The sequence below is a fragment of the Antedon bifida genome, chromosome 4 (assembly GCF_963402885.1).
Source record: "Antedon bifida chromosome 4, ecAntBifi1.1, whole genome shotgun sequence".
Classification (NCBI taxonomy): Eukaryota; Metazoa; Echinodermata; class Crinoidea; order Comatulida; family Antedonidae; genus Antedon; species Antedon bifida.
Genome location: NC_136229.1, coordinates 3,881,466 through 4,013,398, shown reverse-complemented (window position 1 = coordinate 4,013,398; position 131,933 = coordinate 3,881,466). Strand labels below are relative to the sequence as shown.

At 35.1% G+C, this 131,933-nt stretch overlaps 10 protein-coding genes and 17 non-coding genes across 27 annotated transcripts; 6 read left to right on the top strand and 21 right to left on the bottom strand.

Annotated features, from left to right (window-relative positions):
- Positions 1 to 15,903: 15,903 nt before the first annotated feature.
- LOC144839962 (uncharacterized) lies at positions 15,904 to 18,592 on the bottom strand. The gene is made up of 4 exons (XM_078695561.1): positions 18,301 to 18,592; positions 17,598 to 17,878; positions 17,338 to 17,461; positions 15,904 to 16,627 (listed from the first exon to the last, which is right to left on the bottom strand). Exons 1-4 carry the CDS (start codon positions 18,530 to 18,532, stop codon positions 16,203 to 16,205), a joined length of 1,062 nt encoding a protein of 353 aa, XP_078551687.1. The 5' UTR covers positions 18,533 to 18,592; the 3' UTR covers positions 15,904 to 16,202.
- Positions 18,593 to 26,149: 7,557 nt separating this feature from the next.
- On the bottom strand, positions 26,150 to 28,594 carry LOC144841428 (trypsin-3-like). Its single transcript, XM_078697756.1, has 5 exons — positions 28,582 to 28,594; positions 28,291 to 28,468; positions 27,609 to 27,868; positions 27,187 to 27,329; positions 26,150 to 26,334 (listed from the first exon to the last, which is right to left on the bottom strand). The coding sequence occupies exons 1-5, from the start codon at positions 28,592 to 28,594 to the stop codon at positions 26,170 to 26,172; spliced, it is 759 nt and encodes a 252-aa protein (XP_078553882.1). The 3' UTR covers positions 26,150 to 26,169.
- Positions 28,595 to 28,731: 137 nt separating this feature from the next.
- On the bottom strand, positions 28,732 to 31,342 carry LOC144841427 (uncharacterized). Its single transcript, XM_078697754.1, has 6 exons — positions 31,171 to 31,342; positions 30,780 to 30,827; positions 30,450 to 30,562; positions 29,885 to 29,952; positions 29,535 to 29,710; positions 28,732 to 29,181 (listed from the first exon to the last, which is right to left on the bottom strand). The coding sequence occupies exons 1-6, from the start codon at positions 31,340 to 31,342 to the stop codon at positions 28,736 to 28,738; spliced, it is 1,023 nt and encodes a 340-aa protein (XP_078553880.1). The 3' UTR covers positions 28,732 to 28,735.
- Positions 31,343 to 32,944: 1,602 nt separating this feature from the next.
- Positions 32,945 to 40,122, bottom strand: LOC144840117 (ovochymase-like). Its single transcript, XM_078695787.1, has 14 exons — positions 39,929 to 40,122; positions 39,199 to 39,597; positions 38,956 to 39,015; positions 38,484 to 38,611; positions 38,185 to 38,249; positions 37,705 to 37,877; positions 37,327 to 37,410; positions 36,361 to 36,708; positions 35,325 to 35,690; positions 34,971 to 35,127; positions 34,370 to 34,608; positions 34,067 to 34,158; positions 33,800 to 33,983; positions 32,945 to 33,414 (listed from the first exon to the last, which is right to left on the bottom strand). The coding sequence occupies exons 1-14, from the start codon at positions 39,930 to 39,932 to the stop codon at positions 33,047 to 33,049; spliced, it is 2,667 nt and encodes an 888-aa protein (XP_078551913.1). The 5' UTR covers positions 39,933 to 40,122; the 3' UTR covers positions 32,945 to 33,046.
- Positions 40,123 to 41,980: 1,858 nt separating this feature from the next.
- LOC144841423 (uncharacterized) lies at positions 41,981 to 52,908 on the top strand. Its single transcript, XM_078697751.1, has 12 exons — positions 41,981 to 42,068; positions 42,848 to 42,969; positions 46,546 to 46,617; positions 47,019 to 47,126; positions 47,487 to 47,561; positions 47,842 to 48,016; positions 48,191 to 48,396; positions 48,503 to 48,562; positions 49,088 to 49,291; positions 49,465 to 49,605; positions 49,824 to 51,509; positions 52,873 to 52,908. The coding sequence occupies exons 1-12, from the start codon at positions 42,011 to 42,013 to the stop codon at positions 52,906 to 52,908; spliced, it is 2,943 nt and encodes a 980-aa protein (XP_078553877.1). The 5' UTR covers positions 41,981 to 42,010.
- A 1,393-nt stretch (positions 52,909 to 54,301) lies between these two features.
- Positions 54,302 to 55,368, top strand: LOC144841422 (uncharacterized). Its single transcript, XM_078697750.1, has 3 exons — positions 54,302 to 54,533; positions 55,048 to 55,234; positions 55,321 to 55,368. The coding sequence occupies exons 1-3, from the start codon at positions 54,334 to 54,336 to the stop codon at positions 55,366 to 55,368; spliced, it is 435 nt and encodes a 144-aa protein (XP_078553876.1). The 5' UTR covers positions 54,302 to 54,333.
- A 158-nt stretch (positions 55,369 to 55,526) lies between these two features.
- Positions 55,527 to 80,058, top strand: LOC144839923 (pregnancy zone protein-like). Its single transcript, XM_078695503.1, has 30 exons — positions 55,527 to 55,659; positions 56,457 to 56,512; positions 57,005 to 57,191; positions 57,631 to 57,715; positions 58,369 to 58,474; positions 58,935 to 59,061; positions 59,467 to 59,576; positions 59,925 to 60,104; positions 60,424 to 60,657; positions 61,217 to 61,364; positions 61,841 to 62,013; positions 62,732 to 62,881; positions 62,988 to 63,179; positions 63,755 to 63,818; positions 64,158 to 64,410; positions 64,938 to 65,172; positions 65,708 to 65,849; positions 72,344 to 72,468; positions 73,057 to 73,195; positions 73,974 to 74,150; positions 74,720 to 74,801; positions 75,056 to 75,215; positions 75,541 to 75,615; positions 75,854 to 76,028; positions 76,464 to 76,672; positions 76,852 to 77,073; positions 77,362 to 77,489; positions 77,647 to 77,812; positions 78,460 to 78,562; positions 79,425 to 80,058. The coding sequence occupies exons 1-30, from the start codon at positions 55,536 to 55,538 to the stop codon at positions 79,460 to 79,462; spliced, it is 4,365 nt and encodes a 1,454-aa protein (XP_078551629.1). The 5' UTR covers positions 55,527 to 55,535; the 3' UTR covers positions 79,463 to 80,058.
- On the bottom strand, positions 66,679 to 66,750 carry Trnam-cau (transfer RNA methionine (anticodon CAU)). Its single transcript has one exon. It is a non-coding gene; the product is annotated as a tRNA-Met (tRNA).
- Trnam-cau (transfer RNA methionine (anticodon CAU)) lies at positions 66,829 to 66,900 on the bottom strand. The gene has a single exon. It is a non-coding gene; the product is annotated as a tRNA-Met (tRNA).
- On the bottom strand, positions 66,982 to 67,053 carry Trnam-cau (transfer RNA methionine (anticodon CAU)). Its single transcript has one exon. It is a non-coding gene; the product is annotated as a tRNA-Met (tRNA).
- On the bottom strand, positions 67,135 to 67,206 carry Trnam-cau (transfer RNA methionine (anticodon CAU)). The gene has a single exon. It is a non-coding gene; the product is annotated as a tRNA-Met (tRNA).
- On the bottom strand, positions 67,590 to 67,661 carry Trnam-cau (transfer RNA methionine (anticodon CAU)). The gene has a single exon. It is a non-coding gene; the product is annotated as a tRNA-Met (tRNA).
- On the bottom strand, positions 67,743 to 67,814 carry Trnam-cau (transfer RNA methionine (anticodon CAU)). The gene has a single exon. It is a non-coding gene; the product is annotated as a tRNA-Met (tRNA).
- On the bottom strand, positions 68,046 to 68,117 carry Trnam-cau (transfer RNA methionine (anticodon CAU)). Its single transcript has one exon. It is a non-coding gene; the product is annotated as a tRNA-Met (tRNA).
- Trnam-cau (transfer RNA methionine (anticodon CAU)) lies at positions 68,199 to 68,270 on the bottom strand. Its single transcript has one exon. It is a non-coding gene; the product is annotated as a tRNA-Met (tRNA).
- On the bottom strand, positions 69,408 to 69,479 carry Trnam-cau (transfer RNA methionine (anticodon CAU)). The gene has a single exon. It is a non-coding gene; the product is annotated as a tRNA-Met (tRNA).
- Positions 70,016 to 70,087, bottom strand: Trnam-cau (transfer RNA methionine (anticodon CAU)). The gene has a single exon. It is a non-coding gene; the product is annotated as a tRNA-Met (tRNA).
- Trnam-cau (transfer RNA methionine (anticodon CAU)) lies at positions 70,166 to 70,237 on the bottom strand. The gene has a single exon. It is a non-coding gene; the product is annotated as a tRNA-Met (tRNA).
- A 5,106-nt stretch (positions 80,059 to 85,164) lies between the features above and the next one.
- On the top strand, positions 85,165 to 96,149 carry LOC144840914 (uncharacterized). The gene is made up of 12 exons (XM_078697002.1): positions 85,165 to 85,252; positions 86,032 to 86,153; positions 89,691 to 89,762; positions 90,164 to 90,271; positions 90,632 to 90,706; positions 90,987 to 91,161; positions 91,336 to 91,541; positions 91,648 to 91,707; positions 92,233 to 92,436; positions 92,610 to 92,750; positions 92,969 to 94,654; positions 96,017 to 96,149. The coding sequence occupies exons 1-12, from the start codon at positions 85,195 to 85,197 to the stop codon at positions 96,125 to 96,127; spliced, it is 3,018 nt and encodes a 1,005-aa protein (XP_078553128.1). The 5' UTR covers positions 85,165 to 85,194; the 3' UTR covers positions 96,128 to 96,149.
- Positions 96,150 to 97,461: 1,312 nt separating this feature from the next.
- LOC144840913 (alpha-1-macroglobulin-like) lies at positions 97,462 to 119,378 on the top strand. Its single transcript, XM_078697001.1, has 22 exons — positions 97,462 to 97,693; positions 98,214 to 98,400; positions 98,716 to 98,878; positions 99,675 to 99,730; positions 100,223 to 100,409; positions 100,849 to 100,933; positions 101,587 to 101,692; positions 102,162 to 102,288; positions 102,674 to 102,783; positions 103,120 to 103,299; positions 103,801 to 104,034; positions 104,602 to 104,749; positions 105,212 to 105,384; positions 105,740 to 105,889; positions 105,996 to 106,187; positions 106,936 to 106,999; positions 107,343 to 107,595; positions 108,123 to 108,357; positions 108,908 to 109,049; positions 117,722 to 117,846; positions 118,475 to 118,613; positions 119,155 to 119,378. The coding sequence occupies exons 1-22, from the start codon at positions 97,494 to 97,496 to the stop codon at positions 119,376 to 119,378; spliced, it is 3,480 nt and encodes a 1,159-aa protein (XP_078553127.1). The 5' UTR covers positions 97,462 to 97,493.
- On the bottom strand, positions 109,657 to 109,728 carry Trnam-cau (transfer RNA methionine (anticodon CAU)). The gene has a single exon. It is a non-coding gene; the product is annotated as a tRNA-Met (tRNA).
- On the bottom strand, positions 110,124 to 110,195 carry Trnam-cau (transfer RNA methionine (anticodon CAU)). Its single transcript has one exon. It is a non-coding gene; the product is annotated as a tRNA-Met (tRNA).
- Trnam-cau (transfer RNA methionine (anticodon CAU)) lies at positions 110,276 to 110,347 on the bottom strand. The gene has a single exon. It is a non-coding gene; the product is annotated as a tRNA-Met (tRNA).
- On the bottom strand, positions 110,584 to 110,655 carry Trnam-cau (transfer RNA methionine (anticodon CAU)). Its single transcript has one exon. It is a non-coding gene; the product is annotated as a tRNA-Met (tRNA).
- Trnam-cau (transfer RNA methionine (anticodon CAU)) lies at positions 111,944 to 112,015 on the bottom strand. The gene has a single exon. It is a non-coding gene; the product is annotated as a tRNA-Met (tRNA).
- Positions 113,584 to 113,655, bottom strand: Trnam-cau (transfer RNA methionine (anticodon CAU)). The gene has a single exon. It is a non-coding gene; the product is annotated as a tRNA-Met (tRNA).
- Positions 119,379 to 120,166: 788 nt separating the features above from the next.
- LOC144839950 (alpha-1-inhibitor 3-like) lies at positions 120,167 to 126,095 on the top strand. The gene is made up of 11 exons (XM_078695542.1): positions 120,167 to 120,265; positions 120,637 to 120,718; positions 121,117 to 121,276; positions 121,485 to 121,559; positions 121,796 to 121,970; positions 122,411 to 122,619; positions 122,799 to 123,020; positions 123,337 to 123,464; positions 123,626 to 123,800; positions 124,446 to 124,548; positions 125,419 to 126,095. Exons 1-11 carry the CDS (start codon positions 120,172 to 120,174, stop codon positions 125,454 to 125,456), a joined length of 1,461 nt encoding a protein of 486 aa, XP_078551668.1. The 5' UTR covers positions 120,167 to 120,171; the 3' UTR covers positions 125,457 to 126,095.
- The last annotated feature ends 5,838 nt before the right edge of the window (positions 126,096 to 131,933 follow it).

The following is a 131,933-nucleotide window of genomic DNA, read 5'->3' as shown; positions in this document are numbered from 1 at the left end:
GGCCGGTGTAAACGACGTAAAAAGTTACCCGGGTCGCTGAATCACCCTGGTAAGTGATGCGGAATGTATTCAGCGTCAAGTCAACCCGGGACGCACCCGGGATGAACCCGTGTTTGCGGTGTAAAACGCTCAGCGTATCTTTACCCGTTTGTTTACTATCCTCGCTCACTATAGTATTTAATTTACATAAAATTAGGATAACATTGATTTTGTTTATTCGCTCATTCAATAAATTAAACTTATGGTTATTTGTTATTCATTTTTATTTCAAGATATTATTCTTCACGAGTAGATTCAATTTTTGTGTGTATTGCCATAAAACAACATTGTAGGAGGTATAATGAGCAGACCGTTACTAGGGTCTCTCTTCGTGCGTGAGAGGGCGATATTTCGAATGATCTAGAACATTTACACGGGTTGGTATTTTGCAGTGTAAATACACGAAACCCGTGTCATTCCCGGGTTAATGAATCAGGTGTGAAATGGAAATTTATCCGGACACGACCCGGGTTTGTTATAAGCTCGGCGGTGTAAAAGGGGTATAATATAAGACTTGCTACGTCACGAATATATTGAGGGCGTATAACATGTAAGGTGTTAGCAGTTTCTCTCTCGTCAATACTCGTACATACTTTAAGGATCCATTAATATTTAAACTATTTTGGTGTACTAAAAACGTCTCTACAAGTGTTTTAAAAGTGGAGGTTGAAGTGTTGGTCAGTAATTTTTAAATTATGAGTGGAAAAAAAGGAGCAAAATCTGTAAGCCAACCATCGCCGGCGCCACAACCGGAAGCTGCCACGCCCAAATCTGATGAGGAATTCAGGGCAGAAGTTATGGGTAAGCTAGATAAGATCATTAATTATATAGAAGGATTAAACAAACGAGTTGATGCTCTGGAGTTAAAACTTTTAGAAGTTGAAGAAGACATCGTTCAAAACAACTCTAGTTGCAGAACTTTAATTGAAAAATTAAAAGGATCGTTTCAAACAGAGGTAGGATTAATAAAAAGTAACCATGTAGTGATGTTTGATGAGCTAAATAAAACAATCAAGGCTCAGAAAAGTGAAATATTCACTTTACAGAAGCATTTATTGCAGCTTGAACGCCATTCTCGATCGTATAAATTTCCATTTAGAATTTTTTTTGGAACAATCCCCTAAATCATATAAAAGAATCGCTACATTCCCGACATTCATATACAAATTATCTTCCCATTTTTACGACCGAAATCCGACTCTCAATTTTAATCCTCCAATCCTATATTTTTTATCCATAATTGTTTTGCCATTTTGTATTTGCTTATAAATTTTATTCTCATTTTATATTTACCATGTCTTTTGTGCATGATGCATTTTATACCATTTTATATACTGTAGTATTATAGTATTTTTATATTTGAATTTCTTAGTTTGGACTGTCTCAGGCCCGGGGGCTAATAAAGTTTACTTTTGGCGCCATAGCCAACGACGAAATTCTTGTATTCTTCTGTATATTATTTTTATGTATTTTTATGGCTTAATAAAATGAATGAATGAATTTGTTTAAGGGATTAAATGTAATTGTATTTGCATTGACATTTTTTATTAAGTTCCTATAGAGATCCGAGAATTTAGAAATTGTAAATTGTTTCGTTTTGGTGTGACCTTCTAAATTACTATTGTTATTATAATGCTCTATTTAAAGATATATTGTCTCCCAAAAACATGAAAAATAAAGATTCATAAATCGAATTCTAAATAGATTATTTTTAGTTTTAATAAAGTTTTTTTTTTCTCTTTTGTGGGGGCAACCAACTTTTATTGCAATGATAAACAATATGGTGAAGGTTACAGTATATATGTCTATCTATCTATTTATCAATGAATATTTAAATGATATTATACAGACAGAGGTTAAAAGATTATATAAAATATTTTGATATTGTGTTGAAATCTAGATAAAACAAACATGTATACAGAGAAAATTTATATTACAGAGCTAAAACGATATAAAGATTGATATTCAGTATTAAAAAGAGATTCGATATAATATTATACAGATATTTACTGCTTAGAGGTTAAATATAAGATTTGACATCCCCGAGGGAATGATATTATGTTCGAGGAAATATATATTCCCCAAGAACATATCATTCCCGAGGGGATGTCAAATCTTATATTTAACCGATATAAAAGGCGATATCTGTTATATTATATAGCCAAGAATAAGTCTGCTGGGTTGGGTGAAGCTAGGGCCTAGGCCTCCTATAGTATTTGTATTGTATGTAAACAAGCCTGCCTAGACACCTTACCTTGCGAAGAATAATATACAGATAATTACTAATTAATGATTGCTTGGCAATAAAATATTCACTTAGGCCTAGGTCGTTTAAATTAACAGAAGAATTTCCATCAATAAGCCTATTAATAATAGTATTATAATCAGGTAGGCCGAATAAACAATTCGTCTTCCTCTCAGCTCTTCGAGGAGCCGAATCACCAGATGTTCAGTGCGTACTAGTTACTAAGTGACTACCGTGAGTATTGACCAATCACAAACGGTGTTTCATCACATTTAGGGAGGACTTATAACAAATGAGGGCGCTATGTATGCATAGTTTAAATAGTTTAGATGATTAATTTCTTCGGTAGAAGCGTTGTCTTGCGATGGCTGGGGCGGATCCAGAGGGGGGGTCCACGGGGTCCGGACCCCCCCTAAATTTTAAGGGTGCCCTCTTTTTAGAGGTTCAATATTTTATTTGTGTGACATATTTGTGTGTATATTAGTATGCACAGAGTAGGCTACACTAACCCCAAAAATAAAAACAGAAATTTATCACAATGAGCGCGATGTTAAGTTACGGCGGCCGATCAAAGAGCATCGTGAGAGGTGGTGACGCGTGATGATCTCTACTTAAACTTCTAAAAATAGATCGTTTCACATACTACAGAGGGCGCATGTAAACTTTTTACGATTCAACTCCGCGTACGTTACCATGCGCGCTATGTCATTGACTCGATTATTTGTCCATTGGTAAACACATTTTTATGTATTATTATTCTGAAAATAATTGAACTGTAAACATAATTCTTTGGGTATTTGTTTATTTACATATCATTCCATCAGATCAACTATTTTTTATTTCCATTACATCCAACCAAACATGTAAAAAATGTAGTTAAAATATCGTACTATCTAGCGCGTACGACCATACGCGGTAGATTGTTTACTCAAAAATCATCGAAATTACACTATTCAACCTTGTTTTTGTAGTTGAGCCTCTCATGACCTGGGATTTGTTTGTCTTCCTATGCCAAGATAATATAGTTCTACAAGTTGAAGCCATGTGCTTTTTTCTCTGAGAAATATTTATTATAAGTGCCAAAAAAATTGTTTTTTTCTCGATATGAAGCCTTTATTATTCAAATATTTTAAAGAAAAATCACACATACCATAAAGAAGGTTCATTTATTTCATTTTTGAAACAATATTTGTGAAAATTACGTGAGGCTCAACTACAAAACCACCATTTTGTGATATGATGTCATCGTAAGCCAATCAAAGCTGAGCTTTCCCGCGATCGGCAGAGCTCACGGTTGAATGATTTTGGATTCTGGCTATTTGATTGGTGGACGCGAATCACCCACAGCGGAACGTTTTCTCTCGCGTGTACCAAGAAGTCACGTGATCTCTCTGTACTGAACGGTACTACACAAATTTAGAGCAATGAATTTGTACGAATTCCGTTAAATAAACAACTCTATATATTTTATAAACATTTAATAACATATTTTATTGATATTTCCAATGTTGATATATAAAAGAAATTACTATAAAACGTAATTATATGTAATTATTTTAGCGAAAAATGGCGCAATTTGTTTACAACGTTCGTGGCTAAAAACGATCATTTTCGGCAATGTTTTAGACCCTATATTTCGAAAACTACAAGTCAGATTTTCGTAATTCTTTCTTTATTGGAATATTGAAACAAAATACCAACAGATAATGTTTAAATTGGTTGAAAAATAACAACTTTTAATTTTGCATCGTTATACCTGGCCCTGCTAATAAGTGTCATTTCCGGCGAACTAGAAAGGTGCCATTTATCATGGATCTTGCGTGCGATCGAGAGTGCCATTTCCGGCCATCTAAGTGTGTCCTGTAACAAAATTCGCTTCGCCACAACCCCCACCATGGGGGGGGCTGTGGCTCAAATACTCAATATCTGATGTGCCCTTTTTATCGGCGGACCCCCCCTCTCAAAAATGTCTGGATCCGCCCCAGCATGGAGTGACAATTCCACCCAGGTTCAAGATCCAGTAGATGACTTTTGTTTATTTATCGGCAAACGCGAGTGTTGCCACACGAAAATTACACAGTCAATATCATCGAACTCGAGAATGTATATGTTTAATGACAGGGGACACGATAATTACGCGAAAATTAATCGGTCAATATCATCGTTCTCGAGGATATATACGATTTACGATCCTCGCAGCGGTAGTCATGTGACGCAGTTTCAACCAATCACGTTCACGTATTTACATAGGCTATGTAATATAAATATATATGATAAAATGGTATATTGCATTATAAGATTATTTTTTGTTTGAATACTTTGATAAAATTGTATAGTTTTACATTTTGAACATAATATTGCTTTTATTATTTATATGATAAAATAACAAACTAATAAATATTGCAAAGCTAAACCCAAACCGAAGTATGGGGATACGCTCTCGTCGCTAGCCAGGTTTATTTTAATAGTTCTAGTTTAAATCCTAGCATCAGTTGCGTCTCGGTCATCCCGGACTCGGGCGCCTCCTAGAAAACAATAATATAATAATGATGGTAAACTAACAATTGATCTAAATCAAGAAAATATACTGTATACCGTATGTTTATGTTTATTCTTGTGTATTTCTTAATTAAATTAAATTTTATTGATTATTTTTCTTTTTAGATAATTGATTCAAGGAGTTTTTCTTTAACGTCGTTCCATTTTCTTTCTGCCTTGTTTAGATTACATAAGTATTCATTTGAAATTAAATTTTTTAGTTCTATCTTAAATAAATTCCAAGTGATAATCCGTTTGCTTGTTTTATAAATAATGCAAGATTTGTAAATACTAAATGTAAACAAAGAGATGAGTTCATCTTTTTCATCAGTTTTAATAAAGTTAATCACTTTCGTAGAAAAAAAAAATCAATTTTCACTTATAAAATGTCAAAATAAATGACTGAATTCAACCAAAAACCCATTGGCTGGCAGCCAATTTGACTATTGTTTTGCTTTAAAATAGTTTTTTAGGTAAGTATACATTTTTTTTCGATCACATTTTTGGTCAAAGTGGATAACTATTAGGTGACATTAAAATGGAATATTCAACAAAAACATTTAAGAATTATTTTTTCAGGGGGATAATACATCTGTAAAGTAAGAAATCATGTCAATGAAAATGACATCATCTGGCACATCAATATGCACACAAAACTCTTTTATGTCAACTTTGCTTTTCTTTATTAATGATGTCGTTATCGCACCCGATTCTCGGTACTGAATCTCTCTAGTATCATGAATATTTGGTAAAAGCAACATCGCATGTGTTTCACATTTCAAAGTTCCAATATATTCCTATATATATCGTAGTTATGTAATAAAATATATATTAGTTTCCTATTAATGAGATTTGAAATCAGAAAACACGTGACATGCAGTGGAGTGTACCCTTTTCGGGACTTTCGTCATATCTTTTATAGCTGCAATTTGAGTACCTGATGACCTGGTCGATAGTACATGATCATTTACTTATCAAACAAACACTCATGAAAAAATATTACAGTGACAAAGGTAAATAATAAATTGAATAAATCTATAAAACCTTCATTGCAGGTGGTAACGCCACCATTACATATAATTCTAAAGTTGTGAACAGACTTTAGTTAATCCGTTTGTTTAGTTGTTGCTGTCGAGTAAAAGCTATTTCATCATGAGGTTAGTGAGTCTTTTTTTAGGTGATCACATAAAATGATCACATATTGTTATTGTATGAAATCTTTATTCTTTATTTGTATGTGTACACATTTGTGTAACAATTATCTAAAAAAGTTAATGTTAATGATCACAAAATGGTTACAATATAATATCTTAATTAATACGCTTTTCAGTTCAGTTTTACTTGGGAGAATGTTCATTTACTAATTAAACTATTTAAGCCAGCAATTATGCTGTAGGCCTATGCGTCTTTATTTATTATTCTATGAGTTTGTTAATTGCCGCGGTCTCCGAGTAGCAAAAATATAATTTGTTGTACTGTACAAATCACATTCAAATCACCATCCTTAGAGTAAATTCACCAAATTTAAGTCCGATGCACGATGACCCCCAATTTACTTATTCTGGAAGCCATTGAGTTGTAGATATGAATTCATGTACACATTTGACGTAAAAAATGTTGTGACATCATCAAATGGCCACTTGAAGTTAAACATTTTTTTGTAGTTAATAACATTGAACAACTTCGGTTATTTGAGCCAGATTTTTCTCAAATCTCAGTATCTGCTTGCTCAATTAATTATCTTTCTCATGAGTTGCCACCATTTTCATTTGATGACGTCATCATGCGAAAAAACTTGAATAATGTAAGTTCACCTACCGTAAATTTGAATATCTTACAGCTCTTTAGACTTGAAAGTTACTGTGATGATTATAATTTATTATGAAAGATAATGAAATAAAGAATTCATATACAAATTAAGCCTATCGGATGTCGTGACGTTATCATATGGTCAGTTGAAGTCATCTCTTTCTATTCGTCAAAGTTATACACATTTCAAAAAGCGCGCACCGCGCTTCTACGTGCCAAATTTTCTTTCGAATTTTATATTTATTTGCTCAATTCATTATCTTTCAAAATTGTCATCTTAACGTTTTTTTTAAATAATGTCATCATACCAACAAATTAGAACATGGATCCCATAATTTCACCTATATGCTACACTGTAGATATACAGTATAATGTATATTTTGACACATAATAGGCACAGCTCAAGAATATGAGCATACTATAATAGGCATCAGGTCATAGGATGAACATGTTTGCGATCGTATTTAACGTATGTGGATGTTTAAAAAAAAAATTAATGTCGAAGTGACGAATTAAATTCTATTTTTTTTTTTTTACATTTGTGGGCGTATCAAATTTTGTGTGCTATGATTGTTTTCACATTTGTGGACCCATGATCGTTTTACATTTGTGGGTGCTCTTTTTTACATTTTGTTGGTGATTTGTTTTCACATTTTTGTTTTACATCTTTTGGGTGATGCGTTTTCATATTTGTGGTTGTTTTCACATTTGTGGGTTCAACAGGGGAGGGGCGTTTATTTAAATAAATACGGTATTTAATTATTTCCAGTACGGTCCTGGAATGCGCCTAAAGCCTTTTTTCCACTAGGCGAATTTGTTTGCGCGAATCCAGTGTTTCGAAGAGAAAAAATCGCGCTACCCTCTTTCACTACAAATTAAGAGCGAATAGATTTTCAATTCTATCGAGCGTGTCTTCTGAGCGTTTTGATTCACGGGTACCGTGCTCATGAACGACGTCTCATTTCTTGAGCTCTGATTGGCCGCGCAATTTTTCACTTCGCAAAAAGTATAAATTCGAACTACCAATTTCGCTGACGGAAACGAACAACTCAATAAACTACTAGAATTTGTCGCAGAAAGGGATTTGGGAGATGGAAACATGATTACGCATGCGTATAAGCTGAGATTCGCGCCAGTGGAAATAGCCTTTAAAGGACAACTTTACGAGAACCATTTTGACAACGTATTAGGGATGTGTACATATGATTTCAGAACAATCTCGAGATTTACGATGCGCCGCGCGCTAATACTACCCCTTTTACACCAAAAGCAAAACTCCGGAGACACCCCGGAGTTGACGCCCCGCTGTTTTGGTGTGAAAGGTAAAGCAACTCCGGAGTTTAAAACTGCGTGGTTGAACAGCTGAACATTCTCCGGAGAGCGAACTGCGGGGACACCCCGGTGTTTTGGTGTGAAAGGTACCAACATCAAAACTCCGGAGTTTTAAGTCAAAAGGTCATCCTCACACGATCACTCATGGCTTTTAGTTTTATTTCAAAACACTTTAAATATTTGTACAAAATATATATCGGGTTTAAAAATAATAAGTAGTAGGCCTATCAGTAAAACATTATATTACTTCTGAGACTTTTAAAAGTAATTATTAAATTAAAAATATTTTAAAATGATTCTAATGATCGTCGCTATGTAAACAAACAAAATAGAGGGCGACATTTACAATTTTATTTTATTAACCCCGGTGTTGCTAGGTTGATGTGAAAGGGGTATCTCCGGAGTTTCTCGACGTTTTGAATGGTCATAAACCCCGGTTATCCAGTTATGTGTAATTATCCTTTCACTTATTCTAGTTTTTTAATTTAGCCTTATTCGGTACCCTGAAACTAAAAGTCCCCATTACTGTTTTTGTCCTGTTTCCGGTTCTTGTGTTGTCCTGTTTTCTTTTTCAGTTTTTATGGGCTGCCTTATACAAGCTTCGCTTTTTTTTAATGTTTCCCCTCTTATTTTAATCATATTTACTGTTAATTTTTATTTACTATGAAATTATACCCATACCGTCTTGACTCGCTATATTACCAGATAAAAATAGTTATAGGGAAATGATAACCGATTTTCTTAAGTGGAGTGAGGATAACAACCTGAAATTAAATGCAACTAAAACTAAAGAAGTTGTAATTGATTATAGGAAAGAATGTGAACCTTTGATTCCAGTAGTTGTAAATGTAGAAGAAATTAATATGGTAGAAGAATACACATATTTAGGATGTATCATTGATCATAAACCTAACTGGAAGACAAACACAGATAAATTAGTTGGTAAAGCATGTCAAAGAATGTATTATTGCGAAAAATGAAAACTCTCAATATTGATATCACTATTATGAAGTTGTTTTATACGTCGATGATCCAAAGTGTATTATCTTACTGTTTGATTTGAAATTGTGGTAATTTATTTAAGAAAGATAAAAAAGGCTAAATCAAATTGCGAAAAGGGCTGATAAACTTATAGGCGATATGCCAATCTGCCTGAATGAATTATATAATGATAGATCAATACCGGCTGCTTTGCGTATAATGGGTGATGTCAGTCATCCCCTAAATGATCAGTTTATTCGATCCCGAAGTGGTAGGCTCTGTGTCCCTTACGCCTTTATAGCCAACGTCGTACATTTTGATAAACTCACGGCAAAAAAAGATAGGAAACTGTAGTGTTAACGTATCATTGTGCAATTCTTACTTTTTAATATTGTATTTTTAATGTTTTTATAAGTTTATGATAAAGCTTTTAATCTGTATGTATTATAGGCTACTTAACTTAGCTTTTAATGTATATTTGCGTATTTAGTTAAATTTGTATAGTATATCTTTTTTTTAAATTATTTTTCATGCCTGTTTCAAATGTATTTCCATTTAGATTACTATGGACAATAAAATAATATCAGTATTAGTATCAGTATTATAAGAAAAATAAATGTTACTTTGATTGATTGATTTTGATTGAAAATATGGTTGTCGGTAAAGTTGTCGTTTAAACCTCTTATTTGTTAAGTTTTATTCTAATATATATATATATATATATTTATATTTTTTGTAGCATGAGTAAGCATCTTTTTGGATCTGGGTATGACGAAACGAAAATGAAGTTGACAGAAATATACCTAACAGAAACATATACAAAAAACTTCAAAAAGTGGTCAAAATTCCGTTTAGAGGTTATTGAAGAGTTGACCAAGATGATTAAAAAAGTCAACAATGTAAATACTATAAAAGAGGGAGTGAAAGCTATCAGTAAACTTGCCAGTGTAGTTGGAGGCGTTCTGGCATGTTGTCTACCTGGAATGGTGGGAGGAATTGTACTATTCTTAATATCCAGTGCGGGTTGTCTAGCAGTAGATCATTTATACGATTACTTCACCGACTCCAAGAAAGCACGGATAGTAGAATTGCTAGAAAATGATCGTATGTTATTGGAGCAACTGGGAAATGATGTTGAATATTTTACGACCAGTAAATCCTTTTTGGATGAAGTAGATGAGTTTAAAAAAGGTCATCAAAGCTCATCTCAAAGTAAATGGGTTTCAGAAGTATTTGAACCACTTGAAATAGCAATTCAAACATTTAAGAAATGTTTTGAATTCATAGACGTTATACGTAACCTAAAAGATGCATCTAAATCTGAGCTGGAAAATCATATTACGGAATTGAAAGAAGTGCTGGTAAATGAACATGACGCTTTGCAAAAACATTATAATAAACTTTATACTGTAGGTACGGCAGCGTAGACCTATTAGCTTGGCTCCCATAACAAACTAAACTGTAAACCAAAATGAAATCATTCAGAGTGAATAGTATAGCAGTCAAGCTTGTTCGTGGGCATTGAAAATATATTCAGAGTAGCTGTGAAAATCATGCCTATCTCGAATTAGAAAAAAAATGAACAGACATCATGTCATTGGATATATAATAAATAAATAGATAAATAAATACAAATTATAACCATCTTTAAAATTAACTTACTCACTTACAAAATATAATAATTCAAGATTTAGAGAATGTTTCTACATATTATTTATACAGTATAGGCCTACATTTTATATTACTGTATCATAATTGATAGAATTAATAAGCTTTAAGATATATATATATATATAACATTAATAATGATAGAAATACAAATCATTATATCATTACAGTATATTATTAATACATTAGTAATGTTTTCTGTTTCATGTATGTACATTAACGTATTGCGTCATTTTCAATATACGGTTATTCTCATTACGATATTAATATAAATATAATAAATGAAAAGGGAAAGACCAACAATTGTTTAAAAAGTGTTGATTTTGTAGGTAATAATAATTCATAAATATACGGTAGTTAAATTTGCGTAATGGGGAAATTGAATATTGAACAATAATTAAATGATCGCCCTTTTCACAAGATTCTACCATAATGAGTAAAATAGGTAATTATAAATTCTGAACAAACTTCAATCCCTTTAAACATTATTCAGCACATATCTTTTAAGTTTCAAACCTTTATCACTATTTAATCAACAACCGATAAACAAAATAAACACTTATGTGGAATTTACTTTTATGTTGAACTAAAGAAACGATAAGGAAAGATTACCTCCGTGTTCGTCGCCAATCTGTCAACTGCTTCAGACTAACGCCTGGGTGTTCGAATGGTTTTGTGAAAGTGACACTGAATAGCGCCACCAGCCGTCTGGTTGGTATTGACGGTAGAGCGTCTCCGCTTGCTTCAACTTTTTCCAGCAAGTAAATTCCACATAAATATTATTTGGAACCAGATGAATTTATTCAAAATAAATACTGTTTCCATAAGGTATAAAATATTGCATAATAAAAGCAGGCAAATAAAGTTGCCTCTATACTATAGTGAATTACCTGTGGTTGTTTTATTTTACAATGATTTGAGAACTGAATTGAATAAATGTGCACTTTTATTGAATTTATAAATCTAAACGAGAATTAGCTCAGGCTCAACAAAGGAATCTAACAACAGGTTACTGAGGGTTTATGTGCAATATATTCGTATAGTATGTTGGTATTTGTCGAAGCCAGACATAAGATCAGAGGATGTTACGAGTTCCTATTTGTCAAGGTGAGCTCAGCGTCCTGTTATTAGATTGGTCTCAAGATTGCCATAAAATTATAAACAACGCTGGCTTATTTATGGAGCTTACTGCTCGTCTGTATAAATTTGCTTTTAGGCAGATGAAAAGGTAGTTCATCGAATTCAATGTATATCACACCACTAACACAAATCAGGAAAAAGTGAGACTTCTTCCCTGTACAAACCATCTAATGGATACTGAAGAACCCCTCAGCAATAAGTGATTAACCAAACGTTAATACAAGTAGGCCTATATATTGTACATTATTCGTACTTACATATTACGGCATTAGCATGAGCTACAGTGCTGAACATGAAATATTGCAAAAACTATACGATATTTTCTATTGAAAGCATGATCTAGATACCGCGCGCACAGAGCTGCGCGGGAACGATTTTTTAAGTAGGGGGTCAGGGTGTATATATGAGCCACATGACCCCCACCACCACCCCCAATAGTACGACCTGTGGCAAAGCGACCAGTAAATGGTCGGCCGCGGCGGAAATGTTACTCTCGGACATAAAATGATTATAAAATGGCACCTCTCACTAGTCTAGTTGGCCCGGAAATGACAAGCTAAAAAAATCAGCAGTGTGCTTCTTGCATTGATTCTTGGAACTTCCCTGGTCCGTATTGGATCATTTTAAAATTTCTAAGACCGTTCATTTATTAGTTACAGTGCGATCCAAGGTCAAGGGTCAATAGTGCAATAGTGGAAAATAGCATTTCGTGTTATAGGTCTATTTCGTCAAAATGTTTACAATCAATATAAATATATATGTTCCGAGTATTTTGTCTATAGACAAAAGGGTTATGACAAAAGGGTTATGGAGATATGACCGGAGATAATTCCAGGGAAATTTAAGTTGTTACTGAATTGATAAATATAAACCTATAAAGTTTATTTTTAGATATATTATTGTTATATTGATGTTTACACACTGTTAAGATTCTTTATTTTGTAAGTATACTATTTTGTTTGAATAAATCGTGATAATATTAGTCCTTATAAAACAAAAATAGCCGAGGAATCTCTATGAATGCTCTGGTTACAAATACCAAGAAGAAATCCCAACAGATCATTAAACCTGTCTATACATACAGCTAAATACACAAGTGGAAAGTTAATGAGTAACCGGATGTACTTTGTTTGATCAATTCGTAATGGTAAATTCTCATTGCATTTGATAATCGTGCATTATAGTAAAATGATATTAACACTTTGACTGCCAAACACGAAGATCTTCGTTTTTGGAAACACAACGCTTGACTGCCAAACACGAAGATCTTCGTGTTTCGCGTTTTTTTACGAAATCCGGTAGATAGGTTAATTATTGGTATATACTATAAATATTGACACTATATTCGGTCTGGACCGTTAATATTTTACTTTTTGAAAGTAACTAATCTGGTTACGAACGATTGTCAAAATGGTAGGCTACCTGTCGAAATAACATACACCGCGCATCACAGTAGCGCGTACAGCGATGGTTTGGCGCATTGTGTATCGGTTGCGCGCTAGCTATGCCGCCGAAGCATTACAAAGGCTTTTGCGGATTGGCATGTTTGTTTATTATCTCTGAATAAAAAATAATGGATTCATTTTCAATATTTTATTATTGTATGTATACCCTAATTGTATTGGTGTTTCACTGTAAGTGGCCGAGTTTTCAACATTTTTTAACATTTCAGCAATTTCGGTCGTAGAGTGGTTATAAAACACAAATATACTGTACATTGGAATAGAATGAAATATAAATACGATGTTATAGTTACGGAGTATTTATATATACAATAAATCAAATTCTTTGAATATTATGTATGACCATGTAGACTCACCAAAGTAGAATTATTAGGATTTTTTCAAAGTACTCTACATAAACGCTATATAAATTCACAATACAGTATTTGCAGAATGATTAAGCAGCAATACTTTGTCTCCTGTATATGGCATGTCTGTGAGAAAAAAAATACAATTATTTTAATACCAAGATTTATTTAACATAGAGCAGACCTCAATTTCGTATCTCATCAACAATTACTGTATACTGATTTATGCACCATTATTTATACATAAATGTATGATCATTATTTGTTAGAAAATGACGCGGAAGAAAAGTTTGTAAGTAAGTTTGTGCTTTGACTAAGTAAATTAATTTAAGTTCACAGGATAATGTTATGCATTTAGTTGTCTCTTCTAAACATATTTTCACAGATTGGTTTCAATTGGCAAGACCAATATGTTTCGCTTTTGAATGTCCAGGGGTTGGAATGCCTGTTAAGAACATTAATAAATTAAAGGAACATTCAAAACACACGTTGTGTATGAATAGTTATGAGCAGCAGCCTTCCGACAAACACCACATGTGCTGGATCGTTTGAGGGCGGTAATATACCCATTTTAAAATTCAGCCCTCTCTCGCATAAACACTTTTTTTCATGCAATATACATTCTTTTTACTTACCTAATCCTCCTACGCAGGAACATTAGCTACACAGAAAGGAACTTCTCTGCGTAAACTATTATTTATTTGTGTACATATTTCTGCTGAAACTCTATAGTTAAAAACCACGCTACCAGTCGTGTGATTAGCGGCGTTTCCGTTGCTCCATCTTCAACCTTTTTTAGCAAACTATCATGTGTGCATTTCAATATAAAGCATTGTCTACACTATCAAACTTTATGTGACAAAAACTGTGATGTGCCCATATGGAAATAATGACGTCATATCATACTTGGGAATCACTACCATATTTGGGTACATCACACTTTTTTATTCACACTAGTTTGATAGTGTAGACAGAGCTTAAACGAGACTCTGCTTTTCTAAAGCCCCTAATACATCTTTCCTTATAGTGAGTTCAAATAAGTACTGTAATTGTATTTTTATAATAAAAATGTATAGGTCCATGATTAAACCATTAGCGCAGTCAGAGACTATAAATCTCCTATGTCTTTCTAGAGCTCGGACGAGGAAATTTCTGTAAAACCATTTTTACATGAAAAACAATAGGCTCTATATTGCTTGCTTGAATAACTTTGATGATTTTTTTAAATTTAATTTTACTTTAGTAGAAGCATGACGACATATCCAACGATTTTTGTTTCACTCTAGTCTCATTTATTGAAATTAATAATATTCTTGACATTTATTGAAGGTATAGCCCTTCCTCTTGACTTTCAATAAAATACACACTAATATTAAGAAAGTGGTAGAAGAGAATTATTAAAATACATTAAATCATCATATCATTTACTGTGTTTCTGTCCATTTTCAAATGAAGTGTGTTCTTGTCTGCTTTCAAACTGAATCCAGTCAAAGGGTCTTTTAACTCTCTTCACTGTCTACACTATCAAACTATAGTTTGACAAAAAAAATGTGATGTGCCCAAATATAGTAGTAATATCATCATGTCCATATACAGGCACATCACACTTTGTCACAAAAGACAAAGTTTGATAGAGTGTATAGACAAGGCTTTACTACTTTATATATATTTCTATAGCTCATTTCCTACTCCGGTACAGTACTCGTAACTGTAGCAAATGCTTATATTTTTAGATTAATTTGTTCCTTCCCATAACTATCTGACTAAAGCTCTGTTTACACTATCAAAATTTATGTGACCAAAAAAATGTGAAGTGCCTATATATGGACATGATGATGTCATATCAGTACCATATTTAAGCGCATCACTACCATATTTGGACACTTCACACTCTTTTTGTCAGACTAGTTTGATAGTGTAGACAGAGCTTTAGTTATGAAAGGTTATCAAAGGTAATTATTTCTAATTGTTCTTGCAGTTAAAAACTGAATTACAACCATCGTTATAATGAAATTAATTATAAAAAAAGCAATAATAATATAATAAACATTAACAATCATTTCAAATATTAAAATCACTACCAATTATTACATACAAAATACAATTATAATTTATGTATTATATACAATTATAAAATACAATAATTATAAGATAAAAAAAAGTTTTAAACTGTTTAGCAGACTATGAAAACGATTATCCTAGTTACTATTATCAATCAAATCGTTTTCATAGTCTGCTAACTGTTTAGCAGACTATGAAAACGATTTAATTGATAATAGTAACTAGGATAATAATTATTATATAATATGCTGTTTATAGGCAAATTATTGTTTCGGCTATATAAGTTATAGGGCCTACAGTTATTTTGAACATATAATAAGATAAGGCATGTTGTGCTGGTAATCATCGGGAGAGCTGCGTTTGAAATAAAATAAAATCATGCGTATAACAATTGAGGGATTAGTGCTGTTATGACCCGAGAGTGTTAAAGAGTCGCTATCCAATCGAGTTTGAACAATACCATTACAGCCCTAGTGGTCTAATGATTTATTACCACCTAAAATAAATTAAAATCTTTCTTTCCTAAAACCCAAGTTTCTCAGCACAGTGGATCACAGGACACACAAAGTATAGAAACGTTTAATGACAAAACTTAAATATTCCTCCGCTTCCATGCCCAGTTGTGAATCCAATGTAGTTTACTTGCAGTGGATGTAAATCTTGCCATTTCATGAATGGATCCTCCGCCACCCGGCCAACACTGATAATTCCGTTTTCAAACGATATCCAGAACTTGGTAAACTCGTACGCAGATACGAGTCCCGATGCATTGTGTGTTGCTACATCAGTACAGTGCTGACATCGACGGATGACGGATTTAGTATTCGACCAACCACCTATGGCAATCGTATACATGTCATCCATGACTTGGGGACTTGAAGTTAGCACGACATGAGCATCGTTGTATGCAATGACGCTGAATTCTATTCTCGTCATTCCTTCAAGGAGTTGGTAATCAAACTGGTAATTGTAGTTTGTGGCTGATGTAATATATTCATTGCAAACTGAATAAAATAATACAATAGTATTTGTATTTATTTTTTTTTTATTTTAACAACATTTTTATACACAATCAGGTAAAAGAAAATCTGTTTTGCATTGTGGCCCTGTCTTGAAACGAAAACAATCAGGAGAAAAAATGTTTAGTTTTGTGAAAAAAAGAAAGAGATCGACATCTAGCTTTGAATGAAGCAATAATTAAATAAGATTTTAAAAAATCACTAATTATATTATTCGATAATGTACCATATCGTTCGTGAAATTACGACGTGGCACGCGCATGTACAGTACAACACAACGTGTGCTGTTAACGCTCTCGTCTGTTTATGACGTACCTACATTTTCTTCCCTGGAATCTAAAAATATAACCCACTCACTCAAGAGATTGATGAGTGTGTCTTTATACTAGCAATGACACGGTTACTGTACATGAGAACTCAGATCGTACCCACTCATCTTCGTTTTACCAAGTCAATCTAACAGGATGTTGAGCTGATCAAAGGGTTTATCTGTGGCTGCGACACGATCAGTTAAACGCCTCTTAACAGACACCACGCGCCGCGGAGAATATGTACATAGTACAGTACTGTTGGTATTTGTCGCATCCAGACATAAGATCAAAGGACTGTTTTGGCAAGGTGAGCTCAGTGTCATGTCCTGCTGTTTGACTGCCTTGGTTTTACAGACGATGATATATATACTGTAGGCTACTTACTCAGATTTTCGCATTCACGAACCTCGTTAACATTTTCGACAATATTGCAACAGACGTCTCCTTGTTGGCACGAGTACCCAACCTCCTGATTTTCATTACAACCAAGATATTCATGGATAGTGACCTAAATAAAAAGAGTAACAATATTACATAACAACAATAACAACTATACATATATTTTCAATTCAGTAATATGTTTTAATATAGTAAGGTTGTGTGTGTACAGTGATGGTGAATAGACCAATCAAACAGTAGGCTACCTGACGATAACTTTTGCTAATTTCGTAGTACTTCTTGCTGGGGTCTTCATTACCGGTATCTCTACCGTCGCCTATGATGCTGTACATCTCACACGCACTCTTTCCGTCAAAACGAATAGACGCACAGGCTGGATCTAGAATGCAGAAGGCGGTGCATTGAATAGCAGACCGAGAATTAACAACACGAGCAATTCGTAAATGAGTGTCAACTTTCTCGTTATAGACCATCATATCCGACAGAAGACAGTTCTGCTCGTGACGTGTATCAATCCAAGTTGATTCTAAATTGTAAAGAAAATGAATTTATTGAACAGAGAAAATGATTATTTGCACGATAACAACATAAATTCAATTGTCAGTATTATTACCAATTATAACATTTTAAGTAATGGCATTCAAATACGACTAGAGTATAACAATTCTGTCACCATGCATGGTTGTAGAAAGTAATATTCTGAAAAAGTTATAGAACTCTACTATAAATTACAATAATGTATTTAATTGAATACAAGGCCTACTTCTTTACATAGAGAGTGAGACTCTATAATAATACTCGCCAGTTTGAATACTTGATCGTAGGGGGCGGGATTGGAGGGGGGGTCTTTATGTACCTGTGGGGTTTGTACCTCTAAAGCGCTGTCTACACTAGGTAAAGATGTGATGCCTATTTAAACGAATGTTCAAAAATATTTTATCTGCGTACCCGTTGTGGACGGCTTGGCAGTTGATAAATTAGCAGTCGACGGATTGGCAGTCGACGGATTGGCAGTCGACGGATTGGCAGTCGACGGATTGGCAGTCGACGGATTGGCAGTCGACGACGGATTGGCAGCCTTGTTGCAATAGTCCGTACTACAACAATAACGGCATAAATCTTCACCGCCATCTGAAGAACAACCGGCAAAGTTCTGGTTTGCTTCGTTCTCGCATGCCATATCTTGTTTACATGATTTCTCTATTCTGTATTGATTGTTGTCATTACGGACTACGTTGCTACAAATCTACACAGGAGGAGAAAGCAAAATTACGCACAGAAGGACATTATTAAACAAAAACTCAATCATTGAAGGACATTAGCACATTTAACGGTTTATTATGAACCAAAACTCGTAATTACGTCTTGTTACCTCATATCTAATCTTGTTACCTCACACAAACAATTATAGCGTTTTACTGAACCGGCAAAAAATTCATGCTTTGCTCCAGACAACATTTAGGTTGTTACAATTTAGTTTACATACTACTATGGTAACCAAGGTCTTGTTAATTGTTCTTAATGACAATAATGTATACCGTACAGAATTGAATTATAATTACAGTTCTTTGAGCACATTTATTTTCGTACCAAATTAATTCAAGTTTCAAGACATTCATGGGTTTCAACCTCCTGGCTTTTTGCCACCCGGCATTTTTTGACACCTCATCCCTTCCGCCAACCACTGCGACTTTATCCACCCTCTTAATTGCCACCACCTGTCCTTTTTCCACCACCTGTATTTTGTCACTTGTAAACTTATTTTTATATCAGTTTAATAATTTAGGTCTTTATTAATATTCTTCTCTAAAAGCATATGTTATGCTTCTCACGAATGGAGCAGTTAAATGACTTATTTGTTATTAGTTTATATTGATTGTGTGTAAAGTCTAATTAAGTTAGCACTTTTATTGTTATTAGAATACCTGTTGCTTTCTCCATTTTTTTTCGTAATTCTAAAAAAGCACATCTATTTTGAATCTATAATAGCTCCTCAGAATGAAAGATGATCCCATTTTAAAACTTATTATGAATAGATATGAATTTATGTACAATGTTGGCCTATTGGATTCTCTTTCGTCATACAGTAGTTCATAGTATATCATAATTAATCAAAGTATGTTCTTGCTCAGACAATTATCTTTCATATGTCATAATAATAATGTTTAGCATCATTGTGCATTATACTATTAAAGCTATGTCTACACTATCGAACTTTGTGTGACAACAAAATGTGATGTGCCCATAATGGTCATGATGATGTCATATCACTATCATATCTGGGTATATCAGTACCATATTTGGGCCTATCACACTTTTGTCAAACTAGTTTGATAGTGTGGACAGAGCCTAAGGATTATATTTATTTTACTGAAATACAATTTCAATATATAAACTTGCCTCATTAATTGAGCATTGAGTGGTGCCTTCCGAGTTACATTTTTCATTGGTACCTGAACTATTACACGTATAACAGGTCGGACCTATACAGCGAGTTTAGCAAGAAAGTTTAATATTAACGGCAAATCATTATTGACTCGGGTTTTCAGATGTACCAAAGTATGTCTCACACAAAAATCATATTAAGACCAATGGTAAAATATGTGCACTATATTGATCCATCTCTCAGACTATAATTATTTCTTGCTACAAACATTAACTAAACTCATCATGGATTTCGGTACAATATTGGTAAGTTGATTGGTGTTCCTAATTCAGAGTGTTAAGTTCTTCATTTGCCAATATAAATCAAATAATGCATAAAGGTAATTGTTTACAATGTAATTGTAGTACCGCAAGTTTAATAACGGATCCTTACTGATTGGAACCCAATCGCAGCGTTTTACCAATCAGAAGTGATAGATTATTCAAACTGTTGCTTCTCATTGGTCTATAAGTGGGAGCCACGCTTAAGATAAGTACATTCAACATCAAAATAATAATGATAAATATAAGACAGGAATAATGTCTGTAAAATGTTAGTCTTTATTTATAATGTATTGGGTATTTGTTAACGTCACCTAAAATGGAAAATTAATCAGCCCTACTGTTTACCGAACTGATCAGCAACATATTGAATTGAATCTTAGTGAATATTGATTGAATTAAAGACACAATACTTGCCAGTATTAGTACCAGTAGCTCCGTGGACTAGGATTACAACCAATAAATAGATGAAATGCGGTATGTTCTTCCATAAATCCATTACTTCTGTTAAATAAAAAACAGTTAAACATAATCAAGACATTCGTTTCTCAATTAATTAAAACACAATACAACTGCTGTTTTTCCGTTCCTCTTAACCGATTCTATTAGCCCTATCAAAATAAAAATGTCAAACTCGGTATACTATCATATACTACCTATTCCAATCATGGTATACAGTTGTAACATGTGGCGATTTCGATACTGTTTCATGGAAATGCACTAATTACCCTTAATCCTGCCCAATACTGCAATGTATCACTTCCGGTTAATTTCAGTAAAAAAATGTAATATTACTGTTCCTGTTTTTCGAGTAATTTATGTACTTTATTGGTAACTTTGGTGAACATTTTTTAAAAGAAAAGTATTTTATAAATAATACATAGGCTTACATTACCGCCCATTAGTGATTACTGATATATCACCAACGAAAAGAATATAGGCCTAGGCCTAAACCTAAATTTAGGTTTTAAAAACAGGGTAAACATACCTTAAACAAACAAAATCCTGAAGAAAAACAACGTAGTCTACAGACATGTATAGCCTATACTGATGTAAATGCTCTTTTCAAATCCTTAAGAATGAACATCAAAATTGAATTGCACTTATATTAAGTTGATAGATTCGTTTCTTTCATTAGCAGGCTACAGCGCCGATTTGTATAATCCCGATAGCGTCAATAACCGTCAAGTTCATCCAGTTATAAAACAACAATACTTATGATTTCAAAATCGTAATAATATAATCGTTACTACTTGAGATTGAGACAATTCACGATAATGTCTCAAATTGTCTTCTGTAATATTGTAATTACTGATGCAGGAAATTACGTAAAACAAATCAATTGTAAAGTAAATAATATTAGTAGTTACAGTATCTGTTTCTTGTATGGTCAGTATAGAGAAGTATGAAGCGCACAAATTGTGACATCTTTTACCACATGCACCAATAATGTAGAAAAACTTGAGTAGTTGTGTACGCATGCGCACTGTGTGATCTCTTTCGATTGGGCTGCGCGCGTCGTACACTCGAATAGTTCATAATAATTAAAGACAAACCGTATATTTAGGCCTAATCACCCACATGAATTATTATAAGTATTCATCACACAATGAAAATGTATGCAATGTTATGTTCTAAAACGTTTTAATGACACTAGACAGAAAAAATACATGAAACATAATTTTTCAAAATTATTATTATTGTATTTAAATGTTTTTACCATTTTTTAAAATGTATTTGTTACATTTAAGTGCATGAAAAAAGATTTTCTGATTGTAAAAATAAAGATAAATTGAATTAAAATATACACCATTAATAACTTTGTTCGTGTTGTAAGCATATTATGTGCACACGATTATACAGCCCAAGAAATTAATTACGTCAAATTAAAAAAAAATCTAGGTCGTCACTGAAACAGTAGGTTTTGATAACTATGAAGTCTAGGCCATCTGCGTTGCTTAACTTTCAGTGATGATAACCTGTTCACCGGTTCTTGTCGTTACATTTTAACGACGATCGTTTGAAAACGATCAAGTTGAAATGATAACGATAGCGAGTACCTTTTCCTGTAAATCGTTAACATTTCAATGTTTACGTTGAAGATCGCCGATTATTGTTAACGATAGCGTTAACTGGCTTTAGTAACGTTGGACCGTTTGCATTCTGGATGGGAGACCGTCTGGGAATAGCGCGTCGGGTTCTGTACTGTATATCGGAGAATGATGGTATAATGATAATATCGGTTGCGCATTCTGGATGGGACACCGACGGTCTGGGAATATCGCGTCGGGTTCTGTACTGTATATCGGAGAATGATGGTATAATGATAATATCGGTTGCGCATTCTGGATGGGAGACCGACGGTCTGGGAATATCGCGTCGGGTTCTGTACTGTACATACTGGAGAATGATGGTATAATGGTAATATCGGGCTAGCATTTGATGGGTTCGAGTATACCTGAGACAATACTGATTGCATCCTTAGGTTGATTCATTTTCATTGCCTCGTCCTTCAGGTGGGACGTAAGGCCGTTGGTCTTGTGTAAATACAGTGCACGTTAAGATCCTCACATCTCCCGGTGTGAGCTGCACTGCTGCCATGGGTCCATGAAGAGCCTAATCCGAATTTCCTCGGTTTTCAGTTAAGCTTGAAGACGGTAATAAATACCTTCTACGTTTAGGAGTCAATATTTAATTACAAACTAGAATGTATGGCCTTACTAAAGAAAAATGAATTGCCTTAAACAAAAACATATCGATTATGCAGTAATTATAGTTCATACTTGCTCACAACGTGAACATGATTGAAATAAATATATACAGCTATTACTAAGTACAATAAAGGTCGATGTGACTGTACTGTACTGTATCTAATTCATGTTATATCATAGAAATATACATTAATACAACATCACATGTGTTTCACATGTTCTAGAAGTAACTTAACTCTTAACCTAACCTTACATGATACAGGCACCACATGTGATATAAATGAGATGCTGTATTACCAAATATTCCTATGACACTTCGGAAATAGATAGTATGTGGAGATACAGCAAGTTTGTCCGATAATCACAGTCTCGTTTACACATAGAAACTCATTTTTCTGATATAAATTCTGAGTGTATAGGAATCGTTGCCAAACAAATTGACTGCCCATTTAGAATCAGAATAATTTTATTGATCTCCAAATGCGAAATGCATTTTCTCAGAGTTAACCAATTAAAATATTAAAATATGTATGTATATATAAAAATATTAATATCAAAAACTTTACATAGTAATGATTATTATAAAAAGTACGGTAAAATATGCTACATATAGAAATTAGCTGTAATGAATGATGAATAAAAGCATGATTTTTATTTTTGGATCTTTATAAAATTTATCGATAATAATGTAGATATTTCCTTGCTGCATATGCTCTTCGTGATATTTCATAATTATACAAATTAGCTTGTCCTCACGAGATAAAGTAGGTGCTCCTCAATTTATAAACCCACAATACAGTTGTGATTTATTAAATCGAAATAGCAATAAAATATCGTTAAGGTTTGCTACCGACCTTTTTCATTAATGCTATAACTATTGGAAACACTTAATATAAATTTCTCTTGTCGAATGAAAAGCGATCATTGTTCTTTAATACTGTATTATAATTATTCCTTACCAATCGCATTTACGATAGCTTTCATCATGCCAAATCAAAACTGAAGCAAGCATGCGCAGATTATCGCTAGATATGACATGTCGACACCTGCCTTCAGATTGTCAATGCTTAAAGTCATTTTTTTACTTATTTTGATCTCCTTTCACACATTGTCTTCTTTTTTTTCTAAAGTATAAATATCTGTTCTTTTTTGTTCAATGTGTTGAAAATAAATAAATGAAACACACTGGCAGTAGTGCCAGTATGATGTTTATTGAACATGGTGTCCTATCTTTTAAGTATATGCGAAAATCTATCTATGATTTCATGCAACGTATGTTGAATAGTTATATATATATATTCTTGTTGCTTGTGTTTGCAAACATATGCTCTATAACTAAAAAATCTATTGTAGATATAGAAGTATCCTATATATTTAAGCTTAGATTTTGCGAAATCTTTTTTTTCTTTTTCTGTTTGTACGTTTGTTCATATGGATGAATTGTTTCCGAAATAAAAGAAATTGAATTGAATATAATAAACGGTATTTTAAACAATATTTTTAGCATAACTGAATTCGATTATTTCAATGTCCCCAGAAAAATAAATGTAATGTCTTCCAACAAAAATGTATTGACTACAAGTGTTCGTGTATTCTATTATATTTTTCTTTATATCTGAAGGTCAATTAAAATAGTTATAGATTAGTGTTGTATACAACAATTGCCGTGAAAGCAAGAATGCGCAGATTATCGTTACGCTCCATTGATTCTTTCAATTGCGTGCAATCAATAATAAAAGTATAAGTATAATGACGTAGAAAGTTACATAAACGGTCTTTTGAAGAAATCTATTTTTAGCATTAATTTAACTAGATTATTTCAATGTCATCGGAAAAATATAATTTCGTCCAACATAATTTAAAAATATTGATTCGTGTTTTCTATTAGCGTTTACTTTATTATACCGAACGTCAATTGAAATAGCATAAAACAGTGCTGTAAACGCCTAAATAAGCTATTATTTTTATTTAATGTTTGTATTTTATTATTTTGAAATTAACTGTATATTTTTAATAATAAATAATATACACATAGTTGTACTGAAAATACAATTTATTCACAATACTTCTACTTGCTAAAATATCTGTCTATTGTTAGAAAATGTTGTTTTGGAAATAAGGCGGTCGGATATGATTTTGTTTTCGTACATAAGTTGGGGACTCCTTTATGTGAAAGATAGCCGACCTACTTCCAAAATATAACTTAACCTAACCCTCTAATTAATCTCTATATTACTATAAAGGAAAAGAAGTTGGGAATCGGACCACTTACATCGACACTGCAAAATTCATAGTCTATAAAACCACATACTACACAGACGGCGATCGGTGGAAAGCGTTTGTTTTTGTGACGTTTCATGAGGGGTCTCCAACACATGTACGAAAAAAAATATCGCCGGCGTGAGCTTACCATTGTTATCGTTACCATATGAGTAAAGTTTAGTGTTCTCTTCAGTGTCAGAAATCAATTTCGCATATGGTACCGGCTAAGTAATATGCTATACTATACTGTAATATATATCTAACCTAAATACAAATTGAAGTCAAATTGTACTTTATCAATCCAAATGACACAATAGGCTCTGGTTGTTCCTGAATGTTATATATGTTATACTCCATTTTTAAATTGTTTAAGGTACCCTGGAAGCAATCAGGTAATATTGGTGGTAAAATCGGTTTCAGCCGTGTGGCGATTTTTTACTCTCGTATACACAGTGTTAACACTGCAGAGTTTTTTAACATTAAAACGATATAAAGCTATTATTACCCACAACCATTGATAATAATGAATTTTAATTAAGGTCATTGTATATGGGCTTCAATGAGCATGATGTATTAGCTTTATATTAATGCGGACTTTGAGTGCATAATGATTATATTTTGTTGAGTGTATTTTCAAATAATACAATATTATTAAAATAATAAGTGTGCTTTAGTTTTAACATGGAGGAAATTATTTCCTCCATGGTTTAAAGATGCACGGGTTTACTTAAAGCTTGGTTCCCACTAGCGATGCGACGTAACGCAAACTACGCAACGTAAGAAAATGCCCTTCCAATAATTGCTTTTACCCCTGCCTGCGTGAAATCAAACCTGCGATATTTGCAGCACTGTAATCGTCGTCTGTTCCCACTTGTGATTACGCAATACAGCACTTTGCGTCAAAACATTGCTGCGTTGCGTTACGTTGCGTCGCTAGTGGGAACCACGCTTAAATTAACATGATTAAAAGATAACATATAAGAAAACTATATCAACCTAAACTTCTTTTTTCCAAAACATTTACACTATATTCATTCGAGCAGGGAAGATAAATTACTCTTCCTTGATTTGAGAAACTAATCCCTCAGAAGTTCTGAAAAGATGTTTTCACACTCACAATACGAACGAATACGTGACGTCAGAGATTGTTTATTGTGTCATAAACAAATGACGACATAGTGGATATATTTGCATACACACCGGGGTATCCAGGTAATGCGCAGCCTATACCCCAACTTGTAACGCCAACAACCTGCCAAACTCCGTAAATAGAAGGACACATCAGCGGTCCACCACTGTCACCCTAAAAATAGAAAACATTAACTTGTTTTGAATAGTTCATTGATAATAATATCCTGGATTTATGTAGCGCCTAATGTTGTGAAACATCTTAACGCTGAACATTATTACCCCAGTCATTTCTTTTATCAAACACGTATGGAAACACACTCCCATAATGCAGCTAGTAATCAGCGCAAAGTTGTGTCTTGATCTAACCGGGTTCTAATGCGGCGAGATTTGGATTCGAACCTCGTCCAACACACTGCGCCACACGCACTTATGAGGTATATGGTAGTACTACTCTATTATAGATTATGCTCTAGATTGGCCTAATCTAGCTTGAACAAGATTTAGAAAGTGCACAAGTTATTCAGGAGAAAGGTATTCTTCAGGTTCAGGGGATGAAGAAAGTACACAAAACTCTAACTGGATTGATTGATTGGTACCAAAGAACTTATAACACAAGAATCTCCTGTTCTTCAATTTGCATTCAAAACACAGTATCGGAAGTACAGGGTTAAAAGGTCAAACTGGGCGACGCCATTTCACAGCACGGAGGCTAAGCGCCCCCTCCAAACTAGGAAGTCAATTAATCTACCCCCATAGAGTATTAGCAGATCCCCTCTATGGTTTTGACTTTCTAATTTGATGCGGGCGCCCTACTCCTCAGTCAATTACTCGACCCCCCCCCCCCTATAGTATTAGCAGATCCCCTCTATGATTTCGACTTTCTAATTTGATGCGGGCGCCCTACTCCATGGCTCACAATGGCGCCACCCATAGCTCTATTCTATCCCACAATGCCTTTCGAAATTGTTACGCGCTTCGGACGAACAGGAGATTCTTGTGTTATAAGTTCTTTGTTGGTACCTACATTGCAACTGTCAATGCCTCCCTCTGCATATCCGGCACACAACATTCTGTCTGTGTAGTAGTTACTTGTAGCATAATATGAGGCACACACATGAGATGGGATCACTGGTACACGAGCCTCAAGCAACTGGGGACTTATTTCACCTTTGTAATTCAATAACAGAAACATGATCTCAAAAAGTAAATTTGGAAAATCTATTAAAAGAACGCAGCAATAAAAAATGAAACGGTATATCTTGATGCATGGACGCCTAATATAATACATATGATACTAACACTACGGAGAAGAAGTAAGGCCCACAAAAACGTTGTCCGGGTTAGTCTGTAGGATTCTGATTCTGTGGTAATGGCATTATTACGCCTATGCTAGAAAAACTACTACTAGGCCAAATTCTAAATAACATTAGAAGCGCAATGACTTACCACTTGGCTCAACATAACCCCAACCAGCTATAACGCAGTCTTCAAGATATAAGTCGGCAAGTTGGATAGTCTCCAGACAAATAGGAGCAACGGTTTCAGAATAAACCAAGTTAGTACGCAGTCTTATCAAGGCAAGATCATAATCAGTTATATCATCATTATAATCAGGATGCAAGTAGACGTCAGCAATTTGGATGGTGTAGCCATCTGGATGGTTTAACTCTGTAGAATTGACATACACTCTGATTTGTCTGTAGTCGCTGTAAGAAGCAGAGACAAGTACAGGTTATGACCAAGGCCCTTATATTGTCGAACTCTTTACCGGAATCAGTTGTTTCATCAAAAGCAATTAAATTTCAAACAAGGCTTAAATATGCACTGGGCAGCCACCCACTAAAGTTCGAACCCTACACAAGAAGTGGAGTTTTTACTCAGGAGAGACTTACAAGCTTTGCCTCTATCCCGGAATTCTGCTTTGCCTTTTTTTACTCTACAGCTCACTATATCGGTCGGTTGGTCGGTCGGTCGTTTGGTTGGTCGGTAAACACTAACTCAAATTTGAGCACGCGACTTCAGCCATCTATATGGCCTTGTTCGGTTAAAAGTAAGTAAGTTAATATAATAGTAGGCCTACAGAAAAAAGTGAAAATAAATTTTGGATTACATATTTATTAGTACTTACGCTTCATATAAGCAGTGAGCAGCTGTTAATATCCAATAGTTATCTATGATTGCCGCTCCACAAAATTGTGCACCGTTTATCTGTAATGAAACCAGCCATGGCCAATCGCTCCTCTCTGCCTCAACTCCTCCGACGATTCGCTGAATTTTCTGAGTTGATACACTTGTCTGTCCACAGCCTATTTTTTGTAGTTAATTTATTTTATTTGTATAATATTATATTTGTAAGGCGTAGGAGTGTAAGATGGTCCTTTAACTGTGTATTGGGAATGTATAATTAGGCCTAAAATACTGAGGAAATTCATTATAAGAAAGTCAAAGTGTACATTGTGCCTGAACGTGGACGCTTTCGCATGGTGTTGCAAGTGTGCACAAATGAGCACCCGAACGCAGTTTGTAATGATATAGGCTGCCTTTCAAAGTCAAACAATAGTTTCAATTGGATGTTAGATACCTGCAATTGGTCTATCGGTAGTTCTAGTTGGTCTATCGGTAGATGTAGTTGGCATTACTGTAGTTGTTTCGGCAGTTGTCTTTGGTCTTTTGGTAGTTGTGGTTTGTGTTGTAGCTGGTCTTTTGGTAGTTGTTTCGACAGTTGTAGCTGGTCTTTTGGCAGTTGTTTCGACAGTTGTAGTTGGTCTTTTGGTAGTTGATTCGACAGTTGTAGCTGGTCTTTTTGTAGTTGTTGTTTCGACAGTTGTAGCTGGTCTTTTGGTAGTTGTTTCGGTAGTTGTAGCTGGTCTTTTGGTAGTTGTTTCAGTAGTTGTAGTTGGTCTTTTGGTAGTTGTTTCAGTAGTAGTTGGTCTTTCGGTAGTTGTTGTTGCGGTAGTTGTAGTTTGTCGTTCAGTAAATGTAATAGCATCAGTTGTTACAGTTTGTGGCGTTGTTTCTCCTAAATTAATAATAGAAAGAAAACAGAACAATTGTTATATACAAAATCGATTTAATTCAAACTTACTTAAAATTTCAATCAATGATATACATCTGATGGTATATAGCGCGTGCGTATCTTCAGACTGGTGGAAAAACTTCACTGTTTATTATATCAAATAGTAAACATAAAACTGGCATCATTTTAGTTCATAACACACTTAGGTATTTTGTCGAGACTATCTGCATTGCGAATACTTGGGAAGATAGAGTGTGAAATCGAGCAGCAAACTAACCAAGCCGTCACCGTACACCAAGTAATTCTGTACACAAAATATTTTATTATGTTTTTTTTATGTTATTTTCTCGAATCACCTTCTACGATTACTATACTCTCTGGATCTACGTCAGACAAAAATGAAGTTTCTCCTTCTTCGGCCTCGTTTTGAAGAATCTCTCTGACGTCACCTTCGGAAAAGGTTGTCCCGTCTTCGGCAACAGAAAGTTGGGCACGGAAGTGTAAGATGTAATCGACTATGATACTTCCTTGACTAAAAAAAATATGGAACTAAATAGTTAATATACAAGAAAGGTAATAAAATAAGAAAGCTTTAAGGATATTTTCTTTGTTTTTATTTCCCGGTAACTGAGATGGGTATTACAGCTTTCAATCTGGTGTATATTTTAGCGGATGATTTTTAAGTAATAACGTCGTTAGAACTCACCTAAATGCAATCACTTCTGACCCTATGTAGTCGCTAGATAACGAACTATCCGAGTATAAATTATCAAGCTGCAAAGATAGTTGTAGTTTTAAAGGAACCAATTTAAAAACATAAGATGGATCGGATTATTCAATTGACATTTGACCTCAGAAGAAACTTTCGTGGGTGTGAGAACGAACTTTTGGAAGTTTACAAATGTTTTCATTTGTTCGATAGGACATCTACCTACGGTCAGAGAGCCTTTACAGTGGCAGCGCCAACTTTGTGGAACTCCTTACCTATCACAATCAGACAGTGCACTTCCCTTAACTCATTTAAGACTCAACTCAAGACATTCCTTTTCAACAAGCTTTTCATTAATTTAACATTTCCTACTTTTATTTTTTGATGTAAAGCGCATTGAGAGCTTGCTTATATGCGCTATATAAGAACAGACTATTATTATTATTATTATAGGTAGGCCTACTCTCAAATTTTGCAGTTTTCAGATTATTTAGAAGAAAAAAAGGTGAAATAAGAATGTTTATATGTGACAAAATCTAAATTTGATTATATAAAATCTTACAGATTGAGTGACGTCATTTGATAGCTGTTGGTATTCACTTGAGGATCTATCATTGAGGGCGGTATCGAATTCTAATTGGGGAAGTGTAAAAGATCCAGAAAAGACTTGACGATCTAAAAAAAATAACCGTTAGAATGTTGAAAATAAAAGGATAGAAAGCATTGTCAATAACGATTCCATGAAGGACATAATATTGTTATGGCTCTCCGTTGTGTATTGATGTTACTGTACTTATAAAGTGTATGTAATAATAGGTATAGGCCAATATCGATTTATTTTTACATCCATTCGGTAGGCCTAATTATTACCATAATAATTAACGGTACTTACCGGGAGAATCTGCTGTTTCCTGCTCCTGATCATTATTTATCTCTGTCACTGTACCGTAAATAAAATAAATATAAATAAAATAAACATATATTGTATTTGGAAGATACATGCCATGTCGTTTTGTTTCTTGTATTGTTTCACATAGACCTACTTACAACTTTCTAAATCTATAGATACAGAAGATGAGAAATATTAATCGAAAAAAGTCTATGTACTACTTCTTTAGTTACATACTACTCACATACAAAGTAAATGATAGCAAAAATAATTGATGCCACTGAGATCCAAAATAAAATCAATAGTAAGATTTTAAAAAGTGTGCAAGAATTTGATGATTGTTCTTTGTCTTTTCCTTTCCCATTCAAAGTTGTTCTTCTGGAGTTCTTAGTACCATCCACAACATACACACTAGACGAGTTGGATGACACAGCTGCTAACTCAGCGTGACTTGGAGAAGCAGGAACTTGACTTGAATTTCGTGTTTTCCCGCGTGGGGGTGATTCTCGGTACGGAAAAGGTCGTGGTGGATAGCCATGAGTGTCCTGTCGTGTTCCTACCGACATGCTACCTTTCTAAAGCTATAAATAGAGTTAAAAACGAAATGAATCTTTTCTGTATTCCGTAATTCTGTCAAAGTGTGTAATTATCTCGATTTTGTGACATACTTTTAAGTATTTGTTACAGAGAGATTTTACATTCTAATTATTATAATATTAGAGCCGTCGGGCTTGAAACTTACAGTAACTGTATTATTTCTAACAATACAAATTTGTTTCTCATAATTTGTTGTTTTTCTGTTTTTTGTTTGTAAATGTTAAAATTTCAATCTCATTTTGTTACTTGTGTACATAATAATGTTATGCAATTTATGGAAATATTCTTATAAAATGTGTTCTTATCAGACGTAAGCCTAAAGTACCCAAATCTAAGTAACGCTAGATGAAAGACACTTATATAAGGATTGCTAAGGAAAATAGAACGTGTCTTCTTACTTTGGTACTGTAATAATATTCGTTATACTTACACAAACTCGCTGTCCAAGCATCCCGGAGTAAGGCGTTTGCATATAACTGAAACGAATGATTTTGAATCCTCTTCTAAGCACGTTCATTTTTAGTATAATCCTTATTACCGACACCTCTCTGACCAATGGTCCAACAGAAATCCTTAGTAGGCCTAATCTGCATTGTATAAGGGTTCAACTGTCCATATGGTCCAAAAATAATTATAACGATCGAGATACCCAATCAAATATATTGAAATCAATTAATAGTATTATAAATAGTGTTCTGTTATTTTGAAATATTCCTGTTAGTCACTACTGGATCGATTACTTTCAAAAGAAAAAGTCGATTTGCATTGGATTTTCTTGTTTCTGTAAAAGATTAATCGGTATAAAATACAATACGTTATTTCCAAAAAAATATCGTATCATGATGACTGAGGCATAAAATATATTTGATTTTTTACTTTGCTTATAAATGGACCCACTGTGCTGTTAGTAAATTGTTCCATTGTATTACACGCGAGGACCAGGACATAAGCCATATAGACCTCTCAATATACCGAATATTTTATATAGCTCTTTGATGTCCTCAATATCCTTTATCTATTTCATCGCGTGTAACAAAAGAGGATCAGGTATTACAAAAAGAAGCAGTGTACCATCCCGATAATGCATGCTTTGTAGCTCTATATTTAACACTATCTTCCATTGCATACAACACGCGAGGACTATCTGTGTTATAACAAGAGGCAGTGTAGACCTACACCTGTAGCTTCCATCGCGTGTAACAAGCAAGGACCTGCAAGTATTATACAAATAAACAGTGTAAACCAACTCTATATACTGTATGTAACTCTTATTTAATACTATCTTCCATCGCGTGTAACATGCGAGGACCAGGTATTATATGAGAAGCAGCGTAGACCTATTTGATGTAACACGTGAAGATTAAGTATTAAGTAAGTAAGCAGTGTACGGTACTGCACCAACTGGATATACTGCACATTATTATAATTATATAGAATTTTACTTGTTTGTTGACAATTCTATGTAATAAATTTACTAAAAATCTATACGACAAACACGTCTGCTTTTTTATTTTACTTTTATTGCAAAGTTTAGCAATGAATGCAAAAGTACATTTAAAACAAAATCCTCGTGTACGCTGTTTAGGAAGCATGCACTGTAGTCACTTTCCATTATTCGTACACATATAGGCCTACGACCTCATCTGATCAAACATACAAATAATGTTATTTTGTTAGAAACCATCATAGTCTGTTTCATCGTTATCAGTTATTGCCACCATACTCATTGAAAACCCTCTTTCGGTCACGTGCTTATTAGTGTTAAACGTAATCGTCACCTGATTTCCGCTAGAAACTAAAGTTTTACTATCAATATTACCAGATAATACAATATTAGAAGAATCACTATCAAACAACGTCACGTGATCACAGCAAAATTGCGTCATCAAATCAGTTATGCGTAGTAGCACGCGGTAATTTTCTGGTGCTAATACTGTCCAATCACAAGAGAAGTACGGAGGATAATTGGAGGGATAATTTGGAGATGATAATATCTGTTCAGTCATGTCAAGTTCGTAGACAGGTTTTCCACACTTCACTTCTAAAGTAAATTATCAAAAAAAATGTATTTTGGTAACCTTTAATTTCATACAGTATAATATAAACATGATACTCTTTCAAATTGTGTCATAACAGATTTTTGTATTTTTTTCGTAAATGTTTTATAAAAGAAGCAAAACTTAGCGTTTCTTGCTTGTATTAGAGTACCTAGATACTTGTTATACAACTTTGAACGACCTCTGACCGTTACTCGATTGTTGATGTTAGAGAGAGTATGGGTCAGTTAGAGCATACAAATATTTTTGTGAATAATAGCTCTATGATAGATTACTATATAGATTATAGCTTAGCAAAGTGGTTATCGGGTGCAATTGTTATTATCAGATAGAACATGCTAAAAAACACCAAAGAAAATGTATACGTACTTATAGTGTCATATTGGTCCCAGTTTCTTGTAGCACTATGGACCCATTCCATATACAAAGACACGTTTGTGAATTTTAAGATCTGATCACTTATTTTTGAACATCTAGATCCGTTGCCTGCAATACCGACAATACCCCAATATCCATCTTCATCGCTACAAATCAACTGTGTTCCGTTGAGTTCCTGTAAAAACAAATTGTTTTATAAGTATTGCCGATGATTTTTTTTATGTGACAGAGCTTTTATAGTCATTATAATATCTATACCTGACAAGTTGTATCAAGGCTTTCAGGAATTACAATACACAAGTCAGTCGAATTGACATCTGAACATTCTTCGACGGAATCTGGGTCAATTTCTACCAATAAAAACGAAAAAGAAAAATTCACAACCATGTGTCTTTCTATATTAAATACAAATATTGTAGCTCAAGCCTTAGCCACAGCGATGACGTCTTTTGGATCTATAGAATATTGGCCAATGGCCATATCAGACTGACTACTTAGAACCAAACAATTCTAAAACTGTAGACCTAGACACAGTAATAACAATTTAAACAAACAACGTACCTACTGAGTTTAAGTCATTCAAACCAACAATTAGACAACGTGCATATACTGTGTTAGGCGTCGGGTAGCAGACGTGTCTAACTTGTTCAGAAAATGATACGTTTTGCTCTAAACGAATTATGGCTAGATCATCATTAAAGGTAGAGTTGGAGTCGGGATAAAAGGCAAAGTCATCAACTACAACTTCGATCCCATTCATACTGCCATTTATTGTCGCTGTCAGAAATTTCTCAGACAATCTATTCCAGATAAAGGAATCAATATTATATTATTTAATGTTGTACTGTATCATCAATTATGGAGGAATCTAGTCATATAAGTTCGGGTATGTCCCGGACTAAGTAAGTAAGTATCACCAAATTCCTTTCTTAATACAGTAGTAAAAGCAACACTGTCGCTACTGTATGATCTGTATTTTTTTTTCAATACACACTCAACCGCGGGAAGCCCGCCACTTTCAGAATGAATAGTTAAGCCAGCACATTCGATTATCAATTTTATCATCACCTTGTCGTCATACAGGCCTAATTTTCAGTAAATTCTCGTCTTCATTTTCACTACCTAGTGTGAAAGTATACATTCGAAAAACCATTGTACCTACATATGTTCAAGACATTCGGAAGTTGTGAGTAGCCAGCGTTTATCGGTGAGCACGGCCATACACGTGTAGCTCGGTAAAACCTCTTCATCAGCCCCCAATGCAACTACCCATGGCCAGTGAAAGTCTGAACTATCTGTCATGGACGTCGCTCCACATTCTAACAAAATAACATTTAATACACTTACAATCTACTACTACTAATATTTAACTGTAAGGTTTAGGTTGATCTTCTTAATCATAGGCCTACAGTACATCTGTATCTAAAGTTTCTCTTTAAGGAGTTAATAACTAGATAGTGGAAAGTAATTGAGTACAAATAGATTGCTTTTCTAGTAAGAAAAAGTTTTACTATACCATGTAATGGCCCATATTCAACAGTGATGTTAAATCCCCTCTGACCAGTACCTTCAGGTGACATATATGATACCCACAATGCATTGGAATCAGACACATATTTTCTCACTTCAACTCCTTGGCCACTGTGCTCAAATATGACGGTGTCTGAATTTGATCGATTGAGTCCGTTACCGATTTGAATCCAGTCCGTTGGAAAGATGACATCAAAATCGTGAATTGCTACTGTTATTTTGGTTTCATGCGGTGAAATTACTGACCATGCGCAAATAAATGGTACAGCTAGACCATCCGGGTATCCGAGTGATGTAATAATTACTGGCTCATAAATTGTACTTAATATGACGTTACTTCCGCAACCTATGTCTAATTAGAAATATAGAATTGAAGAAAAAAAACACTCTTATTAATTATTAATTATTTTTATTAATTTGTATTTTTTTATTGTATTATATGTTTTATATGTCTTCTGGAAAATAAATGAATTGAATTGAATTGAATTATTATTGTTTGCTATAGCAAATGTTTATTACTATTAGCAATCTTAGCATGGAGATTTCTCAATGCATTAAGTATAGCCTAAGTATAGCAATTCTATAAAGCGTTGATGTTTACCAATTCACACAAAATATTATCAGCTGTAAAAGACGAATCAAAGTTTATTTATTTATTTATTTATTTATTTAACAACATATTTATACAGGATTATACACAATCACGTAGATATATACTTGTCGACAAAAACGGATACAAATTTAAATACTTATACAATTAATAATAATAATAACAATCAAAAATATAAACTGGAAGTTAAATGTTATGAAAAGAAATGAGATCTGTATCTAGCTTTAAAGGACATAATCGTGGGTGAATGTTTTATATCTGCTGGCAAGTCATTCCATATTTTTTCGCCTGCAACTTTAAAAAACGAATCCATTTTGCTACGGGTATAATGAGGTATCACAATATTTAAGTTATCTACTCCGTTGAATGGGTGTGTACATTCCCAATTTCTTGAATTTTGATAAGTACTTACTGTAATGAATATCCATACTGAATCCTCTGGAACCAACATTTCCCTTAAATTCAATCCACATTGCATTTTCTGACGATTTAAATATTCCTGCAGGAATTTGGTCACCACTATATTCAAAGATTACACTTTCCAGAATAGAACTATTGCTACTGTCACCTATACGTATGAACTCTGTTTCGTTCAGTGTACCGAAGTCTTTGAATTCAATATGAATGTTAGTATACTGTGGAGATGATATCAACCAAGTACAATTGACGTTGTTGTTAAGATCTGGGTAATTGTATGATCGAAGTTGAAAACTTGGATTATCTGAATCCAATTGGATACTTAGTTGTCCACAGTAAGGATCTATTTTAGGAGAAATAGATACTTTGATTAATACTCTATTTAAAGATGTATTGTCCCCCAAAAACATGAAAATGAAGATTAATAAAATCATACTTTGAATAGGTTATTTTGTAGTTTTAATAAAGCTAATCCCTTCCGTAAGAAACAAAGCTAAAACAAAATATTGTTTTCTCATATAAAATTACAAAATAAATAGTCAAATTCAACCAAACCCCATTGCCTGGCAGCCAATTTGACTATTTTTTGCTTTAAATTACAGTTTTTCAGGTAAATACATTTTTCTATTCAATTTTTGTTCAAAATGAATAACTATTATGTGACATTAAAAACATTGAAACAAATTTTTTTTCAGTGGGACAATACATCTTTAAAAGCAAAATGGTTAATCAGCAGATTTGGTTTGAGATAAGAAAACTTTATTTAATTATTAATGTTTTCCACAGAATTAAGGATATTATAGTCTGGAATAGAAGTATGAAGTATACATACATCTTCTAGGATGGTTTTCTCTACAAAAAGAACAATAAGACGTGCCATGTGTTTTTTCTGTAAACTATGGTTAACACACTGGGATGCACACAATAATATTAAAATTCATGTTGATAAAACCGATCTTACCATATTCCTCTGCAGCTGTTGTTGGTTCCTGTATCATCATTGCTGTTGTGTCTTGCATCGGCGGCGGTGTATTTGTTTCTATTACTAAATAAGATGTGTTACTTAATATCTTTGTAGGAAATTACGTAATTTTATATGTAAATTAAAACAATATAAAGTCTAGAAATCCAGGCATATGACTAATTGGTGTTTATGAGCTGTCATGATATAGGCATCTACTCTAAACTATTGCTCTAAACAATTACTCTAGAAAGTAAGTACCCACAGACATCCAGAAACATGAACATTTCTTTAATCAGTTACAGAATAGTGGGGAAAAGTGTATTTTCACACAGTCTGTCAATTTAACCAAACCCCACAGATATGCCATAGACCTACCTTCAGAAATGACAACCGTATCCCCATCTCCACCACGTAGAAAGTCGTTATAAGTTGGATGAGTTCCTTCTATCGCATCAATCAGACTTTTCTTCAGTTCATTTTCAAAATCTATCATATAGTTCTTGGGCGTATTGAACGTCAAAATGAAGTTTGCTACGATGCTTCCACCACTAGAAATAGGATTAATGAATTCACGCCCATGATTAAGACTTGAAGCAGTAAACACACATTTCATTGCAGCATGTGCATAAATGTAAACACAATAATACTGTACTGCAAAAAGGATCACTGTACACGCCCATATTAAATATAATATACAATAAAATACAGATTGTTTAACTTTGTCATTTTGTATATTTAGGCCCAACAAACATTTTGCTTGCTTGGAATCTGGATTTTTTGATAATTAAAAAATGTTCTTCTTTTTCTAAAAGTTGTTTACTTATATTTTTACTATTTCCAAAACTAGTAACATACCGAAATTCGGTGACAGACGATCCAACATATGTCACATTTTCAAGTGACATGTAAACTTCATCAAGCTATGGGGAAAATCGTGAATAGATTACATAACCTTATTTAATATAATGGAAGAGTTTAACTTGAAAGATATAACAATAAATATGATTATGATGATTATAACACAATTTTTATGGAAATATTTACTGCGGTAGTATCAGTATAGAGTAACTAGTTTTTTGATTGATTGATTTTTTTTAGGTTTTTTCTTTTTTTTTTAATATTTCAAAAGAGTAACTAAAATCAGATTTACTCACTGAGGCTTCAATGTCGTTTGCTAACTCCTGGAATTCCTCTGAATTTGGATCATTAAAGACTGGTTGAAAATTTGCTATAGATCCATTTATTGTCAGAAGTGAAAATGAACCGTCAAAGTTTCTAGAAACTAATTAAAAATAACATTTGAATAATATTGATATAGCTGTAAGAGGCCTACTTTCTTACTATTTCTTTTTATACGATACTGTTACTGTTGTACTTGATTGCGACATACCACTACGTAGGTTCTAAGGGGTTTCGTGAAAATTATGTGATCTAGTATTCGTGGTGTGTTACTATATGAGATGAGTTTTATAATTAATATATAGTTAGTAGACATAAGTTAGTTAACATATTAGCAGAAGTTAATTTGTCAGTGTTACCTCTGATTTCGTGCTGTAACCTGTAAATAAATGGGCTTAGGCCTATAGTAAATTCTTGATTTACAATCTTGATAGTTATAAAACATACCTAACTGTTCAGCTTCGGTAGGTGTTTGGTCACCGGTGGTTGAGTCATCAAAATCAAAAACTGTAATGAAAATGGTTTGCATGTAGTAGTGTTGATTAGTAAATATTACACATTATTCCAGCTAAAAGATGATTGTTATAAGTGTAGCAGGAATGGCCTATTCGTTCCACATAGTAGAAATGTGAAAGTCGTTCAACATACGAGCTGGCCCGTCCCGTTTTATATTAGATAAAATCGTCTTACCGTATAGATACATGTATAAACCGAATGCAATTAGACCAGCTAATGTTATCCAAAATATCGCCATCAGTAGAGAGTGTGCAATTAGGATGGTCCTCCTGCTAAGCCTTGGCGTAGCTGCGTGTCTCCGCTGTAGGACATGCTTCGTTTTCTGTCTATTTAGTTTGCTTTTATTAGATTGTATAGAGCGATTGTTTTTATTATTATGTTTGTTTGGTCTTATTACTTTGTTATCGTCTCTCTGTTGCGAAGGATATACAGGTTCCTGGTATTGCGGTGTTGTGTTGTCGTTACTGGAGAGGGTTGAACTTGGTATCGGACGAGGTGCGTCTCGATATGGAAAGGGGGCAGGTGGATATCCTCGCCTGTCGTGCCATGTAGGCCTCGCATTAAAGTTATAGGCTGTAAATTAGAATGCAATGCTTGCGAAATGTATATAAAAACAAGAAGGTATAAAACAACCATTATCTCAATTTCCAAGTTGTCATTTTCATACATCTACTAAACAGACATTCGTGTATATTTGTTTTACGTCACCATCGTACGTCATTATTGTAGTTATCGCCAATTACTGTATAATTTAGTAAAAAAAAGTAGGCTACATACACCCCATCTGTATTGGCCTACCATACACACTAATTTAAATTTACGGACCGTAATGTAGTTCCTACTTTATGACAAAGCCTCTTACATTTTAATAAAAGAAAATATGAATAAACATTTCGTAACTTACACATAATAAGACAAACTTACAGATCATAAAAATGCATTTAATATATCAACGTTATGATGATACTGTAATTTAATCATCTGCGGCCATGATTCCGATGGGAGGACCCGATAACAGTTTCGATTATACCACAATAGATCAATCAATTCATAACACGACATTTTGTAACGCCTATTTTTTAGCATTCAATATGCGCCAAAAATATATCGATTTTAACAATAGTGAAATAATACTAATAGGACAGCTGGATGATTTGTGCGCCGGCACATCCAGCAGCAGAAGTGAGCAACTGTTAAATTGTATAACGCCACCAAAGATCGATATTTAGCGCCACCAATAGCTTTTAACGTTTTTAACTTTTTTTCTGGCATGGTGCATGGTGTGTGTGCATGCTGTACGACGACGTGGTGGTTGGTGGTGTTTGCTCGATCTCTCTTTTTATCTAAATTATAACTTAATTTATATTTCTTTCTGTAACACGTTAGTACATTCTGGTTAAGTGAATGCGAATAATGAGCTAGGCCTAATATAATAAATACACAGACCAGTCAAATGTTTTCAGTGTAGGCCTAGCCTCTACGTACTACTACTAGCCTAGGCCCTACTACTACTAGGCCTGACTAATATTTAATAATAAGGGTAGGCCTAGAGGTAGGCCTAGGCCTCAATAGGCTCTCTCTCTCCCCCTCTCTCTCTCTCTGGCCCTAGGCCTATATTAATTAGGCCTAGCTAGGCTGGGCCTAGCCTAGTGTAGTAAGTAACCTAGCTGTCAGTGTTTGGTAAGGCTAGGCCTAGTAAGGCATATTAAATATTAAAACAATATGCCTTGAGGCCTAGGCCTAATTAATAATATGGCCTAGGTTCTAGAGTGTGTTTATGCTAGCCTATGAATGAATGTGCTGCTTTCGACAGCATTTATTTGTCCAATATATTATAAAATATCAGTTTTCTGTACACATGATTATGATATCATATTCAATAACATATTTATTAAGCTAGGCCTAGACTTTATTAGTAGTAGTACTGTTTGTACTGGCTAGCTCCTAAAACTAGAGACTATAGGCCTGGCCTACTAGTTACGTAGTAGTAGGCTTATCAATAATTTTAATAGATTATGTAGTCTTCTACTACTACTAGCTAGAGAGGGCCTTCAAGCCTAGTTAGAGTATCCGGCCTTATTAATATATTAGTTTACCACATTTACTAGCTGGCTAGTAGAGTAGTAGGTAGAGAGATTAAACTAATTTTATAGTAGTAGAGTGTTAGATTTATTGTAGGTAGGCCTGGTACTCTAGTACTAGATATAGTAGGCCTAGTAGCTTTGAGAGTAAGCCTAGCTAGCAGATATGACTCAACTCCTTACTACATAGCACTAGGCCAAGACATCTACAAAAATATAATTCAACTCTTACCAAATATAATATTAAGTATTCAAGAGTAATCCCACTCGCAAATTTGCACCCAACAAACAATCCCATGGAAGTGCAGTATTTTCGTTTAAATTATAAGGCTTTAAAAATGCAAGCCGCGATAAATATTTCCTGTTATATGTGAATTAAACTTTGCGACCTCACAAGAAAAAATTAGTAACTAGTACTTTTGAGTACAATATAATATGTGTTTGTTTTCCCTATTCAAGGTTGGATTATAATGATCTAAATTTGATTTTCCCACATAATCATGTATGTTAGATGCATTAGTTTCAGTTCAAACAATGTGTGTGATATTGAATTTTTGTTTTCAAATCAAATTAAGCCCTGTGACTAATTCATGTTTAAAACAAATAAAATATCCTTGAATTTGCAATCAGCAAATTGAAACAATAAACCTATTATTAGGCAGATACTTCCTACAATAGATGTAATAGATAGACCTTCACACACCGATAAAAACATGTCAAAATACCAACAATTTAAAAAAAATAAAATAAAACCAGTTTATTATTTTATATAACTTTCAGTCACTATGACACTCCAAAACCATCTTTATTTTGGTATCAAATCTCTCCTTTTTTTCTTTATTCATTGATTTTATACAATTCTAATTGTGTTTAAGATTTTATTTTATCATATTTTTTAGTCTAACATGTCATCAATCAAAGTAGATGAGCAGAAGTCACTTTCTCAAACCAAGTGTATTGCAGGTAGGCAGTTTTAAAGTTGTACTTTTACATTTTTTTGAGAAACAAAACTTTTATATAAATGGAATTTTCCACTCTGTGTACTGTACTTAATTCAAATTTGGTTGGTCTGTTGGTCAATAAAATGCATGATCTCATATGAGGACACCAAGTTATTGTTGAATTGGTAGTTTTAAAAAAACCCATTTTTGCAGGTGTAATGGGAACTTCCAATACTCCTGACATGTCTGCTGTTTGCATGAATAAGGAAACGCATAACCGAAAATAGCATAATACCTTCCTGATTAGTCCAGGGTTCATGGTAATTGCAAGTTATTACACCTCAATAGAAAGCAATACCCTGGATATGTCTGCAATCAAAGGCTATCATTACAGATGTGAATTAAGACTAATGGCATAATTATATATGTGAATTAACGTGACATTTTACACTATATATATTATTAATATTATTAATAATATTTTTTAAAAGCAATATTTAAAAATATGAATTAATAAATAAAAATATTGAGTGAATTATTATTTCAATTTGATGTCTATCATTATAGATGCAAATTAAGTCTAATGTCTTGATTATATTTATGTGAATTAATGTGTGACATTTTACACTATAAATTATATATCATGATTAATATTATTTTTAAAAAGTAATATTTTAACTCGAAAGTTTGATGGTACTGGTATCATACATAATATTTTAAAATATGAATATGTTAATAAATAAACATATTCATTGAATAATTATTTAAATTTGATGTCTTAAAAAATGTGCTTTTTCGTAGAGGATGTCATGGAAACTGAACATTCACTTCCAACAGAAAAGCCTCATGTTTATAGTCAAGCTGAAAACTTTTGTTTGAAAACAAAGATCTTTGAGGCTATCGAAGAATTGAAGATGAGACGGGTAAATACTATCACATGAAACATCAATTCTTCATGATAATTTATTTGTATTATGCCCTATTACATTTCTGTATTTGAATATGTAGCAATAATTAATCTTTAAATTTAATGTAATTCTTACATTTATTTTGGTTGGAGATACTTAATATTAATAATATTTATTATTTATTTAAATAATATTAGTGATAACAAGATGCTGTTTGTCCATTTTACAGTTTTGCCAAAAAAATAGGACCTTATTAATGTTCAGGTACTTAGCTTTGAATGTAGCTTTTAAAATAAAGTCTCCAATATCTTTTAATAGGGTGTGTATTACTATTGATCTCATTTCTGTATTTGATCACTTTAGCATCTGCATAAATGTATTAATATACCTACCACACAGAAAATTATATTCTACTTTGTGAAAAAAAAACTTGCTACCTGATTTTTAAATGTACTTTGAAATTAGATCCAAACAAATTAGGCTATTGATTGGTGTTTCCTTTTTAAATTTTAAACTAGCTATATAAAGAAATGACTGAACAGTAATGTTATTTTCCTTAAAATTACAATTTTTATTTAAAAAAAAAAAACAATTATATTTATTAAAAACAGGCTTATTAAGATAAGATAGAATAGCTTTATTTATCCACAAGTGGAAATTATGATATTGATAGATAATAGATAAACTCATCTCTTCAGAGAAGCATAATCACACGCTACTACTTGCACATATCTTGGAAAACACAGCGCTTTGAAACCTTTGTCTCTTTATAAATGTTATTTATTATTATTATTATAATTATAGTATATATGTTAACTATACAATATCCCATAATTATAAAAAATATATACATCTAAGTGGTCTTAGTTCCATCATGGAGAAATAATCCTAACTTATTTCTCCATGGTTCCATATAACTGATTACCGGATTTTGTGATTCCATGCATGACTTTCCACACGTATATAATTTTTTAACTAACTTAACCGTACATCCGTTCTGATCCTGTTCTTCCTCTGTCTTTTCCATGATCTTATTTCCAAATTGATTTAAATAGATTACCAAAATTGTAAATTATAATTCATATATTTGTATATTTTATATAAGTACTGTACCTCCTATATAAAGTGGTATGAACTTGATTTTTAGCCAATTATATCTAAGTGTTGCATGTTAGAGTTCAGAAGGATAATAAACAGAAATAGAAATAGATTCCTTTGATTAAAATAGATTATCATTCAATTATAATAATGATACTTCTTGTAATTGTAATTCATACTAGACATGAAACTCGTCACTTTGACGAGTTAGTTATCCGCACAACGACAAACGCCACGTGCACGTCATACGTTGGAATATTGCACACAGATAAAGATTATGGCATTATGACAAGAACTGAAGAATATGATATGCTGTTAGTGCTGAATTCTGTCAATTTGTGTCATATAGTATATACATGCAAAGAGTATAATCTGTATACATATTACATACAGTGTAGAATAGGTGAAATTACGGGACCCGCCATTTATTCCAATTTTTAACATGGCGACGGTATCAAAATGAAACACTTAAATAGCAATTTCTGGAGGAAATTATCTCAGGAACAACATATTAACGTGTAGAAGAAATTTGAATACGTAAAATATAGATGCGCACCCTTTTAAATGTGATGAACTATTACGCAAAATATGAAAATACGACTTTTTTTATTCAACTGGCCATATGATGACGTCACAACATCCGATTGGCAAAATGTTTACATGAATTCGTATCTACAATCCAATAGCTTCCAGAAAACGTTTTAATCGTGATTATCACATTTTATTCTTACGAGCTATTACAGATTAAAATTTACTGTAAAGATGAAATTAATGACCCACGTAATTAAAATTTTTAGGCATGATGACGTCATAAAAATTAAAATATTTTTATCTCATGCTAAAGAAAGTTGATTGACCTACACAATATATAAATTTAGGAGAAAAAGGAATACAGATAAGCATGATGCGCTCCATTGAATGTGATGAGCAATAACGAAAGAGACAAAAATCCTATATTTTACATTCGTGTGGCCATACGATGACGTCACAATGTTTTTTTAGCCTTATCGATGCATGATCCGATATCTACAACTCATCAACTTCTAGATTTTGTAATAAAAATAAACGGTTCACGGTTTACTTTAGAAACTATGACTGTTTAAAAAAAGACATAATTTTGACGATTTTTTAAGCTTTTTCATAAAAAACGCGCACGAATTGTCTAATTCAACGTGTTCATATGGCGTTATTTAAACTGGAAAAGGTCTAAATTGTTTTCAAAATTACTAGGAAAGACTTGAAAAATATAATTCAAGAGAAAAAAATATGTTTTTAACGCTACGTGCGCACCGCGTGCGTAAAAAATTGTGCGCCCGTGGGAATTTTTGACATGCTCAAAATGACAAGAAACGCATAAAAAGTTGATTAGAAATTAATTTTGCGCATTTTGAAATTTTAAATGCGCGTGCGCGCGTAACTTCTTGTGAAACATGCCATTTTTAATCCGTAGAAAGTTTGCCCCTGATATGACTTAAATTTTGTCAAAGTGTCAATACTAAATGACTTTTGGTTTTTAATCTATAATCAATCATTGAAATTCATAAAATTGCGCGTAAGTCACGTTGCGCAACTATGACGTCATTCAAAAATAGGAGGTGCACAACTTCACGTAAATGCCCATATGTTGTCAAAGTTATGAAATGTTATGTTTACACATTTTAGAGAAACGCGACTCACAAAAAGGAAGGAAGGATCCAAGAATAATACAGAAAAAAACTATTGATCCCATACAATAACAAGGAGTTATCCGCTTGGTATACCAAGCGGATAACTAATTATGTCATGTTATTATAAAAGTACACTATGCGGGTTCTCATAACAGAGTCTCTAAGCATGTCACATTTTATGTTTCCATATGCAGAGTTTTTACAATGAATTGAGTACTTTTGGCAGACTTGGCTTGCCATAGAGTTACAGTACACAGTACTGTAACTGAAACAAGGTGTTAAATATGTTTGATCCTAAAAATAATCTCCCCATGCCATTTTTGCGGTTTATGAATTGCTACTTAGAATAATTGAATATTTTTAAGAATAATAGTATACTGTACAAACAAAATAGTTCAATTTAGGCCTGAATTTGAGACACTAAATTGAATTTGATGGTTTTTAGTGTTTTTTTGTTTGTCTTACATGGGTTCGTCCCACTTTTATTTCCATATACAGTACATTTTTTTCTTTTTAAGTTGTATATGATCGCTTTACATATTTTAACTTCTATTAATATTTTTAAATATGTTTACATATATATTTTAACTTTTATTTTTATAATAGTCCATGAACATATATATTTTCTTATCATTAAAATGCTTTTTTAAATTTAAATATAAATAATTAGATTGTTAGGGCACTTAAGCTCTGTGTACACTATCTAACTAGTTATAACAAAATATGGTAGTGATGTGACTTCATCATGTCCATATATGGGCACATCACATTTTTCACATAAAGTTTGATTGTGTAGGCAGAACTTCATATCTATTTTTTTTTTTAGGAAATGCACGCTGAAGCTGAAGAAAAAGTTCAACAACTTCTTCAAGCAAATCTAAACCTTCAAAAGATGGTGGTAATGATTGGTTTTGTATTGTTCATTGCTATTAATATGATAAGAAGTCTGATACATGTATCATACACTGTGCAGTATACAGTACAGCATAGTAAAAAGTATAGTAATAGTATACTGTGCAGTACAGGAATACACAGTACAGTATGATTTGACCTTGAAATTGATTTAGTAAACACCTAATAAATAATAGTATCTAAACTAGGGCTTAGGGTGACATTGACATGTTGCCCACCAATCCCAGTGCCCTTGGTTCAAGCAGGTATATCTCAAAAGCTTAACTTCCTGAGTTCCTTGAGATTTTTGCAGAGCTAGCATATATTGCCTATTCTATGTTAATGAAGTTCTACTAATACTAACATTTAAGTTTATTTTTATAAATCTGTTAATTGTTTTTAAAAAAGGATGCAGAGAAGAAGTTAAACTTGATTCAGGTTGATACTCATAACCTACAGCTGACTGACCTAAAAAAGGCTTTCAATGATGAACTCTTGTCTATAAAGGAAGACAAGGTATTAACAAGTTATCTCAATGAATTTAGTAAGATTTAAGTGATGCCAGATATTAAGATACAGGTGTTAAAACAGGAAAGAAACTAGATTAATTGAGGAGCAGAACTTATTCAGTGGTAGATCCAGAATTTTGAAGTAGGGGTGAGGGAGCTAAAAAAAGCAAAATGAAGTGCTAAACTGAACCTAATGTCATAAGTCCCCTTTTATCTGACTATGTAATTAAGGTCTAGGGATTTTTTGTATTTATCTTTTTTTGATAATTTAAGATACATTATTTATATACAGTATAGTATTCATTCTATTATTTAATGTGAATATTCAATAATCGACACAAATATTTGATTTCATAATAAAATAAAGGAAAAACATGTGCAGTTGGCTGGAACAGCTGAAAAGGAAGTTCTGAAACTAAGAGATGAGATCCGTGGAATGCTGGTGAGTTCTAATGTTCCAGAACAGTTTTAAGATGTTAAAAACTATGAATGGTTTGTAAATTATTTAGAAACTAAAACTGTATTGTATTGAATTGTTTGGATGTCTGTACTGTTCAAGCAATCTACTTGCTCAAAACAAAAATGTCTGGGTTGTCAGAATTGTATATGAATAAGATAAAGAAATGGAAATTATTTTAGTTATCCAGTTTGGAATTAGATGACTCAATTTCTCATAGGACATTTACCGGTTTGCATCATGTTTCTTTATAATAATTGTGTAGTTAAACAAGTATTCGCTGGAAAAACATGTACAAGAACTGGAGAGGGCCATCGACTATCAAGACACTGCCCGTACTGATCACAACAGTCAGTTAGTAGATCTCGAACACAAGTGTAAACAGATTAATGTGCAAAGATCAACCTTAGAAGAGATGTTTGAGCAATTCCAAAAGAATGGTAGGATACCAATATATATAAAGAAAGTATTATTTGTCTATATTTACCAATGATTGAGAATCAATTTCAATCATTGTCCCATAGGTAACCTACGATATAGGTCTACTATATATACATTTCTTGTTGGGAGTTTATTTGGTTGTTTCTTAGAATCTGTTATATGTTTCTAAATAGTTAAAAGTGCGTTCGAGTTTAACAGAAAACTTGAATACATCAGTAATCATCGGCAGTGTCAGGTCAATGAGTTGCAGTCAAAGCTTGAACAGCAGCATGATGACTTGATGGAGGCTAGAGCTAAGCTTGAAGCTAGGCCTAGTCCAGGTACAGAACTGAGCCATTTGAAAACTCAAGAGGACATGTTTCACAAGGAACTACAGGCAGTAGGCTTTTAATTGTTCTATTTACCCTCTAATGTTGCTACTCAATAATTTAATACATTTAAGGATGATATAAAAATGATACTGTATTACACAAATTATTTTCCAGAAAGATAAATTATGCGATCAACTCTTGAAACATGTAGAAGAAATCCGAAATGACCGCACGGTAAGCCTCACCATTCTTATTTTGTGTGTAGTACTTCTGGTACTAATCAAAGGTTACACTCCATTCACTTTCCTGGTATATCTTCCTAAAGGAAAAGTCAATTGAATTTCCAAAAGTATCCACTTAAAGCCAATTCTTATTATTCTACACTAGTAAACCTTAAGCTCTGGCCACACTATCAAATAGTTTAAAAGGAAAACGCGTGATGTGCCCAAATATGGTAGTGATATGATATCATTTCCATATATGGGCACATCTGACATTTTTGTCACAAAAAAGTTTGATAGTGTAGACAGAGCTTTAAGAAAAGCTTACCATTTCCATTACTGTTTCCTTGTGTCAGTTGACAAAACTGCAAAAAAAAAAATTTAGTTAAATAGGTAGTAATAGTAGCCTAAGTTATACAATGTAAGACAATTTAGCTTTACATTAGTACATTTTAATGTATACAGTAGTAGGCCTATATTTGTGCTAAAGAGCGACAATGCAAATAACGTCATGCCAGTATCATTGATATTATTACAGAAAACGTTGTCTTCGCTATCTGACGCTCATTCCTTGATCGATCACTATGTCAAAGAAAAAGAGGTAAATGATGTAGTAGAAGTGAAATACCAACATCTTCTGAATGATCACGAGGTTCTCAAAGACAGCTGGGAAGAAAAGAGTAAACTGTGTCAATCACTTCAGCAATTGTTTGAAGAAAAGGAAACGCATTGGTTAAAGAAGGTCAATCTTTGATTTATTAACTAATGTTTCAATGTATTTGCATGTTGGTAAAGTGTGGTTTCTAGTTATAAACTTGAAATCACATACTTCACATAATAGTATGATGATCTTGACATTAAGTGTGGTTTACATGAACTCTGAAACTTAAATCTTTTGTCTTCCTTTGTTTCCAGAAAGAAGAATTAACAGACACTCTATCAACTTATCAGAAAAAATGTGATGATTTAACAAAATCGTCCGATAAACTTGAAGAGCTTAAAGAGTATTATTGCAGGATGTACGAAGATTCCCAATTAAACTCTCACACACTTCAGGTATTAGTAATAAAAAACACACTAAGTAAGCCTACTTCCTTAACAATGGTGCTTACTGTAAGTACCATTTACAGTTTATTTATTTTCTTAGTTTTCGTTTCTGTTTTCATTATACACAGATTAAAACTCTGTATTTATATTTTAGGCCTATTTCAGTTTTTTACTGCTGTGAGAGGTTTTCTTTTTATGTTAAAAATGTATTGCAATTTCATTCACAGGAATCTATTACTAAAAGTAATACTTGTTCAAAAGATATGCCATCAACTACATCGCAGACAACTCAAACACATGGGTTTGAGGCATCTGATGATGTTTTTGATGATGTTCATCAAAATAAGGACAGAAATGCAGAAAATATTAAGAATATTCAAAGTGAGTCTGACAGTGGAATTAAAGAAGTGAATATGAAGAGCCTAAGTGGTATTCCTTGTCTGATCGACAGAATTCAAAATAAAAATCCAGATCTTGCATCTTACTACAATTCTACAATTGATGACAATAGTGAGGCGAGTGTCAAAGTTATGGCATCAGCCAAAGATGAAGATATTGCCAATCTTGGTAGTTGTAAAATGAAAGAAAATGTTAGGCCTACAACTAAACCTGTTGACTTTTGTCAAAACGAGCAAAATATTAAAACTTTATCACTTGATAAAAATATCTCTAATGAAATGGATAAAAACAAGGATCAACACAATCAACCAACTATTTCCATAACAGAACCCTCTGAAACAGATGAAGTTGCCAGTTTATCAGAAATGTCCCCAGAATTTGAAGTCTCTAAAGATATTGGTAACTATATGACTAAGTTAACTCTTAATGATCTATCAACTAATGATGTAAGCCTACTGCCAAAACCATACAAGCCTAAAACATTACAAACAATAAATCCCATAGACGTACCAAATACTATCAGTAACTGTAGGCCTACTAGCCATAAAAATGTTCCAGATTCTGCTAGTACTAGGCCTATAGGTTTACTACTGCCAGAGCCCTACATGCCTAAACCATTTCAAACAAGTCCTCTAGTAGGCCTACCAGATGCGGGTAAAATCAGTCGGAAAAGTAATCTGGATTCTGCTAATACAATACGACTGCCAGAGACGAAGAAGAGAAGTCCCGTACCATATACTAGTAAAAGCAGCCAGAAAAGTGGTCTAAATTCTGCTAGCACTATATTAACAGAGACGTGCAAGCTTGGAACATTGCAGAAAAGTCCCGTGATACCACGTGTGGTTGGAAGTAGCCAGAGAAGTGTTTCTTATCTTAATAAAGAAATACGATGTCTCGAGACTGAAACATCATCAACTGGTTCTGGTTCTCCCAAACTATCAACTAAAAGCGATATACCCAGTGGTGATGAGAAGGTGCAAAGACAAATAGACATCAGTCAGTGTACCGATACAACCTTCAAAAGAAAACTATTTTCTAATAATTCGACAAGTAAAATACAGGCGCTAGAACAAATTCAGACGGTGCAGACTTCTGAATGTGAACTTACGACAGATTTGGTTGTCAGCTGTAAGATTGCTAGAAGTGATCTTGATCATATTAGTCAGCAATGGGAAGAAGAAAAGCAATCGCAGAAACAATGCACTCAGCGAACATCTTTTGATGATAAAGATGGAAACGATTATACTGTAACAAACCAGTCGTATGAAGAAGAAAAGGAATCATGGACAGACTTGTCCACCGCGGTGAACCAAGGAATTACTTTACAAGATGACATATCTAAACATAGTCAGGGAAAAGATTCGCAGAATCAGCATCTACTTCCTTGCCAAATAGTTGATCTTAAGCGAATCAACACTTTTCCAGTAGATTTTCCAGTAGAAGAGAAGAAAGTAAAACTACAACCGATTGTTGTTGCAGATGAACTCAACTTAAGAATGAGCTCGACACAACAGGTTAATTTATTTCATTTATTTTTTGTCCAAATCCTTTATTTGAAACATTAAGTCAGTATTGAAATATATGCATTGGCCCCACTGTTATTCGCCATCACATGATCTCACACTTAGGCCTTAAGAGAAGCAGAGAGTAGCCTATCTATTTAATTGAGACGACCAACCAAATAGGCCATATTTCCCTCATATTTTGGTCCTGTTGGTATTTGATTTCATGGGTTAAATGTTATAGTTCAATTAAAAATCAATCCACTGTAGTTAAGTACTGTCATTATGCTAGTTTTGGGTACCACTATGTGTCTGACACCAAAGTAACAGTATGCCTATCATACGCCTACGTAAATTTAATTTAACCCAAACAGCATTGGAATTCTTTATTTCTATCAATCGGAAACTCCTTGTCGAAATTCGTATGACGTCAGTGATAGGATAGTAGATTTCCATCACATTTTCAATTCTGTTAATTACATTCGATAAACACCTTATTATACAAGCCGACAGGAAGTAATAGGCCTACCATTAAAATAGATATCCATATCGCGCTGTATCCATAACTACAGTGACCTATTGGGAAGTTGTCGGATTTATTTAACCCTATAAACCTTCTACATAAATATCATCTGCGTCAGATGTGAAGATTGTATTGCCTACCACCTGCCGGTGATAAACTCCAAATACGATTCGTGAATTAAAAAAAATTAATATTTGTGTAATAATGTCTACAGTGTTAACCACACCCGATTTCCACAACCCATAATTATAGGAAGTAGTTCGTATCAGGGCACGGCCATTGAACTATGAACTATATTAAAGATGTATTGTCCCCCAAAAACATGAAAAATGAAGATTAATAAAATCAGACTTTAAATATGCCATTTTGTAGGTTTATAATAATAAATTCATTTCTGTAAAAAAAAAAAATATATTATTGTCTGACAGACGATTTAGGTATTTTTTGCTTTAAATTACATTTTTTCAAGTAAATCATTTTTTTTCAATCCAGTTTTTGGTCAAAGTGAATAACTATTATGTGGAATTAAAATAGCATATTTCAAAAAAATGTGAACAAAAAATGTTTATGGGGACAATATATTTTTAATATTTTACATATACGTTTTCCTGATTATTTGGGAACTCAATTATCATTTATTATTCCCTGTGTATGTCAACTGTAGTAGAGGTTCGATTTTATTCATGTACTTCAGAAATAAAGTTGTTGATAATTGATATCATATTTTGATCATCATATTTTGTAAGAAATGTAGGCTATCTGTATGTCTTGAAACTTTTCCCTAATTCTACCTTCTGGGAGTTCCCAGGCTGTGATCTGTAACCGTTTTATTGTTTTCTTTTTATTTCTAAGGTGTCTGGTTGCTCTCAACAACAATTGTTTTTTTGAACAACGACATCGCAAATAAAATTCAACACATCATATCATCACCAACAATTGATTAGCTTTTTACGTGGTTATTATTCCATGGTTTTAAATAATGCTTGATTTACGATGATGATGATGATGATGAAGAAATCATTCGTTGGTTGATTAACACTCCTCCGCAGGTTAATCTTTCTCTGATTAATGATTTTAGGAATTCCAATCCCAGTTATGGCGTATAATATAATTCTTTTGTAGTTGTACAGTAGGGCGAGATAATGCAGAACACACCCAACATTTTGTTTGTTTGTTTTACAACTGCTTGGTGTCGTGTGCCCTTCTTCTCTATGACGGGCCTACACGTCGGTTTCATGGAATACATAACGGTATATCCATAGATACATATTTCTATGGAGGTCTATATTTCAAAAGCATGAACTAATAAATTGTTGTAGTACAAACTCCAATGTGTTGTTTTAAATCGCAATTCATAGTTTTCGGTATTTATAAACATTTTAAATGATATAGACTTTGAATTTGGTGTTTTAACTTAAATTATGAGAAACGTTAAATATTAAATAGTATTTATCAGAAACAAAAAGTATTGTTTGAGATGTTAGTAGTTTATATTTGTGTATTTTACGAATAAGGCCTAACCATAATAGTAGGCCTGCTACTTTATTGAAATTCCAATTGATGATTAAGGCCTGCTACTTTATTGAAATTCCAATTGATGATTAAGTGTACCTTTCAGTGGGTGGATTTTAATAAGAAAAGAGAACATTTGCCCCTGGCATCTCAAAAAGCTTTAAAGCTATTTTGACGTAATAAAATACTGGCACTTGAACTAAAGGTATAAAAATGTTTATTTTTTATTCAATAAAATTCTTAGACATGATTACAAAATGGTATTAAAAATATACGAATCTGACCAAGGAGTTGTTAATTAACAACTCCCTGGTCTGATCAGGTAACAATTTCAAGCATGATGTTCTGGATTCCGTCACTGTACATGCATTACATCACTTTTTCTGGTTTTACGTGCACAATAATAACTCCATAGCTTGTTCAGCCAAAAATATTTGAATCTACTTGAGGTTCTAAAACGACTTTCGAAAGTTCCAGGTCTACGAATACTCTCATGATTGTGGTTCAAGAAGATTGCATACACTTCCTAACATAACCATAAACCACTGACATAAAGATATGGAATATTCACAAATCGGTTATTGGCAATATTGTGTATCATGCTAACCTTAATCACATCCGGTAAGCGGACCTGGAATCAAGTAGAACCGATAAGCCGCGCTGACGTTATTGTCCTTCCAAATCCGTGTTACAAAGAAATACTGTCTAAGAAACTAACGTATAAAAGGCAGCGCGAGGAGTTGTAAGTCATTTCATACAGATACTTCGCCGGAGCGACTTGCGCTATTGAGTCCCTCCATCATGATTCGTTCGTACTTAGCCATCGTTTTAGTTTGTTTTATTATACAATGTTCAGCGTTCGAAATCGAAATATCATCGTTGAATGTTGAAAATGTTACTACCGTAACAAAGGAACCCTTATTAGGAGAAGATGATGAAATTATCGCAATATTACCTCCCGTTATTCCTGAATGGGAGAAACCAGAGCCTGTAGATGTTCCGTAAGTACCGTACTGTATTGGAATGTTGTTTACTGCTTATCAGATAGGCCTAATGCATCGAGTATGTTATGCTATGATGGCTTCGTACGATTGTAGTATTTAACTACAGAGTTTATTCTGAATGTTGCTGTTCCTATTTCAGTTTTAAATATTATCTACTGTATTCCCCCAAGCAAACGTTAGGATCCCGCCCTCCCCACTAAATTATTTTTAACATAATGTACCATAAAATGTTCGATCAATAATTACATTTGATTACACAGAGTTTATTCAATCCTGAATGTTACTGTTCTTTATATTTAAGTTTTAAATAATATTTACTGTATTTCCCCAAAGTTTGGTATTTTTTGCGGTGAATTAAAAGAAATTGAATTTAATTTTTTAGAACAACTACTTTTACTACTCTTTTTACAACCGTTTGAGAGAAATCAAGCATTGTCTAGAACTCATTCTGCCTAGAACATTTAGGCCTAATTTTCAATAATAAATTAAAACTTTATTCGTTGTCTTATAGAGATTTTCTTATTACAACTTCTCCAATATGGGTATCTAACACACTTGAAACTGTGTGTGTGAGTTATCTTGAAGGTCCAACAAAACTCGCGATCACAGTTCGTAACACCTATAGCTGGAATACTGCCTTTAGTCTGTCGAAAAATGAGAGTTTTCCCGAAGGTGGCAGTCGCTGTTTTGACATTCAGGTAGGCCCTAAAATTCATACTGACTTTAATTTTTGTTGCTAGGTTGTGTATAAACATTTTTTATTTAGACGATTGTATTCGTTTAGTGTTGCGTTGCTCTTGTGTGGAAAGCTAATCATTGCAACGAGCCTTAGCGGTATGCTTGTCTTACGTTTAAATATCGCGCGCTGCTTTGGTGGTTGACGTTGACGCTACCTTAATTAAAGTAGAATGGAAATCAAGCTGTTGACATTTTATTTTTGTTAAATTATCGTTGCCCCTACCTTGAATCAATGCTTATATATATAGTACAACGGCAATCATGATTGTAAACTTTGAGACAGAAGGAAGAAGCTACAGGAAAGAAATCCGAATAACAATATACGGTGAGCAACTGGAAACATACATCCAGACTGACAAACCGAAATACAAGCCAGGACAAGAAGGTAAATACATAGGCCTAATAGTTAGGGCCTACCGTATTGCATTATTATAGGGCCTTTATTATTTTATAGGGCCCGCATATAATTTGTGAATAACGAAAATGTTTTGTCAATCAGCTCATTCTTAAACCTTGATTGCCACCGTTGGGCGCAAAGCAAACACGTTGACCAATCACGTATGCGCGTTGTGATTGGTAAAATAATTTGCGTTGTGTCTAAGTGGAAACATAATTACTGTATTAGGCTTTAGCTTTCAAGTTTAATTATCAAGCATGTTTTTAATTAGGCCTAATCTCATACCATAGAGAAATAAGTTATATCTTATTTCCCCATGCTCATACCTTATCAGAATGAACCAACATACACATGTTAATTGTTTATTGCACTGTTTATTTGTTTAAAGCAGTTGTTCCGTTTGTTTTAAACATTTATTTATTCCACTTTATTGAGTGTTGTTTATCTACACTTTTACTGTTTACTTTTTATTGATTGGCAGTTTGCGCTCCAATGCATTGGAAACAAACTATCAATCAGGAAGTAAATTATCAATTGTCAATCAAAGAGTTTGTTTCATCACTCTTCATATTAATAGATATATAGAATTAATGTTCTTTGCCTAATGTCTTCATATTAATAGATATAATATGTTTTTTTTATGAGGACATTCTTAGTGTAAATGTTCATTGTGTTGTTAATTTTGTTTAACATTGTATATTAAGACGTTGTATAATGTACCAACACTAAAAAGATATGGTTTTCGATATCACCAACATATCAAGCTTTTTCTTCTTTTTTTAAAGTAAAATTCCGAATGCTGTCAATTAAATCACCGTCAATGAAAGTAGTGAAACAAACCGTAAGTAATATAATGTGAAATTTATTAATAATATAGTACCGACATTAGGTCATTGGTTAACTATGAATTTTTAACTTGAACACTTCTAAATCGCCGTTCCGTTCGGTCGCAACACAATGTTTGGGTCGCGAAAACAAAATGATGGGTCGCGAAATTGTATCCGATGATGAAACTTTTTATCAATTAATACACTGAAATGTTCTCAGTCACGAGGACAGTTATTTTCTTTTTAACGCTGTTTTCCACAAGTCGCCGTTTCGATTTTTGTGTGTAAACTAATGGGGAATTCAGCTAAGAAAGGCAATGTGTGCCAAAATATTTTTCTTTTACCAATATTTTAATTGCAATCTAGAACCAGACTATGTACAAAGCAGTACAAACTCTCGCATGTTTTAAAGACAACACACTTTTGCTATCTAATAGATTTAAAGCATATTCAACCACAGATAGATAGATAAAGTAACGAAGAATTATTTTAAAATTCATATACAGATACCAAGTGTTGTTGTGGAGTCTCCAAATGGACTTCGTATCATGCAATGGGATAATGTAAAAGCAGACGAAGGCCTTGTAGACTTACAGTTCCAGCTATCAGATGAACCCATGCTAGGAAGATGGAAAATCACGGCAAGAGTTGGCAACAGACCTGTGATTCAATCTTTCGAGGTTGAAGAATATGGTAATAATAATTGTTAATTCAAATGTCTAACCTTTAGGTCTACACAGAGAGAGAATAGTACATTGCGGTATCAGTACCGTTAGATCTAGATTACGATAACACTGATGAAAGCAGAACTTATGTACCTGCAACAGAAATTTGTTTCTTAGTTTTTGGACCTCTTCGTCGAAAGGCTGCCTTCTTTTATCGAAAATGTTATAAGGTCATTGTCGGATCACCTCAGTTTTATTCACAATTCAAAGAAAGTAGAATAATATATTTCCAAAAGATACTAGGCCTACAATAAAAGAGATACATTATAGACCTAGAAACTATCTTAATCATTCCTAATGCATTAAAAAGGTATTGACTATTAATAGTTAATCTAATGTAATTTTGAAGAGTCCACTTCATGTATATCCAGATTTCTGCAAAAAATAGTTGATTTCTTTCTCATCAGTTTTACCGAAATTCGAAGTGTTAACAGAGACGCCATCTGCTATTTACATTCGTGACAAATCATTTAAAATGAAAATCTGTGGAGTGTAAGTATTAGGCCTATATTTTATTATTGACTTGTCTTCTGTAGCCTGGTACTGTAACTATTGAACAAACTGTATAAGTGTTCCTGTACCTTGGTTAATTTGTATACAGTTCTTTCAACAGATCGATTAGAGTTGGGACAGTTTCCTTTTTTTTTTGCTGCTCTCCGATTTGATTTATTTGCATCTCATTAAAAACATAGACCTACACAATTTATGGTACAAGATATATAAATATATACAATTTCAATTTAAAAACAGACAAAAAAAAAGATTTTAAAAAGATGCAGGATAGCCCTTGAAAGTCACTTAGGACTTATTTTCAATGCGGTCGTAGAAGAACGAATTTAGAAAAGACAATAAAACAGAAAAAGTTAACAATACATTAAACATACTTAAAAATACTGGTAAATGAGTTTGAAAATATTACTTTTCGATTCACTATCACGGGCTCTATTCATAAGATATTCCTTAACTTTTATTTTAGGATTTTCTATAGATTTGCATTGTTTTATTACATCTATCATGGAGGATATTTCCATCTATCTGGTATAACATCATTCTCTTATCACCTTTTTACTTTAAATATCCACACCCGGACTTTCAATAGTATAAGATGAAGTAGTATAATATGAAGTGCTATTTCTATTATTCAGATACACATATGGACAACCAGTAAGGGGCTCTGTTAATGCGACATTGTGTTTTAAATATTCGTGGAGGGATTGCGATCCAGAAACAACTGTCGTTAAGTATTCTGAAGTAAGTAACCATAAAAAGGTACTGGTAGGCCCTATATTTATATTTTTCAGTCCAAAGACCGTCATATTGTAAAAACAGAGGGCAGCATTTATCAGTGTTCAACAATGTTATGTAAAATAATTCTAATTATAAACTTTATTATGTGTGTTTTTTTGGAATCAGTACAAAAAAAAAGCAGTACAATTATTCAGTTAAATCAAAAGTAAAGCTTGGCTCCTACTAGAGTCCCAACAACGTACTAGACGCAACAAGCTAGTTGACCAATCAATGGATTATTGCTTTTCATTGGTTGCGTTGCGCTTAAGTCCTTCGTGCGTTGCATTCTCTAGTGGGATAGAATATTTACCGTAATTCTATTCTGCCTTCCTTTTGAAAATGATCAATTCGGCCATTGAGTAATGTTTATTAAACCGTCAGGCCTAAAATGTCAATGTTGTTATGCTATAATTTATGATTATAGGATACTGAAGTAGATGGGTGCAGTGAATTTGAAGTAACTTCAGAAGAACTAAAATGGGATATTTCACAGTATTATTATGGCGGACGACAACTATCAGTCAACGCGAACTTCACGGAGGAGGGAACAGGTATTATATTCTGGAAAGTGTATGCATATACAGTACTGTATTGCTAATAATTAAACTCTGTAAATTGAAGTCGACGCATGAGAGAATGCCTAAAGCGTAGTTCCCACTAGCGGAGCAAAGGACACAACGTAAGAAAATGCCCTTCCAATATTTGTGCTTGCCTGGCCCCCGCCTGCGTGAAATCAAGCCTGCAATGTTTGCAGCACTGTTGCGTCGTCGGTTCCCACTTGTGATGTGCAGACGGGGGCAAACACAATTATCGAAAGGGCATTTTTTACGTTGCGTAGGTTGCGTTACGTTGCGTCGCTAGTGGGAACCACGCTTAAGGCAAAACATCTCCGACACGGAACCAACTTGCACTGAACGTACATACCCAGTTTACAAAGCTTCATTTCTTTTTTTCAGACATTACTTTGAGTGGCTCATCACTTTCTACTACTATTAAGAATACAGCCGTCAGCATACAGCTTGAAGGGCTTGACAATTTTAAGCCTGGTTTTGAGTATCACGGAAAGGTAAGTTTAAACAACAACTTCTTGTTCTGCATTGCTAATTGTATAAACAGTAGGCATAATGTCAAAGCTTAAACAATTCTAATATATAACTATATTTAATGCAATATTTTGTTTGAAGGTTTGCATGCCGAAATCAAACGTTGAAGTTTGCGGTACACCACGTATATTAGTTCTGAAAAGAACTGTTGAGTTTCTCAACGTTTCGATCAATATGCTCTGAGGACGATAAAAGCATATTCATGGAAACGTCGAGAATCTATGGTGTACCGCTAACTTAATTGGTTTAGGTCATTGTATAAAACAACTATAGGCCTAAGTTGTATAAATCTATGTATTATCTATCTTTAGGTTGTTGTAACGAATGTTGATGGTAGCCCAGCTGATGGTATAAACTTAACCATAGCTGTTAGGGAGAAATATAACTCGGTTGAAAACATCCATTTTTTCAATTATTTCACGGAAAATGGAGTCGCTAAGTTCAGCTTTGATGCTCCTATCGATACTGCTATTTCGTCGTTGTATATCAAGGTAAATATATCTCTGTTTTCCGTGGGATGCAAATCAGATTGAAGTGTAGGCATGCGCGCATGTAGGCCTACACGCTGTCTAATGCTTGGTTTCCACTGAAGACAAAACGCAAGGACGTAACGCAACGCAAGCGTGTTGACCAATGATACGCGAAAGTTCTAATAATCCAAAGCTTGGTCAACTCGATTAAGTTGCGTGTACGTCCTTACGTTGCGTTCTAGTAAGAACCAAACTTTACTTCATCATCTATTGCGCAATAACAGTAAAAACAGTGTTCTGTTAATTTACACAATATCAATAATTTTAATTTGAAATATAGGTGACCGCCGAAGGCTACGAAACGGATAGTACATTCGATGATTTCTATGGATTTTATAGAATCCGTTACACTCCGTCGGGCACAAAGCAGTTACAGGCATTCTATTCTCCCAGTGGAAGCTTTTTGATGATTAATCCAGTAGAAAATGTGCTTAGCTTTGGAAGTGAACACACTTTCAACGTCGACTACACTGTCCCTGCCGGTGATAGCCAAATCATTCAGTTAAAGTATATCGTAAGTTGATTACTTGTTGTATCCCGAAAATGTATGAGTGTGATTTAGTGTAGGCCTGGTTTGACGTAAAGCTCCGTCTACACTATCAAACTTTATACGTGATGTGCCCATATATGGACATGATGATGTCACATCACTACCAAATCTGGGCATATCACTACCATATTTGGGCACTTTTTTGTCAAACTAGTGTAGACAGAGCTTTATACTTTTTTCATGGTCAGGTTAAAATCCGGCCATTGACAAACCTGTCATTTACTTCTTGATAGTAAGATGCATACACTACATCGGTATAAATATTTTTTAACTAAGAGTTTTACCAATTTGGATGAATTTTTAAATTTTTTACTTAAAAAAGCAGATCTGTAATAAAAAAAATATCTTTTATTGTTTTTTATTACATTTATTATAAGAAATTTACTTTTCCATTTAACAAGTAACTCTCTCTCTCTCTCTCTCTTTTTTGTTTGCCGCGCCAAACTAGTTAGTTCTTCAAAACAAGAAAATAGTAATGTTTCATGATTTTTTTTATAATGAAATCATAATATTTTTCAACTAGGTAATGGCAAGATCAAGTGTAATAAGTTCTGGTAAAATGGACGTAAATGCACCATCCTGCACCCGTAAAGGAAAACGAAGCTCCCCTGGTTTTGGTATTATCGATTACGAATACGACCTACCAGACACACCAGACCAAGAAGAATTAGGTAAGAAAATGATTTTTAGATTTTCGTCATCAATAATTTGTTTGTTTTTTAATATCTATTTTTTTCATATTGTGTACTTGTTTGTCTTGTGTGGGTTCGTCCCACTGCACCTTTATTACGATACTCTGTCAAAAATATGTGTACATTTACATTTTTTTTTTTTTTTTATTAATTTTTTTTTAAATATACATATTGTGTACTTTAACACTCTGGCTTATTTTATTTTTTTATAAAAAGATAGCAACCTTTCGTTTTTACGACTCGTTCCTCGGGCAGATGTTGAGTAAAAATGTCATTCTGCGCCGCAGCTCCCCTGTTTATGAGTGTGCGCTGAATGATTTTTTTACTCATCAGGCGCGTAGTCTAGTGGCGCTTTGTAAATAAAAGTCACTCATACAAAGTAACAATGTAGCCCTGCCATTACGAACGTTTAAGAGTCGATGGATTGATTGATTGATTTTTGCTTTATCATATAGTCATAGGATTAGAACCACTTCCTTTGAATTGCCGGTTCTCGTTCAGTCTACCAATTGAAATTAAGCCAGAGATGTCACCAGATGCTAAGCTGCTTATCTACTACGCTCGCAAAGATGACGAAGTGAGCGCAGACTCTCTTAGCTTCCAAGTAACCAAAGGACTCGCAACTCCGGTAACTTTTAAAACTTGTTATAAATCATACATACATTAAATTACTATTTACTTGCTTACTACATTATACTGTGAGATTAATTATTTCTTCTTTCTTTCTATCTTCTTCCTTCCTTCCTTTCTTTCTTTCTTTCTTTCTTTCTTTCTTTCTTTCTTTCTTTCTTTCTTTCTTTCTTTCTTTCTTTCTTTCTTTCTTTCTTTCTTTCTTTCTTTCTTTCTTTCTTTCTTTCTTTCTTTCTTTCTTTCTTTCTTTCTTTCTTTCTTTCTTTCTTTCTTTCTTTCTTTCTTTCTTTCTTTCTTTCTTTCTTTCTTTCTTTCTTTCTTTCTTTCTTTCTTTCTTTCTTTCTTCCTTCCTTCCTTCCTTCCTTCCTTCCTTCCTTCCTTCCTTCTTTCTTTCTTTCTTTCTTTCTTTCTTTCTTTCTTTCTTTCTTTCTTTCTTTCTTTCTTTCTTTCTTTCTTTCTTTCTTTCTTTCTTTCTTTCTTTCTTTCTTTCTTTCTTTCTTTCTTTCTTTCTTTCTTTCTTTCTTCCTTTCTTCATTTTCCTCCTTTCTTTCTTTCTTTCTCTCTTTCTTTCTTTGTCTCTTTCTTTCTTTGTCATGTGACTTTATTATCTGTGTGGTGAATTCCTACCGCATGCTTTTTATAATCTTGGTCCAATGTGGTACTTATTTCACAACCAGAATCATGAAATGAATAAAATATTGTTGTATATTCGACAGGTTGCCCTAGAATTTGAACATGAGGAGACACGACCAGGAGAGACGACAACGCTCACAGTTCAATCCGAAGCTAACTCTCTATGTGCTGTGGGAATTGTTGATAAAAGTGTTGAACTTTTAGGAACAACCAACCAACTCACCAACGAAAAGGTAATCACGTTGTTGTTTGGTACGGTAGCATAATGTTAATAATGTAGACAGAGCTTAATTCTCGAGTGTGTTTCGTTATATAATCGATACTTTCATTTCAACCTAGGTATTCCAATCTCTTTCTCGCTATTCGTACGGCTACTTCTACTATCCATTGACTACATGTAAACGGAGACTGTTTCCTAAAGATGAAGAAACAGATGAACCTCCACCAACAGTGCCTACCAGGAAGGGTTACACCCTTACAACTAGCAAGTACACAACAACAAAACACGCCGATACCGTTACAGTATTCACGGTTGGTCTATGTTATTATTTTTTTTACTGCAATCAAAATATTATTTGGTTTAAAAAAGGTTTTTAGTGAGATCATAGATTTAGTGGATGGCCTATTTAAAATCCAAAGGACTGGGTTCGATTTGTCTGTAACAATAATGGTTTAAAGAAAAAGGTCAATTTTAGTGGGATCGTATCTTTAGTGGGTGGCCTATTTCAAATCCAAAGGACTGGGTTCGATTTTGTCTGCAACAATATTTTTTTTTGTTAGGCCTAAGTCAATTTTAGTGGGATCGTATCTTTAGTGGGTGGCTTATTTCATATCCAAAGGACTGGGTTCGATTTTGTCTGTAATAATTAGTATAGCCTGGGTGCAGAACAGTTAATATACAAATTTGTACTGCACCCAGGCTAGTAACGCTACGTAGGCCTAAACCTTTTGATGAAAATTATACAATTGTAGGTGAAAATGATACGTATTCCGGTGGTATGAATGACGAGCTTAGTATTACATCAGATAACCAACATGTAGGCCTACATCTATTAGCATGATTGTTAAGATACATTATTTGTGACAAATCTTGTTTGTTTCCACAGAATGCAGGCGTCGCATTTGCAACAAGTTTGGATGTAGAAACAAGACCATGTTATCAAATCAAAAGTATGTTAATTCTCAAGTCTTAGATCTTTCTGGGGCGTGAACAAAATTTCATTTTATGTGTTTTGTTTTGCCAAAACATAGAGAGAAGCGCACATTTTGTCTGGCAATGTTCTTTAGCGGCGGCGCGCTATCTTTCTTTTTTTTTTGTACTTTATATTTGTATGTGTTACTCTGAGACACAAATACATAAAAGAACAGTACAATAATCAAATTGACAACACAACGTTACATTCACTGCCCTGATAAACGCTGTTGTTGTAGGCCTAACCTATTTGTACAAGCGATGTTCTAAAAGACAAAAGTAGATAATTTTTAAAAAATGTTTTTTTTTTATTAAAGGTTATTACTGGCGACGTGATTATCCATACTACTACAGTCCTCGAGGTGATTTTGGTATTGGTGGTGGTGGTGTAGCAGGCCCACAAGGAGGCATAGCTCTTGAAAGGAATTTTAACGTAGCTGTAGACGCCGTCGATGATGCAGACGTTGCTGGAAGAGGTCGAGTTGGAGAGGGTGCAGTAGAACCAGAACCACCTGTCAAGATACGGACATACTTTCCCGAAACTTTGTTATGGCAGATAAAAAGAACTGAGTAAGGAAATTTAGTCTTGATTTTAAACACTACACGTACCTACACTGTGATCTTTCGCAGTCGACGTCGAAATGAAACCATTTGCTTATAGATCGCTTGTTTATGCGCCGGTTAAATGGACTTATGATTTCACTTACGATAAAATGGCAAAAAAGGGCAATGAAAAACAATACGGTAGTAATAATAAACTTATTTATAAATGTATAAGTGCTGTTTACCACAGCGACAAAAAATAAAACCGGTGAGATTTTAGTGACTTGAATTGCTTAAAAGATTGACACTGACGGCAGATGTAGATGTAAAAACAAGTTCCGGACAAACCAATGTTTTTAGGCAAAAAAAAAACCCCCTTTGGATATAATGATGATTTTTTTAGAGTTGTAGTTATTTCAAGCTAAAGTAGTATACGTATGAAACGCCATATGTGTCAAAATATTGATCTTTTTACTATATTAAGTCAAAACTCCGTCTGGAACCCAGACTGTAACTAACAGACGATAACTAATTAAATATAAATGTTCTTTCAGCCAAACAGACGGAACTGCAGAGTTTGATTTAAACGTTCCTGATACTATAACCGACTGGAAAGCAAACGGCTTCTGTATCTCACCCGATAGCAACATTGGAATTTCAGAGACGGCCACATTACGTGCGTTTAAGCCGTTCTTCGTCTCTTTAACTCTTCCATATTCCGTCATTCGTAACGAGACCATTCCATTGAAGATAACAGTGTTCAACTACCTGTCTGATAAATGCCTTATGGTAAGTTCATGATTCAAATTTATTTTTTAATACTGTTTTGAAAAATAACATCCCCACGATACGAATTTAGGATTCCAAAATGCTACTGGTCTTACACACGCTTCTTACAAAATTTACCTGATTGTAGTACAATAATAAATTACATATTTTTAACCGCTAGAATACACAGACGAACGGTAACGGTAAATGGTACCGTATTTCTTATGACTATTTACACAAAACGCTCAGGATAGATACAGATTGTACGTGGGACAAGCTACGCGGTTTTCCGCTTACCGTTACCGCTCGTTTGTAAATATGCCTTTATAACAAACAATTAAATTTCCACGTCTTTCCTACACCACCATAAGAGTTTTGACCAGCATTCTCTACATCTCTGTACTTGGCTGCTGGGTTTGTAGTTTGTCGGTCGATTGTTTTGACTTGTTACAACAATATCCTGTTTAAAACACAAATTGATTCTACGACATTACCATTTATTTTAAATACACTTTTTAATAAAATTCTTTTACTTTTTTACTTGCTTCATTTTTAGGTTAAGGTTGTACTAAAGAGTAACGCTGGCTTTACCACACTCGGTAGTGACTTTACTCGTAAAGTGTGCGTATGTGGTGGAAGATCCAAGACTGTACAATTCAGAATCGTCCCACACAAACTTGGAGAAGTTCCAATTACAGGTATGCCAAGACTTAGACTTGCCCCAAGTCTTTATTGTCTTTTTTATGTTATTCCACCAGTCGACGTTTCGATTTGTGTCTGAAGATACAAGCTCAAGTAGTATACATATGAAAATATTTACCTTTTTTCTGATATTAAGTCAAAACTCCGTCTGGAACCCAGCCTAGACTAATCTAATCTACACATATCTTGGTCTAAAGTATGGTATAGTTATTTCAGAAGTTGCAGGTTTGAATCTCACCAAATATGAACTTTCAAAATCCGTTTTTAGATTAATCTTAGATACTGCGCATGTCCAAGCTTCCTTCGTGGTTTAACATAATAATAGCCTACATGTGTTAACTTAACTGCTCCAGCACGCTTCCGCTGCGCCACTCTGCTGGTTGAATGTTAGAAAGAGCTAAAGAGAAATAATTGTTTGGCAAATTCGAAATACGTGTGAATTTAAAAAAAAGTTAGCAGAGCGAGGTTTCGATTCTCGGACCTCTGGGATATGGGCCCAGCACGCTCCCGCTGCGCCACTCTGCTGGTTTACCGAGTGTGGTAAAGCCAGCGTTACTCTTTAGTACAACCTTAACCTAAAAATGAAGCAAGTAAAACAGTAAAAGAATCTTAGAAGAGTTAAAAAGAAATAATTTATGGCAAATTCGAAATACGTGTGAATTTAAAAAAAATTAGGAGAGCGAGGTTTCGATTCTCGGACCTCTGGGATATGGGCCCAGCACGCTTCCGCTGCGCCACTCTGCTAGTTGAGTATTAGAAAGAGTTGAAAATAAATAATTTTCTGCCAAATTCGAAATACGTGTGAATTAAAAATCAAAACGAAATTAGCAGAGCGAGGTTTCGATCCTCGGACCTCTGGGTTATGGGCCCAGCACGCTTCCGCTGCGCCACTCTGCTAGTTGAGTGTTAGAAAGAGTTAAAGAGAAATAATTTCTTGAAAATTCGAAATACGTGTACATTTTTAAAAAACGAAATTAGCAGAGCGAGGTTTCGATCCTCGGACCTCTGGGTTATGGGCCCAGCACGCTTCCGCTGCGCCACTCTGCTGGTTGAATATTAGAAAGAGTTGAAAATAAATAATTTTCTACCAAATTCGAAATACGTGTGAATTAAGAAACAAAACGAAATTAGCAGAGCGAGGTTTCGATCCTCGGACCTCTGGGTTATGGGCCCAGCACGCTCCCGCTGCGCCACTCTGCTGGTTGAATATTATAAAGAGTTGAAAGTAAATAATTTTCTGCCAAATTCGAAATACGTGTGAATTAAAAAACAAAACGAAATTAGCAGAGCGAGGTTTCGATCCTCGGACCTCTGGGTTATGGGCCCAGCACGCTCCCGCTGCGCCACTCTGCTGGTTGAATATTATAAAGAGTTGAAAATAAATCATTTTCTGTCAAATTCGAAATACGTGTGAATTAAAAAACAAAACGAAATTAGCAGAGCGAGGTTTCGATCCTCGGACCTCTGGGTTATGGGCTCAGCACGCTTCCGCTGCGCCACTCTGCTAGATTAGTATTACAGAAAGTTAAAGAGAAATAATTTCTGGCAAATTCGAAATGCGTGTGAATTTAGAAAAAAACGAATTTAGCCGAGCGAGGTTTCGATCCTCGAACCTCTGGGTTATGGGCCCAGCACGCTCCCGCTGCGCCACTCTGCTAGATTAGTATTACAGAAAGTTAAAGAGAAATAATTTCTGGCAAATTCGAAATGCGTGTGAATTTAGAAAAAAACGAATTTAGCAGAGCGAGGTTTCGATCCTCGGACCTCTGGGTTATGGGCCCAGCACGCTCCCGCTGCGCCACTCTGCTAGTTGAGTATTAGAAAGAGTTGAAAATAAATAATTTTCTGCCAAATTCGAAATACGTGTGAATTAAAAATCAAAACGAAATTAGCAGAGCGAGGTTTCGATCCTCGGACCTCTGGGTTATGGGCCCAGCACGCTTCCGCTGCGCCACTCTGCTAGTTGAGTGTTAGAAAGAGTTAAAGAGAAATAATTTCTTGAAAATTCGAAATACGTGTACATTTTTAAAAAACGAAATTAGCAGAGCGAGGTTTCGATCCTCGGACCTCTGCGTTATGGGCCCAGCACGCTTCCGCTGCGCCACTCTGCTGGTTGAATATTAGAAAGAGTTGAAAATAAATAATTTTCTACCAAATTCGAAATACGTGTGAATTAAGAAACAAAACGAAATTAGCAGAGCGAGGTTTCGATCCTCGGACCTCTGGGTTATGGGCCCAGCACGCTCCCGCTGCGCCACTCTGCTGGTTGAATATTATAAAGAGTTGAAAGTAAATAATTTTCTGCCAAATTCGAAATACGTGTGAATTAAAAAACAAAACGAAATTAGCAGAGCGAGGTTTCGATCCTCGGACCTCTGGGTTATGGGCCCAGCACGCTCCCGCTGCGCCACTCTGCTGGTTGAATATTATAAAGAGTTGAAAGTAAATAATTTTCTGTCAAATTCGAAATACGTGTGAATTAAAAAACAAAACGAAATTAGCAGAGCGAGGTTTCGATCCTCGGACCTCTGGGTTATGGGCTCAGCACGCTTCCGCTGCGCCACTCTGTTAGATTAGTATTACAGAAAGTTAAAGAGAAATAATTTCTGGCAAATTCGAAATGCGTGTGAATTTAGAAAAAAACGAATTTAGCAGAGCGAGGTTTCGATCCTCGGACCTCTGGGTTATGGGCCCAGCACGCTCCCGCTGCGCCACTCTGCTAGATTAGTATTACAGAAAGTTAAAGAGAAATAATTTCTGGCAAATTCGAAATGCGTGTGAATTTAGAAAAAAACGAATTTAGCAGAGCGAGGTTTCGATCCTCGGACCTCTGGGTTATGGGCCCAGCACGCTCCCGCTGCGCCACTCTGCTGGTTGAATATTAGAAAGAGTTGAAAATAAATAATTTTCTACCAAATTCGAAATACGTGTGAATTAAAAAACAGAACGAAATTAGCAGAGCGAGGTTTCGATCCTCGGATCACTGGGTTATGGGCCCAGCACGCTTCCACTGCGCCACTCTGCTGGTTGAATATTGTAGGGAGTTAAAGAGAAATAATTTCCTTGCAAATTCGAAATACGTGTGAATTAAAAAAAATAGCAGAGCGAGGTTTCGATCCTCGGACCTCTGGGTTATGGGCCCAGCACGCTCCCGCTGCGCCACTCTGCTGGTTGAATATTGGAAAGAGTTGAAACTAAATAATTTTCTGCCAAATTCGAAATACGTGTGAATTAAAAAACAAAACGAAATTAGCAGAGCGAGGTTTCGATCCTCGGACCTCTGGGTTATGGGCCCAGCACGCTACCGCTGCGCCACTTTACTGGTTGGATATTAGAAAGAGTTGAAAATCAATAATTTTCTGCCAAATTCGAAATATGTATGAATTAAAAAACAAAACGAAATTAGCAGAGCGAGGTTTCGATCCTCGGACCTCTTTGTTATGGGCCCAGCACGCTTCCGCTGCGCCACTCTGCTAGTAGTGTATTAGAAAGAGTTAAAAAGAAATAATTTCTTGAAAATTCGAAATACGTGTACATTTTTAAAAAAACGAATTTAGCAGAGCGAGGTTTCGATCCTCGGACCTCTGGGTTATGGGCCCAGCACGCTTCCGCTGCGCCACTCTGCTGGTTGAATATTATAAAGAGTTGAAAGTAAATAATTTTCTGTCAAATTCGAAATACGTGTGAATTAAAAAACAAAACGAAATTAGCAGAGCGAGGTTTCGATCCTCGGACCTCTGGGTTATGGGCTCAGCACGCTTCCGCTGCGCCACTCTGCTAGATTAGTATTACAGAAAGTTAAAGAGAAATAATTTCTGGCAAATTCGAAATGCGTGTGAATTTAGAAAAAAACGAATTTAGCAGAGCGAGGTTTCGATCCTCGGACCTCTGGGTTATAGGACCAGCACGCTCCCGCTGCGCCACTCTGCTAGATTAGTATTACAGAAAGTTAAAGAGAAATAATTTCTGGCAAATTCGAAATGCGTGTGAATTTAGAAAAAAACGAATTTAGCAGAGCGAGGTTTCGATCCTCGGACCTCTGGGTTATGGGCCCAGCACGCTCCCGCTGCGCCACTCTGCTAGTTGAGTATTAGAAAGAGTTGAAAATAAATAATTTTCTGCCAAATTCGAAATACGTGTGAATTAAAAATCAAAACGAAATTAGCAGAGCGAGGTTTCGATCCTCGGACCTCTGGGTTATGGGCCCAGCACGCTTCCGCTGCGCCACTCTGCTAGTTGAGTGTTAGAAAGAGTTAAAGAGAAATAATTTCTTGAAAATTCGAAATACGTGTACAGTTTTAAAAAACGAAATTAGCAGAGCGAGGTTTCGATCCTCGGACCTCTGGGTTATGGGCCCAGCACGCTTCCGCTGCGCCACTCTGCTTGTTGAATATTAGAAAGAGTTGAAAATAAATACTTTTCTACCAAATTCGAAATACGTGTGAATTAAGAAACAAAACGAAATTAGCAGAGCGAGGTTTCGATCCTCGGACCTCTGGGTTATGGGCCCAGCACGCTCCCGCTGCGCCACTCTGCTGGTTGAATATTATAAAGAGTTGAAAGTAAATAATTTCCTGCCAAATTCGAAATACGTGTGAATTAAAAAACAAAACGAAATTAGCAGAGCGAGGTTTCGATCCTCGGACCTCTGGGTTATGGGCCCAGCACGCTACCGCTGCGCCACTTTACTGGTTGGATATTAGAAAGAGTTGAAAATCAATAATTTTCTGCCAAATTCGAAATATGTATGAATTAAAAAACAAAACGAAATTACCAGAGCGAGGTTTCGATCCTCGGACCTCTTGGTTATGGGCCCAGCACGCTTCCGCTGCGCCACTCTGCTAGTAGTGTATTAGAAAGAGTTAAAAAGAAATAATTTCTTGAAAATTCGAAATACGTGTACATTTTAACAAAAACGAATTTAGCAGAGCGAGGTTTCGATCCTCGGATCTCTGGGTTATGGGCCCAGCACGCTTCCGCTGCGCCACTCTGCTGGTTGAATATTAGAAAGAGTTGAAAATAAATAATTTTCTGCCAAATTCGAAATACGTGTGAATTAAAAAACAGAACGAAATTAGCAGAGAGAGGTTTCGATCCTCGGATCTCTGGGTTATGGACCCAGCACGCTTCCGCTGCGCGACTCTGCTGGTTGAATATTGTAGAGAGTTAAAGAGAAATAATTTCCTTGCAAATTCGAAATACGTGTGAATTAAAAAAAAATTAGCAGAGCGAGGTTTCGATCCTCTGACCTCTGGGTTATGGGCCCAGCACGCTTCCGCTGCGCCACTTTACTGGTTGGATATTAGAAAGAGTTGAAAATCAATAATTTTCTGCCAAATTCGAAATATGTATGAATTAAAAAACAAAACGAAATTAGCAGAGCGAGGTTTCGATCCTCGGACCTCTTGGTTATGGGCCCAGCACGCTTCCGCTGCGCCACTCTGCTAGTAGTGTATTAGAAAGAGTTAAAAAGAAATAATTTCTTGAAAATTCGAAATACGTGTACATTTTAACAAAAACGAATTTAGCAGAGCGAGGTTTCGATCCTCGGATCTCTGGGTTATGGGCCCAGCACGCTTCCGCTGCGCCACTCTGCTGGTTGAATATTAGAAAGAGTTGAAAATAAATAATTTTCTGCCAAATTCGAAATACGTGTGAATTAAAAAACAGAACGAAATTAGCAGAGAGAGGTTTCGATCCTCGGATCTCTGGGTTATGGACCCAGCACGCTTCCGCTGCGCGACTCTGCTGGTTGAATATTGTAGAGAGTTAAAGAGAAATAATTTCCTTGCAAATTCGAAATACGTGTGAATTAAAAAAAAATTAGCAGAGCGAGGTTTCGATCCTCTGACCTCTGGGTTATGGGCCCAGCACGCTTCCGCTGCGCCACTCTGCTGGTTGAATATTAGAAAGAGTTGAAAGTAAATAATTTTCTGCCAAATTCGAAATACGTGTGAAATAAAAAACAAAACGAAAATAGCAGAGCGAGGTTTCGATCCTCGGACCTCTGGGTTATGGGCCCAGCACGCTCCCGCTGCGCCACTCTGCTGGTTGAATATTAGAAAGAGTTGAAAGTAAATAATTTTCTGCCAAATTCGAAATACGTGTGAATTAAAAAACAAAACGAAATTAGCAGAGCGAGGTTTCGATCCTAGGACCTCTGGGTTATGGGCCCAGCACGCTCCCGCTGCGCCACTCTGCTGGTTGAATATAAGAAAGCCTAGTTGAAAATAAATAATTTTCTGCCAAATTCGAAATATGTATGAATTAAAAAACAAAACGAAATTAGCAGAGCGAGGTTTCGATCCTCGGACCTCTTGGTTATGGGCCCAGCACGTTTCCGCTGCGCCACTCGGCAGGTTGAATATTATACTTAACATTAAGGTTTTTCTAGCATATGCTAACAGCAGTAACATTATTTACTAACATAATAAACAATAGAAATATCTTTATATCATATTTGATAACCCCAATGTATTTATTACTTCAGTAACTGCGGTAACCAAGGGATTCAATTCTGGTGTGAGCAAAAGAATGTGTGATGGCAGCCCAGAGGCCGCAGACAGGAAGTATGTTGGTTTGTCGGATGGCGTGCAGCGAAATCTTCTTGTCGAGGTAAGCAACAACCCTATTTTTGTGGTCCTGGGAAGGGCACTACTTTTGTCGACCAGACCAATGCTGACTTTGCAGAGACTTTTAGATGTGTCGCACTAAGCGTTATAGTACCAGTAACTTTTAATTCCTGCACAAAATGGTGAAATCAAGATCGCCACATGATTGTCAAACAGATGTTCGAATATTCTGTAATTCTTAGAATTTAAATGGCGCTGACTAAACAACATTATCAGTCATCAGTTACACGTGTTTCCGTTATTTTATGTCACGTGTATTTGTTTTTCTGTAAAGCTTTGTCTACATTATCAAATTTTATGTGACAAAAAAATGTGCCCAAATATGGTAGTGATATGACATCATCATGTCCATATATGGGCACATCACCTTTTTGTTTGTCACATAAAGTTTGATAGTGTAGACAGAGCTTAAGACAGTGAAGTCGATGATTTTGATGTTGCACATCACATTTTTTGACACATAAAGTTTGATAGTGCAGACAGAGCTGAACTTACGTCCTTGCGTTTCCTTCATTGCAACCAAACTTATATTGGATTATATATAATTTGATAATAATGTATTCTTTTGCAGCCGGAAGGAATAGAGAAAGATGTAACGCAGTCATCTATTGTGTGCTTGACTGACGGCGAAGACGACAAGTCCAGTTACGAGATAACTTTTCCCGACAATACTGTACCAGACTCAGCCAGAGTGAGATTGCAAATAATCGGTACGATTTATATACTATTTGAATATTTAAGCCTACTACCATACAGGAACATTTATGGGGAGCCATTTGTCGTATTCGATTGTGACTTTACCGTTGAATATAGTTTTTCCGTTGAGTACTTGTTTAACGGAGTATTTTGAACGTTGAGATTGTTCTTAATGAAAAAGCTTGAGTTAACGTTTTGTATTCGAATGATTTTGTGTTGAGCACAATCCGTTTACAATTTACAGTACAAAAACGAATCTTTATGAAAGTTCCCAATCGAATACGACAATTATTAGGACAAATTAATATAGAAAATGTTGTCCTAAAGACAAAAATGTCGTGACAACATAATATTTTGGCCATAATGGCTGGCCAAAAAAAATGTAATGATTATCGTAAAGGTTACTGTATCGTAAGATTAATATAATTTATTGATTGATTTATTGACTATTCAAATTAAAGCAATATAATACTGTACATAGAAATGACAAGAAAACATAAACAACAAATACAATTTGTTTCTCAATGAGTTATAAACTGTCATCATTATGATACTGTAACTGTATAGGCATGTGAAATGTATGTATGTATTTATGGTATTTTACAAAACCATTTTAATGGTTTTTTTTCCTATTTTTTTATTATTTCATTTCCAAAAACACAAAGCGCCACCAGCTGTGGTAATAAGACAAAAACAAACACACATTGGTTCTCAACAAGATGGGTTTTTTTTCTTCTTTTTTTTAATGTTTATTGAAATTAATTTTTTCTTAATAATTGTGTATTCCTTTAGGAGACATCATGGGACCAGCACTCAACAACTTAGATCGTTTGATTAGATTGCCTACAGGGTGTGGTGAACAAAACATCATCGGCATGGCTCCAAATGTATATGTGTTAACTTACCTTATAAACACTGGACAGGCTGATGATCAAATGAAAAAGCGCGTAGTGTTCAATATAGAATCGGGTAAGTTCCAGAAGGTGAACCAACAAACGCATATCTGCGCTTATAAATTTTAACAAAAGCGCATAAAGCTCTATCTACACTATCAAACTGAATGTGACAAAACAATGTGATGTGCCCATATATGGACACGATGATATCATATCACTACCATATTTGGGCACATCACATCACATCATTTGTTGTCAAACTAGTTTAGTAATAGTGTATTCAATACCCATATTAGATAAGTTTCAGTAGACTTTTCCACGCTTATGGCGTTGTTTTAATGTGGTTCTTTCTTTCTTAAGGATTTTCCACTCCACTGAAGGACATATCTTTCCTCCAAAGCTCTCCATTTACTTCTCTCTTTTGCAACCAGTTGTTTTTATATTATCTCAGGTCATCTCTTCATCTTATTTTGGGGTTTTCTCTTTTTTTTTTACCCTATCATTGGGTGCCAAACTGTATCCCTATTTGTCCGTCTATTGTCGTGGAGTCTTGCAACGTGGCCCATTGGTTATTTATTCTTATTTATCCATTGAAACCATACAAATATATTTTTTTAATTGTTTAAATTTATTTTTGTATAGGTTACCAACGAGAGTTGAACTACCGTAGAAGAGGAGGGTCGTATAGTGCTTTTGGAGAGAGCGATGATGAAGGTAGTACTTGGTAAGTTTGCGGACTAGATAGAGTAGGCCTAACAATAACATTACTTTTTCTTTGCAAGTTTCATATAGATCTAGAGGTACAATAGTCCGAGCAACGCAATATAACAACAGGACACTGGGCTCGCCTTCCCAAGATAGGAACTCGTAACAGTCCTTTGATCTTATGTCTAGCTGCGACATATAAACTGCATTTGTGTTAAGAACATTTGCAGAATCATCACAGTTATTTATAATTTGTTATCTCCGTTTTTATAGGTTAACTGCATTTGTGCTAAGAACATTTGCAGAATCATCACAGTTCATTAGAATTGATAGCGAACTGATGGAGGAGAGCCTTAGCTGGCTGGAGCTCAGCAGGAACACCACAACAGGTTGTATGATATCCAGAGGACGTGTCCTGCACAAGGCTATGAAGGTTTATATACATTTTGTGTTTATTATACAATATTAGTTATAGAAGCATGTAGGCTTGGCCCAAGTCTGTATTTATTGTCTTTTTTATGTTAGTCCACCAGTCGATGTTTCGATTTTAGTCTGAAAATACAAGCTCAAGTAGTTAGTATACGTATGAAACTCCATATGTGCCAAAAATACTGATATTAAGTCAAAACCTACTGCAAAATAGCTATACGGTTCAAACCGTGTAGTGGAGTAAATCAAGAGTTAGTACACGATTGTCTATGTATTAATACAAGTTCGGATAATAATATATTTCATGTTTTCTTCCTATTTCAAAATAGGGTGGCGTTTCCGATGAGATAACACTGACTGCATATACTTTGATAACTCTACTAGAGGCTGGCGGACAATCTTCTGTAAGTAAGGCTCTCTCTACACTATAAAACTTTATATGTCCATATATGGACATGATGATGGCATATCACACTTTTTTTGTCAAACTAGTTTGATAGTGTAGACAGAGCTTAAGAATGATGAGTTTTGTACTCCTTCTATCATTTTTTTTAAATGTAGGCTAAATATTTTATTCAAACGTGTGTCGTAAAAAGCATCAAAACTATCTGATCAAAGATTTTAACGTTTTTATTTTCTTAGGAAAAATTCATTGAGGATACAAGCAATTGTCTTGTCGATCGATGGAATGACGTTGGATCTGGCATACGAGATGATGTATATTCAGTAGCATTGCTGGCATATGCTTTCAAACTGTCCGGTCATACCTTATACAATGAAGTACTTGACCAGTTAGATCAGCTTGCAATCGATGAAGGTAAGTCAGCAAATAGAGCGTTACTTGGGGTTAGTTATTAACCCTGGTAAGTTGATTCCTACCACTAATGCAATCTAACAACAGAATGCTGAGCTCTGGTGATCAAAGTGTTTATCTGTAGCTGCGACACGATCAGTTCCACGCCCCTTAATAGACACTGCGCGCCGCTGAGAATGTACATAGTACAGACTGTAAAGCTATGTCTACACTATCAAACCAGTTTGACAAAAGAAGTGTGATATGCCCAAATATGGTAGTGATATGCCCAAACATAGTAGTGATATGACAATATATATAGGCACATCACATTTGTTGTCACATAAATTTTGATAGTGTAGACAGAGCTTTAGTATTTGGGAAAAAATGTCCGACATTCTAAACGCGGCCTTTGTAGTTTTATTCAATACTTTGACACCGTACTTTATTTATAATCAGATGGTCTAAAACACTGGGAGCGTCCTGACAGCAAAGTAAACAAAGATGAGTGTTTCTACTGTCGAGCACCTTCAGCAGAAGTAGAGATGACAGCTTACGGACTGCTTGCTCTTGATTTGAGTGTCGATGCCAATGTTGTGGAAGGCTTGAAGATCGCAAGATGGCTGGCTCAACAACAGAACGCATACGGTGGATATTCGTCTACTCAGGTTAGAAATTTGTGCTTATTTATCATTTATTCTTTATATTGGGTAGCCTCTTCATTCAAAGACTGTTTTCCCAGAGGGCCCAGTGTGTAGTACTATAATGGGTTTGTGACAGTGGCTGATATATGGCAACGTACTTCATTGTGTTTGATTCATAAAAGGTGTTGTCAATCTCATTGCAGGATACAGTAATTGCCTTGAAAGCACTTTCATATTTTGCCGAGGTACTTTATGGAGGTGAGACAACTGAGATGACGATAAAAGCCTCGTCATCGGCTGGTGGCGAAGAACAAGTTTTCCAGATTGACGCCTCAAATCGTCTGCTACTTCAAAGAATGGACATCGAAAAAGCACCAACAACGGTTGAGATTGAAGCTACAGGAAGTGGATGCGCTCTTGTACAGGTAGGCCAACTTTTGATTTGCTACCAAAGATATTACTATGTAACAGTACTTAGTAGTAGCCAAACTCAAAATTTGACGACAATATTAAGCTCTGTTTACACTATCAAAGTTTATGTGAAAAAAAAATGTGATGTGCATTGGACATGATGACGTCATATCACTACCATATTTAAGCATATCACTACCATGGGCACATTACAGGGTTTTTTTTGTCAAACTAGTTTGATAGTGTGGACAGAGCTTTACATGACATGCTACTCACACTGACGTAACTTTACTGTTTTGTAGATTCAGTCACTGTACAACATCTATGAGAAGCCAACCGTTGCAAAGGAACCTTTTACCATCGACGTCGAGTCTTGGTCTCCAATTGAGAAGCTTGGGTGTGCCAAACAGACAATGAAAATTACTGTATCGTAAGTTGATTAATTGAATTTAATAAATACATTTTTAAACTGAATCCACTTTTTTCTTTCTTGTTTCTGTATTTAATTAAATTTGTTTACTTCTAGTTCAGGTTCTAAGTTTATTAAAATACATTTTTAATACATGTAAATTATGTTTAATTTGTAGATATAACGGCGATGATGGAGCGTCCAGCATGGCTATTGTTGAGGTCAAACTGATATCTGGATACTACGCCGACAAGCTATCTCTGCGTAAACTAAGCAAGGACCAAAAACTAGGATTCAAACGATATGAAATCAATAATAACATCGTCGACTTTTATTTTGATGAGGTACCGGTGTTTATCTATAATAAAATAATTGTAAAGCTCTGTCTACACTATCAAACTAGTTTGACAGAAAAGTGTGATGTGCCCAAATATGGTTGTGATATGCCATCATCATGTCCATATATGGGCACATCACATTTTTGTCACATATAGTTCGATAGAGTAGACAGGGCTTTACTAGTCAAAGGCAATCTACTAACAGGATGCTGAGCTCCTGAGATCCGAACGTGTTTATCTGTGGCTGCGACACGATCAGTTCGAATCCATGTTCATAGTAGGGCCTACAGTTCTGTTGGTATTTGTCGCTGCCATGCATAAGATCAAAGAACTGTTACGAGTTCCTATCTTGCCAAGGCGAGCTCAGTGTCCTGTTGTTAGATTGCCTTGCTTAGTCTAGGTTCTAGACTGAATTTCAACTTAATATTGGTATAAAGATAAATATTTTGTGACACACGGCGTTTCATACGTAAAATAGGCCCTACTTGAGCTCGAAATGTTTCAGACAAAAATCGAAACGTCTACTGGTGGACTCTAACATAAAAGAAAATTTGGGCAAGTCTAGAGATGATTTACTGATTGTTAAACTTTTATGATTTTGTATGTATGATTTTGTATTCGTATTCATTTGATCAATTACTGTATTTTTTCAGTTCACTGCTGAGGCAATAAGCTTTGAATTCGACGTAGACCAAGAACTTGTTGTGAAGAATCCTAAACCTGGAATGATAACTGTATACGACTACTATGAAGCAGGTAAAGTACCACACCTTAGGCCTAGTCCCCCGACACCACTCCTCAAACACCACTCCTTATAAACTATTCCTCCGACACCACTTCTCAAACATCACTCCTCAAACACCTCTCATCAAACATCACTTTCCAAACTCCACTCCTCAATCGCCACTCCCTAAACGGCACTCTCCAAACGTCATAACCTCAAACACCACTTTCCAAACGCCACTCCCAAAAACGCCACTCCCCAAGACCACTACTCAAACATCACTTTCCAAACGCCACTACTCAAACGCCACTCCCAAACGCCACGTGACTCCTCAAACACCAATCCTCCTTTCCAAAGAACATCTGCACCGTTTGTAGATATCGGCAATGCCAATTCTCCATTTCAAAATCCCGCTTAAGCTTGGTTCCCACTAGCGACGCAACGTAACGCAACCTATGCAACGTAAGAAAATACCCTTCTAATAATTGTGTTTGCCCCGCCTGCGTGAAATCAAACCTGTGATGTTTGCAGCACTGTTGCGGCGTCGGTTCCCACTTGTGATTACGCAATACAGCACTTTGCGTCGATACGTCACTGTTGCGTTCTAGTGGAAACTACGCATTAAAAGACCAGTTTATCGAACGCGATGGATCTGATCTTGTGTCCGTATAATGGCCAAGACGACTCGTCTCGTCGGGATTCAACTCGGACAGCACCGACGAGTCAAGAAGTTTCGTCGGACCTCGTCGTACGATGCTGTCTGAGTTGAATCCCGACGAGACGAGTCGTCTTAACTAAACGTGTTGATAAAAATTGTATACAAAGTATGGTAACATTTAACAAGTTATAAAAGCAGTTTTTGTAATAGTATGTTTATTTTTATTCTTGTTTCAGAAATGAAGTCGGTTATACCGTACAAACTGTCGTGTTAGAAGAATCTAGCATGAGTTAAATACAGTTCACACAGAAAGAAAACCCTCAACATGAATAACTACAACACGTTTATGTTCACTAACATGATTCCATCGGCCTACAGCATTCTACTACAGTATTAATCTGTTGTCTACACGCGCTACTATTGAATAATTCGTGATGCTTTAAGATATATTGTCCCCCTAAAAAATTGTCATTTTAATGTCACATGCATAATAGTTATTCACTTTGACCAAAAACTGGATCGAACAAAAAAAAATATTTACCTGAAAAATGTAATTTAAAGCAAAAAATACTTGTCTGTCAGACAATGGTTTTTAGTTAAAATTAAACGTTTCTTTTGTCTTTTTATAAGAGAAATAATTGTGTTTTGGGGGTATTTTATTAAAGCTGCAAAATAGCATTTTTAAAGTCTGATTTTATTAATCTTCATTTTTCATGTTTTTGGGGGGACAATACATCTTTAAATATTGAATCTTATAACGATGGCGTGTATTCATTGTTGAATATTAATGTTGATAGTAGACATTTTGACTCTTTATTTAAGGGTTACTTTTTTATATGTAAGTTTATTTGAGTATTTTTACACAGAACTCGTCACAATGTACCAAGTTTGATTAGCAATAAATGTAATTTTGAATGTACGTCCAGGTTTATTTTTTATTTGAAGCATCTATTTGATTTGATTTTATTAGGAAAATCATTAAAAAAGCTACATACAACAAAGTAAATAAATTACTGACATTAGGACATTTATAACAGATTTTCCAGGATAGCCGGCCCAAAAAGCTTATTAGCTTATTTCCGCTGGGATCCTTTTGCTTATTTCCGTTTGGGATAGTTTTTATCAAATTATCTGTGACGGTTATTTTTCATAAACACTGGTGACAGTATATTAATAAACAGTATTATCATAATTTATAGATCCATGGTATAATAATAACAATATTGATTTGTAAAACAGCGGCACACATTTTAATAATAATACCTGCTTAACATAGGTGTACATTATTACAATACAACATTTTAAAATATGAACAAAATATATTTCAACCGACGACGTAAGTTATCTAGCGCCATCACATGACTCGCTGACGGTCAAACGTCGTAGGGGATCATCTTAATTAAGACCGCCGGCGTATTTTTTTTTACCGGGGTGTATTTTATCTACGATATTATTATGTAGGAATCCTTGATATAATATAATGATCATTTCTAAACATTTAACCATTAATTACGCGGATATAACAAAAATGGGTTTGAAATATTGACTAACCAATCATGGTGGTATCTCCCATGAACCAATTATGCCTAGATGTTAATCACACAAAGGAACCGTTATGCATTTATTAAATATTAAATTATAAGTTATTAAAATACGAATAATTACGTGTAAAAGCACGCGGTATGGCAAGGGATTTTACTTTTAAATGTTGTAAATTTATTTATTTTTTTATTTTTTTTAATAATTTAATCAAAAGTCCTCACGTTGTCGGCCTACCTGGTAAAATCTCAAGGTCACAGATACAACCCTGGGGTCGTTAGGTAATCGTCGCGTTTGACGTTCGTCGCTTGATGACGTCACTATGCGCTTGTATCTCATATTTGTCTGTGTACATAGACTCGTATCGATCCAACTCCGTCAAGGTCGCTGCAGTGCTGTAGTTGGGATTGCGTATCCCCCGGAGGCTGAAGTCAATAGTGGCAGTAGAAATGTTCTCGTTGACATTGATTTCAACCAAAATTGTTGATGAATTTACGCAAATAAACAGCTGCAAAGACATTTTGCAGATTAGGGTGGAAAATGGATACGCTTTGATTTAACAATATTTAATTATATCAACGTCATTGTAAATGATTATCAATTATATTTATATATTTATCAGCTATGTAGGGGGCCTATTACTATTATCAATATATTCAATATGTATCCCCTCACCCACCCCCACCACTCACCTTATTACAAGACGTAAGCGAAACGTAATTGTAAATCACGACGCAATACCGTTGGTATTAAAGCGTTATTATGTAAGCGCACTGAAAAAAAATATGTTGAACGCATACGGTACAGATCATTTGTTTGTCAAAATGACACAAATATTGTTTTCAAATGGGATCTGCTCTAAACACTGCTTTACCTAATATCAAACAGCAGATTTTATCAAATTTATCTTTGAATTGACAAGCTTGAGACGTATTTTGATATATTGTCAAGAGATATGGTTTTGCGGATCATAATCCTCTAGGGACAGGAACGATACCGGCTGTCGAAACGGATAGAAATGTTGTTACTGACAGCAGGGGGATAGCTCCATAATATTGTCAAAAGTAAATTGACTTTAGGCCTATAGGGAGCTTTTCGATATTACATACGACCAAGAAATGTTATAAATTACCGGGCATCGCATCAATTCGTATTTTGTCGAAATCGTCGCCGTGTCATAAATTGATCCCGAATTTTACGCGATGTCGACAAGATCCTTAGTGCACCTGTCTGTAGGGATGTTAATGACGGGACTTTATAAATGAACATAGTGTAGCCTATACCCTCACCTTTCCATCATTTTGTCCATGTGGTCATGCATCACATTACATCAATGTGTAAATCGTGGGTTTAATATTTTTCGTATAATGCCTAAGAACATTATGACGGTCTCGTAACATGAAATCAGTAAAACTGTTAAAATCATGTTGATGACAATGCCATGATTTCTTCACCTATTGATATCAAATATAGTTCATCTATTTTAATAATATAAATATAACAGGCTAACGTAACGATAATACCGGTCCTGTTTATTATGTCTTAATTAATTGTCCATGACTTGTCTAATTATTTATGTTTATAGCAATGAGACGTTATACTGTAATTAATAAATGTTCACTGTAGGCTATATATACTGTGACATTCAACTTGGTGTAGAGTACGGACTAAGTACAACGACCAACCTTGAATTAAAATCATGTGACTTTTTCCAAGGTCAGTCCTCTCCTGCATGCTGAACGTAACGTTACTAATTTAGTTGAGGCCCGCTTTGTTAGAATATCGCCTACTTGAATTTAACATTAATCTATTAAATTATGTCCATTCCATATGATTCATGATTCAAATATCGGTTTTACCGATCTTGAAATGGATAATTAGAGAGTGAGAGAGGAGAGTAGCCTCTCATATTTTGTTGCAATTAAATGTTAGGTGCATTGTGGGAAAATGTTTTATTTTTCGTGTGCAGCAGCAAAATGCAAGAGATCGCGAACCACTCTCGTGGATATCCTCGCCTGTCGTGCCATGTCGGCCTCGCATTAAAGTTATAGGCTGTAAATTAGAATGCAATGCTTGCGAAATGTATATAAAAACAAGAAGGTATAAAACAACCATTATCTCAATTTCCAAGTTGTCATTTTCATACATCTACTAAACAGACATTCGTGTATATTTGTTTTACGTCACCATCGTACGTCATTATTGTAGTTATCGCCAATTACTGTATAATTTAGTAAAAAAAGTAGGCTACATACACCCCATCTGTATTGGCCTACCATCATACACACTAATTTAAATTTACGGACCGTAATGTAGTTCCTACTTTATGACAAAGCCTCTTACATTTTAATAAAAGAAAATATGAATAAACATTTCGTAACTTACACATAATGAGACAAACTTACAGATCATAAAAATGCATTTAATATATCAACGTTATGATGATACTGTAATTTAATCATCTGCGGCCATGATTCCGATGGGAGGACCCGATAACAGTTTCGATTATACCACAATAGATCAATCAATTCATAACACGACATTTTGTAACGCCTATTTTTTAGCATTCAATATGCGCCAAAAATATATCGATTTTAACAATAGTGAAATAATACTAATAGGACAGCTGGATGATTTGTGCGCCGGCACATCCAGCAGCAGAAGTGAGCAACTGTTAAATTGTATAACGCCACCAAAGATCGATATTTAGCGCCACCAATAGCTTTTAACGTTTTTAACTTTTTTTCTGGCATGGTGCATGGTGTGTGTGCATGCTGTACGACGACGTGGTGGTTGGTGGTGTTTGCTCGATCTCTCTTTTTATCTAAATTATAACTTAATTTATATTTCTTTCTGTAAAACGTTAGTACATTCTGGTTAAGTGAATGCGAATAATGAGCTAGGCCTAATATAATAAATACACAGACCAGTCAAATGTTTTCAGTGTAGGCCTAGCCTCTACGTACTACTACTAGCCTAGGCCCTACTACTACTAGGCCTGACTAATATTTAATAATAAGGGTAGGCCTAGAGGTAGGCCTAGGCCTCAATAGGCTCTCTCTCTCCCCCTCTCTCTCTCTCTGGCCCTAGGCCTATATTAATTAGGCCTAGCTAGGCTGGGCCTAGCCTAGTGTAGTAAGTAACCTAGCTGTCAGTGTTTGGTAAGGCTAGGCCTAGTAAGGCATATTAAATATTAAAACAATATGCCTTGAGGCCTAGGCCTAATTAATAATATGGCCTAGGTTCTAGAGTGTGTTTATGCTAGCCTATGAATGAATGTGCTGCTTTCGACAGCATTTATTTGTCCAATATATTATAAAATATCAGTTTTCTGTACACATGATTATGATATCATATTCAATAACATATTTATTAAGCTAGGCCTAGACTTTATTAGTAGTAGTACTGTTTGTACTGGCTAGCTCCTAAAACTAGAGACTATAGGCCTGGCCTACTAGTTACGTAGTAGTAGGCTTATCAATAATTTTAATAGATTATGTAGTCTTCTACTACTACTAGCTAGAGAGGGCCTTCAAGCCTAGTTAGAGTATCCGGCCTTATTAATATATTAGTTTACCACATTTACTAGCTGGCTAGTAGAGTAGTAGGTAGAGAGATTAAACTAATTTTATAGTAGTAGAGTGTTAGATTTATTGTAGGTAGGCCTGGTACTCTAGTACTAGATATAGTAGGCCTAGTAGCTTTGAGAGTAAGCCTAGCTAGCAGATATGACTCAACTCCTTACTACATAGCACTAGGCCAAGACATCTACAAAAATATAATTCAACTCTTACCAAATATAATATTAAGTATTCAAGAGTAATCCCACTCGCAAATTTGCACCCAACAAACAATCCCATGGAAGTGCAGTATTTTCGTTTAAATTATAAGGCTTTAAAAATGCAAGCCGCGATAAATATTTCCTGTTATATGTGAATTAAACTTTGCGACCTCACAAGAAAAAATTAGTAACTAGTACTTTTGAGTACAATATAATATGTGTTTGTTTTCCCTATTCAAGGTTGGATTATAATGATCTAAATTTGATTTTCCCACATAATCATGTATGTTAGATGCATTAGTTTCAGTTCAAACAATGTGTGTGATATTGAATTTTTGTTTTCAAATCAAATTAAGCCCTGTGACTAATTCATGTTTAAAACAAATAAAATATCCTTGAATTTGCAATCAGCAAATTGAAACAATAAACCTATTATTAGGCAGATACTTCCTACAATAGATGTAATAGATAGACCTTCACACACCGATAAAAACATGTCAAAATACCAACAATTTAAAAAAAATAAAATAAAACCAGTTTATTATTTTATATAACTTTCAGTCACTATGACACTCCAAAACCATCTTTATTTTGGTATCAAATCTCTCCTTTTTTTCTTTATTCATTGATTTTATACAATTCTAATTGTGTTTAAGATTTTATTTTATCATATTTTTTAGTCTAACATGTCATCAATCAAAGTAGATGAGCAGAAGTCACTTTCTCAAACCAAGTGTATTGCAGGTAGGCAGTTTTAAAGTTGTACTTTTACATTTTTTTGAGAAACAAAACTTTTATATAAATGGAATTTTCCACTCTGTGTACTGTACTTAATTCAAATTTGGTTGGTCTGTTGGTCAATAAAATGCATGATCTCATATGAGGACACCAAGTTATTGTTGAATTGGTAGTTTTAAAAAAACCCATTTTTGCAGGTGTAATGGGAACTTCCAATACTCCTGACATGTCTGCTGTTTGCATGAATAAGGAAACGCATAACCGAAAATAGCATAATACCTTCCTGATTAGTCCAGGGTTCATGGTAATTGCAAGTTATTACACCTCAATAGAAAGCAATACCCTGGATATGTCTGCAATCAAAGGCTATCATTACAGATGTGAATTAAGACTAATGGCATAATTATATATGTGAATTAACGTGACATTTTACACTATATATATTATTAATATTATTAATAATATTTTTTAAAAGCAATATTTAAAAATATGAATTAATAAATAAAAATATTGAGTGAATTATTATTTCAATTTGATGTCTATCATTATAGATGCAAATTAAGTCTAATGTCTTGATTATATTTATGTGAATTAATGTGTGACATTTTACACTATAAATTATATATCATGATTAATATTATTTTTAAAAAGTAATATTTTAACTCGAAAGTTTGATGGTACTGGTATCATACATAATATTTTAAAATATGAATATGTTAATAAATAAACATATTCATTGAATAATTATTTAAATTTGATGTCTTAAAAAATGTGCTTTTTCGTAGAGGATGTCATGGAAACTGAACATTCACTTCCAACAGAAAAGCCTCATGTTTATAGTCAAGCTGAAAACTTTTGTTTGAAAACAAAGATCTTTGAGGCTATCGAAGAATTGAAGATGAGACGGGTAAATACTATCACATGAAACATCAATTCTTCATGATAATTTATTTGTATTATGCCCTATTACATTTCTGTATTTGAATATGTAGCAATAATTAATCTTTAAATTTAATGTAATTCTTACATTTATTTTGGTTGGAGATACTTAATATTAATAATATTTATTATTTATTTAAATAATATTAGTGATAACAAGATGCTGTTTGTCCATTTTACAGTTTTGCCAAAAAAATAGGACCTTATTAATGTTCAGGTACTTAGCTTTGAATGTAGCTTTTAAAATAAAGTCTCCAATATCTTTTAATAGGGTGTGTATTACTATTGATCTCATTTCTGTATTTGATCACTTTAGCATCTGCATAAATGTATTAATATACCTACCACACAGAAAATTATATTCTACTTTGTGAAAAAAAAAACTTGCTACCTGATTTTTAAATGTACTTTGAAATTAGATCCAAACAAATTAGGCTATTGATTGGTGTTTCCTTTTTAAATTTTAAACTAGCTATATAAAGAAATGACTGAACAGTAATGTTATTTTCCTTAAAATTACAATTTTTATTTTAAAAAAAAAAACAATTATATTTATTAAAAACAGGCTTATTAAGATAAGATAGAATAGCTTTATTTATCCACAAGTGGAAATTATGATATTGATAGATAATAGATAAACTCATCTCTTCAGAGAAGCATAATCACACGCTACTACTTGCACATATCTTGGAAAACACAGCGCTTTGAAACCTTTGTCTCTTTATAAATGTTATTTATTATTATTATTATAATTATAGTATATATGTTAACTATACAATATCCCATAATTATAAAAAATATATACATCTAAGTGGTCTTAGTTCCATATAACTGATTACCGGATTTTGTGATTCCATGCATGACTTTCCACACGTATATAATTTTTTAACTAACTTAACCGTACATCCGTTCTGATCCTGTTCTTCCTCTGTCTTTTCCATGATCTTATTTCCAAATTGATTTAAATAGATTACCAAAATTGTAAATTATAATTCATATATTTGTATATTTTATATAAGTACTGTACCTCCTATATAAAGTGGTATGAACTTGATTTTTAGCCAATTATATCTAAGTGTTGCATGTTAGAGTTCAGAAGGATAATAAACAGAAATAGAAATAGATTCCTTTGATTAAAATAGATTATCATTCAATTATAATAATGATACTTCTTGTAATTGTAATTCATACTAGACATGAAACTCGTCACTTTGACGAGTTAGTTATCCGCACAACGACAAACGCCACGTGCACGTCATACGTTGGAATATTGCACACAGATAAAGATTATGGCATTATGACAAGAACTGAAGAATATGATATGCTGTTAGTGCTGAATTCTGTCAATTTGTGTCATATAGTATATACATGCAAAGAGTATAATCTGTATACATATTACATACAGTGTAGAATAGGTGAAATTACGGGACCCGCCATTTATTCCAATTTTTAACATGGCGACGGTATCAAAATGAAACACTTAAATAGCAATTTCTGGAGGAAATTATCTCAGGAACAACATATTAACGTGTAGAAGAAATTTGAATACGTAAAATATAGATGCGCACCCTTTTAAATGTGATGAACTATTACGCAAAATATGAAAATACGACTTTTTTTATTCAACTGGCCATATGATGACGTCACAACATCCGATTGGCAAAATGTTTACATGAATTCGTATCTACAATCCAATAGCTTCCAGAAAACGTTTTAATCGTGATTATCACATTTTATTCTTACGAGCTATTACAGATTAAAATTTACTGTAAAGATGAAATTAATGACCCACGTAATTAAAATTTTTAGGCATGATGACGTCATAAAAATTAAAATATTTTTATCTCATGCTAAAGAAAGTTGATTGACCTACACAATATATAAATTTAGGAGAAAAAGGAATACAGATAAGCATGATGCGCTCCATTGAATGTGATGAGCAATAACGAAAGAGACAAAAATCCTATATTTTACATTCGTGTGGCCATACGATGACGTCACAATGTTTTTTTAGCCTTATCGATGCATGATCCGATATCTACAACTCATCAACTTCTAGATTTTGTAATAAAAATAAACGGTTCACGGTTTACTTTAGAAACTATGACTGTTTAAAAAAAGACATAATTTTGACGATTTTTTAAGCTTTTTCATAAAAAACGCGCACGAATTGTCTAATTCAACGTGTTCATATGGCGTTATTTAAACTGGAAAAGGTCTAAATTGTTTTCAAAATTACTAGGAAAGACTTGAAAAATATAATTCAAGAGAAAAAAATATGTTTTTAACGCTACGTGCGCACCGCGTGCGTAAAAAATTGTGCGCCCGTGGGAATTTTTGACATGCTCAAAATGACAAGAAACGCATAAAAAGTTGATTAGAAATTAATTTTGCGCATTTTGAAATTTTAAATGCGCGTGCGCGCGTAACTTCTTGTGAAACATGCCATTTTTAATCCGTAGAAAGTTTGCCCCTGATATGACTTAAATTTTGTCAAAGTGTCAATACTAAATGACTTTTGGTTTTTAATCTATAATCAATCATTGAAATTCATAAAATTGCGCGTAAGTCACGTTGCGCAACTATGACGTCATTCAAAAATAGGAGGTGCACAACTTCACGTAAATGCCCATATGTTGTCAAAGTTATGAAATGTTATGTTTACACATTTTAGAGAAACGCGACTCACAAAAAGGAAGGAAGGATCCAAGAATAATACAGAAAAAAACTATTGATCCCATACAATAACAAGGAGTTATCCGCTTGGTATACCAAGCGGATAACTAATTATGTCATGTTATTATAAAAGTACATTATGCGGGTTCTCATAACAGAGTCTCTAAGCATGTCACATTTTATGTTTCCATATGCAGAGTTTTTACAATGAATTGAGTACTTTTGGCAGACTTGGCTTGCCATAGAGTTACAGTACACAGTACTGTAACTGAAACAAGGTGTTAAATATGTTTGATCCTAAAAATAATCTCCCCATGCCATTTTTGCGGTTTATGAATTGCTACTTAGAATAATTGAATATTTTTAAGAATAATAGTATACTGTACAAACAAAATAGTTCAATTTAGGCCTGAATTTGAGACACTAAATTGAATTTGATGGTTTTTAGTGTTTTTTTGTTTGTCTTACATGGGTTCGTCCCACTTTTATTTCCATATACAGTACATTTTTTTCTTTTTAAGTTGTATATGATCGCTTTACATATTTTAACTTCTATTAATATTTTTAAATATGTTTACATATATATTTTAACTTTTATTTTTATAATAGTCCATGAACATATATATTTTCTTATCATTAAAATGCTTTTTTAAATTTAAATATAAATAATTAGATTGTTAGGGCACTTAAGCTCTGTGTACACTATCTAACTAGTTATAACAAAATATGGTAGTGATGTGACTTCATCATGTCCATATATGGGCACATCACATTTTTCACATAAAGTTTGATTGTGTAGGCAGAACTTCATATCTATTTTTTTTTTTAGGAAATGCACGCTGAAGCTGAAGAAAAAGTTCAACAACTTCTTCAAGCAAATCTAAACCTTCAAAAGATGGTGGTAATGATTGGTTTTGTATTGTTCATTGCTATTAATATGATAAGAAGTCTGATACATGTATCATACACTGTGCAGTATACAGTACAGCATAGTAAAAAGTATAGTAATAGTATACTGTGCAGTACAGGAATACACAGTACAGTATGATTTGACCTTGAAATTGATTTAGTAAACACCTAATAAATAATAGTATCTAAACTAGGGCTTAGGGTGACATTGACATGTTGCCCACCAATCCCAGTGCCCTTGGTTCAAGCAGGTATATCTCAAAAGCTTAACTTCCTGAGTTCCTTGAGATTTTTGCAGAGCTAGCATATATTGCCTATTCTATGTTAATGAAGTTCTACTAATACTAACATTTAAGTTTATTTTTATAAATCTGTTAATTGTTTTTAAAAAAGGATGCAGAGAAGAAGTTAAACTTGATTCAGGTTGATACTCATAACCTACAGCTGACTGACCTAAAAAAGGCTTTCAATGATGAACTCTTGTCTATAAAGGAAGACAAGGTATTAACAAGTTATCTCAATGAATTTAGTAAGATTTAAGTGATGCCAGATATTAAGATACAGGTGTTAAAACAGGAAAGAAACTAGATTAATTGAGGAGCAGAACTTATTCAGTGGTAGATCCAGAATTTTGAAGTAGGGGTGAGGGAGCTAAAAAAAGCAAAATGAAGTGCTAAACTGAACCTAATGTCATAAGTCCCCTTTTATCTGACTATGTAATTAAGGTCTAGGGATTTTTTGTATTTATCTTTTTTTGATAATTTAAGATACATTATTTATATACAGTATAGTATTCATTCTATTATTTAATGTGAATATTCAATAATCGACACAAATATTTGATTTCATAATAAAATAAAGGAAAAACATGTGCAGTTGGCTGGAACAGCTGAAAAGGAAGTTCTGAAACTAAGAGATGAGATCCGTGGAATGCTGGTGAGTTCTAATGTTCCAGAACAGTTTTAAGATGTTAAAAACTATGAATGGTTTGTAAATTATTTAGAAACTAAAACTGTATTGTATTGAATTGTTTGGATGTCTGTACTGTTCAAGCAATCTACTTGCTCAAAACAAAAATGTCTGGGTTGTCAGAATTGTATATGAATAAGATAAAGAAATGGAAATTATTTTAGTTATCCAGTTTGGAATTAGATGACTCAATTTCTCATAGGACATTTACCGGTTTGCATCATGTTTCTTTATAATAATTGTGTAGTTAAACAAGTATTCGCTGGAAAAACATGTACAAGAACTGGAGAGGGCCATCGACTATCAAGACACTGCCCGTACTGATCACAACAGTCAGTTAGTAGATCTCGAACACAAGTGTAAACAGATTAATGTGCAAAGATCAACCTTAGAAGAGATGTTTGAGCAATTCCAAAAGAATGGTAGGATACCAATATATATAAAGAAAGTATTATTTGTCTATATTTACCAATGATTGAGAATCAATTTCAATCATTGTCCCATAGGTAACCTACGATATAGGTCTACTATATATACATTTCTTGTTGGGAGTTTATTTGGTTGTTTCTTAGAATCTGTTATATGTTTCTAAATAGTTAAAAGTGCGTTCGAGTTTAACAGAAAACTTGAATACATCAGTAATCATCGGCAGTGTCAGGTCAATGAGTTGCAGTCAAAGCTTGAACAGCAGCATGATGACTTGATGGAGGCTAGAGCTAAGCTTGAAGCTAGGCCTAGTCCAGGTACAGAACTGAGCCATTTGAAAACTCAAGAGGACATGTTTCACAAGGAACTACAGGCAGTAGGCTTTTAATTGTTCTATTTACCCTCTAATGTTGCTACTCAATAATTTAATACATTTAAGGATGATATAAAAATGATACTGTATTACACAAATTATTTTCCAGAAAGATAAATTATGCGATCAACTCTTGAAACATGTAGAAGAAATCCGAAATGACCGCACGGTAAGCCTCACCATTCTTATTTTGTGTGTAGTACTTCTGGTACTAATCAAAGGTTACACTCCATTCACTTTCCTGGTATATCTTCCTAAAGGAAAAGTCAATTGAATTTCCAGAAGTATCCACTTAAAGCCAATTCTTATTATTCTACACTAGTAAACCTTAAGCTCTGGCCACACTATCAAATAGTTTAAAAGGAAAACGCGTGATGTGCCCAAATATGGTAGTGATATGATATCATTTCCATATATGGGCACATCTGACATTTTTGTCACAAAAAAGTTTGATAGTGTAGACAGAGCTTTAAGAAAAGCTTACCATTTCCATTACTGTTTCCTTGTGTCAGTTGACAAAACTGCAAAAAAAAAAATTTTGTTAAATAGGTAGTAATAGTAGCCTAAGTTATACAATGTAAGACAATTTAGCTTTAAATTAGTACATTTTAATGTATACAGTAGTAGGCCTATATTTGTGCTAAAGAGCGACAATGCAAATAACGTCATGCCAGTATCATTGATATTATTACAGAAAACGTTGTCTTCGCTATCTGACGCTCATTCCTTGATCGATCACTATGTCAAAGAAAAAGAGGTAAATGATGTAGTAGAAGTGAAATACCAACATCTTCTGAATGATCACGAGGTTCTCAAAGACAGCTGGGAAGAAAAGAGTAAACTGTGTCAATCACTTCAGCAATTGTTTGAAGAAAAGGAAACGCATTGGTTAAAGAAGGTCAATCTTTGATTTATTAACTAATGTTTCAATGTATTTGCATGTTGGTAAAGTGTGGTTTCTAGTTATAAACTTGAAATCACATACTTCACATAATAGTATGATGATCTTGACATTAAGTGTGGTTTACATGAACTCTGAAACTTAAATCTTTTGTCTTCCTTTGTTTCCAGAAAGAAGAATTAACAGACACTCTATCAACTTATCAGAAAAAATGTGATGATTTAACAAAATCGTCCGATAAACTTGAAGAGCTTAAAGAGTATTATTGCAGGATGTACGAAGATTCCCAATTAAACTCTCACACACTTCAGGTATTAGTAATAAAAAACACACTAAGTAAGCCTACTTCCTTAACAATGGTGCTTACTGTAAGTACCATTTACAGTTTATTTATTTTCTTAGTTTTCGTTTCTGTTTTCATTATACACAGATTAAAACTCTGTATTTATATTTTAGGCCTATTTCAGTTTTTTACTGCTGTGAGAGGTTTTCTTTTTATGTTAAAAATGTATTGCAATTTCATTCACAGGAATCTATTACTAAAAGTAATACTTGTTCAAAAGATATGCCATCAACTACATCGCAGACAACTCAAACACATGGGTTTGAGGCATCTGATGATGTTTTTGATGATGTTCATCAAAATAAGGACAGAAATGCAGAAAATATTAAGAATATTCAAAGTGAGTCTGACAGTGGAATTAAAGAAGTGAATATGAAGAGCCTAAGTGGTATTCCTTGTCTGATCGACAGAATTCAAAATAAAAATCCAGATCTTGCATCTTACTACAATTCTACAATTGATGACAATAGTGAGGCGAGTGTCAAAGTTATGGCATCAGCCAAAGATGAAGATATTGCCAATCTTGGTAGTTGTAAAATGAAAGAAAATGTTAGGCCTACAACTAAACCTGTTGACTTTTGTCAAAACGAGCAAAATATTAAAACTTTATCACTTGATAAAAATATCTCTAATGAAATGGATAAAAACAAGGATCAACACAATCAACCAACTATTTCCATAACAGAACCCTCTGAAACAGATGAAGTTGCCAGTTTATCAGAAATGTCCCCAGAATTTGAAGTCTCTAAAGATATTGGTAACTATATGACTAAGTTAACTCTTAATGATCTATCAACTAATGATGTAAGCCTACTGCCAAAACCATACAAGCCTAAAACATTACAAACAATAAATCCCATAGACGTACCAAATACTATCAGTAACTGTAGGCCTACTAGCCATAAAAATGTTCCAGATTCTGCTAGTACTAGGCCTATAGGTTTACTACTGCCAGAGCCCTACATGCCTAAACCATTTCAAACAAGTCCTCTAGTAGGCCTACCAGATGCGGGTAAAATCAGTCGGAAAAGTAATCTGGATTCTGCTAATACAATACGACTGCCAGAGACGAAGAAGAGAAGTCCCGTACCATATACTAGTAAAAGCAGCCAGAAAAGTGGTCTAAATTCTGCTAGCACTATATTAACAGAGACGTGCAAGCTTGGAACATTGCAGAAAAGTCCCGTGATACCACGTGTGGTTGGAAGTAGCCAGAGAAGTGTTTCTTATCTTAATAAAGAAATACGATGTCTCGAGACTGAAACATCATCAACTGGTTCTGGTTCTCCCAAACTATCAACTAAAAGCGATATACCCAGTGGTGATGAGAAGGTGCAAAGACAAATAGACATCAGTCAGTGTACCGATACAACCTTCAAAGGAAAACTATTTTCTAATAATTCGACAAGTAAAATACAGGCGCTAGAACAAATTCAGACGGTGCAGACTTCTGAATGTGAACTTACGACAGATTTGGTTGTCAGCTGTAAGATTGCTAGAAGTGATCTTGATCATATTAGTCAGCAATGGGAAGAAGAAAAGCAATCGCAGAAACAATGCACTCAGCGAACATCTTTTGATGATAAAGATGGAAACGATTATACTGTAACAAACCAGTCGTATGAAGAAGAAAAGGAATCATGGACAGACTTGTCCACCGCGGTGAACCAAGGAATTACTTTACAAGATGACATATCTAAACATAGTCAGGGAAAAGATTCGCAGAATCAGCATCTACTTCCTTGCCAAATAGTTGATCTTAAGCGAATCAACACTTTTCCAGTAGATTTTCCAGTAGAAGAGAAGAAAGTAAAACTACAACCGATTGTTGTTGCAGATGAACTCAACTTAAGAATGAGCTCGACACAACAGGTTAATTTATTTCATTTATTTTTTGTCCAAATCCTTTATTTGAAACATTAAGTCAGTATTGAAATATATGCATTGGCCCCACTGTTATTCGCCATCACATGATCTCACACTTAGGCCTTAAGAGAAGCAGAGAGTAGCCTATCTATTTAATTGAGACGACCAACCAAATAGGCCATATTTCCCTCATATTTTGGTCCTGTTGGTATTTGATTTCATGGGTTAAATGTTATAGTTCAATTAAAAATCAATCCACTGTAGTTAAGTACTGTCATTATGCTAGTTTTGGGTACCACTATGTGTCTGACACCAAAGTAACAGTATGCCTATCATACGCCTACGTAAATTTAATTTAACCCAAACAGCATTGGATTCTTTATTTCTATCAATCGGAAACTCCTTGTCGAAATTCGTATGACGTCAGTGATAGGATAGTAGATTTCCATCACATTTTCAATTCTGTTAATTACATTCGATAAACACCTTATTATACAAGCCGACAGGAAGTAATAGGCCTACCATTAAAATAGATATCCATATCGCGCTGTATCCATAACTACAGTGACCTATTGGGAAGTTGTCGGATTTATTTAACCCTATAAACCTTCTACATAAATATCATCTGCGTCAGATGTGAAGATTGTATTGCCTACCACCTGCCGGTGATAAACTCCAAATACGATTCGTGAATTAAAAAAAATTAATATTTGTGTAATAATGTCTACAGTGTTAACCACACCCGATTTCCACAACCCATAATTATAGGAAGTAGTTCGTATCAGGGCACGGCCATTGAACTATGAACTATATTAAAGATGTATTGTCCCCCAAAAACATGAAAAATGAAGATTAATAAAATCAGACTTTAAATATGCCATTTTGTAGGTTTATAATAATAAATTCATTTCTGTAAAAAAAAAAAATATATTATTGTCTGACAGACGATTTAGGTATTTTTTGCTTTAAATTACATTTTTTCAAGTAAATCATTTTTTTTCAATCCAGTTTTTGGTCAAAGTGAATAACTATTATGTGGAATTAAAATAGCATATTTCAAAAAAATGTGAACAAAAAATGTTTATGGGGACAATATATTTTTAATATTTTACATATACGTTTTCCTGATTATTTGGGAACTCAATTATCATTTATTATTCCCTGTGTATGTCAACTGTAGTAGAGGTTCGATTTTATTCATGTACTTCAGAAATAAAGTTGTTGATAATTGATATCATATTTTGATCATCATATTTTGTAAGAAATGTAGGCTATCTGTATGTCTTGAAACTTTTCCCTAATTCTACCTTCTGGGAGTTCCCAGGCTGTGATCTGTAACCGTTTTATTGTTTTCTTTTTATTTCTAAGGTGTCTGGTTGCTCTCAACAACAATTGTTTTCAGACGATGATGACGACGAGTTGAACAACGACATCGCAAATAAAATTCAACACATCATATCATCACCAACAATTGATTAGCTTTTTACGTGGTTATTATTCCATGGTTTTAAATAATGCTTGATTTACGATGATGATGATGATGATGAAGAAATCATTCGTTGGTTGATTAATACTCCTCCGCAGGTTAATATTTCTCTGATTAATGATTTTAGGAATTCCAATCCCAGTTATGGCGTATAATATAATTCTTTTGTAGTTGTACAGTAGGGCGAGATAATGCAGAACACATCCAACATTTTGTTTGTTTGTTTTACAACTGCTTGGTGTCGTGTGCCCTTCTTCTCTATGACGGGCCTACACGTCGGTTTCATGGAATACATAACGGTATATCCATAGATACATATTTCTATGGAGGTCTATATTTCAAAAGCATGAACTAATAAATTGTTGTAGTACAAACTCCAATGTGTTGTTTTAAATCGCAATTCATAGTTTTCGGTATTTATAAACATTTTAAATGATATAGACTTTGAATTTGGTGTTTTAACTTAAATTATGAGAAACGTTAAATATTAAATAGTATTTATCAGAAACAAAAAGTATTGTTTGAGATGTTAGTAGTTTATATTTGTGTATTTTACGAATAAGGCCTAACCATAATAGTAGGCCTGCTACTTTATTGAAATTCCAATTGATGATTAAGGCCTGCTACTTTATTGAAATTCCAATTGATGATTAAGTGTACCTTTCAGTGGGTGGATTTTAATAAGAAAAGAGAACATTTGCCCCTGGCATCTCAAAAAGCTTTAAAGCTATTTTGACGTAATAAAATACTGGCACTTGAACTAAAGGTATAAAAATGTTTATTTTTTATTCAATAAAATTCTTAGACATGATTACAAAATGGTATTAAAAATATACGAATCTGACCAAGGAGTTGTTAATTAACAACTCCCTGGTCTGATCAGGTAACAATTTCAAGCATGATGTTCTGGATTCCGTCACTGTACATGCATTACATCACTTTTTCTGGTTTTACGTGCACAATAACTCCATAGCTTGTTCAGCCAAAAATATTTGAATCTACTTGAGGTTCTAAAACGACTTTCGAAAGTTCCAGGTCTACGAATACTCTCATGATTGTGGTTCAAGAAGATTGCATACACTTCCTAACATAACCATAAACCACTGACATAAAGATATGGAATATTCACAAATCGGTTATTGGCAATATTGTGTATCATGCTAACCTTAATCACATCCGGTAAGCGGACCTGGAATCAAGTAGAACCGATAAGCCGCGCTGACGTTATTGTCCTTCCAAATCCGTGTTACAAAGAAATACTGTCTAAGAAACTAACGTATAAAAGGCAGCGCGAGGAGTTGTAAGTCATTTCATACAGATACTTCGCCGGAGCGACTTGCGCTATTGAGTCCCTCCATCATGATTCGTTCGTACTTAGCCATCGTTTTAGTTTGTTTTATTATACAATGTTCAGCGTTCGAAATCGAAATATCATCGTTGAATGTTGAAAATGTTACTACCGTAACAAAGGAACCCTTATTAGGAGAAGATGATGAAATTATCGCAATATTACCTCCCGTTATTCCTGAATGGGAGAAACCAGAGCCTGTAGATGTTCCGTAAGTACCGTACTGTATTGGAATGTTGTTTACTGCTTATCAGATACTGGCCTAATGCATCGAGTATGTTATGCTATGATGGCTTCGTACGATTGTAGTATTTAACTACAGAGTTTATTCTGAATGTTGCTGTTCCTATTTCAGTTTTAAATATTATCTACTGTATTCCCCCAAGCAAACGTTAGGATCCCGCCCTCCCCACTAAATTATTTTTAACATAATGTACCATAAAATGTTCGATCAATAATTACATTTGATTACACAGAGTTTATTCAATCCTGAATGTTACTGTTCTTTATATTTAAGTTTTAAATAATATTTACTGTATTTCCCCAAAGTTTGGTATTTTTTGCGGTGAATTAAAAGAAATTGAATTTAATTTTTTAGAACAACTACTTTTACTACTCTTTTTACAACCGTTTGAGAGAAATCAAGCATTGTCTAGAACTCATTCTGTAGGCCTAGAACATTTAGGCCTAATTTTCAATAATAAATTAAAACTTTATTCGTTGTCTTATAGAGATTTTCTTATTACAACTTCTCCAATATGGGTATCTAACACACTTGAAACTGTGTGTGTGAGTTATCTTGAAGGTCCAACAAAACTCGCGATCACAGTTCGTAACACCTATAGCTGGAATACTGCCTTTAGTCTGTCGAAAAATGAGAGTTTTCCCGAAGGTGGCAGTCGCTGTTTTGACATTCAGGTAGGCCCTAAAATTCATACTGACTTTAATTTTTGTTGCTAGGTTGTGTATAAACATTTTTTATTTAGACGATTGTATTCGTTTAGTGTTGCGTTGCTCTTGTGTGGAAAGCTAATCATTGCAACGAGCCTTAGCGGTATGCTTGTCTTACGTTTAAATATCGCGCGCTGCTTTGGTGGTTGACGTTGACGCTACCTTAATTAAAGTAGAATGGAAATCAAGCTGTTGACATTTTATTTTTGTTAAATTATCGTTGCCCCTACCTTGAATCAATGCTTGTGTTGTATTGTTTTATTTATTTGCTTCATAAATTAGGTTCCAGATATAGAAATACGTTATAGTACAACGGCAATCATGATTGTAAACTTTGAGACAGAAGGAAGAAGCTACAGGAAAGAAATCCGAATAACAATATACGGTGAGCAACTGGAAACATACATCCAGACTGACAAACCGAAATACAAGCCAGGACAAGAAGGTAAATACATAGGCCTAATAGTAGGGCCTACCGTATTGCATTATTATAGGGCCTTTATTATTTTATAGGGCCCGCATATAATTTGTGAATAACGAAAATGTTTTGTCAATCAGCTCATTCTTAAACCTTGATTGCCACCGTTGGGCGCAAAGCAAACACGTTGACCAATCACGTATGCGCGTTGTGATTGGTAAAATAATTTGCGTTGTGTCTAAGTGGAAACATAATTACTGTATTAGGCTTTAGCTTTCAAGTTTAATTATCAAGCATGTTTTTAATTAGGCCTAATCTCATACCATAGAGAAATAAGTTATATCTTATTTCCCCATGCTCATACCTTATCAGAGTGAACCAACATACACATGTTAATTGTTTATTGCACTGTTTATTTGTTTAAAGCAGTTGTTCCGTTTGTTTTAAACATTTATTTATTCCACTTTATTGAGTGTTGTTTATCTACACTTTTACTGTTTACTTTTTATTGATTGGCAGTTTGCGCTCCAATGCATTGGAAACAAACTATCAATCAGGAAGTAAATTATCAATTGTCAATCAAAGAGTTTGTTTCATCACTCTTCATATTAATAGATATATAGAATTAATGTTCTTTGCCTAATGTCTTCATATTAATAGATATAATATGTTTTTTTTATGAGGACATTCTTAGTGTAAATGTTCATTGTGTTGTTAATTTTGTTTAACATTGTATATTAAGACGTTGTATAATGTACCAACACTAAAAAGATATGGTTTTCGATATCACCAACATATCAAGCTTTTTCTTCTTTTTTTAAAGTAAAATTCCGAATGCTGTCAATTAAATCACCGTCAATGAAAGTAGTGAAACAAACCGTAAGTAATATAATGTGAAATTTATTAATAATATAGTACCGACATTAGGTCATTGGTTAACTATGAATTTTTAACTTGAACACTTCTAAATCGCCGTTCCGTTCGGTCGCAACACAATGTTTGGGTCGCGAAAACAAAATGATGGGTCGCGAAATTGTATCCGATGATGAAACTTTTTATCAATTAATACACTGAAATGTTCTCAGTCACGAGGACAGTTATTTTCTTTTTAACGCTGTTTTCCACAAGTCGCCGTTTCGATTTTTGTGTGTAAACTAATGGGGAATTCAGCTAAGAAAGGCAATGTGTGCCAAAATATTTTTCTTTTACCAATATTTTAATTGCGATCTAGAACCAGACTATGTACAAAGCAGTACAAACTCTCGCATGTTTTAAAGACAACACACTTTTGCTATCTAATAGATTTAAAGCATATTCAACCACAGATAGATAGATAAAGTAACGAAGAATTATTTTAAAATTCATATACAGATACCAAGTGTTGTTGTGGAGTCTCCAAATGGACTTCGTATCATGCAATGGGATAATGTAAAAGCAGACGAAGGCCTTGTAGACTTACAGTTCCAGCTATCAGATGAACCCATGCTAGGAAGATGGAAAATCACGGCAAGAGTTGGCAACAGACCTGTGATTCAATCTTTCGAGGTTGAAGAATATGGTAATAATAATTGTTAATTCAAATGTCTAACCTTTAGGTCTACACAGAGAGAGAATAGTACATTGCGGTATCAGTACCGTTAGATCTAGATTACGATAACACTGATGAAAGCAGAACTTATGTACCTGCAACAGAAATATGTTTCTTAGTTTTTGGACCTCTTCGTCGAAAGGCTGCCTTCTTTTATCGAAAATGTTATAAGGTCATTGTCGGATCACCTCAGTTTTATTCACAATTCAAAGAAAGTAGAATAATATATTTCCAAAAGATACTAGGCCTACAATAAAAGAGATACATTATAGACCTAGAAACTATCTTAATCATTCCTAATGCATTAAAAAAGTATTGACTATTAATAGTTAATCTAATGTAATTTTGAAGAGTCCACTTCATGTATATCCAGATTTCTGCAAAAAATAGTTGATTTCTTTCTCATCAGTTTTACCGAAATTCGAAGTGTTAACAGAGACGCCATCTGCTATTTACATTCGTGACAAATCATTTAAAATGAAAATCTGTGGAGTGTAAGTATTAGGCCTATATTTTATTATTGACTTGTCTTCTGTAGCCTGGTACTGTAACTATTGAACAAACTGTATAAGTGTTCCTGTACCTTGGTTAATTTGTATACAGTTCTTTCAACAGATCGATTAGAGTTGGGACAGTTTCCTTTTTTTTTTGCTGCTCTCCGATTTGATTTATTTGCATCTCATTAAAAACATAGACCTACACAATTTATGGTACAAGATATATAAATATATACAATTTCAATTTAAAAACAGACAAAAAAAAAGATTTTAAAAAGATGCAGGATAGCCCTTGAAAGTCACTTAGGACTTATTTTCAATGCGGTCGTAGAAGAACGAATTTAGAAAAGACAATAAAACAGAAAAAGTTAACAATACATTAAACATACTTAAAAATACTGGTAAATGAGTTTGAAAATATTACTTTTCGATTCACTATCACGGGCTCTATTCATAAGATATTCCTTAACTTTTATTTTAGGATTTTCTATAGATTTGCATTGTTTTATTACATCTATCATGGAGGATATTTCCATCTATCTGGTATAACATCATTCTCTTATCACCTTTTTACTTTAAATATCCACACCCGGACTTTCAATAGTATAAGATGAAGTAGTATAATATGAAGTGCTATTTCTATTATTCAGATACACATATGGACAACCAGTAAGGGGCTCTGTTAATGCGACATTGTGTTTTAAATATTCGTGGAGGGATTGCGATCCAGAAACAACTGTCGTTAAGTATTCTGAAGTAAGTAACCATAAAAAGGTACTGGTAGGCCCTATATTTATATTTTTCAGTCCAAAGACCGTCATATTGTAAAAACAGAGGGCAGCATTTATCAGTGTTCAACAATGTTATGTAAAATAATTCTTCTAATTATAAACTTTATTATGTGTGTTTTTTTGGAATCAGTACAAAAAAAAAGCAGTACAATTATTCAGTTAAATCAAAAGTAAAGCTTGGCTCCTACTAGAGTCCCAACAACGTACTAGAGGCAACAAGCTAGTTGACCAATCACACGCAATGGATTATTGCTTTTCATTGGTTGCGTTGCGCTTAAGTCCTTCGTGCGTTGCATTCTCTAGTGGGATAGAATATTTACCGTAATTCTATTCTGCCTTCCTTTTGAAAATGATCAATTCGGCCATTGAGTAATGTTTATTAAACCGTCAGGCCTAAAATGTCAATGTTGTTATGCTATAATTTATGATTATAGGATACTGAAGTAGATGGGTGCAGTGAATTTGAAGTAACTTCAGAAGAACTAAAATGGGATATTTCACAGTATTATTATGGCGGACGACAACTATCAGTCAACGCGAACTTCACGGAGGAGGGAACAGGTATTATATTCTGGAAAGTGTATGCATATACAGTACTGTATTGCTAATAATTAAACTCTGTAAATTCAAGTCGAAGCATGAGAGAATGCCTAAAGCGTAGTTCCCACTAGTGGAGCAAAGGACACAACGTAAGAAAATGCCCTTCCAATAATTGTGCTTGCCCGGCCCCCGCCTGCGATGTTTGCAGCACTGTTGCGTCGTCGGTTCCCACCTGTGATGTGCAGACGGGGGCAAGCACAATTATCGAAAGGGCATTTTCTTACGTTGCGTAGGTTACGTTGCGTCGCTAGTGAGAACCACGCTTAAGGCAAAACATCTCCGACACGGAACCAACTTGCACTGAACGTACATACCCAGTTTACAAAGCTTCATTTCTTTTTTTCAGACATTACTTTGAGTGGCTCATCACTTTCTACTACTATTAAGAATACAGCCGTCAGCATACAGCTCGAAGGGCTTGGCAACTTTAAGCCTGGTTTTGAGTATCACGGAAAGGTAAGTTTAAACAACAACTTCTTGTTCTGTATTGCTAATTGTATAAACAGTAGGCATAATGTCAAAGCTTAAACAATTCTAATATATAACTATATTTAATGCTATATTTTGTTTGAAGGTTTGCATGCCGAAATCAAATGTTGAATTTGTGGTAAACCACGTATATTAGTTCTGAAAAGAACTGTTGAGTTTCTCGACGTTTCGATCAATATGCTCTGAGGACGATCAAAGCATATTCATCGAAACGTCGAGAATCTATGGTGTACCGCTAACTTTATTGGTTTAGGTCATTATATAGGCCTAAGTTGTATAAATCTATGTATTATCTATCTTTAGGTTGTTGTAACGAATGTTGATGGTAGCCCAGCTGATGGTATAAACTTAACCATAGCTGTTAGGGAGAAATATAACTCGGTTGAAAACATCCATTTTTTCAATTATTTCACGGAAAATGGAGTCGCTAAGTTCAGCTTTGATGCTCCTATCGATACTGCTATTTCGTCGTTGTATATCAAGGTAAATATATCTCTGTTTTCCGTGGGATGCAAATCAGATTGAAGTGTAGGTATGCGCGCATGTAGGCCTACACGCTGTCTAAAGCCTGGTTTCCACTGAAGACAAAACGCAAGGACGTAACGCAACGCAAGCGTGTTGACCAATGACAAGCGAAAGTTCTAATAATCCAAAGCTTGGTCAACTCGATTACGTTGCGTGTACGTCCTTACGTTGCGTTCTAGTAAAGCGTGGTTCCCACTAGCGACGCAACACAAGGACGTAACGCAACGCAAGTGAATTGACCAATCACAAGCGATGGCTTATTCGCTTGTGATTGCTAACTGTCTATAACTTCGCTTGTCATTGGTTAAAACGCTTGCGTTGCGTTTACGTCCTTGCGTTACGTTCTAGTGGGAACCAAGCTTAAGAACCAAACTTTACTTCGTCATCTATTGCGCAATAACAGTAAAAACAGTGTTCTGTTAATTTACACAATATAAATAATTTTAATTTGAAATATAGGTGACCGCCGAAGGCTACGAAACGGATAGTACATTCGATGATTTCTATGGATTTTATAGAATCCGTTACAATCCGTCGGGCACAAAGCAGTTACAGGCATTCTATTCTCCCAGTGGAAGCTTTTTGATGATTAATCCAGTAGAAAATGTGCTTAGCTTTGGAAGTGAACACACTTTCAACGTCGACTACGCTGTCCCTGCCGGTGATAGCCAAATCATTCAGTTAAAGTATATCGTAAGTTGATTACTTGTTGTATCCCGAAAATGTATGAGTGTGATTTAGTGTAGGCCTGGTTTGACGTAAAGCTCCGTCTACACTATCAAACTTTATGTGACAAAAAAATGTGATGTGCCCATATATGGACATGATGATGTCACATCACTACCAAATCTGGGCATATCACTACCATATTTGGGCACTTTTTTGTCAAACTAGTGTAGACAGAGCTTTATACTTTTTTCATGGTCAGGTTAAAATCCGGCCATTGACAAACCTGTCATTTACTTCTTGATAGTAAGATGCATACACTACATCGGTATAAATATTTTTTAACTAAGAGTTTTACCAATTTGGATGAATTTTTAAATTTTTTACTTAAAAAAGCAGATCTGTAATAAAAAAAATATCTTTTATTGTTTTTTATTACATTTATTATAAGAAATTTACTTTTCCATTTAACAAGTAACTCTCTCTCTCTCTCTCTCTCTTTTTTGTTTGCCAAACTAGTTAGTTCTTCAAAACAAGAAAATAGTAATGTTTCATGATTTTTTTTATAATGAAATCATAATATTTTTCAACTAGGTAATGGCAAGATCAAGTGTAATAAGTTCTGGTAAAATGGACGTAAATGCACCATCCTGCACCCGTAAAGGAAAACGAAGCTCCCCTGGTTTTGGTATTATCGATTACGAATACGACCTACCAGACACACCAGACCAAGAAGAATTAGGTAAGAAAATGATTTTTAGATTTTCGTCAGCAATAATTTGTTTGTTTTTTAATATCTATTTTTTTCATATTGTGTACTTGTTTGTCTTGTGTGGGTTCGTCCCACTGCACCTTTATTACGATACTCTGTCAAAAATATATGTACATTTATATTTTATTTTTTTTACTTATTTATTTATTTTTTTTTAAATATACATATTGTGTACTTTAACACTCTGGCTTATTTTATTTTTTTTATAAAAAGATAGCAACCTTTCGTTTTTACGACTCGTTCCTCGTGCAGATGTTGAGTAAAAATGTCATTCTGCGCCGCAGCTCCCCTGTTTATGAGTGTGCGCTGAATGATTTTTTTACTCATTAGGCGCGTAGTCTAGTGGCTCATACAAAGTAACAATGTAGCCCTGCCATTACGAACGTTTAAGAGTCGATGGATTGATTGATTGATTTTTGCTTTATCATATAGTCATAGGATTAGAACCACTTCCTTTGAATTGCCGGTTCTCGTTCAGTCTACCAATTGAAATTAAGCCAGAGATGTCACCAGATGCTAAGCTGCTTATCTACTACGCTCGCAAAGATGACGAAGTGATCGCAGACTCTCTTAGCTTCCAAGTAACCAAAGGACTCGCAACTCCGGTAACTTTTAAAACTTGTTATAAATCATACATACATTAAATTACTATTTACTTGCTTACTACATTATACTGTGAGATTAATTATTTCTTTTTTCTTTCTATCTCCCTTCTTCCTTCCTTTCTTTCTTTCTTTCTTCCTTTGTTTCTTTCTTTCTTGATTTCTTTTTTTCTTTCTTCCTTTCTTCATTTTCCTCCTTTCTTTCTTTCTTTCTTTCTCTCTTTCTTTCTTTGTCATGTGACTTTATTATCTGTGTGGTGAATTCCTACCGCATGCTTTTTATAAACTTGGTCCAATGTGGTACTTATTTCTCAACCAGAATCATAAAATGAATAAAATATTGTTGTATATTCGACAGGTTGCCCTAGAATTTGAACATGAGGAGACACGACCAGGAGAGACGACAACGCTCACAGTTCAATCCGAAGCTAACTCTCTATGTGCTGTGGGAATTGTTGATAAAAGTGTTGAACTTTTAGGAACAACCAACCAACTCACCAACGAAAAGGTAATCACGTTGTTGTTTGGTACGGTAGCATAATGTTAATAATGTAGACAGAGCTTAATTCTCGAGTGTGTTTCGTTATATAATCGATACTTTCATTTCAACCTAGGTATTCCAATCTCTTTCTCGCTATTCGTACGGCTACTTCTACTATCCATTGACTACATGTAAACGGAGCCTGTTTCCTAAAGATGAAGACACAGATGAACCTCCACCAACAGTGCCTACCAGGAAGGGTTACACCCTTACAACTAGCAAGTACACAACAACAAAACACGCCGATTCCGTTACAGTATTCACGGTTGGTCTATGTTATTATTTTTTTACTGCAATCAAAATATTATATGGTTTAAAAAAGGTTTTTAGTGAGATCATAGATTTAGTGGATGGCCTATTTAAAATCCAAAGGACTGGGTTCGATTTTGTCTGCAACAATATTTTTTTAAAGTCAATTTTAGTGGGATCGTATCTTTAGTAGGTGGCCTATTTCTAATCCAAAAGACTGGGTTCGATTTTGTCTGTAACAATAATTTTTTTTAAAGTCAATTTTAGTGGGATCGTATCTTTAGTGGGTGACCTATTTCATATCCAAATGACTGGGTTCGATTTTGTCTGTAACAATAATTTTTTTTAAAGTCAATTTTAGTGGGATCGTATCTTTAGTGGGTGACCTATTTCATATCCAAATGACTGGGTTCGATTTTGTCTGTAACAATAATTTTTTTTAAAGTCAATTTTAGTGGGATCGTATCTTTAGTGGGTGACCTATTTCATATCCAAAGGACTGGGTTCGATTTTGTCGGTAATAATTAGTATAGCCTGGGTGCAGAACAGTTAATATACAAATTTGTACTGCACCCAGGCTAGTAACGCTACGTAGGCCTAAACCTTTTGATGAAAATTATACAATTGTAGGTGAAAATGATACGTATTCCGGTGGTATGAATGACGAGCTTAGTATTACATCAGATAACCAACATGTAGGCCTACATCTATTAGCATGATTGTTAAGATACATTATTTGTGACAAATCTTGTTTGTTTCCACAGAATGCAGGCGTCGCATTTGCAACAAGTTTGGATGTAGAAACAAGACCATGTTATCAAATCAAAAGTATGTTAATTCTCAAGTCTTAGATCTTTCTGGGGCGTGAACAAAATTTCATTTTATGTGTTTTGTTTTGCCAAAACATAGAGAGAAGCGCACATTTTGTCTGGCTGTAACACTGAGCATGTTCTTTAGCGGCGGCGCGCTATCTTTCTTTTTTTTTGTACTTTATATTTGTATGTGTTACTCTTAGACACAAATACATAAAAGAACAGTACAATAATCAAATTGACAACACAACGTTACATTCACTGCCCTGATAAACGCTGTTGATGTAACCTATTTGTACAAGCGATGTTCTAAAAGACAAAAGTAGATAATTTTTAAAAAATGTTTTTTTTTATTAAAGGTTATTACTGGCGACGTGATTATCCATACTACTACAGTCCTCGAGGTGATTTTGGTATTGGTGGTGGTGGTGTAGCAGGCCCACAAGGAGGCCCAGCTCTTGAAAGGAATTTTAACGTAGCTGTAGACGCCGTCGATGATGCAGACGTTGCTGGAAGAGGTCGAGTTGGAGCGGGTGCAGTAGAACCAGAACCACCTGTCAAGATACGGACATACTTTCCCGAAACTTTGTTATGGCAGATAAAAAGAACTGAGTAAGGAAATTAAGTCTTGTTTTTAAACACTACACGTACCTACACTGTGATCTTTCGCAGTCGACGTCGAAATGAAACCATTTGCTTATAGATCGCTTGTTTATGCGCCGGTTAAATGGACTTATGATTTAACTTACGATAAAATGGCAAAAAAGGGCAATGAAAAACAATACGGTAGTAATAATAAACTTATTTATAAATGTATAAGTGCTGTTTACCACAGCGACAAAAAATAAAACCGGTGAGATTTTAGTGACTTGAATTGCTTAAAAGATTGACACTGACGGCAGATGTAGATGTAAAAACAAGTTCCGGACAAACCAATGTTTTTAGGCAAAAAAAAAACCCCCTTTGGATATAATGATGATTTTTTTAGAGTTGTAGTTATTTCAAGCTAAAGTAGTATACGTATGAAACGCCATATGTGTCAAAATATTGATCTTTTTACTATATTAAGTCAAAACTCCGTCTGGAACCCAGACTGTAACTAACAGACGATAACTAATTAAATATAACTGTTCTTTCAGCCAAACAGACGGGACTGCAGAATTTGATTTAAACGTTCCTGATACTATAACCGACTGGAAAGCAAACGGCTTCTGTATCTCACCCGATAGCAACATTGGTATTTCAGAGACGGCCACATTACGTGCGTTTAAGCCGTTCTTCGTTTCTTTAACTCTTCCATATTCCGTCATTCGTAACGAGACCATTCCATTGAAGATAACAGTGTTCAACTACCTGTCTGATAAATGCCTTATGGTAAGTTCATGATTCAAATTCATTTTTTAATACTGTTTTGAAAAATAACATCCCCACGATACGAATGTAGGATTCCAAAATGCTACTGGTCTTACACACGCTTCTTACAAAATTTACCTGATTGTAGTACAATAATAAATTACTTATTTTTAACCGCTAGAATACACAGACGAACGGTAACGGTAAATGGTACCGTATTTCTTATGACTATTTACACAAAACGCGGAGGAGCGAACGGGCGGTTTTCGCTCAAGATAGATACAGATTGTACGTGGGACAAGCTACGCAGTTTTCCGCTTACCGAGGGAAAAGGAAAGTGTATTTATCTTTCCTCGTCTTTCCTACACCCGATAAGAGTTTTGATCAGCTTTCTCTACATCTCTTTACTTGGTTGGGCTAGCAGTTTGTCCGTCGATTGATTCTCCTGTTTCTCACACAATGAAACACAAATTGATACTACGGCATTACCATTCATTTTAAATACACTTTTTAAAAATTCGGAACAATTCTTACTAAGATTCTTTTACTGTTTTACTTGCTTCATTTTTAGGTTAAGGTTGTACTAAAGAGTAACGCTGGCTTTACCACACTCGGTAGTGACTTTACTCGTAAAGTTTGCGTATGTGGTGGAAGATCCAAGACTGTACAATTCAGAATCGTCCCACACAAACTTGGAGAAGTTCCAATTACAGGTATGCCAAGACTTAGACTTGCCCCAAGCCTTTATTGTCTTTTTTATGTTATTCCACCAGTCGACGTTTCGATTTGTGTCTGAAGATACAAGCTCAAGTAGTATACATATGAAAATATTTACCTTTTTACTGATATTAAGTCAAAACTCCGTCTGGAACCCAGCCTAGACTAATCTAATCTACACATATCTTGGTCTAAAGTATGGTATAGTTATTTCAAAGGTTGCAGGTTTGAATCTCACCAAATATTAACTTATAAAATCCGTTTTTAGATTAATCTTAGACACTGCGCATGTCCTTCGTGGTTGAACATAATAATAGCCTACATGTGTTAACTTAACTGCTCCAGCACGCTTCCGCTGCGCCACTCTGCTGGTTGAATGTTAGAAAGAGCTAAAGAGAAATAATTTATGGCAAATTCGGAATACGTATGAATTTTTTAAAAAAATAGGAGAGCGAGGTTTCGATCCTCGGACCTCTGGATTATGGGCCCAGCACGCTTCCGCTGCGCCACTCTGCTAGTTGAGTATTAGAAAGAGTTAAAGAGAAATAATTTTCTGCCAAATTCGAAATAGGCCTACGTGTGAATTAAAAGACAAAACGAAATTAGCAGAGCGAGGTTTCGATCCTCGGACCTCTGGGTTATGGGCCCAGCACGCTTCCGCTGCGCCACTCTGCTAGTTGAGCATTAGAAAGAGTTAAAGAGAAATAATTTCTTGAAAATTCGAAATACGTGTACATTTAAAAAAAAAAACGAAATTAGCAGAGCGAGGTTTCGATCCTCGGACCTCTGGGTTATGGGCCCAGCACGCTCCCGCTGCGCCACTCTGCTAGTTGAGTATTAGAAAGAGTTAAAGAGAAATAATTTCTTGAAAATTCGAAATACGTGTACATTTTTTAAAAAAAACGAAATTAGCAGAGCGAGGTTTCGATCCCCGGACCTCTGGGTTATGGGCCCAGCACGCTTCCGCTGCGCCACTCTGCTTGTTGAATATTAAAAAGAGTTGTTAAAGTAAATAATTTTCTAACAAATTCGAAATAGGCCTACGTATGAATTAAAAAACAAAACGAAATTAGCAGAGCGAGGTTTCGATCCTCGGACCTCTGGGTTATGGGCCCAGCACGCTTCCGCTGCGCCACTCTGCTAGTTGAGTATTAGAAAGAGTTAAAGAGAAATAATTTCTTGAAAATTCGAAATACGTGTACATTTAAAAAAAAAACGAAATTAGCAGAGCGAGGTTTCGATCCTCGGACCTCTGGGTTATGGGCCCAGCACGCTTCCGCTGCGCCACTCTGCTGGTTGAATATTGTAGAGAGTTAAAGAGAAATAATTTCCTTGCAAATTCCAAATACGTGTGAATTAAAAAAAAAATTAGCAGAGCGAGGTTTTGATCCTCGGACCTCTGGGTTATGGGCCCAGCACGCTTCCGCTGCGCCACTCTGCTTGTTGAATATTAAAAAGAGTTGTTAAAGTAAATAATTTTCTAACAAATTCGAAATAGGCCTACGTATGAATTAAAAAACAAAACGAAATTAGCAGAGCGAGGTTTCGATCCTCGGACCTCTGGGTTATGGGCCCAGCACGCTTCCGCTGCGCCACTCTGCTAGTTGAGTATTAGAAAGAGTTAAAGAGAAATAATTTCTTGAAAATTCGAAATACGTGTGAATTAAAAAACAAAACGAAATTAGCAGAGGGAGGTTTCGATCCTTGGACCTCTGGGTTATGGGCCCAGCACGCTCCTGCGGCGACACTCTGCTGGTTGAATATTAGAAAGAGTTGAAAATAAATAATTTTCTGCCAAATTCGAAATACGTGTGAATTAAAAAACAAAACGAAATTAGCAGAGCGAGGTTTCGAACCTCGGACCTCTGGTTATGGGCCCAGCACGCTTCCGCTGCGCCACTCTGCTTGTTGAATATTAAAAAGAGTTGTTAAAGTAAATAATTTTCTAACAAATTCGAAATACGTGTGAATTAAAAAAAAATAGCAGAGCTAGGTTTTGATCCTCGGACCTCTGGGTTATGGGCCCAGCACGTTTCCGCTGCGCCACTCTGCTAGTTGAGTATTAGAAAGAGTTAAAGAGAAATAATTTCTTGAAAATTCGAAATACGTGTACATTTTTAAAAAAACGCAATTAGCAGAGCGAGGTTTTGATCCTAGGACGTCTGGGTTATGGGCCCAGCACGCTCCCGTTGCGCCACTCTGCTGGTTTAATATTAGAAAGAGTTGAAAGTAAATAATTTTCTGCCAAATTCGAAATACGTGTGAATTAAAAAACAGAACAAAATGAGCAGAGCGAGGTTTCGATCCTCGGACCTCTGGGTTATGGGCCCAGCACGCTCCCGCTGCGCCACTCTGCTGGTTGAATATTGTAGAGAGTTAAAGAGAAATAATTTTTTCCGTAAATTCGAAATACGTGTGAATTAAAAAAAAATTAGCAGAGTAAGGTTTCGATCCTCGGACCTCTGGGTTATGGGCGCAGCACGCTCACGCTGCGCAACTCTGCTGGTTGAATATTAGTAAGAGTTGAAAGTAAACAATTTTCTGCCAAATTCGAAATACGTGTGAATTAAAAAACTAAACGAAATTAGCATAGCGAGGTTTCGATCCTCGGACCTCTGGGTTATGGGCCCAGCACGCTCCCGCTGCGCCACTCTGCTGGTTGGATATTAGAAAGAGTTGAAAATAAATAATTTCTGCCAAATTCGAAATACGTGTGAATTAAAAAATAAAACGAAATTAGCAGAGCGAGGTTTCGATCCTCGGACCTCTGGGTTATGGGCCCAGCACGCTCCCGCTGTGCCACTCTGCTGGTTTAATATTAGAAAGAGTTGAAAGTAAATAATTTTCTGCCAAATTCGAAATACGTGTGAATTAAAAAACAGAACGAAATTAGCAGAGCGAGGTTTCGATCCTCGGACCTCTGGGTTATGGGCCCAGCACGCTTCCGCTGCGCCACTCTGCTTGTTGAATATTAAAAAGAGTTGTTAAAGTAAATAATTTTCTAACAAATTCGAAATACGTGTGAATTAAAAAAAATTAGCAGAGCGAGGTTTTGATCCTCGGACCTCTGGGTTATGGGCCCAGCACGTTTCCGCTGCGCCACTCTGCTAGTTGAGTATTAGAAAGAGTTAAAGAGAAATAATTTCTTGAAAATTCGAAATACGTGTACATTTTTTAAAAAACGCAATTAGCAGAGCGAGGTTTTGATCCTAGGACGTCTGGGTTATGGGCCCAGCACACTCCCGCTGCGCCACTCTGCTGGTTTAATATTAGAAAGAGTTGAAAGTAAATAATTTTCTGCCAAATTCGAAATACGTGTGAATTAAAAAACAGAACGACATTAGCAGAGCGAGGTTTCGATCCTCGGACCTCTGGGTTATGGGCTCAGCACGCTCCCGCTGCGCCACTCTGCTGGTTGAATATTGTAGTGAGTTAAAGAGAAATAATTTCCTTGCAAATTCGAAATACGTGTGAATTTAAAAAAAATTAGCAGAGCGAGGTTTCGATCCTCGGACCTCTGGGTTATGGGCCCAGCACGCTCCCGCTGCGCCACTCTGCTGGTTTAATATTAGAAAGAGTTGAAAGTAAATAATTTTCTGCCAAATTCGAAATACGTGTGAATTAAAAAACAGAACGAAATTAGCAGAGCGAGGTTTCGATCCTCGGACCTCTGGGTTATGGGCCCAGCACGCTCCCGCTGCGCCACTCTGCTGGTTGGATATTAGAAAGAGTTGAAAATAAATAATTTCTGCCAAATTCGAAATACGTGTGAATTAAAAAATAAAACGAAATTAGCAGAGCGAGGTTTCGATCCTCGGACCTCTGGGTTATGGGCCCAGCACGCTTCCGCTGGTTGAATATTGTAGAGAGTTAAAGAGAAATAATTTCCTTGCAAATTCGAAATACGTGTGAATTAAAAAAAAATTAGCAGAGTGAGGTTTCGATCATCAGACCTCTGGGTTATGGGCCCAGCACGCTCCCGCTGCGCCACTCTGCTGGTTGAATATTGTAGAGAGTTAAAGAGAAATAATTTTTTCCGTAAATTCGAAATACGTGTGAATTAAAAAAAAATTAGCAGAGTAAGGTTTCGATCCTCGGACCTCTGGGTTATGGGCGCAGCACGCTCACGCTGCGCAACTCTGCTGGTTGAATATTAGTAAGAGTTGAAAGTAAACAATTTTCTGCCAAATTCGAAATACGTGTGAATTAAAAAACTAAACGAAATTAGCATAGCGAGGTTTCGATCCTCGGACCTCTGGGTTATGGGCCCAGCACGCTCCCGCTGCGCCACTCTGCTGGTTGGATATTAGAAAGAGTTGAAAATAAATAATTTCTGCCAAATTCGAAATACGTGTGAATTAAAAAATAAAACGAAATTAGCAGAGCGAGGTTTCGATCCTCGGACCTCTGGGTTATGGGCCCAGCACGCTCCCGCTGTGCCACTCTGCTGGTTTAATATTAGAAAGAGTTGAAAGTAAATAATTTTCTGCCAAATTCGAAATACGTGTGAATTAAAAAACAGAACGAAATTAGCAGAGCGAGGTTTCGATCCTCGGACCTCTGGGTTATGGGCCCAGCACGCTTCCGCTGCGCCACTCTGCTTGTTGAATATTAAAAAGAGTTGTTAAAGTAAATAATTTTCTAACAAATTCGAAATACGTGTGAATTAAAAAAAATTAGCAGAGCGAGGTTTTGATCCTCGGACCTCTGGGTTATGGGCCCAGCACGTTTCCGCTGCGCCACTCTGCTAGTTGAGTATTAGAAAGAGTTAAAGAGAAATAATTTCTTGAAAATTCGAAATACGTGTACATTTTTTAAAAAACGCAATTAGCAGAGCGAGGTTTTGATCCTAGGACGTCTGGGTTATGGGCCCAGCACACTCCCGCTGCGCCACTCTGCTGGTTTAATATTAGAAAGAGTTGAAAGTAAATAATTTTCTGCCAAATTCGAAATACGTGTGAATTAAAAAACAGAACGACATTAGCAGAGCGAGGTTTCGATCCTCGGACCTCAGGGTTATGGGCCCAGCACGCTCCCGCTGCGCCACTCTGCTGGTTGAATATTGTAGTGAGTTAAAGAGAAATAATTTCCTTGCAAATTCGAAATACGTGTGAATTTAAAAAAAATTAGCAGAGCGAGGTTTCGATCCTCGGACCTCTGGGTTATGGGCCCAGCACGCTCCCGCTGCGCCACTCTGCTGGTTTAATATTAGAAAGAGTTGAAAGTAAATAATTTTCTGCCAAATTCGAAATACGTGTGAATTAAAAAACAGAACGAAATTAGCAGAGCGAGGTTTCGATCCTCGGACCTCTGGGTTATGGGCCCAGCACGCTCCCGCTGCGCCACTCTGCTGGTTGGATATTAGAAAGAGTTGAAAATAAATAATTTCTGCCAAATTCGAAATACGTGTGAATTAAAAAATAAAACGAAATTAGCAGAGCGAGGTTTCGATCCTCGGACCTCTGGGTTATGGGCCCAGCACGCTTCCGCTGGTTGAATATTGTAGAGAGTTAAAGAGAAATAATTTCCTTGCAAATTCGAAATACGTGTGAATTAAAAAAAAATTAGCAGAGTGAGGTTTCGATCATCAGACCTCTGGGTTATGGGCGCAGCACGCTCCCGCTGCGCCAATCTGCTGGTTGAATATTAGTAAGAGTTGAAAGTAAACAATTTTCTGCCAAATTCGAAATACGTGTGAATTAAAAAACAAAACGAAATTAGCAGAGCGAGGTTTCGATCCTCGGACCTCTGGGTTATGGGCCCAGCACGCTCCCGCTGCGCCACTCTGCTGGTTGGATATTAGAAAGAGTTGAAAATAAATAATTTCTGCCAAATTCGAAATACGTGTGAATTAAAAAACAAAACGAAATTAGCAGAGCGAGGTTTCGATCCTCGGACCTCTGGGTTATGGGCCCAGCACGCTCCCGCTGCGCCACTCTGCTGGTTGGATATTAGAAAGAGTTGAAAATAAATAATTTCTGCCAAATTCGAAATACGTGTGAATTAAAAAACCAAACGAAATTAGCAGAGCGAGGTTTCGATCCTCGGACCTCTAGGTTATGGGCCCAGCACGCTCCCGCTGCGCCACTCTGCTGGTTGGATATTAGAAAGAGTTGAAAATAAATAATTTCTGCCAAATTCGAAATACGTGTGAATTAAAAAACAAAACGAAATTAGCAGAGCGAGGTTTCGATCCTCGGACCTCTGGGTTATGGGCCCAGCACGCTCCCGCTGCGCCACTCTGCTGGTTGGATATTGGAAAGAGTTGAAAATAAATAATTTCTGCCAAATTCGAAATACGTGTGAATTAAAAAATAAAACGAAATTAGCAGAGCGAGGTTTCGATCCTCGGACCTCTGGGTTATGGGCCCAGCACGCTCCCGCTGCGCCACTCTGCTGGTTGGATATTGGAAAGAGTTGAAAATAAATAATTTCTGCCAAATTCGAAATACGTGTGAATTAAAAAACAAAACGAAATTAGCAGAGCGAGGTTTCGATCCTCGGACCTCTGGGTTATGGGCCCAGCACGCTCCCGCTGCGCCACTCTGCTGGTTGGATATTAAAAAGAGTTGAAAATAAATAATTTTCTGCCAAATTCGAAATACGTGTGAATTAAAAAATAAAACGAAATTAGCAGAGCGAGGTTTCGATCCTCGGACCTCTGGGTTATGGGCCCAGCACGCTCCCGCTGCGCCACTCTGCTGGTTGGATATTAGAAAGAGTTGAAAATAAATAATTTCTGCCAAATTCGAAATACGTGTGAATTAAAAAATAAAACGAAATTAGCAGAGCGAGGTTTCGATCCTCGGACCTCTGGGTTATGGGCCCAGCACGCTCCCGCTGCGCCACTCTGCTGGTTGGATATTAGAAAGAGTTGAAAGTAAATAATTTTCTGCCAAATTCGAAATACGTGTGAATTAAAAAACAAAACGAAATTAGCAGAGCGAGGTTTCGATCCTCGGACCTCTGGGTTATGGGCCCAGCACGCTCCCGCTGCGCCACTCTGCTGGTTGGATATTAGAAAGAGTTGAAAATAAATAATTTCTGCCAAATTCGAAATACGTGTGAATTAAAAAACAAAACGAAATTAGCAGAGCGAGGTTTCGATCCTCGGACCTCTGGGTTATGGGCCCAGCACGCTCCCGCTGCGCCACTCTGCTGGTTGGATATTAGAAAGAGTTGAAAATAAATAATTTCTGCCAAATTCGAAATACGTGTGAATTAAAAAACAAAACGAAATTAGCAGAGCGAGGTTTCGATCCTCGGACCTCTGGGTTATGGGCCCAGCACGCTCCCGCTGCGCCACTCTGCTGGTTGGATATTAGAAAGAGTTGAAAATAAATAATTTTCTGCCAAATTCGAAATACGTGTGAATTAAAAAATAAAACGAAATTAGCAGAGCGAGGTTTCGATCCTCGGACCTCTGGGTTATGGGCCCAGCACGCTCCCGCTGCGCCACTCTGCTGGTTTAATATTAGAAAGAGTTGAAAATAAATAATTTCTGCCAAATTCGAAATACGTGTGAATTAAAAAACAAAACGAAATTAGCAGAGCGAGGTTTCGATCCTCGGACCTCTGGGTTATGGGCCCAGCACGCTCCCGCTGCGCCACTCTGCTGGTTGGATATTAGAAAGAGTTGAAAATAAATAATTTCTGCCAAATTCGAAATACGTGTGAATTAAAAAACAAAACGAAATTAGCAGAGCGAGGTTTCGATCCTCGGACCTCTGGGTTATGGGCCCAGCACGCTCCCGCTGCGCCACTCTGCTGGTTGGATATTAGAAAGAGTTGAAAATAAATAATTTCTGCCAAATTCGAAATACGTGTGAATTAAAAAACAAAACGAAATTAGCAGAGCGAGGTTTCGATTCTCGGACCTCTGGGTTATGGGCCCAGCACGCTCCCGCTGCGCCACTCTGCTGGTTAGATATTAGAAAGAGTTGAAAATAAATAATTTTCTGCCAAATTCGAAATATGTATGAATTAAAAAACATAACGAAATTAGCAGAGCGAGGTTTCGATCCTCGGACCTCTGGGTTATGGGCCCAGCACGCTCCCGCTGCGCCACTCTGCTGGTTGGATATTAGAAAGAGTTGAAAATAAATAATTTCTGCCAAATTCGAAATACGTGTGAATTAAAAAATAAAACGAAATTAGCAGAGCGAGGTTTCGATCCTCGGACCTCTGGGTTATGGGCCCAGCACGCTCCCGCTGCGCCACTCTGCTGGTTGGATATTAGAAAGAGTTGAAAGTAAATAATTTTCTGCCAAATTCGAAATACGTGTGAATTAAAAAACAAAACGAAATTAGCAGAGCGAGGTTTCGATCGTCGGACCTCTGGGTTATGGGCCCAGCACGCTCCCGCTGCGCCACTCTGCTCGTTGAATATTAGAAAGCCTAGTTGAAAATAAATAATTTCCTGCCAAATTCGAAATATGTATGAATTAAAAAACAAACCGAAATTAGCAGAGCGAGGTTTCGATCCTCGGACCTCTTGGTTATGGGCCCAGCACGCTTCCGCTGCGCCACTCGGCAGGTTGAATATTATACTTAACATTAAGGTATTTCTAGCATATGCTAACAGCAGTAACATTATTTACTGACATAATAAACAATAGAAATATCTTTATGTCATATTTGATAACCCCCAATGTATTTATTACTTCAGTAACTGCGGTAACCAAGGGATTCAATTCTGGTGTAAGCAAAAGAATGTGTGATGGCAGCACAGAGGCCGCAGACAGGAAGTATGTTGGTTTGTCGGATGGCGTGCAGCGAAATCTTCTTGTCGAGGTAAGCTAGAACCGTATTTTTGTGGTCCTGGGAAAAGCACTACTTTTGTCGACCAGACCAATGCTGACTTTGCAGAGACTTTTAGATGTGTCGCACTAAGCGTTATAGTACCAGTAACTTTTAATTCCTGTACAAAATGGTGAAATCAAGATCGCCACATGATTGTCAAACAGATGTTCGAATATTCTGTAATTCTAAGAATGTAGACTAAATGGCGCTGACTAAACAACATTATCAGTCATGAGTTACATGTCATGTTTCCGTTATTTTATGTCACGTGTATTTGTTTTTCTGTAAAGCTTTGTCTACATTATCAAATTTTATTTGACAAAAAAATGTGCCCATATATGGCAGTGGTATGCCCAAATATGGTAGTGATATGACATCATCATGTCCATATATGGGCACATCACATTGTTTTTGTCACATAAAGTTTGATAGTGTAGACAGAGCTTAAGACAGAGCTTAATACAGACAGTGAAGTCGATGATTTTGATGTTGCACATCACATTTTTTGACACATAAAGTTTGATAGGGTAGACAGAGCTTAACTTCCTTGCGTTTCCTTCATTGCAACCAAACTTATATTGGATTATATATAATTTGATAATAATGTATTCTGTTGCAGCCGGAAGGAATAGAGAAAGATGTAACGCAGTCATCTATTGTGTGTTTAACTGACGGCGAAGACGACAAGTCCAGTTACGAGATAACCTTTCCTGACAATACTGTACCAGACTCAGCCAGAGTGAAATTGCAAATTATCGGTACGATTTATATAATAATTGAATATATAGGCCTACTACCGTACTGGAACATTTTTGGGCAGTATTAGGATTAAATATAGAAAATGTTTTCGACAAAATATTTAGGCCATAATGGCTGGCAAAACAAAATGTAATGATTATCGTAAAGATTACCGTATTTTAAAATTAATATAATTTATTGATTGATTTATTGACTATTCAAATTAAAACAATATTAATACTCTACCGTACATAGCAATGACAAGAAAACATAAAAAACAAATAATATTTGTTTCCCAATGAGCCATAAATTGTTATTATGATGATACTGTTACTGTATAGGCATGTGAAATGTATGTATGTATTTATGGTATTTTTACAAAACCATTTTAATGGGTTTTTTTCCTATTTTTTTTATTATTTCATTTCCAAAAACACAAAGCGCCACCAGCTGTGGCAATAAGACAAAAACAAACACATTGGTTCTCAACAAGATGTTTTTTTTCTTCTTTTTTTTTAAAGTTTATTGAAATTAATCTTTTCTTAATAATTGTGTATTTAGGAGACATCATGGGACCAGCACTCAACAACTTAGATCGTTTGATTAGATTGCCTACAGGGTGTGGTGAACAAAATATCGTCGGCATGGCTCCAAATGTATATGTGTTAACTTACCTTATAAACACTGGTCAGGCTGATGACCAAATGAAAAAGCGCGTAGTTTTCAATATAGAATCAGGTAAGTTGCAGAAGGTTAATGAATTCATTTCTAGTCTACGCTTATAAACAAAAGTGCATAAAGATACACTATCAAACTTTATGTGACAAAAAGATGTGAAGTGCCCATATATGGACAGGATGATGTCATAACACTACCATATTTGGGCACATCATATCACATCATTCTTTGTCAAACTAGTGTAATAGTGTAAGCAGAGCTTAATAGCCTATTCAATATCGGTATAGAACCAGGTAAGTTTCAGTAGACAAACTCTTTTCTGTGCTTATAAACGTTGTTTTAGTGTGGTTCTTTCTTTCTTTCTTAAGCATGGTTCCCACTAGAACGCAACGCAGTGACGTATCGACGCAATTATTAGAAGGGCATTTGCTTAAGCGTGGTTCCCACTAGTGACGCAACGCAAGGACGTAACGCAACGCAAGTGAATTGACCAATCACAACCGATGGCTTATTCGCTTGTGATTGCTAACTGTCTATAACTTCGCTTGTCATTGGTTAAAACGCTTGCGTTGCGTTTACGTCCTTGCGTTACGTTCTAGTGGGAACCAAGCTTTACATTGCGTTACGTTGCGTCGCTAGTGGAAACCAAGCTTTAAGTTTGGTTCCCATTAGCGACGCAACCTACGCAATGTAAGCAAATGCCCTTCTATTAATTGTGTTTGCCCCCGCCTTCGTGAAACCAAACCTGCGATGTTTGCATCATTATTGCGTCATCGGTTCCCACTTATTTTGATTATGCAATAGGCCTACAGCACTTTGCGTCAATACGTCGTTGCGTTGTGTGCTAGTGGGAACCACGCTTTAAGGATTTGGCAGTACACTGCCTGACATATCGTCGGCATGGCTCCAAATGTATATGTGTTAACTTACCTTATAAACACTGGTCAGGCTGATGACCAAATGAAAAAGCGCGTAGTTTTCAATATAGAATCAGGTAAGTTGCAGAAGGTTAATGAATTCATTCATTCACTTTGCGTCAATACGTCGTTGCGTTGTGTGCTAGTGGGAACCACGCTTTAAGGATTTGGCAGTACACTGCCTGACATATCCTTCACCCAAAGCTCTACATTTACTTCTCTCTTTTGCAACCAGTTGTTTTTATATTATCTCAGGTCATCTCTACACCTCATTTTGGATTTGCCTCTTTTTCTTTACCCTATCCTTGTTTGCCAAACTGTAGTCCTATTTGTCCATCTACTGTCGTGGAGTCTTGCAACTTGGCCCATTGGTTATTTATTCTTATTTATCCATGGAAATGATACAAATATATTTTTTTTAATTGTTTAAATTTATTTTTGTTTATAGGTTACCAACGAGAGTTGAACTACCGTAGAAGGGGAGGGTCGTACAGTGCTTTTGGAGAGAGCGACGAAGAAGGCAGTACTTGGTAAGTTTGCGGACTAGATAGAGTAGCCCTAACATTATTTTTCTTTGCAAGTTTCATATAGATCTGGAGGTAATATAGTCCGAGCAACGCAATCTAACAACAGGACACTGGGTCCGCCTTCCCAAGATAGGAACTCGTAACAGTCCTTTGATCTTATGTCTGGCTGTGACAAATATCAACAGTACTGTAAAATATACATATTCTCCGCAGCGCGCGGTGTCTGTTTAAGGGACGTAGAACTGATCTTGTCGCAGTCACAGATAAACCGTTTGATCTCCGGAGCTCAGCATCCTGTTATTAAATTGCCTTGGTGGTCTGAGGGAGGTTCAGTTCAGAGTTTGGAACACCCACATCCACTTGAAGAGCGTATTTATAATTTGTCATCTCCGTTTATATAGGTTAACTGCATTTGTGCTAAGAACGTTTGCAGAATCAGCACAGTTCATTAGAATTGATAGTGAACTCATGGAGGAGAGCCTTAGCTGGCTGGAGCTCAGCAGGAACATCACAACAGGTTGTATGATATCCAGAGGACGTGTCTTGCACAAGGCTATGAAGGTTCATATACATTTTGTGTTTATTATACAGTATTATTTATAGCAGCATGCCTATTTCTCTGTACTTTTAATGCAATGAGGCCTACTGCAAAACAACTATACGGTTTAAACCGTGTAGTAGGCCTAGTATATAGAGTAAATCAAGAGTTTGTACATGATGGTCAGTTACGGATAATAATATATCATGTTTTCTTCCTATTTCAAATTAGGGTGGCGTTTCCGATGAGATAACACTGACTGCATATACTTTGATAACTCTACTAGAGGCTGGCGGACAATCTACTGTAAGTAAGGCTCTCTCTACACTATAAAACTTTATGTGTCCATATATGGACATGATGATGGCATATCACACTTTTTTTGTCAAACTAGTTTGATAGTGTAGACAGAGTTTAAGAATGATGAGTCTTGTACTCCTATCATTTTTTTTTAAATGTAGGCTAAATGTTTTATTCAAACGTGTGTCGTAAAAAGCATCAAAACTATCTGATCAAAGATTTTAACGTTTTTATTTTCTTAGGAAAAATTCATTGAGGATACAAGCAATTGTCTTGTCGATCGATGGAATGACGTTGGATCTGGCATACGAGATGATGTATATTCAGTAGCATTGCTGGCATATGCTTTCAAACTGTCCGGTCATACCTTATACAATGAAGTACTTGACCAGTTAGATCAGCTTGCAATCGATGAAGGTAAGTCCGCAAATAAGAGCGTTACTTGGGGTTAGTTATTAACCCTGGTAAGTTGATTCCTACAACTAATGCAATCTAACAACAGGATGCTGAGCTCAGGAGATGAAAGTGTTTATCTGTAGCTGCGACACGATCAGTTCCACGCCCCTTAATAGACACTGCGCGCTGCTGAGAATGTACATAGTACAGACTGTAAAGCTATGTCTACACTATCAAACCAGTTTGACAAAAAAAAGTGTGATGTGCTCAAATATGGTAGTGATATGCCCAAACATAATAGTGATATGACAATATATATGGGCACATCACATTTGTTGTCACATAAATTTTTATAGTGTGGACAGAGATTTAGTATTTGGGAAAAAATGTCCTCCGACATTCTAAACGCGGCCTTTGTAGTTTTATGCAATACTTTGACACCGTACTTTATTTATAATCAGATGGTCTAAAACACTGGGAGCGTCCTGACAGCAAAGTAAACAAAGATGAGTGTTTCTACTGTCGAGCACCTTCAGCAGAAGTAGAGATGACAGCTTACGGACTCCTTGCTCTTGATTTGAGTGTCGATGCCAATGTTGTGGAAGGCTTGAAGATCGCAAGATGGCTGGCTCAACAACAGAACGCATACGGTGGATATTCGTCTACTCAGGTCAGAAACTTGTGCATATTTATTATTAATTCTTTATATTGGGTAACCTCCTCATTCAAAGACTGTTTTCCCAGAGGGCCCAGTGTGTAGTACTATGATAAGTTTATGACAGTGGCTGATATATGGCAATGTACTTCATTGTGTTTGATTCATAAAAGGTGTTGTCAATCTCATTGCAGGATACGGTAATTGCCTTGAAAGCACTTTCATATTTTGCTGAGGTACTCTATGGGGGTGAGACAACTGAGATGACGATAAAAGCCTCGTCATCGGCTGGTGGCGAAGAACAAGTTTTCCAGATTGACGCCTCAAATCGTCTGCTACTTCAAAGAATGGACATCGAAAAAGCACCGACAACGGTTGAGATTGAAGCTACAGGAAGTGGATGCGCTCTTGTACAGGTAGGCCTACTTTTGATTTGCTACCAAAGATATTACTATGTAATAGTGCTTAGTAGTCAAACTTCAAATTTGACGTTCCATACATACAACAATATTAAGCTCTGTCTACACTATCAAACTTTATGTGACAACAAAAAATGTACCCATATACGGACATGATGACGTCATATCACTACCATATTTAAGCATATCACTACCATTTAAGCATATCACTACCATGGGCATATCACAGTTTTTTTGTCAAACTAGTTTGATAGTGTAGACAGAGCTTTACATGACATGCTACTCACACTGACGTAACTTTACTGTTTTGTAGATTCAGTCACTGTACAACATCTATGAGAAGCCAACCGTGGCAAAGGAACCGTTCACCATCGACGTCGAGTCTTGGTCTCCAATTGAGAAGCTTGGGTGTGCCAAACAGACAATGAAAATTACTGTATCGTAAGTTGATTATTGAATTTAATAAATACATATTTTTTTTAAACTGAATCCGTTTTTTTCTTTCTTGTTTCTGTATTTAATTAAATCTGTTTACTTCTAGTTCAGGTTCTAAGTTGATTAAAATACATTTTTATTACATGTAAATTATGTTTAATTTGTAGATATAACGGCGATGATGGAGCGTCCAGCATGGCTATTGTTGAGGTCAAACTAATATCTGGATACTACGCCGACAAGCTATCTCTGCGTAAACTAAGCAAGGACCAAAAACTAAGAAAACTAGGATTCAAACGATATGAAATCAATAATAACATCGTCGACTTTTATTTTGATGAGGTACCAACCGATGTCTATCTATAATAAAATAATTGTAAAGCTCTGTCTACACTATCAAACTAGTTTGACAAAAAAGTGTGATGTGCCCAAATATGGTAGTGATATGCCATCATCATGTCCATATATGGGCACATCACATTTTTGTCACATAAAGTTCGATAGAGTAGACAGGGCTTTACTAGTCAAAGGCAATCTACCAACAGGATGCTGAGCTCCTGAGATCCGAACGTGTTTATCTGTGGCTGCGACACGATCAGTTTCAATCCATGTTCATAGTACGGTTCTGTTGGTATTTGTCGCAGCCATGCATAAGATCAAAGAACTGTTACGAGTTCCTATCTTGCCAAGGCGAGCTCAGTGTCCTGTTGTTAGATTGCCTTGCTTAATCTAGGTTCTAGACTGAATTTCAACTTAATATTGGTAAAAAGATAAATATTTTGTGACACACGGCGTTTCATACGTATAATAGGCCCTACTTGAGCTCGAAATGTTTCAGACAAAAATCGAAACGTCTACTGGTGGACTCTAACATAAAAGAAAATTTGGGCAAGTCTAGAGATGATTTACTGATTGTTAAACTTTTATGATTTTGTATGTATGATTTTTGTATTCGTATTCATTTGATCAATTACTGTATTTTTTCAGTTCACTGCTGAGGCAATAAGCTTTGAATTCGACGTAGACCAAGAACTTGTTGTGAAGAATCCTAAACCTGGAATGATAACTGTATACGACTACTATGAAGCAGGTAAAGTACCACACCTTAGGCCTAGTCCCCCGACACCACTCCTCAAACACCACTCCTTATAAACTATTCCTCCGACACCACTTCTCAAACATCACTCCTCAAACATCACTCATCAAACATTACTTTCCAAACGGCACTCCTCAAACTCCACTCCTCAATCGCCACTCCCTAAACGGCACTCTCCAAACGTCATAACCTCAAACACCACTTTCCAAACGCCACTCCCAAAAACGCCACTCCCAAAAACGCCACTCCTCAAACATCACTTTCCAAACGCCACTACTCAAACACCACTCCCAAACGCCACGTGACTCCTCAAACACCAATCCTCCTTTCCAAAGAACATCTGCACCGTTTGTAGATATCAGCAATGCCAATTCTCCATTTCAAAATCACGCTTCTTAGGCTTGGTTCTCACTAGCGACGCAACGTAACGCAATCTATGCAACGTAAGAAAATGTCCTTCTAATAATTTTGTTTGCCTCGCCTGCGTGAAATCAAACCTGTGATGTTTGCAGCACTGTTGCGTCGTCAGTTCCCACTTGTGATTACGCAATACAGCACTTTGCGTCGATACGTCACTGCGTTGCGTTCTAGTGGAAACCACGCATTAAAGACCACAATGGATCTGATCTTGTGTCCGTATAATGGCCAAAACGACTCGTCTCGTCGGGATTCAACTCGGACAGCACCGACGAGTCAAGAAGTTTCGTCGGACCTCGTCGTACGATGCTGTCTGAGTTGAATCCCGACGAGACGAGTCGTCTTAACTAAACGTGTTGATAAAAATTGTATACAAAGTATGGTAACATTTAACAAGTTATAAAAGCAGTTTTTGTAATAGTATGTTTCTTTTTATTCTTGTTTCAGAAATGAAGTCGGTTATACCGTACAAACTATCATGTTAGAAGAATCTGGCATGAGTTAAATACAGTACACACAGAAAGAAAACCCTCAACATGAATAACTACAACACGTTTATGTTCACTAACATGATTCCATCGGCCTACAGCATTCTACTACAGTATTAATCTGTTGTCTACACGCGCTACTATTGAATAATTCGTGATGTTTAAAGATATATTGTCCCCCTAAAAAATTGTCATTTTAATGTCACATAATAGTTATTCACTTTGACCAAAAACTGGATCGAAAAAAAAAATATTTACCTGAAAAATGTAATTTAAAGCAAAAAATACTTGTCTGTCAGACAATGGTTTTTAGTTAAAATTAAACGTTTCTTTTGTCTTTTTATAAGAGAAATAATTGTTTTTTGTGGGTATTTTATTAAAGCTGCAAAATAGCATTTTTAAAGTCTGATTTTATTAATCTTCATTTTTCATGTTTTTGGGGGGACAATACATCTTTAAATATTGAATCTTATAACGATGGCGTGTATTCATTGTTGAATATTATTGTTGATAGTAGACATTTTGACTCTTTATTTAAGGGTTACTTTTTTATATGTAAGTTTATTTGAGTATTTTTACACAGAACTCGTCACAATGTACCAAGTTTGATTAGCAATAAATGTAATTTTGAATGTACGTCCAGGTTTATTTTTTATTTGATGCATCTATTTGATTTGATTTTATTAGGAAAATCATTATAAAAGCTACATACAACAAAGTATATAAATTACTGACATTACAAATAAAGACATTTATAACAGATTTTCCAGGATAGCCCAAAAAGCTTATTAGCTTATTTCCACTGGGATCCTTTTGCTTATTTCCGTTTGGGATCGTTTTTATTATTATTATCTGTGACGGTTATTTTTCATAAACACTGGTGACAGTATATTAATAAACAGTATTGTCATAATTTATAGATCCATGGTATAATAATAACAATATTGATTTGTAAAACAGCGGCACACATTTTAATAATAGTACCTGCTTAACATAGGCGTACATTATTACAATACAACATTTTAAAATATGAACAAAATATATTTCACATGACTCGCTGACGGTCAAACGTCGGAGGGGATCATCTTAATTAAGACCGCCGCCTGTATTATTTCACCGGAGTGTATTTTATCTACGATATTATTATGTAGGAATCCTTAATATAATATAATGATCATTAATTACGCGGATATAACAAAAATGGGTTTGAAATATCGACTAACCAATCATGGTGGTATCTCCCATGAACCAATTATGCCTAGATGTTAATCACACAAAGGAACCGTTATGCATTTATTAAATATTAAATTATAAGTTATTAAAATACGAATATTACGTGTAAAAAGCACGCGGTATGGCAAGGGATTTTACTTTTAAATGTTGTAAATTTATTTATTTTTTTATTTTTTTAAATAATTTAATCAAAAGTCCTCACGTTGTCGGCCTACCTGGTAAAATCTCAAGGTCACAGATAACACCCTGGGGTCGTTAGGTAATCGTCGCGTTTGACGTTCGTCGCTTGATGACGTCACTATGCGCTTGTATCTCATATTGTCTGTGTACATAGACTCGTATCGATCCAACTCCGTCAAGGTCGCTGCAGTGCTGTAGTTGGGATTGCGTATCCCCCGGAGGCTGAAGTCAATAGTGGCAGTAGAAATGTTCTCGTTTAACATTGATTTCAACCAAAATTGTTGATGAATTTACGCAAATAAACAGCTGCAAAGACATTTTGCAGATTAGGGTGGAAAATGGATACGCTTTGATTTAACAATATTTAATTATTATCAACGTCATTGTAAATGATTATCAATTATATTTATATATGTATCAGCTATGTAGGGGGCCTATTACTATTATCAATATATTCAATATGTATAACCCCACCCACCCCCACCACTCACCTTATTACAAGACGTAAGCGAAACGTAATTGTAAATCACGACGCAATACCGTTGGTATTAAAGCGTTATTATGTAAGCGCACTGAAAAAAATACGCATACAGATCATTTGTTTGTCAAAATGACACACATATTGTTTTCAAATGGGATCTGCTCTAAACACTGCTTTACCTAATATCAAACAGCAGATTTTATCAAATTTATCTTTGAATTGACAAGCTTGAGACGTATTTTGATATATTGTCAAGAGATATGGTTTTGCGGATCATAATCCTCTAGGGACAGGAACGATACCGGCTGTCGAAACGGATAGAAATGTTGTTACTGACAGCAGGGGGATAGCTCCATAGTATTGTCAAAAGTAAATTGACTTTAGGCCTATAGGGAGCTTTGCGATATTACATACGACCAAGAATTGTTATAAATTACGGCATCGCATCAATTCGTATTTTGTCGAAGTCGCCGTGTCATAAATTGATCCCGAATTTTGCGATGTCGACAAGATCCTAAGTGCACCTGTCTGTAGGCCTATGTTAATGACGGGACTTTATAAATGAACATAGTGTAGCCTATACCCTCACCTTTCCATCATTTTGTCCATGTGTGGTCATGCATCACATTACATCAATGTGTAAATCGTGGGTTTAATATTTTTCGTATAGGCCTAATGCCTAAGATAAGAACATTATGACGGTCTCGTAACATGAAATCAGTAAAACTGTTAAAATCATGTTGATGACAATGCCATGATTTCTTCACCTATTGATATCAAATATAGTTCATCTATTTTAATAATATAAATATACTGTATTAATAATAATATATGACTTTTTCCATTGTACCATGAAGCTATAACATGCTATTACGTAACGATAATACCGGTCCTGTTTATTATGTCTTAATTAATTGTCCATGACTTGTCTAATTATTTATGTTTATAGCAATGAGACGTTCTACTGTAATTAATAAATGTTCACTGTAGGCTATATATACTGTGACATTCAACTTGGTGTAGAGTACGGACTAAGTACAACGACCAACCTTGAATTAAAAATCATGTGACTTTTTCCAAGGTCAGTCCTCTCCTGCATGCTGAACGTAACGTTACTAATTTAGTTGAGGCCCGTTTTGTTAGAATATCGCCTACTTGAATTTAACATTAATCTAGTAAATTATGTCCATTCCATATGATTCATGATTCAAATATCGGTTTTAACGTATAAATATCTTGAAATGGATAATTAGAAGAGAGTGAGAGAGGAGTAGCCTCTCATATTTTGTTGCAATAATGTTAGGTGCATTGTGGGAAAATTTTTAATTTTTCGTGTGCAGCAGAAAATGCAAGAGATCGCGAACCACTCTCCGTCAGCAATATAAACATGGCGACTGGTTTTAGGATTGAAAATACGGGATAATTGACTTTTTCTTCTCGGAAAACTACTTTTTCATCAGGTAAGTTATCAATGAAAAAGGTAAATGATTATTTTCTAATGTTTATTATCAACCAAAGAGCCATAGGCCTATAAAATAACTTAGTTTGAGTCTCCACTGTCTGTGCGACCCTTCTCAAGTGTGTGTTTGGTTTGCATTTTATGAGAGTGTGTGTGCCCGCGGCCGCGCCGTCCCGTTTGTCGTGTATTTTGTTCGAGTTGTGAGCTAGCTAGCAGACGACGTTCGGCTTGTAAAAAAGCCTATCCGGGCCTAGGGCAGTAGTTTTAAAGCTACCTAGGTCACTGGCTAGCTTCATAATGTAGAGGGATTTGAGAATGGACTTTTTAATATAAAATTAATGTGAATAATTATCTGAATAAATGCCCTTTTTTGGCCTAGCCTAGGCCTAGCCTACTATCTATACTCTAACCCTGTAGTGTAAATAGTGTTACAGAGGCTACTGTAGGCCTGCCTAGCTATGCTAGGCTTAGCTAGTAGTAGAATAATGTAGGCCTAGCTGGCTAGGAATTGTAGATGTAGGTGGGCTAAGCTTAAGAGTACGACCAGAGCCCGTTTTATCCTCCTAGGCTAGTTAGTATAATAAATATAGGGGCCTGGCCTAACTAGCTCTGTCTGCTGCTGGTTATATATTGTGCTACTGCACTTTTACAATTACTACAAAAATGTGGTCACATTTTAATTTTTATGGATGTACAATTGTAGTACTACACGGAAATACATAACTACGTAAAAGTACGATTTGTTGTAAATATATTGAAAATAGTTCTTCATATCATAATTTAATCCAGAAAAAAAAACGATGCACATTGTTGAATTGTAGCAAGGTTTTGAGGTCAACAATTTCTCTCATGTAAGCCAGTATGTACAAATGCCAGTTAAACTGCTCATTCGTCTGTCCAACAATGATGGGCTGCTCGTGGACCAATAAACCAGGTTATACCACAGGAAAATATCAAATATGATATGGTCTTAGATAAGCAAGCAAGAGTGAGCCGAGTTTAAGAAGTCTCGCTGATGGTCTTAGATAAGCAAGAGTGAGCCAAGTTTAAGAAGTCTTGTTGATGGTCTTACTGTAGAAAAGCAAGAGGGAGCCGAGTTTAAGAAGTCTCATTGATGGTCTTAGATAAGCAAGAGTGAGCTGAGTTTAAGAAGTCTCGCTGATGGTCTTAGATAAGTAAGAGTGAGCCGAGTTTAAGAAGTCTCATAGATGGTCTTAGATAAGCAAGAGTGAGCCAAGTTTAAGAAGTGTCGTTGATGGAATATACAAGAGTGAGCAAAGCTAAGAAGGTGCATTGAGGGAAGATAAGCAAAAGTGAGCAGAGACATCATAAGAAGTCGCATTGAGGAAAGATACAAAGAGCAAGCAAAAGTCTAAATTCAAAAGTCTCATTGAGTGAGGTTAAGTAGAGTAGGAGTGAGTAGAGTTAAGTTAAGTTTCATTGATGAAATGTACAGTAGAAGAGTGAGTAAAGCTAAGAAGGCGCATTGAGAGACGATAAGCAAGAGGGAATAAGCTAATAAGTCTCATCGAAAGAAGTATGCAAGAGTAAAGAAGTTTCATTAAGGGAAGATGCAAGCAAGAGTGACAAGAGTAAGAAGTTTCATTGAGGGAATATGCGAGAGTGACAGAGTAAGAAGTTTCATTGAGGAAAGATGCAAGAAAGAGTGACCAGAGTAAGAAGTTTCATTAAGGGAAGATGCAAGCAAGCAAGAGTGACCAGAGTAAAGAAGTTTCATTAAGGGAAGATGCAAGCAAGAATGACCAGAGTAAGAAGTTTCATTTAAAGGGAAAATGCAAGAGTGACCAGAGTAAGATGTTTCATTGTTAGGGAAGATGCAAGAGTGACCCGAGTAGAAAAATTTCATTAAGGGAAGAAGCAAGCAAGTGTGACCAGAGTAAGAAGTTTCTTTTAGAGAATATACAAGAGTGAGCATAGTTTAAAACTCATTGAGTGAAGATGCAAGCAAAACTGAGCAGATTTAAGAAGTCTCATTAAGAAAAGATGCAAGAACGCGCAAAGCAGGATTTATTTGTTTTCACCTGGTGGTAGATTCTACTTTGTTTTCTTCCAAGTCTTCTTAACATAAAATGTAATATATGTTCTAAGGCACTGTATTACTATTTTATCCAATGCATTACAACATAATCATTGTTGAAGATGACTGGATTGAACGCAAGATGTTTGACACAAACATAACCTGCACAGCTCCAATGATGCGTGATGACATGCCTGACCTTTCATGCACTGTGTGTACGTTGTATTCATCTGCATTTCCTGTGTTGTATGCAGCCACCTGGCTGAGATGTTGCACGTACATCTTTACACTGTTTCCTGTGCTTTCTCTCTGTATTAATAAGTATTGATTTTGCAATGGATGTATTGTTATCTCTAATATTACAGAATATGACATGTTGTCCCACTGCAGTAACATCAGTTAGCATCAATAGCATTACAATACGTTTTGCAGTGACAGCGTATAGTCATTGTGTCAACCATGCCTTTAGATGGTTGTTGGACTCTACAGTAAAGTGAAACTGCTTTACAGTCCACATTTAGCTATAAGTTCCCAACTTGTGTCTTGTACAGTGTAAGCAGGTGGAAGAAAAAGTCTACCATCAATGAAGATTCCATTGGTGGCCCCTAGCTTACTGAAGAATGTATTATACTTGCTTCTGGTCTAATTATTCCCTATGCCAGTGGCAAACCTGGACTGTACAGTACATCTACTCAGTGGATACAGCAGCAAATGAAAAAAAATAAAAATGTTTTTTATTCCTTTTTTTTTTTTTGATTCAAACATTCCAAACTCTTATTATTTATACTGTGTGGTGATGATCGATATAAAGTGTTTTATTTTTTTATTCACCGTTAGAGAATTCCATAAAGTGAAGTAAATGAGAGTATGTCACGCTTTTCACTCGTTTGTCACTATAACATTCACTTGGTGTAAAATTGACGAGCGTACACAGTGATAATGACAATGTCATGATGATGTTACTATAGCAATGACAAATATATGACTTGTTTTCAGAATTACACTGTACTATAGTATGGAAATAAAATAAATAATACATAGGCAACAATGTAGTGTAATGTGCTATTGATTGTACTGTATTAT

Bases quoted from the DNA above. Each gene is read 5' to 3' on its own strand.
- LOC144840914 (XM_078697002.1), top strand. From the start codon at position 85,195: ATGTCATCAATCAAAGTAGATGAGCAGAAGTCACTTTCTCAAACCAAG. The intron at 91,708-92,232 runs GTAAGCCTCACC...ATATTATTACAG, and splicing joins AAATCCGAAATGACCGCACG to AAAACGTTGTCTTCGCTATC. The intron at 92,751-92,968 runs GTATTAGTAATA...TTTCATTCACAG, and splicing joins TAAACTCTCACACACTTCAG to GAATCTATTACTAAAAGTAA.
- LOC144839950 (XM_078695542.1), top strand. From the start codon at position 120,172: ATGGCTCCAAATGTATATGTGTTAACTTACCTTATAAACACTGGTCAG. The intron at 120,719-121,116 runs GTAAGTTTGCGG...CCGTTTATATAG, and splicing joins GACGAAGAAGGCAGTACTTG to GTTAACTGCATTTGTGCTAA. The intron at 123,801-124,445 runs GTACCAACCGAT...GTATTTTTTCAG, and splicing joins TCGACTTTTATTTTGATGAG to TTCACTGCTGAGGCAATAAG.
- LOC144841422 (XM_078697750.1), top strand. From the start codon at position 54,334: ATGATTCGTTCGTACTTAGCCATCGTTTTAGTTTGTTTTATTATACAA. The intron at 54,534-55,047 runs GTAAGTACCGTA...GTTGTCTTATAG, and splicing joins CCAGAGCCTGTAGATGTTCC to AGATTTTCTTATTACAACTT. The intron at 55,235-55,320 runs GTAGGCCCTAAA...GTATTCGTTTAG, and splicing joins GTCGCTGTTTTGACATTCAG to TGTTGCGTTGCTCTTGTGTG.
- LOC144841423 (XM_078697751.1), top strand. From the start codon at position 42,011: ATGTCATCAATCAAAGTAGATGAGCAGAAGTCACTTTCTCAAACCAAG. The intron at 42,069-42,847 runs GTAGGCAGTTTT...GCTTTTTCGTAG, and splicing joins TCAAACCAAGTGTATTGCAG to AGGATGTCATGGAAACTGAA. The intron at 47,127-47,486 runs GTATTAACAAGT...AATAAAATAAAG, and splicing joins TGTCTATAAAGGAAGACAAG to GAAAAACATGTGCAGTTGGC.
- LOC144839923 (XM_078695503.1), top strand. From the start codon at position 55,536: ATGATTGTAAACTTTGAGACAGAAGGAAGAAGCTACAGGAAAGAAATC. The intron at 60,105-60,423 runs GTAAATATATCT...TTTGAAATATAG, and splicing joins TTTCGTCGTTGTATATCAAG to GTGACCGCCGAAGGCTACGA. The intron at 73,196-73,973 runs GTACGATTTATA...GTATTCCTTTAG, and splicing joins AGTGAGATTGCAAATAATCG to GAGACATCATGGGACCAGCA.
- LOC144840117 (XM_078695787.1), bottom strand. The intron at 37,411-37,704 runs GTAGGTCTATGG...CATCTTATTTAG, and splicing joins TACGGTTGTCATTTCTGAAG to TAATAGAAACAAATACACCG. The intron at 33,984-34,066 runs GTATAGATATTA...TTGTTTTTACAG, and splicing joins GCCTTGATACAACTTGTCAG to GAACTCAACGGAACACAGTT.
- LOC144840913 (XM_078697001.1), top strand. From the start codon at position 97,494: ATGATTCGTTCGTACTTAGCCATCGTTTTAGTTTGTTTTATTATACAA. The intron at 99,731-100,222 runs GTAAGTAATATA...ATTCATATACAG, and splicing joins TGAAAGTAGTGAAACAAACC to ATACCAAGTGTTGTTGTGGA. The intron at 117,847-118,474 runs GTAAGCTAGAAC...ATTCTGTTGCAG, and splicing joins AGCGAAATCTTCTTGTCGAG to CCGGAAGGAATAGAGAAAGA.
- LOC144839962 (XM_078695561.1), bottom strand. From the start codon at position 18,532: ATGGCATGCGAGAACGAAGCAAACCAGAACTTTGCCGGTTGTTCTTCA. The intron at 17,879-18,300 runs GTACGCAGATAA...TTTACAATTTAG, and splicing joins TGCCAAGCCGTCCACAACGG to AATCAACTTGGATTGATACA. The intron at 17,462-17,597 runs GTAGCCTACTGT...CTTTTTATTTAG, and splicing joins TTAGCAAAAGTTATCGTCAG to GTCACTATCCATGAATATCT.
- LOC144841428 (XM_078697756.1), bottom strand. The intron at 27,869-28,290 runs GTAAGTACTAAT...TGCTTCTTACAG, and splicing joins GCTCACTGCTTATATGAAGC to CGACTACAGACAAATCAGAG. The intron at 27,330-27,608 runs GTAAGTCATTGC...TGAATTACAAAG, and splicing joins GGGTTATGTTGAGCCAAGTG to GTGAAATAAGTCCCCAGTTG.
- LOC144841427 (XM_078697754.1), bottom strand. From the start codon at position 31,342: ATGTCGGTAGGAACACGACAGGACACTCATGGCTATCCACCACGACCT. The intron at 29,953-30,449 runs GTAAGATTTTAT...CTATCTTTGCAG, and splicing joins CAAATGACGTCACTCAATCT to CTTGATAATTTATACTCGGA. The intron at 29,182-29,534 runs GTGATTCGAGAA...TTATTAATTTAG, and splicing joins GAGTATAGTAATCGTAGAAG to GAGAAACAACGCCACAAACT.